The following is a 101,536-nucleotide window of genomic DNA, read 5'->3' as shown; positions in this document are numbered from 1 at the left end:
TATAAGCAACATAGCCTTTGCTTGAGTGGTTTTGTTCTTTCCTCTCCAAATGTCAAAGCCTGTTCCCATTGAACTCAATAGCAAAACTCCTTTTGATGTCAATGGAGACAGGATTTGACCCCAAGAGATCAGACAATGTGATTTTGATCAGTTGCTTATCTGTCTAGAGACAGTTCTCATGCATGTTCTGCCAGGCTGATTTTGATTGCCCCTCCTGTATGTCATGCTGAGGAAAATAATAAAATCATTTGGGCTGTAGTTCTATCAAGATGTACATGGCACACACAGTTTGATGCCTCTTTTCCATCAAACCCAGATGGCACAGCATCTTGTCTTTCCTAGTGCCTGGCAGAGAGCAATACTTAGATAAAGGCAAGCTGCAGAAGCTTAGTTTGGACATAAGGGAGGCACTGATAGTGTGTTACGGGAAATGGGGTGATTGTTCTTCCTATCCTTCTTTCATTTAAGAAGTTTTCAATTTGGGGTGCTGCTGGATCCTCAGTGATACCTAGAAGTACAGTTGGCACCAGGGGCCCAAAGCATTATTTTTACAATTGCATCTGTTCAACAGATGCAGTTGTAAAATTTGAGACAGGTAAGGGGGGTGTTGGAGGGGATGGGGAGAACATGGAGGCCCCAGGCTGGGGAGGAGTCACATGGGTAGGTCACGTGCCCTCCCTTGTGTCCCTCCTATGAGTGCAGTACTGGTAAGAAATTATTTCTACTTGCACCATTGTTTTCAGGTCATTAGAGTGTTCCTGATGGAGCCATATTGGCCTCTTCCTATCTTTCCTTTGCATCAGGATAGTTTGCAATTGTGCATTTATTGAATTCAGTGGGTTTCTGCATGGATACGGGACACCACCCTCATGTAGTTCCCCTCTCATTATTGAACTTTCTTCCCACTTTATCAGTCACAGGGACCTTTAAATATTTGGTCAAACAACGTTCCTCTTTCTAGAACAATTCTGATTGGAAGATATTGTGCTCAAGTGAGTTTAATCCTCTCAGAATCTTTCCATCTCCCAGAACTGGGGAGTTGTCCAATTTTCAAACAGGGTATTTAAATAGAAATCGAACATTTTGTTTGCAAATACAGTGAAAAGGCCACTATACAACCATGTTACGTAGACTCTCCCTGCTTCTTATGCTAGTCCTGAAGGGACCGTCTGCAGATGAAGGTAAGTGCTAGTTAGAGATTATTCTTTACTTTTATTTCCCCACTCCCCATTATCTGATCATTTTATTGAGAAGGATTCCTATTAGCAGGCCAAGTCCACCACTGCCAAAATCAGCTACAGAACCAGCGTGTTGACCCACTTACATTAGCCGTGATTCTGCCACTGAGCACTCTTACATGCCAACTGTTTTCTCCGTTGATCGTTGACAGATTTGATCGTAATCCTACAAGATACTATTAGTTTCCAAATGCAGACAATGGGACACACCCTCCAGGGACGCCATTTAGGGGGGCCGGAGGGGCTTTAGCCCTCCCCCCCGCCCAAGTTTCTTACCTGAGGTCTGCTCACAGTGCACCTCCAGCCCCAGACAGAGCTCTTATCTGCAACACAACTTGAGTGTGCTATGTGATGAGTTCTGTGCTGCTCCCAGCTTCTGCCTTTGGGGCAGGCAGTTTGTTTATAAACAGAGGAAAAGTGATTAAGATAACAAAAAGCTTGCCATTAAATTAAATTAAGGATTATTAAATGATCCTGAAAGCATTGCCAGGCACTCCAGTTAAAAGATAGGAAACAAAGGGTAGGAATAAATGGTGAGAATGGAGAGAAGTACATAGTGGTGTCCCTCAGGGGTCTTTATTGGGACCAGAGCTGTTCAACATATTCATAAATGAGCTGGAGAAAGGGGTAAACAGTGAGGTGGCAAAATTTGCAGATGATACAAAATTACTCAAAACAGTTAAATCCAAAGCTGACTGCAAAGAGTTACAAAGGGATCTCACAAAACTGGGTCACTGGGCAGCAGAGTGGCAGATGAAATTCAATGTTGATAAATGCAAAGTAATGCACATGGCAAAATATAGTCCCAACTATACATACAAAACGATGGGGGTCTAAATTAGCTTTTACCACTCACGAAAGAGATCTTGGAGTCATTGTGGATAGTTCTCTGAAAGCATCTGCTCAATGTGCAGCAGCAATCAATAAAGCTAACAGAATATTGGGAATCATTAGGAAAGGGATAGCTAATAAGACAGAAAATATCATATTGCCTCTATATAAATCCATGCTATGCTCACATATTGAATATTGCTGCAGATTTGGTCACCCCATCTCAAAAAAAGATATATTGGATTTGGAAAAGGTACAGAGAAGGGCAACAGAAATGACTGAGGTATGGAACAGCTTCCATATGAAGAGAGATTAATAAAACTGGGACTTTTCATGTTGGAAAAGAGATGATTAAGGGGGGGATATGATAGAGATCTATAAAATCACAAATGGTGTAGAAAAATTTAATAAGGAAGTGTTATTTACTCCTTCACATAACACAAGAACTAGGGGTCACCCAATTAAATGAATAGGCAGCAGATTTAAAACAAACATAAGAAAGTATTTCTTCACAGTCAACCTGTGGAATTCTGTGCCAGAGGATGTTGTGAAGGCCAAGACTATAACCGGGTTCCAGTAAGACCTAGATAAGTTCATGGAGGACAGGTCCATCAATGGCTATTAGCCAGGGTGGGCAGAGATCCAACATCATGTTCTGTGTGTTCCAAGCCTCTCTTTGCCAGAAGCTGGGAGTGGGCAATGGAATGAATCATATGATGATTGCCCTGTTCTGTTCATTCCCTCTGAAGCACCTGGTATCGGCCACTGTGGGAAGACAGGATACTGGGCTAGATGGACTATTGGTCTTATCCAGTATGGCCATTTTAATCTTCGTATATGGAACCCAGATGTATCTGCTCCCTGCTGTAGACCCCACTCCCCTCCCAGAGCTGAGATAGAACCCAAGAGTCCTGATGGTGTTTCTCTGTAGAGTTAGTAACAAAGTAAGAATATACATTAAAATTTTAAACCTAACCGGAATCCCTTAAGTGACTTGCCACAAGATGTCAAAACATGTTAGTATTAGAGTTGAATGGGTCTAATATTTATTTAATTTTCTTTCTTTTATATGGGAATTAGATACAGTAGTCCTGTCAGCTAATTGCTAAGTTATCTGCCTAAAAAACAGAGTTTTCAAATGCCTAAGTAGCCCCTGGAACCAAGGTTAAAGTTGCCCCCACAAACACACACCAAAATCTGAAATAGTGCCGCTGGCACCCTCCCCTACCAGCAAGACCTTCTCCTATCTAAAATTTATCTGGGAAAATGCTCCCAGAAGAAACCCTTCCCAGGTCCTCTCTGCCAGTGCAAATGGGGTTTATCATTTGAAAGTTTAAGTTCGCCTGCAGTAAAACAGGGTATTCCTGATTATTTCCTGCAGTTTCTAATGTGGCACTTGAAGGTGTAGCATCCCAGTCCAGCACCTTTAACGAATATGGAAACCCTGGCAATGCCATTGATGGGTCTCCATCCAGTGATTACCTGAGTGGAAAATGCCCCAGTGGAATGCACTGGCTTGTGTTCAGATACATGGCTGCCTTTTGCTGGAGAGACTCAGATCTACATGGATGTGTGTATACGCACCACTGCTTTCTGATCTGTAGAATAAGACATACGCAAGTGTGTGATGTATTGGATACACACCAGCAATGTTAAATGTATGTCACTGAAGAGAAGAGACTTCTGGGGAAAAGCCTTATCTGCTGCAAAGAGAGTTTTTGGGAGTGAAGTCTCCAATCTGACTGTGCCCGCCGAGATGGTAAACAAAGCTTGTGAGATGCCTGGAACTGTATAAATAACTGGTATGAATATTGTCCTACATTTTTAAAGAACAGTTTGTCTCTCTTTTTTTCTCTGTTTCCTTCCATATTTTTCCTTGCCTTTCTTTCTTTTTTGTGCCTTACTCTTGGTTTCTAGTTTTGGTTTCTACTTTGGGAGATTTTTGTTTGTTTGTTTAATTTTCGTATACCCCTCTGCCCTCTCTACATCCCCTAAAAGGGACAGTCAATTTGATTTTTGTTAACGTACTCCTTTTCAGTACTCCAGTTTCTGAGACAACCCTTTCTGACTTGATTTTTTTCTGCTTCCCTATTGATGTTTACAGATGTTTGTAGATGTTTTTTCCAGCAAGGGAGAAACGGACTAACTGAATCTATAAAGGAGCACTGAAACTAACTGTACACAAAATGTTGTCAAATGTACAAGGGACCTGTGCTTACTCTATTTAAGTCTCATTTAAGGCAAAACTCTCCTTGACTTCAATGGTGAAGGACTAAGCCCAGTGTAAATAAACTGCAGGTAGGAGAGGATAATATTAGGTGTAGGAGTAGAGCATTGCCTCGGTGGAATGCACTGGCTTGTGTTCAGAGACATGGCTGCCGTTTGCTGGAAAGAATCAGATCTACATAGGTATATGTACATGCACCACTGCTTTCTGATCGTTGGAATTAGATATAGTCAAGCGTGTGGTGTATTGGACACACACCAGCAATGTTCAATTTATGTCACTCAAAAGAGAAGGGACTTCTGGGGGAAAGCCTTTTCTGCTGCAAAGAGAGTTTTTGGGAGTGAAGTCTCCAATTTGACTGTGACCACTGAGGTGGTAAACAAAGTTTGTGAGACGCCTGGAACTGTGTAAACAACTGGTATGAATGTTTTCTTACATTTTTAAAGAATAGTTTGTCTCTTTTTCTTTCTCTGTTTCCTTCCAACTTTTTCCTTGCCTTTTTTTGTTTTTTTTTGTGCCTTATTCTTGGGTTATAGTTTTGGTTTCTGCTTTGGGGGATTTTTGTTTGTTTAATATTCTTTCACCCCCTCTCTACATCCCCTAAAAGGGACAGTCGACTTGATCTTTTGTTAACATACTCCTTTTAAAATACAGTACTCCAGTTTCTGAAAGACAACCCTTTATTACTTGATATTTTTTTTCTGCTTTTCTGTTGATGTTTACAGATGTTTTAGATGTTTTTCCAGAAAGGCAGAAACTGACTAACTGAATCTATAAAGGAACACTGAAACTAACTATACACAAAATGCTGTCAAATGTAGAAGGGGCCTGTGCTTACTCTCACTGAAGTCAGGGACAAAACTCTCCTTGACTTAAATAGTGCTAGACCAAGCCCAGTGTAAACAAACGGGGAAAAGGGGATAATTTTAGGTGTTTCTTGTTACTAAAGTAACAAACACAATTTCAGACAAATATGTAAATTTTCAAATTGACTACATCCATTTAACAAACAAACTAAACTTGTGGCCTACAGTTTTTCCATCATAAAAACATAGGGTTGCCAACTTTCTAAATGCTGACAGCTGGTCCCCCTCTGCCCCAACCCCTGCCCTGCCTCTTCCCCCTGAAACCCTACCCCTGCTCCACCTCTTCCCTTGAGGCTCCACCATTGCCCTGCCCCTTTCCCCAAGGCCCTGCCCTCTGCTCTGCCTCTTCCCTCAAGGTCCTGCCCCCCACTTGCTCCTCTCTCCCTCGCCCCTACCAACCTCCTTCCCTTGCTGACATTAGGAAAAGAAATTCATTATGGAGTCAGGTATTTCCTTGAAGCAATCCTTTTATTCACAAGCAATGTGCACAAAGTCCTGTTTCCCAGAACACAGTAGGAATTAAGAAGTAGGAGGCAGTTTCCTTGCTCTCAGTTCCAAACCTCTTTCCAGTCAGCACTTCTGCCCAAAAAGTTCTCCCTATAGGCTTTCTCTCAGGGCCTTGTTAACTGTGTTCCACTTGTTGTCTCTTTGGCTTTCTGCTTCTGCTGCCTTCTCTGCCTTCTTCTGCTTCTGGCTGCTTCTGCCCACAGACAAGCACGCTTCCACCAAACAGCAGCCAGCCAGCTGCATTGGCATTCAGTCACCAGTGAAACCCCTCCAACCACATAGCTCAACATCTAATGAGCCTTGCATGTGTTCTGTGGTTTGGTCAGTGGTCCCTCTTGTTTCAGTTATCTTACTCCAAAAAGTAGCTTAACTGCTAACATTATCCCAGATGAAAGGCAGCTATCAGACCCACCAGTGTTAGACAGGTTCCACCCATCCTCTAGCCTAATAATATACAAAGTGTGTCAAATGCACAAAATACAGAAAGGGAAGTATAGAAAACAAAGAATATTCTTTCCTGTAGTCTTTTGCAGTGCAAGAAACCTGAAGTGTTAATAGTTAAACAATTTTCACAGAAAAATGTGATTTTGGGGGGGCTTATATGAAAAAATTTGGTTGTTTCAATCCATTTTTAAGGAACAAATTTCCTCATCCAAAAGGCCACCAACACTGATTCATATTACTGTAGTGCCTAAAAGGCCCACCATGGACTAGTGTCCCATTGTGCTGGACGCTGTACAAACACAGAACAAAAAGATGCTCTCTGCCTCAAGGAGTTTACAATCTCAGTACAAAACAAGAGAGAGCCTCTGGACTCTCTCGTTCTTCTCCCTAAGATACTTGTGTGTACCTTTTTGAATGGGTGATCTCATCAAAGTCAAGCCACCACAGAACACGTCAAGTTTCGCCCATCACTTATTACGACTGAGCATGCTCACACAACCCTCCCCGGTATGACTCACCATTTGGCAATAATTATCCAAACCACTCTAACGTTCAGAACAAATACTGTGAAGGCAAGTGAATGAAATCTCACACTGAAGAATGAATTTCATTCTCTTCAACTGTTATCACACACTTGGTTTGAAAGATGGACACATTTGTGGAGGGTTCTTTATTACTTTTGCCTAAGTCACATCCTGTCTTCTTTCCTGATCTTATTCTGACTCAAACCCATTCATTCCTCACAGAGAGTCAAGTGATGAGAGAATTACAGTTGCTCTAGGATGGGTGTGATTATAACTAGCTATGATTTCTGTCCTAGGTCTCCTTGAAAAAGCCTTTATTTTCCCAGAGGAAACAGAGACTAGCTATGTTGTCCTGTCCCCAGATCTGCCCTTTAGTCTTGGAGCATTTACACTTTATATGAAGGTGGCCTCAGAGTTACCAGCCAAATGGGAAACCATTCTTTTCACCTACCGCACCAAGGACTATGATGAACTTAACGTGTGGCAAGAGTTTAATGGCACTTTCAGCTTGTACCTGAGTGGTCCTTGGGTGCACTTTACTCTCCCAACACTCAACACCTTTGGGAACCATATCTGTGTGTGACCTGGGACTTCAAATCCGGTCTCACAGCCCTTTGAGTAAAAGGTAAAGGAGCCAAAGAAAAGTGTTGAGACCAGGGCATAGGATCCAACCACAGGGCATTGTCATGTTGGGGCAAGATCCAGACACTTTATTGGGCAGCTTTGACAAGGCCCAAAGCTTTGTGGGAGAAATAAGCGACCTTTATATGTGGGACCATGTCTTATCACCTTCCATTATCCATTATAGGCATGGATTATCCATTATCCATTATTCCATTATCCATTATAGGCAGACTAGTCCCATGCTCACACATGCTAATGCCACACTTGTATCTAATGTATTATCTCAAGACACCTTGAGACCAAAGACGCTATGCAGAGTTGTGGTGCAAAGTGTCTAACTTGGAGGAAAACCCCGGGAAAGTCAGGTGATGTCAGTATGTATATTTTTACCTCATGAATTTGAACTAAAACTTTGCCTAAGTGCCAAGAATATGATCCATAACTAGTTCTTGTAGCTGTAGTTTGCAGCCAACCTCAGGAGACCCTAGGCCAAACTCAGCATTTAACTTCAATGGAGTTAACCCAGGACTGAATTTGGTCACCTCTCTAAAGCCAGGGGGAAAGTTGTATCCCAGAGGTGGGTCATGTAGTTCCCTGGGGATTGGCACATATCACACACGTCTTCAGCACTCCTTTCCAACATATTCATTACAAAGCACTATTGACAGCAACCTTAAACTGTATTTCTACTCTGATGAGTTACTGTGAAACTGTACGGCCTTCCAGGTTTGTTTCTCAGCCAGTTCCAGAGCAAATGTACTCAGTTAACAAGGAAAAGCAGTAACCCCTCTCCCACTACAAATTTCCAAACCTTCAAATTTAACCTGGAATCTGAGAATCAAGCTGGAATCTGAGAATCAAGCTGGGCTCTTCTTGCCCATCGACACCAGTGATAAAGGATCAGCCAGAAAATTAGTCCATTTATAAAAATGTTACAACACCGTAGCGATGCCTCAGTGACAACCTGGGAGACTCCATTGAGATCAACGGAACTTGGCAGTTAAGGAATAGAAGTCTGCAAAATAAACCTGGTTTTAGTCATTAAAGTAACAACTCGCTTCCTAAAGGGGGAAATCACCAGAGTAATTGTCATGTTTATACAGTTACTTCAGGCAGAACTGCATTTGAACGCATTTGGCAGGATCCCATGACTCCAACCAAGGGTCAAATGTCACACCGCAATCACCAGTAGTAACTAGACTGGCAGCCATCTTGTGAGAGGAGGAGAGAATTGGCTTGAGACACAATCCTAGACTGCAGAGGTAAAAATGCTATGTATGAAGTTTACTGCAGTCCCAGGGGCTCCTAACTCCAAGTCTGCCACCGCTTCACCTCTATCCTGATCTGAAGCAACCTGTACACAAATGCCAGAATATGAGATCCATCACATAAACTCAGGCAGTCTTTTTGCATTTGTGGGGCAATGCTGGTCATTCTAATTTAAACAACAACAATTTAAAATGTTCCTTTCCCGTAAGTTTTCACATTATTTAGCAGAGCCATCGAGGAACTTCACAGGTGGCGCGGCTGTTAGTTTGCTGCACACACTGACCCTCACCGCAACAGTAAGGATAGAATTCAGATCCTCATGCTCCAAAAGTACAGGACCTTACTACTTGAACTAAAAATGAATCTCCTTCGCTATCAACAATATAGGGCTGGTGGCACACAGCTGAGCAGCTCTGATACCACTCCCTAGGCAGTTAGGGTTGCCAACTTTCTAATTGCACAAAACTGAACACCCTTGCCCCTGCCCCGCCCCTCCTCTGAGGTCCTGCCCCTTCTCTGGGGCCCCGCCCCCACTTACTCCATCCCCTATCCCTCTGTGGCTTGCTCTCCCCCGGCCTCGTTCACTCACTCATTTTCACTGGGCTGGGGCAGGGGGTTGGGATGTAGGAGGGGGTGAGGGCTCTGGCTGGGAGTGCAGGCTCTGGGGTGGGGCCAGAAATGAGGGGTTCAGGTTGCAGGACAGGGCTCAGGGCTGGGGCAGGGGGTTGGGATGCAGGAGGGTGCAGGCTCCAGGAGGGAGTTTGGGTGTGGGAGGGGGGTCCGGGCTGGGGCAGAGGTGTGGGAGGGGGTGCAAGCATCAGGCATGACTTTGGGTGTGGGGGGGGCTCAGGGCTGGGGCAGGGATTAGGGTGCAGAGGGGGGTATAGGGTGAGGGTCCTGGGAAGGAGTTTGGGTGTGGGAGGGGGATCCAGGCTGTAGCAGGGAGTTGGGGTGTGGGAAAGGGTGTGGGCTCTGGGTAGTGCTTACCTTGGTGGGCTCCCAGGAAGCAGCAACATGTCCCTCGACTCCTAGGCATAGGAGTGGTCAGGCAGCTCTGCACTGTGCACGTGCCTCCTCCTGCAGGTGCTGCCTCAGCAGCTCCCATTGGTTGCAGTTCCTGGCCAATGGGAGGTGCAGAGCTGGCACAGAGGGCGGGTGCAGCACTTTTAACAGCCCACTCAGCTGTGCTAACTGGAGCTGCTAGGGTCCCTTTTCAACTGGATATTCTGGTAGAAATCTGACACCTGGCAACCCTATAAGACAGAAGAGGGGCTAGCCATTTCATGACAGTAGTATGTACTGTAGTCTGAATCTTCCTCTGTTTGAATCATATAACCCACTGCCAGAGCCAACCAAAGTAAATGAAAAGATGCTGAATGACTTCATTGGGTTTTGGATGAAGTCCCTAATTAAGTGGTCTGTTTTCCCATGGAGTGCAGCTGTCTCCCAAATAAAGGAACAAACAAATTACATATTCTGAATCTGAAGAGGTAAATCAAGTCCATGTGGTGTAAATTTAACCTTGCCCCACCGCACTAAGTAGCAAGTCTGGGATGTGTGCAGAAAAAAGTTAAACCCCAGACTAGATCCTGTTTCAGGCACAGCTGTTTAATAGCATGTGTTACACAAATAGTGGTGTGATCCAGAGTGTGAAGTCTTTCCTCTTCAATAACTGAGGCCTGGTCTACACTGGCAAGTTTCTGCGCAGTAAAGCAGCTTTCTGTGGTGTAACTCCCGAGGCGTAGACGCTGCCAAGCCACTTAGTGCCCAGAAACTGCACAGTTGCAACGCTGTAAAAACCCACCCCGACGAGAGGTGAACAGCTTTCTGTGCCGGGGCTACAGCACTGCAGTGCCAGTGTAGACACCCTGGCGATTACAGCGCTGCGATTGGCCTCTGGGAGATGTCCCACAATGCCTGTTCTCGCCTCTCTGGGTATCGGTTTGAACTCTACTGCCCTGCCCTCAGGTGACCCACCGGGAGTGCCACCCCTTAAATTCCTTGGGAATTTTGAAAGCCTCCTTCTCCTTTGCTCAGTGATGTGTGCAGTGGTCTCAATGCATCTTTCCAGGTGGCCAGGCCTGCTCCACGCACCAGGCGATTCCCCGCTTGGAGCAATGCCGAGCGGCTGGACTTCATCGGCGTTTGGGGAGAGGAGGCTGCGCAGTCCCAGCTGCGCTCCAGCTGTTAGAATTATGATACCTATGGCAGATTTCACGATGCATGAGAGAAAGGGGCCATGACTGGGACACACTGCAGTGCAGGGTCAAAGTGAAGGAGCTGCGGAGGCATGGGAGTCAAACTGCCGCTCTGGTGCTGCGCCCATGAGCTGCCAGCTGGGCCGTCCTTAGGCATACGCAGAATATGCAGCTGCATAGGGCACCATGAAATTTGGGGCACCAAATTGCCCCAAATTTCATGGCGTCCTACGCAGCTGCATACTTCATATGCTGCAGCGCCAGCGGCCAGCCCCATCCCCCATCTGGCCCTCCAGTGAGTTCCTCGGGGGATGCAGGGCCCGGGACAACTCCCTCCACCTCAGGCCCACCCTGTCCCCATTTTCCACCCCTTCTCCCAAGACCCCTGCCCCAGCGACGGATGCGGCCCGGGTGGCCTGGCGATGGCAGCAGGAATCAGGCCTACCCCTGCACTCACCAGCGGTGGCGGGAAGCTGAGAAACCCAGCCCCAGCCCGCTCCACTCCGCTGGCTCCGTGCTGTGTCACTCTGCTTCCCACCGCCGGTGAGTGCGGGGGTGGGGGGCAGATGCCTTCCCCCAAGCCCCCTCCCCTGAGCGACATGGCTGGGTCCGGGGGAGCGGAGCGGGCTGGGTCCGGGTTGTCCCATTTCCTGCTGCCAGTACCAGACCCCCCGCTAATTCCCCGGGCTGCTCTGGGCCTGTGGGCCCCCCCAAAGCGGCCCTCCACAGCTCCTGCCTCTGTGGCCCCACAGGCCTTGAGCTCAGCCAAGACCCTCCGCACGGGGGGAGCAAGTGCTCGGGCTGTGTAAGGCACCATAATTGGTAGGGATGGCCCTGGCTACCAGTTCTACAAAGAGCTGGACACGATACTCGGTGGCAACCCCACCTCCACTGTGAAGGCCACTGTGGATACTTCGGTGGCTCACATGCCAGTCGAGAGTGGACTGAGCTAGGAGGAGGAAATCTTGGATGAGAATGTGGAGGGGGAAGGGGACCCAGAGGCAGAGGACAACTCAGAGGTTAGAGATGCATGCAGCCAGCAGTTCTTCTCTACCCCGGAGGAATCTAGCCAGTCACAGCAGTCAGATCTTGGGGAAGCGCAAACAGGAGAGGAGGCAACTGGTATGTGGCTTTGATTTTGGGAATCGCTGAAGCAAGTTCTCAGGGGCAGGAGGTTTGCAGAAAGCAGGCTTGTGTCTGTATGATGCATGTACCACCACATGCCTAGTCTGGGCAACGGAACAGGGTGTTGATTGACTCCCTCACTTCACAGGAATCTACCTCAGAGATCTCCACGAAACTCTCATGGACATACTGAGCAAACTGCTGCTGCAGTTTCTTTGGCAGAGCTGCTGCAGTTTCTTGCCCCATTAAGGGTAACTTTCATGCGCCACTGTGCCATCACTGGTGGGGGGATGGGACCATTCCTGCACACAGGCGAGCTGCATAAGGGCCAGGGCGGAAGCCACAGTCTTGGAGAAGACCCTCCCTTGATTCCCTGCTCACCCTCAGCAGCGAGATATCTTCCATAATGAACACAGCCTGTGGAAAATGTGGGGACAGGAATGATTATAAGGCCCCCCCTACAGTGCTGGCTCTCCCCAATAGCCACATACCCAGTGTATAGTACAGTCCTGGAACACTGATTTCCCCTGCCCCTGTGGTTACTCACCATTTTGGGTGTCTTGTGGCTCATGTGTGCTTGCCTGGGGTCAGCCAGTTAGTGACAGGTATGTGCATAGTGGCTGTGTTTTAAATCAGTGGTCTGTGTGTTGCAAACAATACCGCTTCTGTAAAATGTTGCATTTTGGCTTCACAGATATGACCTTGGGAACCCAGCCGCCCTTTTTGTTATCGCCAGGTGAATGGCTGCGCAGAATTAGAAAGCGGCCACGAAGAACTAAAGAGGACTTTCTGCCTGATGTCATGATGCACTCGGCGGCCAGAAAACAAGAATTGAAGGAGTGGCCAGACAGCGAGAAGAGGGGCCGAAAGTAGAACATGGCACACCAGAACAAAGCCACGGAGCGGCTCTTAAATATTATGGAGTGCCAAGCGGACACACTCCAGGCGCTACTAGCATGCCCGCCCTCCCCTGCAGCCGCTATTGCAAAACTCTTTCCCATGGACCCCCCAGACCCCACCAACACACTCTTATCAACCTCCTGGCTCCAGTCTGTACCCACGGCATTCCACTCCTGCCCGGTCACAGTCCAGCCCTGCGGAATCCCAGTGCCCCACTGCATCAACACCCGTCCCTCTACAGTTTAGCCCTGCTGAAGTACAGTACCTGCTGCACTGTACTCCAGTGAAGAAGGCTGGATATGATACGTGGACATACACAAACCTTTAACCGTCCCGGGACCCCTCCTCCTCCTGGGACCCTCCCTTCCCCCATCCCCCTCAGTGCCGATGTGTTTTTTTGTTTGGCTCTCTCCTCCAGTTATTGTTTTTTAATAAAATAATTGTGTTGGTTGGAAAGCAATCTTTATTCCGTTAATTGAAAGCAAACAGAGCCCTGCAAAGCAACAGGCAATTTCCTTAAACCTTCACAGTGCATCGTCTGCACCAATCACAGTCACCTCCTAGCATTACAAGCATTGCACTCCCGAGCACAGCAACAAATATTAGTGGCTTTCAGCTTCAAATTGCTGCCTCAGGGCGTCCCTGATCCTTATGGCCCCATGCTGCGCCCCTCTAATAGCCCTGGTCTCTGACTGTTCAAATTCAGCCTCCAGGTGCTGAGCCTCAGCCATCTAGCCCTGAGTGAAGCTTTCACCCTACCTGTCACAAATATTATGGAGCGTACAGCATGCGGCTATAAGTATAGGAATATTGTCATCGGCCAGGTCCAGCCTACTATATAGGCTGTACCACTGGGCCTTTAAATGTCCAAAAGCACACTCCACAGCCATTCTGCACTTGCTCAGCCTATTGTTGAACCGCTCCTTGCTACTGTCAAAGTGCCCCGTGTATGCTTTCATAAGCTGTGGCATTAAGGGGTAGGCTGCGTCTCCCAGGATCACAATGGGCATTTTGATTTCCCGTACTGTAATCTTCTGGTCCAGTAAGAAATCCCTGCTTGCAGCTTCCTGAACAGGCCGCTATTCCAAAAGATGCATGCATCCATAGGCTCCGACTTCACCTCTACCCAGTGGGTGCTCGACCTCACCCTCACCCCTGACCCCACCCCTGCCCTGCCTCTTCCCGTCCCTGCACCACCATCACCCCACCCCGATTATTGTACTCAGTGGCTAGGTAATCTGGTGCCAGAATTGGAATATGAGTCCCATCTGTCGCCCTCCACAGTCAGGGAGGCCCATTTGTGCAAAGCCATCCACAATGTCACGCACGTTGCCCAGAGTCATGGTCTTTCAGAGCAGCATGCGATTAATGCCCCTGCACACTTCCGTCAACACGAGTCCAGTGGTCGACTTTCCCACTCCAAACTGGTTAGTGACCAATTGGTAGCAGTCTGGAGTAGCCAGCTTCCACAGTGCAATCACCATGTGCTTCTCCAATGACAGGGCAGCTCTCATTCTCGTGTCCTTGCGCTGCTGGGCTGGGGCGAGCTCATCACACAGTCCCATGAATGTGGCTTTCCTCCTCTGAAAGTTCTGCACCCACTGCTCATCATCCCATACATGCATGTCAGTGTGATCCCACCACTCAGTGCTTGTTTCCCAAGCCCAAAAGTGGTGTTCCACTGTGGTCAGCATCTCCGTGAATGCCACAAACAATCTCATGTCGTAGCTACTACGCGTAGCAAGATCAATGTCACGCTCCTCTTGCCTTTGTAGTTTAGGAATAACTCCACTGCCACTCGTGACCTGTTAGTCACAGCGAGCAGCATACTGGTCAACAGTGCGGGATCCATTCTTGCAGACCGAAGAGGCAGGGTGCACAATACACAAACCGTTGACAGATGGCGCCAAATGCGGACAGAAGCACAGGGATTGCTGGGATGAGAAGCAATGCATCACAGAGCACTGGGACAGGACCCAGGATGCCCTGCGACCCCCTCCACCGTCCCACAACTCTTAGTGGCAGAAGAGGAAGAGGTGCTCTGGGGGATAACTGCCCAGAGTGCACCGCTCTGAATAGCTCTGCAAGTGCCGCAAGTGTGAACACGCTATTGCGCAGGCAGCTGTCAGTGTGAACACACAACAGCGGTTTCCCTTCAGCACTCTCTGAGTGGCGCGGTAACTGCCAGTGCTGTAACTCTGCCAGTGTAGACATACCCTGAGCAACAATAGGGAATTGGAGGTTTAGTAATGGCTAACATTCTGTGTAAAGCTGCTCATTTGCTAGTCTGTCCACCCCTAAACTGAGCGTGTGGGGTAGGAATGTACTTTAGCTCAACCTAAAAACAGACCAGCCTTGTATGATGATTGAGTGTGACTGAGTACAGACAGTGTCTAACCCAGTGGAAAATCCCCAAACTCCTTTCCATTTCCAGTCTAATATAGATTTTAGATACTGTAGTTTGAGGTTTCTCCATTTGCAAGGCAACAGAGACCTAATTTTAAACACGCAAGTAATTGTTAGAAATGGTTATTTCTTACTTGAAGTGTCAATTGAGAATGATACTAAAGTGTGGGTATAACTTCAAGCCACGTTGCTGTGGGACTGTTCCCATGTTAAGATTACATACCTGCTTATGTACCTTCCTAGATCTGGGCCTCAGTTTGCTTAATCACCTAGAGCCAAACTGATTCCCCTCTTCACACTAGTCCTCTACTCCGCAAGTAGCCCCAATAACTTCAAGGGAACTATTCATTGTATAAGATTCTATTCAGTGCAAGGGCATCACAGCCTGGCCCTTAACTACATAAATCATGTTTCTATTAGCTGTATTTACACAAAACTGTCTGTGCCAGACATTACTTACCTTTGAACCCGATTGACGTAATATTTATGTGGGTAATGAGAAATGCCATGTCCAGTTGGCTGATTTGCAAAGGCAATGTACTCCCCTGGTTCTGTGCATTGAACTTCTGCTTTTGTTCTTTCCTTTGGTTGTCTTTTAAGTAAAGTCAATAACTGCCACCTAAGGGACTGCTAATGTTCTCATTCAGGGACTGCTGATTCACTCAGCTATGTACTGATACAATAAATGATGCAATTTTAGAGCTAAACTTTGGCTCTAAGGGCCAGTGGTGCACTGGGGGATAGGTAGGTTTACGCATCTGTAGTGCCCAAGTGCTGATAGGGTATTAGGGGACTGATTTTCAGAGATGTTGAGCACCACAGCACCCACTGACTTCAAATAATGTTGAAGGTGGTCAGCGCCTCTGAAAATCAAGCCCTATGGCCATAATGCTTCCAAAAGCACTAAGGCATATTCAATAATTGCACTGAACAGCTTGATACCAAAGTTTACGGATTGTCTTCTGTACCAAACATGGTGTTAATTTTTGCTTATATAAAAGATTCAGAGTACGAAGTTGAATAAAGCAAAACAAAAACAAAGAGCTTTTCACCCGATCCACGTCCCTTTTCCAAAAATACTTGATTTTTCATATATATGGTATCCTGCTGGTGCTAATCCATTTTTGGAGCATCCAAAGATAGACGATTGCTTCTGGGAAGAAAAGTTTCTATCTCTGCCTCAGGTCTGAGAGTGACACAGTGGATCTTATCAGAGTATTTTTTCTAACCCTAATCTTCTATGATTCTGTGTGGGTATGTCTACACTACGAAATTAGGTCAATTTTATAGAAGTCGATTTTTAGAAATCGATTTTATACAGTCGATTGCGTATGTCCACACTAAGCGCATTAATTCGGCGGAGTGCGTCCTCACTACCGTGGCTAGCATCGACTTACAGAGAGGTGCACTGTGGGTAGCTATCCCACAGTTCCTGCAGTCTCCATCTCCATTGGAATTTCTGGGTTAAGCTCCCAATGCCTGATGGGGCAAAACATTGTCGCGGGTGATTTTGGGTAAATGTCATCAGTTGCCCCTCCCTCCGTGAAAGCAATGGCAGACAATCGTTTCGTGCCTTTTTTCCATGCAGACGCCATACCACGGCAAGCATGGAGCCTGCTCAGCTCACCGTCACCGCTGCTATTGTGTCCTGGATGCTGCTGTCAGCAGACGGTACAGTACGACTGCTAACCGTCATCATCCTCCGCTTCTGCTGCAACTTTGCTCTCCTGCTCTTGTAAATGAACTCAGTCTCAATAGCAAATTTCTCCATGTTGTCATCATCCGCCGCTGCAGCTCTGCTCTCCTGCTCTCCTGGTGCCATGAATCCATCTTGCAGGTCCTCTCGTCTTTCTGTATAAATATCTATTCTCGTGGCATCCGTCATCATCCACTGCTTTCGCTGCAACTCTGCTCTCCTGCAGACGCCATATCATGGCACGCATGGAGCCCACTCAGCTCACTGTTGCTGTTGTGAGTATTGTAAACACCTCACGCATTATCCTGGAGTATATGAACCGGGCTAAGAGACGCCAGCACGAAGACGATTTTGATGAGGACATGGACACAGACATTCCTGAAAGCATGTGGCAATTGGAACATCATGGTGGCAGTGGGGCTGGCTGATACAGTGGAACGCCGATTCTGGGCCCGGCAAACAAGCAGAGACTGGTGGGACCACACAGTGTTGCAGGTATGGAATGATTCACAGTGGCTGTGAAACTTTTGCCTATGTAAGGCCACTTTCCTGGAACTCTATAAGTTGCTTTCTCCTGCCCTGAAGTGCAGGAATACCAAGATGGGAGCTGCCCTGACAGTTGAGAAGTGAGTGGCGATAGCCCTGTGGAAAGTTGCTACGCCTGACTGCTATCGGTCAGTCGGGAATCAATTTGGAGTGGGCAAGTCTACTGTGGGGGCTGTTGTGATCCAAATAGCGAATGCAATCATTGACATTCTGTTAGCAAGGGTAGTGACTCTGGGAAATGTGCAGGTCATAGTGGATGGCTTTGCTGCAATGGGTTTTCCTTTAACTGTGGTGGGGCAATAGACGGAATGCATATCCCTATCTTGACACCGGACCACCTTGCCAACCAGTACGTAAACCGCAAGGGGTACTTCTCAATGGTGCTGCAAGCACTGGTGGATCACAAGGGACGTTTCACTGACATCAACATGGGATGGTCGTGAAAGGTGCATGACACTCGCATCTTTAGGAACTCCAGGCTGTTCGAGCAGCTGCAAGAAGGGACTTACTTCCCAGACCAAAAATTACTATTGGGGATGTTGAAATGCCAATAGTTATCCTTGGGGATCCAGCCTACCCCTTGCTCCCATGGCTCATGAAGCCTTACACAGGCAGCCTGGACAGTAGTAAGGAGCAGTTCAACTATAGGCTGAGCAAATGCAGAATGGTGGTAGAATGTGCCTTTGGACGTGTAAAAGCTCACTGGCGCTGTTTGCTGACTAGGTCAGACCTCAGCACAACCAACATTCCCTTTGGTTATTGCTGCTTGCTCTATGCTCCATAATATCTGTGAGAGTAAGGGGGAGATGTTTATGGCAGGATGGGAGGTTGAGAAAAATCGCCTGGCATCTGATTTTGAGCAGCCAGACAGCAAGGTGTGCTGCACATCAGAAAGGCTTTGAAAACCAGTTTCATGACTGGTGAGGCTTCGGTGTGACAGTTGTGTGACAGTTGTGTGTATTTGTCCTTGATGCAAACTCGCCCCCTTTGTTGATTTTAATTCCCTGTAAGCCTCTCCCCTTCGAAATAAAGTAACTATTATTTTGAAACCATGCATTCTTTCTTTATTATTTTTTTTAAAAGGGAGGTAACTGACAAAGTAGCCTGGGTGGAGTGAGGTCAGGGAGGAGGGAAGGACAAGGCCACATTGCTTATTGTAGCCACACTAAAAATCAAACTGTTTGAATGATAGCCTTCTGTTGCTTGGGCCATCCTCTGGAGTGGAGTGGCTGAGTGCCAGGAGCATTCCCCCCCCCCAATGTTCTTGGGCGTCTGGGTGAGGAGGATATGGAACTTGGGGAGGAGGTCAGGCGGTTGTACAATGGATGCAGTGGGGGTTTGTGCTCTTGTTGGCTTTCCTGCAGCTACACCAGATGCTTCATCATGTCCATTTGCTCCTCCATTAGCCTTAGCATCGCCTCCCACTCCACTCTTCGCGCTCCTGCCTCTGCTCTTCGCGCTCACTTAATGCTTTCCTAGCCTATAACACTGAATGCCTCCATGCATTCAGCTGTGCCCTATCAGTGCAGAAGGACTGCATGAGCTCGGAAAACATGTAATCACGAGTGCATTTTTTTCTCCTTCTAATCTGTGATAACCTCAGGGTCGGAGATGATAGGGGGAGCTTAGAAACATTTGCACCTGGGGGGAGATAAAAAGGGAGAGTAAAATTTAAGATAATACATTTCTGAGAACAAAAGGGAGACTCTTGCACAGTGAATCAAGGAATTCACAGGAGACAGCACATGTGCTTCAGGTATAAGGTCGCATTGCGCCTTTTATATTGAGCGCCTGCTGGTATGGTGACACATCACACATGGCGGGGCAACAGAATTCAGTTTCCATGCAGCCATGGTAAGGCAAAGGGTATGCGGGGTTGGCTTCTTACGCATAACTTGTGGGAATGGTTTCAAACTGCAGCGCCATCATTTCCCACAGCAAGCAATGGGTTGGGTTTCACATTTAAAAGGAGGGGCTGCGGTTTTCAGGTGGATGTGCAGCACACACCTCCCCCCACCCCACCACGTGGCTATTCTCTGGGATGATCCCTTTTAGCCAAGTGCAAACAGCCCAGCATGAAAGGAGTCCTTTTACTGTTCCCTTACAAAAATTCCCCTATTTCAACCAGGTGACCATGAATGATATCACTCTCCTGAGGCTAACACAGAAAGATATAGACCAAATGTTGCTTGAATGCGACCAAAACCCAGGACCATTCGCTGCTATGCTTTGTGCTGCAATGATTCCAGAATACTTTCAGAGTACCTCCGGGAGAACTTCATGGAGATGTCCCTGGAGGATTCCTGCTCCATCCCCAGACATGTGAACAGACTTTTCCAGTAGATGGACTGGCTGCGAATGCATCCCAATTCTTCAGGGCAAATCAAACATTAATCACTATTGCTTTTAAACCCTGTACTGTAGTTACAAATGTGCACTCACGAGAGGTGCCTTCTCAAGCTTCAGGGTCGGGGATCCCACATTTGGAGGGTATTGGCTCCAGGGTGATGAAAAGGTCCTGGCTGCCGGGGAGAATGGATTCACAGCTTGCCTGCTGCACATTCTCCTCCTACTCCTCATCCACAAAATCTTCCTCCCTGTTGCGTGAGACTCCCCCCTTGCAGGTGTCCACGGACAGTGGTGGGTTAGTGGTAGGTTCCCCCCCTAGAATGCCATGCAGCTGATCATAGAAGTGGCATGTATGGGGCTCTGACCCAGAGTGACCATTTGCCTCCTTTGTCTTTTGGTAGGCTTGCCTCAGCTCCTTAACTTTCACGCAGCACTGCTGTGTGTCCCTGTTGTAGCCTCTCTCCAACATGCCCTGTGAGATTTTGGCAAATATATTTGCATTTCTTCTTTTTGATCAGAGTTCTGCCTGCACAGATGCTTCTCCCCATACAGCAATCAGATCCAGTGTCTCCCTTTTGGCCCATGCTGGAGCTCGTTTGCAATTCTGGAGGGACGGCATGGACACCTGTGCTGCTGAGTTCACCATGCTGACCAAACAGGAAATGAAATTCAGAAGTTACCGGGGCTTTTCCTGTGTACCTGGCTAGTGCATCAGAGTTCAAAGTGCTGTCCAGAGTGCTCACAATGGAGCACTCTGGGATAGCTCCCGGAGGCCAATACTGTCAATTTGCATCCACACTGCCCCAAATTCGACCCAGCAAGGTCAATTTTAGCACTACTCCCCTCGCTACAGGGGAGTAGTACAGAAGTTGATTTTAAGAGCCCTTTAAGTTGATGGAACGGGGTTGGTTGTGTGGACGCGTTCATTTTAAAATCAACCTAACACGGCTAAATTCGACCTAACCCCATAGTGTAGACCAGGCCTGTGATTCTGCCCTTACAGTAGAGATGGAGGCCTCAATTTTCCTGCAGTAAGTGGTAATTAATGTCCATTTCTCTGTGATTTTTCAACAGTGGAAGAGGAAAACTATGATTCTGTAGGTGGTATAAGGTCTTGAAGGCAATAAGTTATGTTTGTGTATTATACTTGATTATGTCCATATGTTCCCATCCCAAGACAAACAGCACTCCTTTATCCTATTTAATCTGTAACTAATTACTGAGTCTTCTGATGGATATTGACTGGTAATTTATGTAATGTAGTTCTCCTCGAACTCTGTGGAAAACAAATTCAACAGAAACCATACAGACCTGCCAAGTCTCACTCAAGGCTAGATTGTAAATGTGACCTACACTGACATTCAGCAAAGTATGGGGACATAACCCTCCCTGTTTCCACACTCTCGCAACCACAGTCCTCTGTACAACCATGCAGGACCTACCTGAATTCTGAGTCTGGGCTAAGGGGGTGGAGGTGAGGAGAAGCAGGGGCTGTCTGAAACTCTTTTTGAGGGGGCCTTGGAAGAGCCATGACTCCCCCCATCATTCCCAACATGCCCCAGCCAAGAGAACTGGCTGGACAGGAGCTGGCAAATGTGTTGTGTCTCTGGCAATAGCCTGACAACTATACTCCCTATGCCTCTAATTGTGTGTGAAACTGGAGAGCTGGAGGAAATGTGACTCAGGGTGTTGTCTTTGAAGATTAAAACAAAGACTGTGAATGGCTAGCCAACTACAAAAGCAGTTTCTCCTCCCTTGGTGTTCACACCTCAACTGCTAGAAGAGAGCCTCATCCTCCCTGATTGAACTAACCTCGTTATCCCTAGCCTGATTCTTGCTTGCATATTTATACCTGCCTCTGGAAATTTCCACTACATGCATCTGACGAAGTGGGTATTCACCCACAAAAGCTTATGCTCCAATATGTCTGTTAGTCTATAAGGTGCCACAGGACTCTTTGCCGCTTTTTGAGTTACAGTGACTTCCTGGGGTGATGCAGCTCCGTGTTTCCCCTTCCACAGGACTCAGAGTAAACTCACCATCTCGTGCTATCTTAGAGGAGACTCTTTCATTCAGGACTCATTTTAAGACATTTTCATAGTACTGTATCTCCTAATTGTTGTAGGAGCAGCAGTGATCTGTATGCTCTGTATGACTCTGCTCTGTATAACCTGTATGCTCAAAAGGTCTGTTACACTTTCCCACCACTTTTGTCTCCTCTCTGTCTTTGAATATCTGTGAAGTGGCTTTCCCCCTCCCGCTCCCTCCTGGAATGCTTGTGGGATGAATGGGCTGGTTGAACAGCTGGAAGATCAGAAGAGCTCCCAGGTAGACAAGGTGTCTGGAACTCTAATTAGGCAGCACTCACACCCCCAGTGCATGGACACTGCATGGACACTGCCCGAGGTGGAGTGTGACCAACCAGACGTGGCCAAGTCATCTCTAGTCGCAGGCCATGAGGAGCAGGTCCTTAAAAGGGGAAGGGGCCACATGCTCAGGAGTGCACTCACAAGCTTGTACCTCCCATGAAGGCCCTTTGCCCGAACCGCCTGGCCAGTGGTTCACTGCGTTGCATTCCATCGTGCCTCGGGAAGACTTACCTTAATCGCACCATCCATCGCTGTGCTGTGGGACACTTACCTTGAAGGATCCTGACATCTCCAGTGCTGTGCCTGTCCTGGGAGCATGAGTATGAGAGTGTGACACCTTCCCCGCCCCCCCATCTTTTGAGCTTAGCTATCAGAATAATAAACGTGTTGCTTTCTGCCAAACTCTGGTGGGTCATTAGTTCTCCCTAAGCTTACTAGCTGGCCCAATTTCAGGTAACACTAATCATGAAAGATTTGCTGTGTATTTCAGTGGAGCATCTTATTGTTGCACTTCAGCTTTTCCCGGCTGCCAGCATGGCCTCCTGCAGCTGTGGGCAGCCACACATAAATGAGAGCCCCCTTTGGCCTACTATAACTTACATCAGGAGTTGACCTGGCCCCTGGCTGGTTCCAGAATTGGGGAGCCACAAAGGTGGCATACAGCCACCATTACTCCCCCGTACCAAGTCAGCCCCCAGCTCAGAGCAGCCAGACCCAAGAATCAGGGGCTGTATTTACTGGGGGAGGAAGAAGGGCTTAGATAAAATAAAATAAGTATACATAGATTGAGGTGCACTGATAGATCTGTGTGGTGACAAGAGACTGGAATAGAAGGTGTCCTGAAGCTGAGCCTTTAGGAGCATAGATCAAATTGTGTGTGGACAAAGCTGGCATAGTGCATTACTCAAAATGCACTATGTCCGGCTGTTACCAGTCCTCTCACTCCCCCATTTTTAATAAGACCTAGATTTACTTTTTTTTTCCAAAACAAGACATTGCTAAATGTTTAAAACAAATAAGAAAAAAATATCCGAGTGCGTTACCAGCAATGTTTCTGTATTGTTCGCTTTTATGATCATTCACAATTTCAGTTTATAATCATGCAATCATAGAAACTTTGGGCTGGAAGGGAGCTCGAGAAGTCATCAAGTCCAGCCCTCTGCACTGAAGCAGCACCAATTAAACGTAGACCGAGGTGGACAAACTTTTTGGCCCAAGGGACACATCTGGGTATGGCAATGTTATGGCGGGCCATGAATGTTCACAAAATTGGGGTTGGGGTGACGGAGGGGGTGAGGGCTCTGGTGGGGGCACGGACTCTGAGGTGGGGCCAGAAATGAAGAGTTCAGTGTGCAGGAGGGGACTCCGGGCTGGGACAGGGGGTTGGGGCACAGCGGGGAGGGCTCTGGCTGGGAGTGCAAGCTCTGGGGTGGGGCTGGGAATGAGGGATTTGGGATGCAGGAGGGTGCATTGGGCTGGGACTGAGAGGTTCAGAGGGTGGGAGGGGGAGGCTCAGGGTGCAGGCTCTGGGAGACACTTACCTCAAGTTGCCAATGGGAACTGCAGAGGCAGCGCTTGGGGCGGGGGCAGCGTGTGGAGCAGAGCCCCATGGTTGCCCCTATGCATAGGAGCCAGAAGAGGGACATGCCACTGCTTCTGGGAGCCGCACAGAGTTGCCCCCAACCCTGCTCCGCAGCTGGAGCACCGGAGCGGGGCAAGCCTCAGACTCAACTCCCCAGTGGGAGCTTGAGGGCCAAATTAAAATGGCTGGTGGACTGAAAGCAGCTCGCAGGCCATATCTTGCCCACCCCTGACCTAGACACTGAGTCCCCATATTGTAGTTTTGCATTTGATTTTTCCTTCCTAAATATCATATTTTGCACTTGCCTTTATTGAATTCCATCTTGTTGAATTCAGACCTACTCTCCAATTCGCAGAACTCATTTTGAATTCTAATTTTCTCCTCCAGAGGGCTTGCAATCCCTCTCAGCTTGGTCTCTGTGACGGGGTCCCTGTGGTGCAATTTGGAGTGCGGGACTATTGAGCCCTCCAACCCCACCAGCCTGGGCTGCCTCTCACACTGTGATGCTGATGTCAAGCTACAAGCCTCTGACAGGCACTGAACTTATCCTCTAGGGGCTTACAAATTGATTATTTAATAATTTGTTCCAGTATCTTCCCAGGTATCGAAGTTAGGCTGACTGGTCTATAATTCCCTGGGTCCTCTTTGTTCCCCTATTTAAAGAGAGGTACTATACTTGCCCTTCTCCAATCTTCTGGCACCTCACCCATCCTCCATAAGTTCTTGAAGATAACTGCTAACGGTGCTGAGATTGCTTCAGATGAATTTTATCATAGAAGCATAGAATCATAGAATATCAGGGTTGGAAGGGACCCCAGAAGGTCATCTAGTCCAACCCCCTGCTCAAAGCAGGACCAATTCCCAGTTAAATCATCCCAGCCAGGGCTTTGTCAAGCCTGACCTTAAAAACCTCTAAGGAAGGAGATTCTACCACCTCCCTAGGTAACGCATTCCAGTGTTTCACCACCCTCTTAGTGAAAAAGTTTTTCCTAATATCCAATCTAAACCTCCCCCACTGCAACTTGAGACCATTACTCCTCGTTCTGTCATCTGCTACCATTGAGAACAGTCTAGAGCCATCCTCTTTGGAACCCCCTTTCAGGTAGTTGAAAGCAGCTATCAAATCCCCCCTCATTCTTCTCTTCTGCAGGCTAAACAATCCCAGCTCCCTCAGCCTCTCCTCATAACTCATGTGTTCCAGTCCCCTAATCATTTTTGTTGCCCTTCGCTGGACTCTCTCCAATTTATCCACATCCTTCTTGAAGTGTGGGGCCCAAAACTGGACACAGTACTCCAGATGAGGCCTCACCAATGTCGAATAGAGGGGAACGATCACGTCCCTCGATCTGCTCGCTATGCCCCTACTTATACATCCCAAAATGCCATTGGCCTTCTTGGCAACAAGGGCACACTGCTGACTCATATCTAGCTTCTCGTCCACTGTCACCCCTAAGTCCTTTTCCGCAGAACTGCTGCCTAGCCATTCGGTCCCTAGTCTGTAGCTGTGCATTGGGTTCTTCCGTCCTAAGTGCAGGACCCTGCACTTATCCTTATTGAACCTCATCAGATTCCTTTTGGCCCAATCTTCCAATTGGTCTAGGTCCTTCTGTATCCTATCCCTCCCCTCCAGCATATCTACCACTCCTCCCAGTTTAGTATCATCCGCAAATTTGCTGAGAGTGCAATCCACACCATCCTCCAGATCATTTATGAAGATATTGAATAAAACTGGCCCCAGGACCGACCCTTGGGGCACTCCACTTGATACCGGCTGCCAACTAGACATGGAGCCATTGATCACTACCCGTTGAGCCCGACAATTTAGCCAGCTTTCTACCCACCTAATAGTGCATTCATCCAGCCCATACTTCCTTAACTTGCTGACAAGAATACTATGGGAGACCGTGTCAAAAGCTTTGCTAAAGTCAAGAAACAATACATCCACTGCTTTCCCTTCATCCACAGAACCAGTAATCTCATCATAAAAGGCGATTAGATTAGTCAGGCATGACCTTCCCTTGGTGAATCCATGCTGGCTGTTCCTGATCACTTTCCTCTCAGGCCCTGCTGACTTGAAGACATCCAACTTATCTACATATTCTGTAACCTGTTCCTTCCCCCTTGTTTTTAATAGTAATTGGGTTAAGTATCTGTCACCATTAACCTTCTCAGTGAAGACTGAAGCAAAACAGGCATTGAACACCTCAGCCTTCTTGATGTCATCAGTTATTATCTTTTCCCCTGCTAAGTAGAGGACCGACACTTTCCACCATCTTTCCCTTGCTCCTTACGTATTTAAAGAACTTCTTTTTACTACCTTTTACGTCTATTGCTAGGAGTAACTTAATTCATGCTGAGCCTTGCTGATTTTGTCCCTATGTGCACGTGCTAGTCTTTTGTACTTCTCCTTAATAATTCATCCACGTTTCCACTTTCTGTAAGATTCCTTCTTGATTTTCAGGTCATTACAGTGCTCCTTATGGAGCCATATTGGCCTCTTCCTATCTTTCCTTTGCATCAGGGTAGTTTGCAATTGTGCCTTTGATATGCTCTCTTTAAGAGAGCTCTCCTGAACTCCTTTTTCCCTTAGAGCTTTTTCCCATGGGACCTTGCCTACCAGCTCTCTTGAGTTTTTTATAGTCTGTTTTTCTGAAGTCCATTGTTCTTATTCTGCTGCTCTCACTCCTTCCTTTCCTTACAATCATGAAAAGTGTCATTTCATGATCGCTTTCACCCAAATTGCCTTCCACCTTCAGATTTGCTACCAATTCCTCCCTGCTGATTAGAATCACCTCTAAAATGGCAGTCCCCCTGGTTACTTCCTCCACTTTTGGAAGTAAGAAGTTGCCCCCAATACACTCCAAGAATTTATTTATTGGCAGGTCATGAAACAGTGTTGCTCTAAAACTTTACAGACTTGGCCACTGATCCTGCAATGTGTTATGTGTGGGCAGAGCCCTGCAGAAACGTGTTGAATTCAGTGGGACTCTGCATGGACATGGGACTCTACCCTTGTGCAGTTCCCCACTCATTATTGATCTTTCTTCCCACTTGATCAGTCACAGGGACCTTTAATTATTTGTTCTGCCAGATAAGAGCCAATGGTAACAAAATGTTCCTCTTTTTAGAACAATTCTGATTGGAGAATATTGGTGCTCAAATGAGTTTAATAACCCTCAAAATCCTTCCATCTCCCAGAATAGGGGAGCTGTCCATTTTTCAGACACAGAAATTGAATATTTTGTTTGCAAATAGAGTGAAAAGGTCACTATCCAACCATGTTACATACCCTCTCCCTGCTGCTTATCCTAGCCTTGAAGGGACTGTCTACTGATGAAGGTAAATGCTATTTAGAGATTATTCTTTTCTTTTATTTCTCCCCTCCCTGTTATCTAATTATTTTAGTGGGAAGGATTCCTATAAGCAGGCCAAGTCCATCACTGCCAGATGCAGCTACAGAACCAGTGGTGTGGTACCCTCTTACATGCCATCTGTTTTCTCTGTTGACCATTGACAGACTTGATCATGATTCTGAAAGACGCTTTTAGCTCCCAAATGCAGACAATGGAATGCACTCCCCTACCCGAAGACCTTCTAGCTAAAATGTTTCCCTGAAAAGAGTTTTACAATATTGCCAGCTATTCCTTCAGATTGTATCTGGGAAAGCGTTCCCTTAAGAATTTCTCTGCCAGTGCAAACAGGGTTTGTCATTCAAAACTTTAAGCTCACCTGCAGTAAAACAGGGTATTCCTGATTATTTCCTGCAGTTCCTGAAGTGGCACTTGAAGGTGTAGCATCCCAGTCCAGCATCTATGACAAATATGGAAACCCTGGCAATGCCATTGATGGGTCCCCATCCAGTGATTACCTGAGAGGCAAATGTAGTCACACGGATTTAGAAATTAATCCATGGTGGACACTGGATTTGCAAGCAAGGGTTCAAGTGTTCAGAGTAAAGATCACCAATCGAGGAGACTGTTGTGAAGAGCGGATAAATGGGGCTGAAATCCGAATTGGGAGCTCGCCGGAGAGAAGCGGCACAACAAATCCCAGGTAATATGCTCTGATGGTCTGAATGAAAGCGCTTGAGCACACAGAAGGAAATGTAGTGGAAGTGGTTAGAACAGACCTCAAATGGTTTTGTTGCTCATAATGATTTTAATTAAGCTATGCTCAGTTCCCATTGGCCAGCACAACTGCCTCTGTTCATACCACTTGTGTTTGTGCGTGTGTTTGTGTGTGTGCTTTTAACATGCTTTAAAATGGTTTCTATCAAGCATGATGTGTAGTTGGGGTTTTAGAGGCTAAAAGTAATTTCCTCATCTCTCCTGCTAGTAATTGCATGATCAGCTTTTTGCTCTCTTAAGACTCTTGATGCTGCACTGGAAGTGAGAAGCACAAACCCCAGCATTCATGCCGAGTCCCTCATGGTACTATTGTGTGTGAGTGCAGAGGACCAAGCTAGTGGCTCCTGAACCAAGATTGGTCCTTTAATTAGACTTTCACAGTTTCTTTCTCAGAACCGCTTTCCCATGGGACATTGATTTAATGCAGTGTCCTCCAAAGTGCGGTGCGCGCACCCCAGGGGGTGCGCAAGACCATCCCTGGGGGTGTGCAGCGGGAGGAGCGCTGCCGAAGGAGCAGTGCTCCTGGACCTTTGATTCTTCAGCGGCATGCTGGCGGCAGCTCAGCTCTCCCTGCTCCGTCTTCGGCGGCAGCTCTTCTTCTTCTTTGGAGACCACTGATTTAATGAATCTACAGTATCGATTTAAAGAAAGCTGTTGTTTAAAATGATTCAGCATCAGATTCTTCCACTCTTATGAGTATTACCTGGAAACTCCTTGAGGAGTGAGGTACTACACAATGTGAGTAAAGGTGGCAGAATTTGGCCCTAAAGATCCTCATGCCAAACTTGTAGAATCAACCTTATCTATAGCACTGCTATAGATGACACTAGAGTAAATAGTCTGTGTGTGTTGTTCTGCCTTAATAGTGATTCATTGTTTAACAAATAACTGAGGAAAAATAAGATGATGATGACATTTATTTGCTGAATTATGGGGCCACTTTGTATTTTTCATCCTTCCCCCACCTCCTCCCGTGATCTGAGCTATTGTTGTTGTCAAAGTATAATAATAATAATGGCTATTAATATGGTTCAACTCCAGATGTGCCCAGATCGACTCCATGGGCCCTGGGGAAACACGCTCATTTGACTGTGAAGGAATGCAAGGGCAGTATGTGACTGTGACCATCCCAGGCACAGGAAAATACCTCACACTGTGTGAAGTCCAAGTGTTTGGTCTACCAGTAAATTCTTCTGGTAAGTAGAGCATTGCTCCGATGGAATGTATTGGCTTGTGTTCCGATGCATGGCTCCCCTTGGCTGGAGAGAATCAGATCTACATGGATGTGTGTACATGCTTTAAACATACTCAAGTGTGTGGTGTGCTGAAAAGGACACACCAGAAATGTGGGAAAGCCTGTTCTGCTGCAAAGAGAGTTTTGATGAGGTTTGTGACTCAGTGAAGTCTCCAATTTGACGTTGAGCACAGAGATGGTAAACAAAGTGTGAGACGCTTGGAACTGTGTCAAGGATCGGTATGAATGTTGTCCGACATTTTTAAAGAACGGTTTGTGTCTGTCTGTCTTTCTCTGGCTGTGCCTACACGAGCACTTTTGTCAGTAAAACTTATGTCACTCAGGGCTGTGAAAAAAACCACCCCCAGATGGACATATGCTACACCGCCAGAAGCTCTCCCATTGACATAGCTACCGCCGCTCATTGGGGTGGTTTAATTATTGCAATGGGAGAGCTCTCTCCCTCGGCACAGAGCGGCTAAATGGGAGACTTTACAGCGGCACAACTCCATCGTTACAGCTGTGGCGCTGTAAGACCTCTAGTGTAGACATAGCCTCTGTTTCCTTCCATCTTTTTCCTTGGCTTCCCTGGTTTTCTGTGCCTTATGCTTGGGTTCTGGTTTTAGTGTATGCTTCTGGGAATTTTTGTTTGTTTGTTTAATTTTCCTTCTCTGCTCTCATGAACTCATTTTAAAAAACTCCAGTTCCTGAAAGACAGCCATTTATGACTTGATTTTTTTTCCTGCTTCCCAGTTGTTGATGTTTACCGATGTCTATAGATGTGTAACATACAAAGGAACCCTGAAACTGACTATGCACAAAATGCTGTCAAATACACAAAGGGCCTGCACATACTCTCATTGGAGTCAAAACCCTCCTGGACTTAGATAGTGTAAAACTTAGGCCACTGTAAACAAATGGGGGGGGGAGATAATCTCATTAGATGTTACCCATTACCAAAGTAACAAACAAAATTGCAGACAATATGTGATTTTTTTTTCTAGTTGACAATGTCCATTTAACTAAGAAACTAGGCTTGTGGCTTACAATTTTTCCAGCATAAAATACCTGGCAAAATGCTGTTGGGAAACATAAACCCTAAAATGGTGCTAACAATCCTGAAACTGTTTTTGTCTCCTAAGGTATTTTCAGAGGAGTCAGGGGCCCAAATCCTAGTGAATTCTAGTGGGCTTTGGATGACTCACTGCCTTGGGCTTCTTTGAAAATTCCAGACTAAAGAACGTTACTATCATTTTGAATTGCCTGGCATTGTTGCTGAATGAAGATAGTTAGTGGGCCTAAAAAGCTTGCTGGGCTTGCAGGTCCTCTTGTCACCCGTGAGAGTTGTAGACAGTCAATAGGTGGACGCACCATGTGGAGCCAAGCTGGCTCTGAGCTAACCTTGGACTAAGGGTCTGGCTATACTGGAGCCAGAAGGTGTAAATTCCAGCTTGAGGAAACATACCCACACTAGCTCTGATAGAGCAAGTGCACTAAAAATAGGAGTGTAGCCATAGCGGCACAAGCGTGGGAGGGGCTAGCTGCCCCAAGCACGAACCTCTGGTCTTAGATAGAATCAGATAGCTTCTCAGAGCTAGCATGAATATGTCTCGTAAAGCTGGAAATGACACCTTCCAGCCCCAGTGGAGACATACCCTAAATTCCTTCTTTATCACTGCTGCTGCACCAGCCTCCAAGACGAGCTCCTTTTCTCTCTTAGGGACTCTGCTGCTCCATGCCATCAGGTGAGTCCTTTTTATGCTCCTGCTTAAAATCAGGGTGAGCCACAAGACCAGACTGGACGGTGCACAGTCCTTGGCACAAAAGCAGGATGCTGCCACCTAAGGCTGGGTGTAATTGGTCTCTATTCTGGAGCTGGTGCAAGCTCTCTGCTCTCCACAGGCAAGCTGGCTGGCTGACCCTCTTGAGCCAGTCACACATCTGAGAGAAGTGTAAGGTAGAAGTAAAGCAATGGAATGACTGTTTCAGCTCCCTTAATGAATATTCTAAATGTAGGTGTGTATGACAGAGGGCATCCCAGAAGTAGGTGATTCCTTCCCAGACTCACCTTCACTTTATATTAGAGATCCAGAAGAAATGCATATAAGTCTTAGTTTGTTTCATTGGCCATTTTTGTGCACTGCTATCAGGCAGGCAGACTGGGGAGTTAGTTTTAGAGATGGTTGGAACATTTTTGACTACATGACATTTTGTTGAAGTACAGTATGTGATTTTGTCAAAGTCAAAACAGATCGGTTTTGACAAATGTTTCACTGGGAAGGGTATTGAGGTGGGGGCAGTTGTTTTTCGTTTTGGTCCAGGGATCTTTGGTCACTTTTGACCAGAAAGAGACTGACTCAAACTGAAAAAGCGGCAAAGAGTCATGTGGCACCTTATAGACTCACAGATGTACTGGAGCATAAGCTTTCATGGGTGAATACATCCGACAGGACTCTGCCGCTTTTACAGATCCAGACTAACAAGGCTACCCCTGAAATAGAAAAGTTCTGGTTGTCAATCTGAAAATGGATGTCACACAATTCTGTTTAGTGAAAACATTCAAAAGGTTGTGGGTTTGTTTGTTTTTTTTCATTCCAATGTGGAACGAAAACAAATTTAGAAACATCAAAAGTTGTGCAAAATGGAATTGTTGTCCTCTGGACAGCACTAGTTTGTGTCAGGATGGAAACTGAGTATTTTTTGTTTACTTTTGCTTTCATTTTTGTTCTTTTGTAGACCTCATGCTCAATGAAACTCTGGGCCCAAGGATCCCCAATGGAGGTAAGTTAGAATCTTATAAGAAAGATGAAATGAGATGCAACAGGCCTGGTCTACTTTGCTTGCTTCACTTCTATTTCTTAGATGTCTCCAGAACCAGAAGTGATTCTGTTGGGTAAGAGGAGAATCATCAAACCCAACTGTGTCTTCTCCCTTTGTCCTGATTTTTCTTTCTCCTTTTCTCAAATCTTCCTTGTCTGTAAATCAGCCTCTTATCACCTTCAGAACTTTGCCCATGTATGCCACTGGCTTGATTTCACTTTTGATACAAACTTCATCCAACTTTACCTTCATTTCTTCACACTCTTTAAGTTTTGCAACTCCTTTTGGATCTTAGCAGTTACAGAAGGAAAAGATCTGTTAGATGATAGCCTATCTTCCTGCCAAAACATAATATAATCATTAGCATTCATCTAGTGTCTTACATCTTCAAAGTTCTGCATGTAGATTAATTATATGTGTATTAATTATTATTAATAAACATAGCCACACATTATAGAACTTATTAGATATTAAAGGGATGCCAACTTGAGAGCCAGTCAATTTCAAAACATGTGTTAAAAGTAAATAGATTTTTACTATCTAATTTTCTTGTTTTTAAAATGTTTTTCTCTTCCTTGTTGCTGTGTGAACAATGCATCCAAACAGAGAATATAGACTAATTGTATGAGGGAGACCATGAAATTCATGGTATTGTTACCCCTTTTACCTGAACGTGTTAGCCAGTATTTGGAGTCTTGTGTGTTGTTGACATTAGGAGAAGAAACTGATTATGGAGTCAGGTATTTCTTTGGAGCAATCCTGGTTATTTACGAGGCATGTGCACAGAGTCCTGTTTCCCAGAACACAAGAGGAATTAAACAGCAGAAGGCAGTTTCCTTGCTCACAGTTCCAAACCACTGTCCAGCCAGCACTGTGCCCCAAAAGCTCTCCCTCTTGGCTTTGTCTTGTTGAAAGAGCTCCTTTTGCTGTCTCCTTGGCTTTCCTGCTGCCTTATCTGCCTCCTTCTGCTTCTGCTCACAGATGCACACACCTCCACCAAACAATATCCAGCCAACTGTATTGGTATTCAGTTGCCAGTGAAACCCCTCCAATCACATAGCTTAGCTTCTGACCAGCCTTGCGTATGGTCTGTGTTTTGTTTGTGGTCCTTCTTGTTTCAGTTACCTTACTCCAAAAAGGAGCTTAACTGCTTACCTTTGTCCTAAACGAAGGGCAGCTATCATAGCCACCAGCTTCAGCCAGGTTCCACCCAACCTCCATTATAACAATATACAAAGTGTGTAAAATGCACAAATTAAAGAGAAAAATAGAGAACAGAGAAGAATATTTTTCCTGTAGTCTCTTTCAGTTCAAGTAAACATAAGTGTTAGTAGCGAAACAATTTTAACAGAAAAATTTGATTTTTTATAAAGCTGACATACCTGTGAGCAGATCCTAGAATAGATCTGAGCCAAATGGTGAAGAGGTGGTCTCCGCAGATTTCCAGATCCTGGAATATGCAGATTGTTGCTGCCCATTTTCTCCCATGTGCACTGAAACATTGACCTTGCCTGGGTAAACTACCAGGAAGTGAGGTTTCTCTGTTATGCCTGCTGGGGGAAAGCAGCAGAGAGAAGACATGGGCTGTGCTCTAGTACTGGGAACAAGGAACATGCAATAGGATAAATGATCCTTGTCCTCAAAGGCATCTTGTGACTCCTGCTCTGCTTAATTTTTCAGATCATTTTGAAACTGACATATGGATCACTCTGAATAACTCTAGAGCAGGTAAATATTGGAGGGTTTTTTTAAACATGATACTGGGTTCCTGAGCAAATCATCATTGTGGTGTCAGGTACATCCCCTGCTACAGCCTTACTGGGAAAGTAAAAATTTCTCTTTGTGGGAAAAATCATACGTCCCCACTGGAATAGTTCACTTTCCATTTGCACAGTTTTGATCAGGGCTGTCTGCCCGTCAGGTAATTTTGAGCCCTATAGAAGAATCCTTAGATTGGAGGAATTGGGCAACAGGAGCTACAGAAATGCACTCTATATCTGAACCATAAAGGTGATATTTGTAATGTAAAATCCAATTCAAAATCAATGTTGACCTTTGAGTGCTGCATTTGCAGCCCCCAAAGATGGAAGTACTCTTGATCCCTGAGCAGAGAGCAGTCCGAGTTTCCCTCAGGTAGTTCCTCACTCTCTCTCCAAGGCATTTTAACCTGATGGGTTGGGAGGGGCAGGCTTCATAGGGGTGATAGGAAAGTTCAGTTTCCAGGCCCATTCAGTCCTTGGCTTCTCTCTGCTGAAACTGCAAATGGTGACCAGAGCTGAGAATTGAACTCCTGTCCTTGAGGAAATGGACTGGAACTCTGGCTCATTAACTCAGTGCATCTTATAAACTGCCACATTTTCTTTCTGTGATAATCAAGCTGTTCTTACTCTAGCACTTCTCTCCAAAGCAGGTGATGCATAAGAACTGTGTTTGTTGTTTTACAGCTCCTAATGTAGCCCTGGGGAAAACAGCCTTCCAGTCTAGCACCAGAGAGATTGAGGACAATCCTATGAGGGCCACTGATGGATCTTTATTGAACCATTTCCCGAGCCAACAGTGCTCACAAACACGCAGAGAGTTCCAGCCATGGTGGACAGTGGATTTGAGCAAAACATTTATTGTGTCCTCAGTGGTGATCACAAATCAAGGTGACTGTTACAAAGAGAGGATCAATGGTGCAGAGATTCGGATTGGGAACTCATCAGAGCTTGGTGGGACACTGAATCCCAGGTACTGGTCTGTTGTAGTTTGCGGAAGTATTTGAGCATGTAGAAGAAAACTGAATGAAAGTGACTGGGTACCTTTCCTGTACAGGACTTGAGCCCAGGTTTTATGTGCAGTCTTTTCCACGCTCCTGCAGAGTGGTGAAAAGTCAGTCTTCTCAGATGGTCATTTCCCATATGTGAGGATTTGTTAGTCTCTAAGGTGACACAAGGACTCCTTTTCTTTTTGTGAATACAGACTAACACAGCTGCTACTCTGAAACCAATCCAAGTCTTGTGCATCAAACGATGCAAAAACCTTTTAACTGGTTGCTAATCAAAACCCACCAAAGTCAAGAAATATATAAAATTCTCACAGCATTTAGTATTGTACTAATAATGCTGTCACACTTACAAACAAGGGCAGATTTGGTGCCCTTACTCCAGGTGAGCTGCACCTTACACTGGAAAATTATGTTGTGTAAGAACACAGCCCTGAGAAGTCATGGTAAATAATTACATGTTAAGCAAAACTGCACTCACTGGCCACAGGACTGTTGTGTTTAACTTTGTGTCAGTGGGTCATGAATAACCCAGCTGACATGATGATGAGTGTGACAGTCCTTGCATATAGCGAAAGCCTGATTCTTGTCTATACTAAGGCCCCTTTATATTGCTCTGACAGTAATTTACCCTCATTTTAAGGGATTTTACACTGTCAACAGCATAAAGGGGCCTCAGTATAAACGAGAATCAATCCCCATCTTGCTAGTTACCATAACTCCTCAAAGTCATGTTCTGACACAATGTAATTTCTCAGTGTAGACAAGTCCCTAGATGATGCTCCAACCCTTCCTGCCACTGCTTTCTTTTTGATCTCTCAGGTTAGGGGCCACACAGGTTATCAAACAATTTTTTAATAGATAGCTAAGGTACATGTTTTAATAGTGATAGAACAAACTGCCAAGACAAGTGTGGATTCTCCATCTCTTGAGGTCCTCAGATTAGGACTGGCTGCCTTTCTGGACGTTAGCTTTAGCCAAACAAAAATTAGTGGGCTCAATACAGGGGTAACTGGGTGCAATGTAATGGTCTGTGATATACAGGAGTTCAAACTAGATGACCTAATGGTTCCTTCTGGCCTTAAATTCTATGAATAAGAAGAATCGCTGAATAATGCTGCAGAATGCAGTGCAGTTCAGAGAAGGCAGGGCTTCAGCCTCTTCTGCTCCTCATGCCCTTATGTCCCCAGCCAGACTCTCTGTCCTGCAGACCTCCTAAAACAGCAGCTGGACAAGATGAAGAGCTGGAGAATGGCAAGAAAATACAGTAGCTTTTTGTTGTTGTAGTTCCTTTTAAAAAATGATGCAATGCAGAGAATTATGCGGCATTGTGACTGAAAAATCAATTCTTTGGTTTTCTGAGTGGCTACAAAGCACGTGAGGTCCCTGTTTTTGTGGTAACCCTGCTTATCTTGGCTTTGACATTCTTAACCATACTACTGCATGAACGGTGTTCGTGATTCACTGACTTCATTTTAATAGCTACGTCATTTAAGAAAATCATTAATAGAAACACTTTTAAGTGATCAACTGAACCTCATGGCTGAGACATTTGAAAAGGCCTAAGGATATGAGGAACCCAGGTCCCTTAGGCCCTTTTGAAAATCCCGGCCAACATGTGCTTATTTCAGCGCGTGAGCATACAAGAGATGGGAGCTTTCATTCCACAGATACAGACTTCATGGTGCTAGTGCTCTCTCAGATTCACAATGCATAACCGCTCTCTGTGAATAAGATCCTGTTCATTTCCAGATGTGCTACAGTTGAGTCCATGGAGCTTGGGCAAACACTCTCATTCGACTGTCATGGAATGCAAGGGCGTTATGTGACTGTGACCATCCCAAGGCGAGCTGAGTACCTGACTCTGTGTGAAGTGCAGGTGTTTGGTCTGCCATTGATTTTCCCTGGTGAGTACAGTTACTGAATTCACACACAATAGATTTCTGGCTGTGTCTGGGGAAAGTTCCCCCCAAAATTTACTGGAGCCCTGTGCAGAGGGAGTGCAGAATGAGCATAAAACACTATCAATGGGGTAAGTGAGTAAAAAAAATCTGATTTAAGGCTTTTCTATACAGAGAATTCATGCATGGTAAGATGGGGTGTAAATCTACAGCACACTAGCTGTCATGCACTAAAACTTCCATAGTGTACTTTGATCTACTCCCTTTATATGCTCCCTTTGTACAGATATGAATGACTACACAGGCTGCCAGGCAGTGGAGAATCAGGATCATTGTCTTTTCATAGGAAGGTAGGGTCAAGGCCAAAGCACTGAAAGGGGATGTCTAAATCCAAAAGAGGTACATTGGGAGATCTCCTGTGGATACTGGAACTGATTGACCTTAGGGGGTCTGCTCTCCAGCATATCTTTGATATGTTTCATTAGGCCTTTTGGTACTGTTATTGTCCACCTTGGCCTTCAGCCTTCCTGTCCAGCCTATTCATCAAGCATCACTGGCAGCCACTTTAATGCAGTCCTTACACCCAACAGTGCCAGCCAGGGACAAATAATTTCAGCCAGATGGAAAACACCAGACTGAGATGAAGGAGGGGAAGGTAATAGTGGGATGAAATGCAGCGTCAGACTGACCAGACAGAAAAGGCTCTGGATCATTTGACTTTTTCATAAGGGGCTAAATGAGCGATGATATATTGCTTCAGAATAATTTAGTTCTAGGCAAAAGGTAGACAAGCACCATATACTTCAGAGGCAAGGTGTTGGGTGCAGCGTAATGAAAAGTATACCAGCAATGTTAAGGCATGATGTGGCACAACAAAGCCCCGTGCCAAGGGCACAACGTTTAATACCCAATAGGAAACATTTATCCTGGGGTGGGGGGGGATGATCACCCACATAACACTATACATCTTCAAAATGCTTTACAAGCAATGAAGTCTATAGGCAGATCCCCTCAGTTTTGTGTTAGATGTCAATCACGAAATCAGCGTCTGGGTCCAGTGCCCCAGAACCCTCACAGGAGAGACTTGTATGTAATGCAGCGCTGAGCCAAAGGAAAGCTTGGATAAGGGAGTAATTCTGAGAAACCCAACAGTAATTACATGTCCAGGGGCAAAATTTTGGATCTGGCATCTTTTTTCTTTTGAAAAGTGGCCCAGTACATAAGAACAAACACATTCATGCTTCCCTTCTGCTATGTGACCAGCTCTGGTAATGATTTGGTTTTTTTGACTATGTTTCAGGTGAAACACTCCGAGCACCAAAGACAACAACAGGAGGTAAATGCTGCCAATTTGATATGGATGATGGAATACAGTTAGACAGACTGGACTCTATGTTCACTTGGCACAGGCTTGCAGAGCGACTATTCAGCACGTGCTTTATAGAACCTAGAACAGTGGTTTTTAAACCATGGGTCGCGATCCAGTACTGGGTGGCAGAGTGTCAGGCACTGGATCGCAGCAGCTCTGGTCAGCACTGCCAGCCGGGCCGTTAAAAGTCCCGTCGGTGATGCTGCCCGGCTAAGGCAGGCTAGTCCCTACCTGTTATGACACCGCGCTGTGCCCCACAAGTGGCCAGCAGCAGGTTCGGCTCTTAGGCTTGGGGGCCACGGGGCTCCGCATCCTGCCCTGCCCCTAACACCCCAAACCTCTGCCCCAGCCCTTAACCCCTCCCACACCCCAAACCCCTCATCCCCAGCTCCGTTGGGTCATGGGCATCAACAATTTTCTTCCACTGGGTCACCAGAAAAAAAGTTTGAAAACCACTGTCCTAGAACACACACTTTATAGTCCCAAGCTGTAATAGAGAGAGCACAAGTCTATCATTTGTTATTCTACACATATATGGAAAAATGCCTAGCTCGGTGGCCTATAAATAATGCTACTAACCTACAGCAGGTAGCAATAATATTTTGCATTCATACAGTGCATTTCATCCAAGGATTTCAAAGTATTTTGCAGAGGTGGGTGTTATATGTATGGAAAGGAAACCTGAGGATCACAGAAATTAAACAACTTGACCAGGCTATAAGAGCAAGTCCGTGGCAGAGTCTCCAAGTTTCCTGACTCTTAATCACCGTAACCACTAGACAGTTTCTGCCTACTTGTTCAGCTCCTGCCTATATGCAGAGCATGCTGAAACTGCAAATCTCCACTGCATTGCTAATACACACCTATAGTGAGCGCTGATAAATGGTGCCTGTGAAAGCATGCAGAAGCCTTTTGGGAACTGAGCAAATAAATCTTCTCAGAATACACAACAGGAGAAGTCTCATCATCCGTTCACAAGGTGTTGGGGCGTATACAGGCCACCAGGACTGCAGAGGTAGCTATAGGCGGCTACATGGGAGCAGTGCTTCCTCTTCACCCTGGGTGAAATCTCAGCCCTATTGAAGTCAATGTCAAAATTCCCATTCATTGCAATAGGGTCAGAATGTCACCTTGTGTTCCTGGCCAGGCTGAACTGTTTGTTTTCTAGCTTGTATGGCCACAGGGAGACTGCCAAGACTCATTAGTAAGGCTACGTTTTAGTCACAGGTAGTTTTAGTAAAAGTAACCCCCCTCCCACACTGAAATGCCTGCTGCTGCTGGGGAGGGGGGTGGCCCAAGACTGCCCCAGCAATGGTTGGTGTGGCTGGCCCAGGTGGCCCCCGGGGCCAGTCACACTACCCGGCCACTGCAGAAGTCACAAGGTCCCGGAAAGTCACGGAGCCATGACCTCCGTGACAAACTCGCAGTCTTACTCATTAGTAAACCAACCAGGCATGGCAGATAGCCTCGGATTATGCTGCCCAGCCCATCAGAGAGCATTTACATGGTGAGCCTGGCGCGCTGTGGGAGGGAAGCGGGCAGGGTTGGCCACCCCCACCCAGATTTGCTGCTTGGCTTGTACTGAGCATGCTCACACAGACTGAGCATGCTCAGTAATACTGCTGAAGCTGGCTGCCCTCACTCCACCCCCCCGCCCCCCATCGGCAGGCATGGGTCACCTCAAGAGTCTGTGACAGGAGCCAGAATAGTCTGGGACAATTAGCAGTGCTTGATAAGGTTTTCCAGACCTCATTTAAGCTCAGCCATATGAAATACAATATAGCTGGTGCTTGCAGATTGGAATGCAGCACATCTTAGTCTCCAGCTTTCTCTTTACTAACACTTCATAGAGGTTTTGAGTTATCTTTTCATCACTACAAACCTATAGCACGCACAAATAATATCTGTCCACAGTACACCCTAATATCACATGTCACAGGGAGAGTGCACCAGTGTATAGCGCTGCCTACAGCAAGCATGCCAGTAGCATATTGTGACAGGCCCTGATTCAGGAAAGTGCTGAAGCACGTGCTTAAGGCCATCCCTATTCAGGAGAGCACTTAAAGTTAAGTCCTGTCCTGGAAAAGGGATGCTTTCCTGAACTGGAGCCATAGCAAGCAAATCAATATCCCCTATAGTGAGCAACTATAAAGTGAGCTGGGTGCAATCCTGGACCCATTGAAGTCAATGGCAAAACTCCCATTGACTTCAATGTGGCAGGATGTCACTGCTTGAGAAGAGGCGAGGAAAAGAGCTGCCAGTCCTCCACAGTGCTCTGCAGACACCTGATTCTATTAGTAGGGCAGCCAACCAACCAGTTTTCAGTAAAAGATGTGTCTAAATTGAGCGAGATTAACCCACGCAATGTAGAGCGTTGGTGGAGGTATCTGACATCCCAGAGGCCAAGCATGTCCAGTCTGTGCTGAGAAGTGGCTTAGCTTGGCTTGACAGTAACCATGTGGCATGGCATTTGCCAGCTGTCTCTCAATATTAGAGACCGGATAAATAAGGATCAGCAGATAGCTGAAGCAGGCCTCTGCCTTATGATTTTGATAGGCTAGATCTTGACTGATTTATTTAATCTACTTTATTTTGCAGCTGTGGGCATAGGGGTAATTCTTTCAATAAAATGTGTAGATCTTCGGCTGTTTCCTTATTTTGCCATTAAAGAGCTGCATTTTGTATCTCTTGGCACTAACTCTTACACGTTCTTGGGCTGATTACCTTGATGAAGCTACTAGTCTCCCTGGTACTACACCTGTAGTAATTTCACAACCAACTGTCTTTCTTTCCAGTCCCAAATGTAGCACCACATGGTATTGCCTCCCAGTCCAGCAGATATATGTACTCCTATAACGCTCAGAATGCTATCGATGGCTCTTTATCTGCCAACGCTTTGATGGGACAGTGTACCCACACACATAAAGAATGGTCACCCTGGTGGAGGCTGGATTTGAAATCAGAGCATAAAATCTTCTCTGTTGCATTAACAAACAGAGGAGACTGTTGCAAGGATCGGATAAACGGTGCTGAGATCCGGATTGGGAACTCTAATGAACAAGGTGGAATAAAGAATCCCAGGTATCCTTCCTAATCTTGAGCTGTCATTGCAAGAACATACCAAAATCAAACTCACTATGGGCCAAAGAAATATGGAATGAATTAGAAGCTGTTTCTTTTTCCCTTACTAAATACTAGTTATGGCTAGAGTGACAGCTCTGGAGAACGACCTTTTATCCATAGAATGCATGCAGTGGCCGTACGTATGTTACCTATACCATTTGCTACCACCTTAATGTGGAGAGACCATTAAAGAAGTAAGAAGGGGTTTTGGTCTCCATGCCTAGTTCAGTTCTAGGTCTTTTCTAGGACTCTCAACCACTGTACCAATTAGTGCCAGTTGTGGTGGTGGTTTTTCTGATGAGGATACCCATCCACTAGGAACTGGATTGAGCTCACTAACTCATTCTGGACTCATTCACAACTCCAGAGTGAAGGTTGCAAGATGTTCTCCATTCTTTGGCCTGCTTTCCTGCCTACTCTAACTTACAGGAAAAGTGTAGTTTCAGATTGTTTTCTGCTCAGTCCCAGCCCAAAGGAAAAAGTCTGAAGCAAATAGAACTAGCCATTTTTTTTAGTGATGAGAATGACAAAAGGAGCATATGTCTGTGTTTTGTGCAACCCTAACTCAAAATGTAACATCTTTTAAAAATTCAAATTGGTCATGGATTTAATTATCCATGTATAGTGCAACAGCTCATTATCTTTTAATCAGAGTGCTATTCTTTCCAGATGTGGGACAGTTTTCCGCATGGATTATGAGGAAACCCTCTCATTTGACTGTGAAGAAATGCAAGGGCGGTATGTGACAGTGACCATTCCTGGGCGAGCTGAATACCTCAGTCTGTGTGAAGTGCAGGTCTTTGGTCTGCCTGTAAGTCCTTTAAGTGAGTACATTGCTGAAAATCATAATGTCAATGCAAGGATAGAGATGCAAAAAACCATAAGATTTATCAATCAGATGTAAAGTCAATCAGATGTAAAGATTTATCGATCAGATGTAAAGCTTCCCTCAGGCTAATGTCTTCCCTACACCGGAGGTTTGCCTCCATCCCAGCCATCACTAGCCACCAACCAGGTAGCAGTACCAGTGCACACCCCTAGTGTAGCCAAGCTCAACCGCAATTTGCATGAGTGCCATTTATGTCTGCTTGAAAGCAGTTTGCCTTGGCTATATTTGGCATTTGGACAGGTGCAGTTACACTGTTGTCCACCCACCAGTGGCTGGAGTTGAGGAAGATTCTCATTGTTTGTAGGCAAGGCCTGCAGCCAGTGTAATTCTCCCACTGCTGAGAGGTGAACTTCTTGAATGATTAGCCTTATTTTCTACTGTGTAACTTAAATCTTAATGAGGACTCAGTGTTTAATTACCAAAATCCAGTCTTCTGGATTCTTTTCATGTCCATTCCACACACGCTGATGCAATGATTTCTAACAAAGTCCCAAGGATGATTAAACTGAAAAAGTGCAGAATACAGGGATGGAGAAGCAAATAATCAAACCTGTGTTATCCTACTTATTTCTGTGCCAGGAGGAAGGATACAATGCAATTTCCTTTAGAGACAAACTTAGCCTCACGGCACTATCTTAATATAAATAATAATCAATCATCATAATCAGAACTGCTTATTTAACTCTGTTCAGACAGGATTTGTCTCTTTTTAACCCAGTGGTAACTTGAAATTACATTTTTAAGACCGTGCCCTTTTGGTTGATAGCCAACCTTCTGCAGACCTTGTTCCAGCAAAGCACTTTGGCATGTATATAAATTTAAGTACTTGATTACTCCCTATCAAAATTGATAGAACTGCTCACATGCTTGATGTTTTGCATGTGCTTAAATGCTTTGCTGGGTCAGAGCTTTAATTAAAGCCCCTGTGAAAGAATGATTTTGCGAGTGGTGAAGATTATCATTTTTTATGGGATTGAAAACCTGCTTCTGAAGCTAGAGGTTTGAAAAGGTAAACTGTTAGTTGCTTCAAAAATGGACTTTTGCAAGATGGAGACGCTTAACCTGCATTGGGGAGAAATGGTTCTTAGGGTCTGAAATGACTAGAGAGTAATTACATTTGCAGGTTACAAAGGGATGAACACACCTTTTGAACCACAGGAATTACAAAAGAGAAAGTGATGTCTAATCTCAATAGACTGGAGCTGGCCCACATACAAGTAGGAAGGGACCCGCTATGCTAAATAGTTGAAGGTAATTTGTGTACCTCCAAATAATAGAAGGTAATAACAATACTGAACATGTCATATTTCCCAGGCTACCTGAGCATTGACGCTGACTGGCTGATGCCACTTTCCAAAACAAGCCCTGAACGGAATCCAGTAAAACAGAACGGTAAGTCTGGTTAATTCAAACGCACACACTCAAAACTTAGGCTACATGAAGATCAATTCCTCATTTAATGAAGAATATTAGGAGATGCTGCAGTTCTGTATATGTAGGAAAAGGCAAGTAATAGATGTGGATGGTGTTTACTGTTTGCTCAGGATGAGACAAAAAAATTATCTCTAGAAATGCTAGTTAAACACCTCATTGTGCAGAACAAACTGGCAACAATGTGAAATAAATTCCTTTTTTATTACTTGAAATATACTTTGCAAATTTAAGTCTCATTACTTAGCTGGTGGATATTTCCTTAGACTGAAGATGCTCTTCCCAGTTTAATTAATAGCAGTCATCTGAACTGGTTGTACCTGAAAACTGGGACCTTTGAGAGGCTGGTGAGGCCAAAGATTTTAGAATATCTTCCCAGGAAATGGCTTTACACCAGGGGATGATTCCACTGGCTCTTGCCTGGAGTGGAGTATAAAGCAGAATTGTATTCCTGGATAAATGAAAAACATAACCTTAGTGGGTAATTTTCATGTGCTTCTGCTGCCACCAAACCATCTGCATTACTTCATCTGTATTACTACTTGGGGCATAGAATTCTCTCTCCTCAACATTAGTTATAATCCAGTGACAGAAAGTTATCACAGATGGATCACTGTTCTCCACAGTTCTGATTCTTTATAATCTATAAAGTAATTGTTATAAAACTATGGAGATTTAGAGGGTTGTTCTTATTTCTAGTGTTTTAAATTATGCACTAAGGAAAAAATAGCAGATAGATCAAAATCAGGAGTGGAAAATACAGTATGTAAACACTTACTACAGGAGCATATATGTGATATACACACACACTCTCTCCCTCCCTCTGCAGTATAAATAGATTATCAGTCTCCCAGATCACCCAAAGTCCTCTTCGTCCACTGTTTACACAGATGACTGGAGCCACCCTATTGATCACCCTTCCTTTCCCAAGCTTTCTCAGGAAGGAGTTGTGCAGATCTGCATCTCCATTTCCCCTTTCCTACAGGTTTACAAGGGAGGCCAAATTATTTCCCCACATGTGTTCTTCACCCATCCCCAGGGAAACACAGCATCTTCTCTGTCTAATGGGTAATGAACAAGATTCAACTGAAAGTTAGGCAGGATGATTCCGTGATGTCACCCAAGATTCCACACTACAGGGCTAACGTTCCAAATTCTCTGTAGTAATAGCAGATATCTGGGGCCAAATTCTGATTTAGGCACATTTGGCTTCAGGGATTAGGCTGGCTGGCTTCAGGTCACCTTCAGTGAGAACCTCTTGTTCATTATTATCCCCGAGTTCATGTGGCAGACAAGATCACTGCAGATCCCCCAGGTTCGCTTTAATACCATTCCTCCTATAAAGCTTATGCTTATTCCTCACATACACAGTGCTAAAGCACATGGAGAGGGAGCGTTGTTCTACACTCCATGGGATCATGGTTGCTTTTACACAGGAAAGAGAATAATGAGAATGAACACACAGAAAAGAACAATGAAAAATGGTAGAACTCTGGAGAAAAGAGAAAGGAGGGAGAGAAGCAGATAGAGATTTTAAAAGGAGAGAGAAGAAAAACTGGAAGATGGAAAGGAAAAAAGACAACAAAAGACAGAAATCTGTGTTTTTATTAAACAAAGAAGGTGTTTGAAATATTGCTGATGCTTTTTGATTTATGCTGCTTTCAGTAGTGGCCGAAAGTAATGTAAAATCAATGGCTCTGCCCTCCTGGGAATACCTTTAGCACAGGGGCTTCCCTGGATGGTTCTAGCTACTTACCCTTCCCCCAAGCATCCTCCCTATCCCCCACAAGCTCTCTGTGCCACCACCTCTCACAGCCCCCAGTGTAGAAGGCATCCAGTGGGAAGGGGACGTGGCCGAAGCACAGATGCACTGTGGCTAGTCTCAGGTATAGCAGTGGCCCCTAAGGACTGTGGTGGACAGTAACACATAAATTATTAGGGCCTCTCTGAGGCTATTTTAATTTATGCCAGGAGCCAGGTAGACCCCCACAAAAGCACCAGATTGTGGGGAGCCACATACATGGAATAAAGCCACCTTGCTCCTATTCCCACCCCATGCCTGTATGGAGCAGAGCCTCCTTCAAATAGTAAAAACAACGAGGAGTCCTTGTGGCACCTTAGAGACTAACAAATTTATTTGGGCATAAGCTTTCGTGGGCTAGACCCCACTTCATCAGATGCATGGAGTGGAAAATACAGGAGGAGTATAAATACATGAAAACACGGGAGTTACCTTACCAAGTGCGAGGTCAGTCTAACAAGACGATTCAATTAACAGTAGGATACCGAGGGAGGGAAAATAACTTTTGTAGTGGTAATTGAGAGTGGCCTATTTCAAACAGTTGACAAGAAGGTGTGAGTAACAATAGGGAGAAATTAGTATGGGGGAAATTAGGTTTAGGTTTTGTAATGACCCAACCACTCTCAGTCTTTATTCAGGCTTAATGTGATGGTGTCCAGTCTGCAAATTAATTCCAGTTCTACAGTTTCATGTGGGAGTCTGTTTTTGAAGTTTTTTTGTTGAAGAATTGCCACTTTTAGGTCTGTTTTTGAGTAACAATACCCTGTGCTAAAGGTATTCCCAGGAGGGCAGAGCCATTGATTTTACATTACTTTCGGCCACTACTGAAAGCAGCATAAATCAAAAAGCATCAGCAATATTTCAAACAACTTCTTTGTTTAATAAAAACACAGATTTATGTCTTTTGTTGTCTTTTTTCCTTTCCATCTCCCAGGGAAACTGAAGTGCTCTCCTACTGGTTTTTGAATGTTATAATTCCTGATGTCAGATTTGTGTCCATTTATTCTTTTGCGTAGAGACTGTCCAGTTTGGCCAATGTACATGGTAGAGGGGAATTGCTGGCACATGATGGCATATATCACATTGGTAGATGTGCAGGTGAACAAGCCCCGATGGTGTGGCTGATGTGGTTAGGTCCTATGATGGTGTCCCTTGAATAGATATATGGACAGATTTGGCACCGGGGTTTGTTACAGGGTTTGGTTCCTGGGTTGGTGTTTTTGTTGCGTGGTGTGTAGTTGCTGGTGAGTATTTGCTTTAGGTTGTGGGGCTGTCTGTAAGCGAGAACTGGCCTGTCTCCCAAGGTCTGTGAGAGTGAGGGATTGTCCTTCAGGATAGGTTGTAGAGCCTTGATGATGTGCTGGAGAGGTTTCAGTTGGGGGCTGTAGGTGAAACCTTCAAATAGTAATGACATTTCACACTTTATATAGTACTTTTATCTGAGGGTCTCAGAGCAGTTTAAAAGCATTAGGCATTGCTACCTCCCGTGCCCCCTTGAGGTATGCAAGTAGTTTTATCCTCCTTTTACAGGTGGGGGTAAATGAGGTTAAATGAGGAAAAAAGGATAAGTAATGTATCCATGTTCAAAGGGTGAGTCAGTGTAAGATTGAAAATAAAACCTAGGGCTCCTGATCCCAGCCCCTTAACGTACCCACCAACTTTCTCTTCTCGGTCTTAATTACATTGTTTGCAACTGCAGTGATATACTCATATTATTATTTACTTCCTATTGTAACATGCTGCCCCTGGATGGGCGGTCAGCAGCGAACCTAAGACCTCTACACCTAAAAGCATGAGCTTCTACTGACTATCTCCTCAAGAAGTACAGAGAGCTAGAGCCCTGCAAATCACGGATATCTATTTGATATCCGGAGACCATGTTTGCGGATCATGGATCAGATGCGGATGCAAATTTTGTATCTGCGCAGGGCTCTAAGGAGAGCCATGAGAGAGTGTGGGTTACACTATAATAATTTTAAAGGTCTAGTTTTGGGCCCAAACTCTGTGACAGTGTCCCTTTAAATTATGTCATGTTTAAGATATATCAGTGATAATTTGTATCCTGCACTAGCTGAAGCAAAAACCTCAGATTTTCTTCCTCTTTAACAGCTTCTGTTCTTTTTTAAAAGCTTCCATCACAGACTCCCCTTCACCCTCAAAGGGGAGAAAAAGCTCACATAAGTACTGTTATCCTTTCCTCTGTTTCTCAATGGCAGGGGTTATTATTATTATCTTGTACTACCATAGAGTCTTGTAGCTTTAGTGACAGACCAGGACCCCATTGTGCTAGGTGCTGTACAAACATAGAACAAAAAGATGGTCTCTGCCCCCAAAGAGTTTACAATCTAAGTATAAGACAAGAGACAGCCGCTGGACCATCCTTCCCCCTAATATACTTGAGTATATGCCTTTTTGAATGGGTGATCTCATCAAAGCCCAGCCACCTCAGAACATGTCAAGGTTCACCCATCACTTATTACGACTGAGCATGATCACACACGTGACACACCATTTGGCAATACTTATTCAAACCACCCTATCATGCAGCACAAAGGCTGTGAAGGAGAATGAATGAAATCACATATTGAAAAGTAAATCCTTTTCTCTTCAGCTGGTATCACACACTTGGTTTGAAAGGTGGACACGTTTGTGGAAGGTTCTTCATTACTTCTGGACATGTTGCCTTACTCACATTCTGTCTTCTCTCCTGGTCTTATTCTAATCAAACCCATTCATGCCTCAAAGAGGGTCATGATGGAAGAATTGCAGTTGCTGTGGGATAGGTGTGATTATAACTAGCTATGATTTCTGTCCTAGGTCTCCTTGAAAAAGCCTTTATTTTCCCGGAAGAAACAGACAATAGCTATGTTGTTCTGTCTCCAGCACAGCCCTTGAGTCTTGAAGCATTCACACTTTGCATGAAGGCGGCCTCAGAGTTACCGCCCAATCGAGAAATCATTCTTTTCTCCTACCGCACCAAGTACTATGATGAACTCAATGTGTGGCAAGAGTTTAATGGCACTTTTAGTTTGTACCTGAGTGGTCCTGGAGTGCACTTCACCCTCCCCAAACTCAATACCTTTGGGAGTCACATGTGTGTGACCTGGGAATCCAAATCTGGTCTCACAGCCTTTTGGGTAAATGGTAAAAGGAGCCTAAGAAAAGTGCTGAGACCAGGGCATAGGATCCAACCACAGGGCATTGTCATGCTGGGGCAAGATCCAGACACATTTTGGGGCAGCTTTGAGAAGGCCCAAAGCTTTGTGGGAGAAATAAGTGACCTTTATATGTGGGACCATGTCTTATCACCCTCCATTATCCAGAATGTTTACCTGGACCACTCATTTCCCAAGGGAAATATTTTTGATTGGAAATCATTATCATATGAGTGTACGGGAAATGTGATTGTGCCATCCAAACTGTAACTGAGTGTAATGTGAATGAAGGGGCTTCAGACATTCTAATGTTTCATTTCTCCTATGCATGCACAAGAAATAAAACAGAACAAGGAATAGAGTGGAAAACTCTAGAAATTTGTGGGTTTTTTCTTTTTTACAAGATAGAAATTAGAGATAGCAAAGCCCTTATAGACAGCCTAGTCCCATGCCCACACATGTTAATGCCAATCTTGTATCTAAAGTACACTATGCAGATTTGTGGTGCAAAGATCTGCAATGACCTTTATTGGTAACAGTTTAGCTCTAGCCAACTGGATGGATGTGCAAAAGGTCCTGGGGGCGGGAATAGCTGGCCTGTCAATCATATCCCAGTGACCTATCATGTGACCTCCTATTCAGGGCAGCCCATCACTACAGCGAGGCTAACAACCTCATGAATCTATGATCCCTGGCATTGACACACAACCAGGTGATCCAGATGTGGGAAATCCTGCTCAGTGGGGCTCCCTGCACCAGAGGGGTGCTGATTGGTCCCATGTCACTTTCCCGTACATGACCTTCTGCCCCACTGCTTGCTGCAAGAGAAAAATACCAAACAACTAGCCTTCAAGTCGCCAGACCCTAGCTTAACCGAGTGATCTGGAGCTCCTCCAAGGGCTGCTTGACAGAGAATAAAAAGTGTTGGAAAACTCCTGTGAAATCCCTTGAATAACTGAACTGATCAGTCCTCCAAGGAAGGCATAAAACATGCATCCTTGCTGGGGGTGGGGGAGCCCTCCATGCTAGATTAAATTGTGGTGGGGAACACTGTAGCAAAAATATCCTTCCTGGCTCTGGCAAGCAGTCAGTTACTCCTAAGGGTGCTGTGCTTATCTCTGTCAGATTGCTGCCTCTGGTTCCCACCTGGCCACCAAAAGGAGTGAGGGAGAGTGGAAGTGTTACAGTCAGGCTCATGCAAAAGACAATAATCTGTCCTCCTCTCTGTTTTATAGTTGGGGGTGGGAGGTAGCTGGCCATGTAAGGTACTGGCCAATCAACCTCCCCCTGCTACTTGCCCTGTGTTTTACCGCTGGGCCTCTATGGCTTTGTCTACGCTAGGGAAAGAGAGTTTGCTGGGGGGAGGGGGGGTTCAATCCAGTTAGCTCAACTGACAACCCCACTTTGCACCAACATAGACACAGTTAAAACCTGTGACTCAAATGCTTGAAAAAGCACTTTTTTCCTAGACAAAGCCACAAGGAGCTGTGGAAGCAGCCATTATTTCCATGCTCACGGTCCCACGGGGAGGAATGCTGCTGACAAGATCAACCACAAAGCAGCTGAAATTGCTTCACTGTCCATTGGAATGGTGGTGATACTAGAGCTGTAATCATCCTCCATGGTTTACAGAAAACAGTCTCCTCTAGGCTACAAGGCCCTGTCTTCATAGGCAAAGATAATGTGTTGCCAGTCATGCTTGTTCAATCATGTCAGCTCCCCACAACTGAAAACTCTGATAACCCTTATTAAAAGGCAGGTTAACACATCTCAAGCTGTGTTAGCCGGCAGTGTTAACATGTTAAAAACTACAACTTGCCCTGGCTATACACGTAAAACTTTTGCCAGTGTAATAATGCCAGTTAGAGGTGTGGATTTTTATGACATTTATATACCAGCAAAAGCCCTTGCGCAAATGCAGTTATACCTGCAAAAAAGTCCTTTAATCAGCATAGCATATTTTGTTCTACAAACTGGAAAAAGTCATATTGGCAAAAGCCCTCTTTTGCAGGTACAGTATAAACTACACCTATGCTAGGCGGATTATATCTGTATAGTTATACCAGCAAACTTTTGTAGTGTAGACTAGATCTTGGCTTTGAAAAGGTATTAGCTAGCATGTTTTAAACAACTCAACCATTTTCCTAATGTAGCCGTACAAGAATTTTAGAGGGTTTTTAGTTGTGTTACGCTAATTCAATTGAGCAAATACAATTGAAAAACACACCCTTTTGGCCTGTCAAAGCCCCAGAAGCTGGTAACGTATTTGAAGCCCCAATACAACATTCCATTCACAGCTGCATTTGTGCACATTCTCTTCCCCAACAAAATATTTTTGTCACTTAACTGGCATTTTTCATCTTCAAAGCATGGGACAAATACAAATTAATGAATCTTCACATCAGCTGGGTGATGTTGATAAATATTCTTACCATTTTACAGAGGAGGCACATGAGTCCAAGAGGATACTTGACTTGTCCCAGCAACAGAGTCAGAATTAACACTCAGACATTCCTGGTTCCTAGCCCTGTGCTCAGAGCAGTACACCAGTCCTCATCAAGTTTTAGGTTCTGCAAGAGAGGTTGCAAACCAAATGTATAGGGCTGGTCATTTTTTTTTCAGTTTTGAGATTTTTGAAAAGTCAAATTTTTCCATTGGTGGGGGCTGGAATCCAATCAGCTCTACAAATGAAACATGCTGTGGTTCATTTAATCACAGATATCTAGGTCAGTACTTCCAGTATACTTGTCCTTAACAGCACTTTGTTGTATGAATGGTGATAGTCCAGAGGAGACGCGGGGGTGGGGGGGGCAGGTTTGCTGCTTGGCTTGTACTGAGCATGCTCACACGGACTGAGCATGCTCAGTAACACTGCTGAAGCCGCTGCCATCACTCCGCCCCCCCCCACCACCACTATCGGCAGGGGTCACCTGTAGCTGTTCAATGTTTGTTCTGTCTTCTCCACCATCTCCTCAGCCACATCCATCCTCCCATCCTCAGTGCCATGCAAACCTTCACACCAACAAACATATCCTCAGCTCTGATTATTTATAACACTTCTGGTGAGAGACCACCTGCCAACTAACTAAAAGGCCATCCTGTGTGCATAGGTAGATAGCTGGCTACTACAAGAAGATTTTCAGCTTACACTTGGGGTTTGGTCACTGACATGGTCAATAATACAAAGAATGCCACTGAGGCGGCCCTCTCCTGGAATATGCACTTTCCCGGGAAAAATATGGCACACCCAGGACTTTGCCAACGTCGCTTGTCTAAAGGCAGGCCAGAGGGTGTGTTAGAACTAGAGCTGGGTGACTAATTCATTATGACTAATTTATCCAGCAAATGCACCCTTCATTCTGGTCACAAATTATTTGAACGTCCAATACCATGCTAGGCACCTAACAAAAGGAAATATAAATACAGTCCCTACCCTGAGGAATGTACAGCCTCAATTCAATATGACACAACAGGTAAGGACTGTAAACAGAACAAAGTCAGGACAAGGGATAAACCTCTATTAGCTCAGTCACTACAAACCTCTGCATGATCCTGTCTACACTCAAGAGTCAGCACTGGTGCAGCTACACCGATTGCTTGCCACCGATGACAGCTTCCCTGGTGTAGGCCAGTGATTCTATCATGTTGTGTGTGTGCTCCAGCCAGTCAGGAACTAGGATCTCCATCAGAGTTCAGTTTTTAAAAGTACACTAGGCTTAGCGAATAAACTGATTGGTTGAAAGTGTATTTTATTTATTCCTTATTTGTTACAAGCACATGAGGGTTCACTCATCCAGCAAGCTGACTGGCTAGCACTCATCTCATTCGGTGTAGTACTAGATAAAGTCACTAGCTATTTAAAGGGGAGGAAGGGCAGTGATTCCCCTAAGAGGATGACTGCTCTCATTCAGAGCCAGGAATAGTCGGATTTTTTTTTTCTGCACTTCAGGAAAAGCGAACACACAATGTTCATTTGACGGGATCATTTCCTGAACATGATGTGTGCTGCACTGTCTCCAGGTCACTTTCCAGTGTGTCACATCCTTCTGGACGAGGGGGGCAGGAAATGGCAGACTCCCACTATGAGGCAAAGCATTCCCACTGCAGCAATTGGTTCGTGGGAACTATAAATTGGGTTCATCCAGAAACAGCATAAAATTTGTCCTTGGTGAGACTTGCTGGAAACAAAAGGTAAGTTGGAAATATTATTCCTTGGGACCCCTTCAGCACCCTTGATTAGGAAACAGTATTCTGCCCAGAAACGTTTTTGGTCTGTTTCAGACACATCTCTATTATTAATTATATTAATCATTATTATTATTTAAATAATTAATTACATAGGGAACTTTTTTCTGAAAACTGGGGGAGGGAGAGAACGGCTGAAGATTCTGTTCTCCCTGTAAATTGGGAGAGACCCCAGGGAAGCCTGGAATGGAGGGGGCTATATTTAAAATTATTATTTTACTAGTAGTGTCTGTGCAACTGCAGTTTTCTTTTTAGAAAAATGTTCATTTTCTCAGCAAGAAAATCAGTCGCACAAATGATTAAGGGGCTACCAGAATTGATTTCTTATATATTATCATCATATCAGATTATGTTCTGCGCAAACGTTTGGCTCAGTGCTTATCATCTGTACCAGTTTAGGGGACAGGAACGGTGGTTGAGAATAGTGTTAATGCGTTGATTTGGTTACCTGTGTCTTCTAGAGTTGGGGTGGGTTAGGATCCCTGCCACAGAAATCTTTCATCCTCTGGCACTCTAGTGGCTGCCTGTCTTTCCACATGAAATTGTATCAGACAGGAAACAACCTCTAAGGGTCTATCTCCAGTGTTTATCAAATGTGGCCTCCATGTGGCCACCAGGGGCTCTTCTTGTGGCTACAGCCGCCTGGGCAGTGATTGGGGAGGGGGAAACCAGTGCCCCCTCCCCATCCCTGGTGTCCTCAATGGACAGCCTTGGTTGCTGGGGCTTCTAGCAAGAGTTGGGAAGCCGGTGAGTTCCCCACTTTCCCAGGGGTGGTGGGGCTCAGGATTTGGGCTTCAGCCCAGGGGTGGCAGGGAAGGCAGGCTCCTGCCACAAGGCTTTGGGCACCAGCCACGGGATTTTAGGCTCCAGCCCCCCTCCCCCCCGCCTCCTCCCCTGGCCAACACTCCCCCCCGCCATTGCCCCTGGGCCCTGTTGCCTCTCCCGATCCCACATCCAGGGCTTAATTTGTCCCCAGACTTCTTGGGGCTGAGTAAGTCTGCTATGACAAATGATACTTGTATGTTTGTTAATACCACTTTTCACAGCAGACTTGCTAGCTAGCAATAAATAAATTACAATGATTTGGACGTGTATATGTGCATATTTATTTGTTTTTCCTAACGCTAATTAAGTATTTCAGGGGAAAGTGTGAGAGCGGCCACCAGCAAGAGTCGGGGGCCGCACTCTGAGGCCACTAAATAATTTGTCCTGAGAACCTCTTGCACTGTAGATGTGAGATGTGGTTGCAGGTCGTATAGATATACCAGAGCAAGCTTTAATCTAGCTAGTGCAAGTACCAATAGCACTGAAGGCGCGGCAGCATGGATTTCAGCACGGACTAGCTGCCCAAGTAATACCCCAGATCTTGGGCAGATTTGTACAGCTCGTGCTGAAGTACATCCTGCCACAACTTCACCGCTATTGGTACTCACCATTGCTAGATTAAAGCTAGCTCAGGGATAGCTACACATGCTGCAATCACACCGCTGGCTGCAGTGTACACACATTTGTAGCTCCTTTGCAAAGCTGCTTTAGCTAGGGAGGCAGTGTGGCCACTGCATTGGGACTCAGGAGATCTGCTTCTCTTCCCAGCTCTGCTGCTGTGTGACCTTGGGCAAGTCATGTCATTCTGTGCCTCAGTTTACCTATCCGTAAAATGGGGATAACGATACTTTTGAAAGCGATTTGAGAGCAACTATGAAAAGTGCTTTATAAAGAGCTAGGCATTATCATTAGATTGTTGCACTTTTCCCTTAAGCTAAGTACAGGGCACCGGTAGTGAAGTAATGATCACACAAGGCTCACAGCCTGAAAAGAGGTCACCAAGTCCAGCCCCCCCACACTGAGTCAGGACTAAGTAAACCTAGACCATCCCTGAAAGGTATTTGTCCAGCCTGTTCTTAAAAACCTCCAATGATAGGGATTCCACAACCTCCCTTGGAAGCCTGTTACAGGACTTAACTATCCTTATAATTAGAAAGATTTTCCTAATATCTACCCTCAATCACTCTTGCGGCAGAATAAATCCATTAGGTCTTGTCCTACCTCCAGGCGACCTGGAAAATAATCACTTACTATCCTCTTTATTACAGTCCTTAACGTATTTGAAGAATGTCATGTGGGACTGTATCAAAAGCTTTACTAAAATCAAGATATATCCTGTCTACAGCTTCCCCCCATCCACTAGGCCAGTAATCCTGTCAAAGTAGGAAATTAAATTGGTTTTGCCTGATTTGTTCTTGACAAATCCATGTTGGCTATTACTTATCACCTTATTATCCTCTAAGTGCTTACAAATTGATTGTTTAATCATTTATTCTACTATCTTCCCATTCAAATTCACCCTAGAAACCTGGTTCTCAACATTTTCCATACAGTGACAATAGAAAAATGTTTCAGGATCTGACTCCCAACTAACCTTAAAGAAAAAGATGATGGATGCAGGACCCTCCTGAAACATGTTTGCAACTCCCCATGGGGAACCTGACCTCCACTGAGAATCCATGTCCTAGGGATTACCCCTCTAGGCTTCACCTCATCAGTCTCTGTATTTGCCACCTTTAAATAGAAAGGACCCAGGATAAATCCCATAGGATCTCCATCGAGGAAGAAGTGCCTGAGATTCACCTCCCTGGTATCTGCACTACCTTGATATAGCAGACAGGGCCTTGAACCAATCCTCAAACACACACTCCTAAGACTGACCGGCTGAGTAAAGCCCATCTGTTTGTATTTCCTGACAGGGCCATGGAGAGAAGTGCTATAACCTTTCCTACAGCACTGGACCCTACACGCCACTTCCAAATGCTGCTGCTGAATCAGAGAAGCAGACTGCATGGCCAGATCAGGAAGCTTCGCGAGATTGCACGTAACATCAACAAGCTGCGCAGGCGATCCCTGATTGCAAACATCACCGGGAGTTCCCTGAGTGCAGTAGGAGCAATCACAGCCATCGTGGGGCTCTCCTTGAGCCCTGCCACTTTAGGAGCATCTCTCCTGGCTTCTGCTGTGGGGCTGGGCGTAGCCTCTGCCGGTGGGGCTGTCAATGTCACTTCCGATCTCTCCTTAGTACTCTCTAACTCCAGGGAACTGAGAAGGGTGCAGGAGATCGCAGTGAACTGTCAGAACCAGATGAGGGAAATCCTGAGCTGCCTAGAATTCCTCCACCGTGGACAGGGCCCAATGGACCCCCTCTTGCTCCAGTCAGAGAAAAACGCTTCCATCTCGCTGTACAATTCCCTCTGCTTCATGGTATTCTACGGTTCGCGCAACTTTCTTGTGCCAGAGTACACGAGGGAGGTCACAAAGGTGAGCCAAGCTGTGCTAAAGGCAAAAATCCAGAAACTGGCTGAAAACCTTGAGTCCTGCATCAGAGCAATGGACGAAGTTTGTGAACTCTTAGAATCCAGAGTAGAACTTTCCTCCAACACAAGAAATCCCAGCTCAAGTGCCAGGATCACTGTCAAACCTCAGGGAACATCCAGCTGAAACAGCCAAACTAAGAGTGTTATTAGAGATGCTGCATTATTCACTATTTTTATTACTGTTGTTATTTTTACAAGCATTTGTGGCACCCATCCCCACAGCTGGGAACAAGTTACAAGGTTCTGATTTAAATATGACAGCAAGCATGTCCCTAAAAGGGAGTTTATGCTTTTACCTCCCTGCAGCACTGAACTAAAATCTGAGGTCATGATGGAGATCTAGCCTGTAGGATAAATGACAGGAACGACTCCAGAGCCTACATTTAGTGGAAGACCAGCTGGGTAAATGCTGGATTAAAGGTTAATCTGCCCAAATTTCCTTGGCTCCTATCTGGTGCCGCTCCCTGATGTCAGAGAGGAATGGGTCTGGAGTTAGATCCAAAGACTCCTTGCCTGGTCTTGCTCCCTGGTTGTAAATAACCTGTGAATTCTTCTTCTCATAGAGGTAAAGGGAGTGAGATCTATTCTAATATCTAGCACCCACAAATTTCCTACTTAAGTGGCCAGAGATGTGACAAACTATATCCACTAGATGGCGGTACAGCACACACAATATCTCAGTAGGAGCTATGCACCAAAAAGTATTCTATCCCGTGTAGAGAAATATTTTCCTTGCCATGTGCTGTGGGACAAAGTGGAAATTGTGATACATTTTTTCCTATTTATTTGTATAGAGTTATTTTAAGCTTTTAGAATTGTATTTAAAAAAAGAAAAAATGTTTAAGAAGATGTTAAAAATAATGGCTTCCAACCCAGAGGGAAGCATTCCACAGGGCAAAGCAAGTCAGTGCTAGAGTCTGATGGAAAGTCTCCTATTCACTCACCAGCCAGTGCAACACCCTATCAAAAAGGGAGATAATTGTCTGAATTCAAATAGGTACAAAACATGTAGATTGCAGGAAACCAAGTACAGCTCTCGGAATGGGAGGGGGAAAAAGTGGAGGGGGGGGGCAAATTCCCTAAGAGGAGGACTCGCCTCTTGAAATATGTAGAGGACAGTGACAGTTCCTCAGGCAAAAAGGAGGTTCCAGTTGTGAGATGTGGAACAGGATTTGATAGGTAGAGATGTAAATAGTTAGGCGTCTTGGGATATCAGTGTGAAGGTGGCAGGTCTCATGAGACAGCAATACACTGTTAGCGAGTGCTGTGGAGGAGTCTGCGGTTGGGATGTATATCGGTATTCATGACAGAGAGTGATGTAGAAGAGATGGGTGGTCCAGGGATTAGGGCACTAGCCTAGCACTTAGAAGAGACCCTGCTCTGCCCCAGAGTTCTTGTGTGACTCTGGGCAAGTCACTTGGCCCCTCTGTGCCTCCATTCCCCATCTGTAAAATGGGAATAATAGCACTTCCTTACCACCACGACCCCCTCCCCCGGGGTATGGTGCACTCAATACTTTACATATTGTGAACTGCTTACACATTGAGGTGGTGGGGGCCATATAAGTACCTAAGATAGGTGTAGGAGAGAGGACTTGGAAGCTAGCTTTAGATTAGTAGGAAAAAGGCTTAGGTCTAGGTACATTTTCAGTCCCACATGCAGAACTAGCTAAACAGAAGCAACTTCAGAATCATAGTGCAGGGATGAAAAAATGACCTAAAGAGGAGGATTTAAATGTATGAAGCACTGAGGAAACTCTTGGGGGGGGGAGAGAGAGAGACAAGCCAGAGTAGCAAAGTTTGAATTTTTGTCCTTGTTTTCTGCCCCTCCCACGTTCTTGGAACATGTGATTTTATGTACTTTAAGAAAACAAAAGCAGCAGTCACTGAGAGCATCTCACATCCGAGAATGATCACCACACACGAGTAATGACTCCGATGCGACGCTGATTCAATGAAATGAATATGAAGCTATTTTGTGTCAGTGTATATGTATTTCTGTATGTGTGTGATCTCTGATATTCTACCACATCCATACCCCAGTGTTGGGTGCCTGCTGCCTTTCTGGCTACCAGACATTAAATAAAGACCCAGTACTAGAAGTGTTGTGTATATTTGGGGTGGGAGGTGTGAAGGGTGGGTGTATTGTGTGTGTATGTGATCTCAACCATCAGTCCAGCATATCCATACCATGTAAGTAATGGGTGTACAAGTGTGTGCACACCTCCACTTGTGTGAGTACCCATCTACCTACGTGAGTGCTGTTTGCGCATGTCTCTGACCACATGAAAATGGCCCTGTGGATTGCATGTGAGCGAAAGTGTTTTATCTCGGTGTGAGTGCAGATGTATTGTGTGATCTCTAACATTGCTCAAGCAAAGCAATACCCCACAACTAACTCCTGGCCAGCTAAGGCCAGCCCTAGACACACAGCAACCTACAATTCAGACCAGAGAGCACAGGAAGATCAGCTAGAAGAGACCAGCCAGACTGGTCACAGCTTCTCCCTTTCTTTTCAATATTCATCATGAGCAAGGCTGCAAGTTTGTCACAGAGGTCGTGGAAGTCATGGATTCCGTGACTTTCCATGACCTCCATGACTTCTGCAGCGGCCAGTGTGCTGGCTCCAGGGCTGCCCAAGCAGCTCAGGCAACCCCTGGACCAGTCACACCTGCCACTGCCGGGGCAGTCTTAGGCCACCGTCCCCCGCCACCCAAACAGCAAAAGGAGGAGTTTGGGTATGGGAGAGGGTTCAGGGCTGTGAGTTGGGGCGCGGGAAGAGGTGAAGGCTCTGGACGGCGCTTACCTTGTCCACATGTTCCTCCCTCAGCTCCTAGCTCCAAGCGCTGCCTCCTCCCGCAGGCACCACCCCCACAGCTCCCATTGGTTCCCAGCCAATGGGAACTGCGGAGCTGGCAGCGCACGGAGCTACGAGCTTAGGGAGGGACATGTGGGTAGGGAGCCTGCCAGCCCTGCCAACTCCTCCCCCACCCCAACACCCATGATGACCCCCAGACCACTCCCCCAGCACTTGCTGAGCCCCCCGGACTGCCCCCCCAACACCTGCAGGGCCCCCAGTCACCCACAGCACCCCTGGTTCGCTCCCCCCAAGCACCCACACACCCACACGAGCACCCTCGGCACTCCCAAGATTTAGTCGGGGTATATAGTACAAGTCATGGACAGGTCACGGCCGTGAATTTTTGTTTACTGCCCATGACCTGTCCATGACTTTTCCTAAAAATACCCATGACTAAAACATACCCTTAATCATGGCTGGTGTTTGTTTCATGGTAAATAAATCATTGAAAGGCTGACTCTGTTTTCCAACTCATTTCATTATTTGGGTGGCAATAATAATACAGATAAATTGCTTTTTTTCCTGCCCTCCCCTCCCCTTTCCCAATTTCCCAGGAACATAGTTTCAATCAGCTGCCTAGAAGCTGAGATCCAGTCAAAGGGTTCACTTCCATGTTCAGCCAGGCAGGCAGAAACTTCTGTCTTAATTCAATCTTTACTCAGGCAAAATGTCCATTGACTTTTGGATTTGGTTTCTTCCAGTCACGGTGTGCACATTCAGACTCATAGGACTGTGGTCTCCTCAGAAGGTCTCAAACTCATACCCAATATCTAATACTAAATACTAATATTTTTACATTTAGTTTAACCCCTTTCACCCTCAGTAATCACAAAGTGCTTTACAAAAAGTTTTACTTACAGTACCCATAAACATGGAAAGTTGCACATGTTTAACTACACATCAACTCTATCCAACATGTTAGGACAGGAAGTAAGACTTTTATCAAAAGAAATCTTAGAGTGTAAGAATAGCCATACTGGGTCAGATCAAAGGTCCATCTAGCCCAGTATCTTGTCTTCCGACAGTGGCCAATGCCAGGTGCCCCAGAGGGAATGAACAAAACAGGTAATCATCAAGTGATCTGTCCCCTCATTTTCAGGCAAACTAGAATTACACAACCTGGACTTTGGCCAAGACACCAGACCTAACATTCCTACTCCAGGGACACCCTTAATAGTCACTAGTGATCAGGTCCTTGGTTTCACATCTCTTCCAAAAGATAACACCTGCAGCAGCAGAAGGCCCCATAAGGGCAGTGAGTTCACTCAATCAGAGGGAAGAGTGACTTCCTATTATATCACCAACTCCGTTTCCTGCACCACCGTAGCTTTTCCTTCGAGGTCATCCCATCTAAGTACTGACAGGCCTAACATGACTTAGTTCTAACATATGATAAGATCACAACCTAAGGTGATGTGGCTGCTGGCCAACTTTTGAAGAGTCTAGTCTAGAGCCCCCTCCAGTATTTTTTGCCCCTGAACACTGTAGGAAGTGGTAGTTCCATTCTCGATGGTGTCCTGGATATTGTTTCAGGCTTCCTCTCCTTTCCCTGTCACACAAAGTTTATTTGGATTTCCCCTCACTTTCCTCATTGTTCTAGGAGTACAGGAAACAGCACATTTGGAATCCATTGACAGATGTTCAGTTATGTCACCATTTCCTCTGTGCCACCCACCCAGGTTTTCCAAACAGATTGAGAGAATGCTCATCAGAAATACACTCACGAGTCCCACTGAAATCAGAATCACTGTACTACTCTAACACAAATTCTGTGATAGTTTAGCATCCTTTCTTCTAAGTCAGGTGAATGATATTCAGCACGCCTAAGTTGGCTGTGCACTTTTGCATGTGTGCATGTGCATTACACACATGGGGCTGTGGAAGTAGACACAACTGATATCTGTCCAGGCTCCTGCTACCACAAATCCATCTCCTCTTCCACTACCCCTATGTGACCTCACATAACCAGAGGTCATATGGCTGAACCTTTAAAAATAATTTCAATCTAACAGACAGCCGCATTAGCTTCAATCCTTCTTATGTCACCAGGAGGTGTTTATAAGAACACTGCAGACTGAAATCGATAGTAAAAATCAGTGGATTCTCAATCTTTTGCATAGTATGGAGCACAACTTAATAGAAAGGTTGTTGTATTGAGCAGCTCCCTTCTCATTCATAATTGCATGGACCCATCTCCCAGCTGTTATCATCTCTTTGGCACATCAAAAATGGTTTATTTTGAAAAACAATATTGGACAGACTATAAGGTAATCTTAGCAGGGTTGGCTGAAAACAATCATCTGTTTTTTGACAGAAAAATGAGAGTCTGATTAAACAAAAATTATTTCAAAAAGTGTCCATTTTCTGCTGAAAAAAGTTGATTTTTCATTGAAAAATTCAACACTCCAAAAGAAAAATATTTCACCCCAAACCTGAAATATTTTGATTGAGAAATGCTGCCATGGTGCTTTATGGCAGTTGTAGTTCAGTTCCTTCATATACCCATTCTCCTCTGAGGCGGGCTCTCCAGCTGGAACATGTCTCATCATGGATCACGGCCAGGGATTCCCATGGAAACCCACCACACCTCTCAGAGAGTGGAGACCAGGGTGCATCATGGGAGATGTCATCTGATCAGGAAGTCCAGCCAACAGAAGAGAATGGGAGCTTGAGACACCTGAACTACATCTCCCATGAGGCAGCAAGATTTCCAACTTGAATATTTTGGTTTTCAAATTTCTGGGGGGAAAAATTTCTGGGAATGGAAAATTTGGGGGTTTTTTTAATTTATTTTTAAAATTTTCCACAGAAACAAAAGATTTCAACCAGCTCTAAAGTTTAGCTCTCTTTGTGTGATTTAACACATGGAAACAAGGAAAAGAGGTATCTCCACAAAGGCAGCCAGTTTTCTGCAGACCACGAGATACCACTCAGCTGAACATCAGTGCTCCACAGCCTGGCCTGGGAGATCTGCTGTTATAGACATTTTTGTTCTCTTTGAGAAATTTGAATTTTTTTATGCAATCTTGACCCAAGAAACTCTTAATGCTAATTGGCAAGGAGGTTTACTGGACTGTCCTGATTATGGTATTTATATTCTGGTTCACCAAAGAATGTCATGGGAGGTCTTAAATGAAAGCTGGAGCCACATCAGTTATTAACAGCATTGTGAAATGTATGTACATACACTGTATAAGGAGTTATGTTTATATGATGAAAACATGTTTTAAAGTCTGTATTAAGGCAGACTTGACAAACAGGTTTTTTGTCAAACAAATGATGTTTATTCACCTGTGTTTGTTGAGGTGTAAATTAAGCTTTGTAAGGTAAAACAGTGGGCATCATTTACATACAAAGTCAACAGAGAGATATGAAATCAACAGGGCAGCAACACACAGGAAAAACAAACCCCAGGGAGTTATACTGTCTCTGAGTACAGACAATGACTTTTGGAGATAGAAGTAGAAGGCAAAGAAGACGTCATCTTATCCTGCACTTAGGAAATAAATGGGCATGGTGCAAACTCAACCGGCCTGAGTTAGAAATGCTGTAGAAAGACTTTGGGAGAGAAAAGAGGTCTTTAGCTAGAAGGTTAGCCTGTTAAGTTTAGTATCAAAAAGCATGTTATGGTTTTATGTGTAGCCTTTTGTTTCCATGATCCTTATTCATTATCTCTTGAATCTTTGATAATCAACTTATTATTGTTTTCATTATAACTCAGAAAGGAATAATCAATTGCACAAATACAAAATGGGAAATGACTGCCTAGGAAGGAGTACTTCAGAAAAGGATCTGAGGGTTTTAGTGGATCACAAAATAAATGAGTCAACAGTGTAACACTGTTGCAAAGGAATCAAACATTCTGGGATGTACTAGCAGGAGTGTTGTAAGCAAGACAGGAGAAGTAATTCTCCCACTCCACTCAATGCTAATAAGGCCTCAACAGTATTGTGTCCAGTTCTGGGCATAATACTTTGGGAAAGATGTGGACAAATTGGAGAAAGTCCAGAGGAGGGTAACTAAAATAATTAAAAGTCTAGAAAACATGACCTAGAAGAAAAGATTGAAAAAACTGGGTTTGTTTAGTTTGGAGAAGAGAAGATTGAGGGGAGACATAACAATAGTCTTCAGGTACATAAAACATTGTTATAAGAGGAGTGGACAAATTGTTCTCCTTAACCACTGAGGGCAGGACAAGAAGTAATGGGCTTACATTGCAAAAGGGAGATTTAGGTTAGACGTTAGGAAAAACTTCCTGTCAGGGTAGTTAAGCCCTGGAACCAATTATCTAGGAAGGTTGTAGAATCTACATCATTGGAGGTTTTTAAGAACAGGTTAAACTTACAGTTATCAGGGATGATCTAGATAATACTTAGTCCTGCCTCAGTGTAGGGGACTGGAATAGATGACCTATCAAGGTCCCTTCCAGTTATGATTCTATAAATATATCTTAGTGCTGTGATATTAAGCAAGGAGCTGACCCTGAGTTGAAACATACAAGCTGGTGTGTGCATGGTCCCCTTTGGGGGGCAGAAGACATGGTATTTGTGTGTGTGATCAGTGGATAAGGGGCTGGATACAACAGGGGAAAGGCTTCAAAGGGGCTCAGGACTGGGGGCATCTCTTGTTAAATTGCAAGGTAAAATAAGGGGTTTGGGTTGCTAACAGGCTGGTGGTGTCAGGAAGCAGCTGACACCTAGTTAAGCACCAGCACTTCTCCTACTTGCTGGAGGCAGGAGGGTAACAAGGTGACTCACAGTCCTGGGTATCCTGAGAACCATCATAGTAATTAAATAATGTAGTTTGCTATGAATGCAGCCTCTTCATTCCCACATATAGAGATCAAGCTTCCAAAGCATTAGCTTTTGGGGAAAAGTTTTTCTCTTTTGTGATTATTTCATTATTTATAGAGCTATAAATAGATAGTGACTGTCTTATCTGATTTTCTTTTTCAGGTTCTTTTGCTTCTTTTCACATTACAGGTCCAAAAATCACAAGTCAACCAAGAAGCTAAGGCAACAGAATTCTAAACCTGAATAATGTATTACAGTGCTATGTCACAGCCACACCATACTTAATGTTGAGTAACAGTTTCTATGAAAACCCAATTCAAAGGGCTCAAAATGCACATGCAAATACTGTAAGGCCCCATCCTGTCCAGCCTTTCTGTAGATTTGGGTTCCACTACATCTGGAAAGGAAAAAATACTCCTCACCAATTCATTAAAAATTAGACCATACTTCATAAGATTCAAAACTTTGAAAATACAGAAAATATGCAATCTGATATTGTTAAATAAAGTTCTAATTAAATTTGACAGTAAGAGCTCAAGGTTTTATCGGGTACTCTGATTTAGAAACTTGGTTTTACATCACAAGCTTGACATCCTAGAAAATTGATCCCAGGCCTCCAACCTGCATGTCTTGGATCTTTAAGCCCTGGTCTACACTAGGACTTTAGGTCAAATTTAGCAGCGTTAAATGGATGTAAACCTGCACCCGTCCACATGATGAAGCCCTTTATTTCGACTTAAAGGGCGCTTAAAATCGATTACCTTACTCCACCCCTGACTAGTGGATTAGCGCTGAAATTGGCCTTGCCAGGTCGAATTTGGGGTACTGTGGACAAAATTCGACGGTATTGGCCTCCGGGAGCTATCCCAGAGTGCTCCATTGTGACCACTCTGGACAGCACTCTCAACTCAGATGCACTGGCCAGGTAGACAGGAAAAAAAACGCAAACTTTTGCATCTCATTTCCTGTTTGGCCAGCGTGGCAAGCTGCAGGTGACCATGCAGAGTTCATCAGCAGAGGTGACCATGATGGAGTCCCAGAATCGCAAAAGAGCTCCAGCCTGGACTGAACGGGAGGTATGGGATCTGATCGCTGAATGGGGAGAGGAATCCGTGCTATTAGAACTCCGTTCCTGTTTTCGAATTGCCAAAACCTTTGTCAAAATCTCCCAGGGCATAAAGGACAGAGGCCATAACAGGGACCCAAAGCAGTGCTGCGTGAAACTTAAGGAGCTGAGGCAAGCTTACCAGAAAACCAGAGAGGCAAATGGCCGCTCTGGGTCAGAGCCCCAAACATGCCGCTACTATGATGAGCTGCATGCCACTTTAGGGGGTTCAGCCACCATTACCCCAGCCGTGTTGTTTGACTCCTTCAATGGAGATGGAGACAACACGGAAGCAGGGTTTAGGGACGAAGAAGATGATGATGAGGAGGAGGTTGTAGATAGCTCACAGCAAGCAAACGGAGAAACCAGTTTTTCCGACAGCCAGGAACTGTTTCTCACCCTGAGCCTGGAGCCAGTACCCCCCGAACCCACCCAAGGCTGCCTCCTGGACCCGGCAGGCGGAAAAGGGACCACCGGTGAGTGTACCTTTTAAAATACTTTACATGGTTTAGAAGCAAGCATGTGAAAGGATTTATTTGCTCTAGCATTCGCAGCTCTCCTGGATGTACTCCCAAAGCCTTTGCAAAAGGTTTCTGAGGAGGGCAGCATTATTGCGTCCTCCATGGTAGGACACTTTACCACTCCAGGCCAGTAGCACGTACTCCGGAATCATTGTACAACAAAGCATTGCAGTGTATGTTTGCTGGAGTTCAAACAACATCCATTCTTTAACTCTCTGTGTTATCCTTAGGAGAGTGAGATATCGGACATGGTCACCTGGTTGAAATAGGCTGCTTTTCTTCAGGGACACTCAGAGGTGCCCGTTCCTGCTGGGCTGTTTGCCTGTGGCTGAACAGAAATGTTCCCTGCTCTTAGTCACGGGGAGGGGGGAGGGTTGAGGGGGTAGCCACGCGGTGGGGGGAGGCAAAATGCGACCTTGTAACGAAAGCACATGTGCTATGTATGTAATGTTAACAGCAAGGTTTACCCGGAAAGAGTGTAACCATTGTATTATAAAATGTGTCTTTTTAAATACCGCTGTCCCTTTTTTTTTTCTCCACCAGCTGCATGTGTTTCAATGATCACAGGATCTTCTCCTTCCCAGAGGCTAGTGAAGATTAGAAAGAAAAAAAACTGCACTCGTGATGAAATGTTCTCTGAACTCATGCTGTCCTCCCACACTGACAGAGCACAGACGAATGTGTGGGGGCAAATAATGTCAGAGTGCAGGAAAGCACAAAATGACCGGGAGGAGAGGTGGCGGGCTGAAGAGAGTAAGTGGCAGGCTGAAGACAGGGCTGAAGCTCAAATGTGGTGGCAGCGTGATGAGAAGAGGCAGGATTCAATGCTGAGGCTGCTGGAGGATCAAACCAATATGCTCCAGTGTATGGTTGAGCTGCAGCAAAGGCAGCTGGAGCACAGACTGCCACTGCAGCCCCTCTGTAACCAACCGCCCTCCTCCCCAAGTTCCATAGCCTCCACACCCAGACGCCCAAGAACGCGGTGGGGGAGCCTCCGGCCAACCAGCCACTCCACCACAGAGGATTGCCCAAAAACCAGAAGGCTGGCATTCAATAAATTTTCAAGTTGTAAACTTTTAAAGTGCTGTGTGGCATTTTCCTTCCCTCCTCCACCACCCCTCCTGGGCTACCTTGGTAGTCATCCCCCTATTTGTGTGATGAATGAATAAAGAATGCATGAATGTGAAGCAACAATGACTTTATTGCCTCTGCAAGCGGTGATCGAAGGGAGGAGGGGAGGGTGATTAGCTTACAGGGAAGCAGAGTGAACCAAGGGGCGGCGGGGTTTCATCAAGGAGAAACAAAGAACTTTCACACCGTAGCCTGGCCAGTCATGAAACTGGTTTTCAAAGCTTCTCTGATGCGCACCACGCCCTCCGGTGCTCTTCTAACCGCCCTGGTGTCTGGCTGCGCGTAACCAGCAGCCAGGAGATTTGCCTCAACCTCCCACCCCGCCATAAACGTCTCCCCCTTACTCTCACAGATATTGTGAAGCACACAGCAAGCAGTAATAACAGCGGGAATATTGGTTTCGCTGAGGTCTAAGCGAATCCGTAAACTGAGCCAGCGCGCCTTTAAACGTCCAAATGCACATTCTACCACCATTCTGCACTTGCTCAGCCTGTAGTTGATCAGCTCCTGACTATTGTCCAGGCTGCCTGTGTACGGCTTCATGAGCCAGGGCACTAAGGGGTAGGCTGGGTCCCCAAGGATAACTATAGGCATTTCAACATCCCCAACAGTTATTTTCTGGTCTGAGAATAAAGACCCTTCCTGCAGCTTTTGAAACAGACCAGAGTTCCTGAAGATGCGAGCATCATGTATCTTTCCTGGCCATCCCACTTTGATGTTGGTGAAACATCCCTTGTGATCCACCAGAGCTTGCAGCACTACTGAAAAGTACCCCTTGCGGTTTATGTACTCGCTGCCTTGGTGCTCTGCTGCCAAGATAGGGATATGGGTTCCGTCTATGGCCCCACCACAGTTAGGGAATCCCATTGCAGCAAAGCCATCCACTATGACCTGCACATTTCCCAGGGTCACTACCCTTGATATCAGCAGATCTTTGATTGCGTGGGCTACTTGCATCACAGGAGCCCCCACAGTAGATTTGCCCACTCCAAATTGATTCCCAATTGACCGGTAGCTGTCTGGCGTTGCAAGCTTCCACAGGGCTATTGCCACTCACTTCTCAACTGTGAGGGCTGCTCTCATCTTGGTATTCATGCGCTTCAGGGCAGGAGAAAGCAAGTCACAAAGTTCCATGAAAGTGCCCTTACGCATGCGAAAGTTTCGCAGCCACTGGGAATCGTCCCAGACACTATGCGGTCCCAGCAGTCTGTGCTTGTTTCCCGAGCCCAGAATCGGCGTTCCACAGCATGAACCTGACCCATTAGCACCATGATGCATGCATTGACAGGGCCCATGCTTTCAGAGAAATCTGTGTCCATGTCCTGATCACTCACGTGACCGCGCTGACTTCGCCTCCTCGCCCGGTATCGCTTTGCCAGGTTCTGGTGCTGCATATACTGCTGGATAATGCGTGTGGTGTTTAATGTGCTCCTAATTGCCAAAGTGAGCTGAGCAGCCTCCATGCTTGCCTTGGTATGGCGTCCGCACAGAAAAAAGGCGCGGAACGATTGTCTGCTGTTGCTCTGACGGAGGGAGGGGCGACTGACGACATGGTTTACGGAGTTGGCTTACAGGGAATTAAAATCAACAAAGGGGGTGGCTTTACATCAAGGAGTATTTCAGGCAGGACTTCACGGAGGGTTCCAATAAGAAATGGTGCACCTAAGTAATTGTTCTTACTGGAACAAGCAGGTTGGTCTGGCCTCTGATTGATGCATGGCTAGATTTGCCTCGCTGCACCTTCTCTGTGAGTGACTGCAGTGTGACCTAGAGGAATGAGTCCCCTAGACGGGGGGGCTGGGGAGGCAAATGAGTACAAAACAAATCTGGTCTATTTCCTGTTTTGATCCATCCACTCCATCTATCTTTTACATCTTTGGCTGGCAGCAGACAGTACAGAAGGACTGCAAGCCATCCTCATCTCTTGCCTGCCCGGCAGAAGATGGTACAATAGTACTGCTAGCAATCCGTATCGCCTGCCTGCTCACCATAAGATGGTTCAATAGGACTGACTGCAGGACTAAAGAGAATGACCTGGTCAAGTCACTCCAGATTTAGTCCCTGCACCCATGTCTGCCCAGGCGCTCCTGGCCAACGTGGCCAGGAGCACCTCGGACATGACGATGACGGCTACCAGTCCTATTGCACCGTCTACTGCCACAAGGCAAGGGGTTGCTGCTGCTGTGTAGCAATGCAGTTCCACATCTGCCAGCACCCAGGAGACATACGGTGACGGTTCCCTGAGCGGGCTCCATGCTTGCTGCGGTATGGCGTCTGCACAGGTAACTCAAGAAAAAAGGCGCAAAACGATTGTCTGCTGCTGCTTTCACAGAGGGAGGGAGGGAACGGGGGCCTGACGATATGTACCCAGAACCACCCGTGACAATGTTTTAGCCCCATCAGGCATTGGGATCTCAACCCAGAATTCCAATGGGCAGCGGAGACTGCGGGGACGGTAGGATAGCTACCCACAGTGCAACACTCCGGAAGTCGACGCTTGCCTCGGTACTGTGGAAGCACTCCGCCAAGTTAATGCACTTAGATCATTTTCTGTGGGGGGACACACACTTGAATATATAAAAACGATTTCTAAAAAACCGACTTCTATAAATTCGACCTAATTTCGTAGTGTAGACATACCCTAAGAGGGGACAGAGAGAATCTCTAGCAGTTTTACCAATGTTATTTGAAGAACTAACTGGAGAAAGCATTGAGCCTGCATTAACTAGACAAAAGCCATTTTGCTTATCTCCCTCTTGCATTATCATATGACATGAAGCTACTGCAAAGGAAATAATATGTAAAATGATATTGTTTTCTATTCTTCTCCGGGAAAGAAAACTGTTTATCAAGGTCGTAGACTTTTTATTTCCCTGATGTTTCCATTGAAACAAGTGAGAAGCATGAGGTTTCAATCTCTGAAAGAAGACTTAAGTACATTTACACTAGAGATACCATAGCTATATTTTACCCTGCTAAACTCCATGTAATTTACAACTACAAGAAGTAGATCTTTCTGGACTATGATGAGCCTCTGCGGGTTGTTTTGTTATTATGATTATCTTACTTTATCTTCAATGATCAGGCAGTGGTAGCTACTGAAGAATATGATCTCACTAAACATAATTTTCATTAATATAAACCCTAAACATTAATTGGGGGCTTTTTTCCCCACCTATATTTGTATGGAATATTGTCATGGATTTTAATATATTCAATAGAGATGCCATGAACAAAGATTTTATTTTTCCCTTCATGCCAATAAATGAGTTATGAATGTTTTATTTTCCTTTGGCACCTTAAAGACTAACAGATTTATTTGAGCATAAACTTTCATGGGTAAAAACCCTACTTCTTCAGATGCATGGAGTGAAAATTACAGATGCAGACATAAATATACTGGCACATGAAGAGAAGGGAGTTACCTCACAAGTGGAGAACCAGTGCTGACAGGGCCAATTCGATCGGGGTGGATGTAGTCCACTCTCAATAATAGATGAGGTGTTAATTCCAGGAGAGGCAAAGCTGCTTTTGTAATAAGCCAGCCACTCCCAGTCCCTATTCAAGCCCAAATTAATGGTGTTAAATTTGCAAATGAATTTTATTTTTACTGTTTCTCTTTGAAGTCTGTTTCTGACGTATTTTTGTTCAAGTTTCAGAGTAACAGCCGTGTTAGTCTGTATTCGCAAAAAGAAAAGGAGTACTTGTGGCACCTTAGAGACTAACCAATTTATTTGAGCATGAGCTTTCGTGAGCTACAGCTCACTTCCACAGTATGCATCCGATGAAGTGAGCTGTAACTCACGAAAGCTCATGCTCAAATAAATTGGTTAGTCTCTAAGGTGCCACAAGTACTCCTTTTCTTTTTGTTCAAGTATAGCTACTTTCAAATCTGTTATAGAATTCTATAACATATTTATTTTCCTTTGTTGCTTATAGTCTATTTCATTTGAGAATAATTATTTTAAACTGATTTTTGGCAGGCTTCCTGTTTCTGCTGTACTTACAAAAATGCTGCTCTTAGTTTGTGTGTCCTGAGATAGCTGCTCTTCACATTCTGAATTGGCCTGCCTTACACTTTGATACTTAATGTACCCAATTTTATGCTCCTAAAGATTTGACTTCCCATTATTAAAGGATGCCTTTTTGCAACAAACTGCCTCTATTACTCTGTTGTTCAGCCATCCTGGCACTTTTTGGTCCTTTTTTTTTTTTTTTTTTTAATTATTTGGGATATACATGTAATTCGAGCCTCTATTAAGAGTCTTCCTCAGCACCTCCCTGGTATTTCTGTCTTCTCCCTGTTCTCTCTCCTCCTTTCACCCCAACCCACCACCAGAGCACAGCAAGCTCCGGCTGCTCTGGAGGGAAGGGGGAGGAGTCCTGATTTGCTCTTCCCCTCTGGCCTTCTGACAACACCACGGATCGGTGGGGACGGTGGAATCTGCCAAGCACAATTCACCGATAGCACCAAAATGAGACGCCGCTGAGCTCTCCGCTTCCTTTCTCGCCTACTTTATGGGCAACTTGATAGAGATGCTCGGGCGACCCTCGCGCTCGCACCCTGTTGCCCCGCCCGGGCAGTCACACCCTCCCCGGAGCCCCTGCCCCCGGCTGGGCCACAAAGCCCCCAGCAGGAGCGAGCGCGGCGGGAGCAGAGCGGACCAGGCCGGCGAGGTCACACCCCGAGGCAGACGCCGGAGGTCAGCTCCGCCTGGGGGGACAGAGTTGCCCCTCGCAAAACCAGCGCCCGCCCCAGCGGCGCTTGACCCTCGGCGGGAGCCCCATGTAACCCCCGCCCCCGCGACTGCGCCCTCCCCCCCGCGCACGCGCACACGGTCACACCCGGCACACGCGCAGGGCGCCGCGGCCACACTGGCTCCCAGAGCGCCGCGCCCCGCCCCCCCCCGCCGTCATATTATCATCACACGCACCGCTCGAGAGCCAGGCGGGAACGCGGCTCACGTGCTCCGTCCGCAGCGCGCCCCACCCCATTGCGCTCTCTGATTGGCTGGAGGCCCACTGCGTGGGGACAACTTGCCGCACAATGCTCCGCGTCCGAGTGGCCGTGCCTCGAGACGGATTTTTCCTCCACCGCCCAGGAGACCGTATGTGACGTCATTGGGAAGTGCCGCCTCTCGGGAAGCCGCATGTCCCGGCGCTCCCCGCGGTGGGGGGGGGGTCAAAGGTGAAGCCCAAGATGGCGGCGGATGCGGCGCACGGGGCGCCGGAGGAGGCGGTGGAAGAGCTGCGGAGCTTCAAGGACCTGGTGAGAGAAACAGAGACCGAGCTCCCCGCACCCTTCTCCCCTGGGCTCGGCGTCTCCTGCCCGGGTCCGCCCTGCTCTGGACCCCGGGACTTGGGACCCGGGTTCAGTTCCCTGCTCTGCTCCCGGCTCCCTGGGGCGCGTCCCTCTGTCTCCCTTCCCCATCTGTGGGGCGGGAAGGACCGCGCAGCCCGGCCCCGGCTCGCCGCGCGCGGGGAGGAGACGCACGCTGCAGACTCTGCGGTGCTCAGGTGGGAGGGCGGCCTCGGGCCCAAGCACCAAAGCGAGCCCTCCTGTTCTGCCTGCCTGGTGCCACCCTGTGCCCTTCCCCGCCTGCTGAGTCTTGCTGCTTACTGCTTAATCTTGGGGCGTTTAAAGGAGACCTGGTGCCAGCACTTGCTGTGGGACCTGAACACAATGGCCTCCTGTTGTGCTGGCACTGTTTGCCTCTCTGTGTCAGGGGTATCTTGGAAGGGAGTGGGGGGTATTAACTGGCAAAGTGTCCAGCTTTCATTTGGGGCTTCAATTACCCTTGATAGGAGAGCTAAAGAGATGCTATTAACATAAAATATGGCTATTAAAGTAGATGAAGATGCTATACCTATCCTAGCCCTCTGCTCCCAGGTAACTTTTCTCTTTTAAACTCAGTTTATTCTGTTCTTAAATGTTTTTCTCTGCCCTGTTTCTACATGAAGGAAAAAAAACAGCCAAGTAACAGGGAAGACATGGGGAAATGCAACTGGTTGTATACAAAGTGCTGTGAAATGCATGAATTGGAAAAAAAATGTGTTTTTTCAGGCAGATTTGTGACTTCTTTTTTTTAAAGTTGAGGGATTTCCTTAAAAGCGATCCCCACAGTTTGTGGCTGCAGCATTGAGTGTCCAGGGGTTGAGTGGGTTGGAGTCTGGCTAGGAGGGACTTAGCTTCATTTGATTGGCTGGCTTGGTGGTAGTTGGCCATTTGTTGATGTTTGTCCCCTTTTTTCTTTCACTCTCAGGGAGTAACAGATGTACTATGTGAAACTTGTGACCAGTTGGGATGGAAGACACCAACTAAAATTCAAGTTGAGGCTATTCCTGTGGCTCTCCAAGGTGAGCAGAGTCTGCTTGTCTGTTTCCACGAACAGGTGTGGAAAGAAGGGTGTAGACTTAATATGGGTGAATCTTGTAGGGTTCTCTAATTCTTGAAATGATTGCAGACAATTCTTCACTCTCCACAGGAGTATGAATGTTTACTCTGTATCCTGTCCAGATTCTAGTTCAGATCTGACAGTCTATCTCCCTAAACTCCCCTGCGATACTAGATGGATACAGTATTCCTCACTCCCTGTATTGCCGTTTACCTTTGAAGTGCACTGTTAAAATATGGCATTGGGTAAACATGCTGTTTAATGGAGCTGGATGAAAAATTCATAGCACATAATTCAGCAAATTTTGTTTTTCCTCTTTGCAAAATATTAGTGCATATCATGATTTTCTCAAAACTGTTTTCCAGTTAATGCCAGTAAATAAATCTTGCTCTGTAGCAACTTCATTAACAGTTTGTAGTGAATATTTGATATTTCAGCTGTTTTGATTAGTCACATAGATGCTAGGGATGTAAATATCATTTAAAAAGTTAACCAGTTAAACGATTAAAATTATATTGTGTAACTGATTAACCAAGGTCCCTCCTGCTGGCCTGGCGCAGGTTAGGGGTTAACGGTTATGGTTGGTTAACCTTTTACATCCCTAATAGATGCATGGTACATTTCTGCTCTCTGCTTAAAAGAAGGTGTATCTTAGAATCAGACTTTCCAGAGTGAATAATTGCTCATTTAAAATGGCTTTCTGTGAACATCCTGTAACTGCTGATTTCAATTATGTTTTTAGCTAACATTCCTGTCACTAAACTCATTCACTAGAATATTCATAAAGTGAATACTATTGGGGATAGGAAGACAATTCAATAACATGTTTTAAAACGTGAGGTTTTTTTTCAGTGTTTGTCTTGTCCTATTACTTACATATTGACAGGGCATTTGAATAAAAGCCACATTTAGGTATTAGTACTCCTAAAATTAGTTACACTTTAGGCACTTTCCTTGTTGAAGGCAAGGATTGTTGTTATTTTAACATGTGGCTCGGAACAGCTGGTATCTTGGCAAAAGCAAGGTTGGTACTGCTACAGCAAGGCTCCCAAGCCATGGAACGTGTCTAAAATTGGACCAGATTTCCTTACCTTTGTCACTTCATGACTGATGAATTTTTTAGACATATTTAAACATATGAGGGGAATGGTGTATAAAATGGCTGGATTTAGTGAAATGTAAAGTGAGGGTTTGCGACCTGACGTTCTAAGACAAGCTATATACTGCTTGGAACCTAGTGGGGAAAATGAAAGGGACTGTGACATTCAAGTTAACAGTTGCATAGAAATAAAACCATGTTTAAACGCTGCAAAGATCTGTGGAGGCTCCCTGTTCGGGTGCTGTGTCCTTGCACCCCTTCTTTTCTCAATCCTGTGAGTACTTGCTGGTACAGGTCTCTCAAATCTCATTATAGGGTTCTCTTTTCTTACGATGCTGGGAGGGCCTCTCTCTCTCTAGGCTCAAGTATCACAGTCTTTTGCCTCCACCTTTCCCCTTGTAGGCCGGGATATCATTGGGCTGGCAGAGACAGGCTCTGGAAAAACAGGGGCCTTTGCTTTGCCCATCCTGCAGACACTGCTGGAAACACCCCAACGCTTCTTTGCTCTTGTCCTCACACCAACCCGAGAGCTCGCCTTCCAGATCTCAGAGCAGTTTGAAGCTCTTGGATCCTCCATTGGTGTCCAGAGTGGTGAGTGGCCTTCTAACGGGCCTCAGAATTGTACAGTATTTGGATGTTACTGTGTGAAAATTTGAGGGAGTAGAAGAAAGCTGTTGAACTGTAAGGAAGGGAGTAGAGAGTATGGAATGAGGGGAGATAGAGGAATAGAGCATGGGAGTGGGTTTGGGAAAGGAACATTGGTGAGGGGGTAGTATTTGTGGTGGTGGTATATCACCTTTCAGTGTGAAAGAGCGTGGAGCAATCTGTCTTCTCTGAACTGGATAGGGGAGTTCACACCCATCAGGCTTTCTTTGCAGACTCCCTGCATCAGTTCCATATTCAAACTGATGTTTTAAGGTTTAGTTTGCGACCATAAGGGCTAGGAACTCTGAATGAGTGCACAGATTTGCAGCTAAACTTAGTAGCACGGGGGGGGATTTTGCAGCTAGCTTTGTGACCGTGGAAAACATCGGTCCATGACAGTAAATGATCTGGGGACTCGAAATCTGGATTAGGATATCTGAGGGAAGACAGTTACTGGTCAGGGATGCCAAAATGAAATTAAAGGGAATTCTTATTAAGATAAGTGGCTTTTAATTCCTATACATAAGTTGTGGGTGGATTTGAGAAGAAACCAGACTAGGTAGATGGTTGGTTATAGTGGTGGCTTGTACTGGTTCTGTTCCAGAGGGACTCACTCTGCCTTTCTTCTTCCCCACAGCAGTTATTGTGGGTGGAATTGACATGATGTCACAGGCTCTGACCTTAGCCAAGAAGCCCCATGTTATAATTGGTAAGAAATCCACATGTAGAGTGATGCTTGTAATAAGATCACAGGCATCCTAAGGAATGCAGAATGGCGGTGTTGGTTGTCAGAAGTGCCTGTATGTGTCTGGAGGGAGCAATGAGTGTAACCTCAGTGTGTTCCTCTTGGCTTCGAAGAAGGAACAGTGGATGCAATGCAAGCTCATCTCAAAATTGTCCAGCCAAGTTGCCTTGCGACTGGTCTCCCATTCTCCCCTAGGAACTCAACCACCATGGTCTAGAGCTCTTCTCAGGATGCCTCTGATCTGGCCCACTTTTTCCCTTGGAAGGCCTGGTCTGGTGGTCCTCATTTTAAGATAGCTCTGGCATACAGGAGCTCTTCCCTCCAGGGAAAATCAGTCTGCTTTGGCTTCTCACCAAGCCACCTTCAGTTCCCAGCACAGCTCCCCATTGCTGTGGCTGCCTTTACAATCTTAAGCAAAAGACGCCAACTCTGTAGCAGAGTCCCGCCCTCCTCACTTGCAGTGGCTCTTCCCTCCTTATGTGGACTGCATTCTGGGGCATTTTTCCCATTGCTGTCACCTTTACCTTTCTTTTTGATTGTCTGTTGATAGCAACACCTGGCCGTCTGATTGACCATCTGGAGAACACAAAAGGTTTCAACTTGCGAGCTCTTAAGTACCTGGTTATGGATGAAGCTGACCGGATCCTCAACATGGATTTTGAGACAGAGGTGAGGACTATGATACCCGCCCTAAAGGAAAAGTCCTGTAGAATTTAACAGATGAAATCAATACAATCTTAAGGAAACTATTCTAAATGTCTATAAGACTCAATAGAACAGCGGTTCTCAAACTGTGGGTCAGGCCCCAAACTGGGTCACCACCCTATTTTAATGGGGTCACCATGGCTGGCATTAGACTTGCTGGGGCCTGGGGTTGAAGCTGGTGCCCAAGCCCCACTATCCGGGGCAGCAGGGCTCAGGTTACAGGTCCCCAACCAGGACTGAAGCCCTTGGGCTTCAGCTTTGCCTTCCCGCCCCCCTGGGGTGGCAGGGCTTGGGCAGGTTCAGGCTTTGGTCCCTCCTCCTGGGGTTGTGTAGTAATTTTTGTTGTCAGAAGGGGGTCGCAGTGCAATGAAGTTTGAGAACCGCTGTAATAGAAAATAAGATCTTGCTGTAGCTTTATTAAACTATCCCACAGAACTTAATAGTAAATAATATTGAACTTTTAACATCCCATAGAATTCGCTCTTAAATTCTACACAATGGTTTAAACACTTTAGAAATGATCTAATCTCTGTTAAATTCTTTTGGATTCTTCTCTAAATGTTTCTCTTGTTGTTCCTTATTAGGTGCACAATGTTGATATATGCACTCCTGCAGATATACTGCCTATTGACTTTTGGAGTCCATGGTGACTGTCTAGGTGTCCCAGCCCACAATGAAGCTTCATTTTATATGGCTCTCCTAAAAGAAGGAAGGGGTTTATTGGGATGGCCACTCCTCCCATATCAGACAGATTAGCATATGGCCCTGTGTTCATATGTTCTCTGCATTCTCTGCTTGGAACACTCACTTGAAGGGGCACATGTCTTGACTTCTGCTGTGCCTCAATAGCAGGTTTTGCCTCCCCTCTTTCTTTTACAGGTGGATAAGATCCTAAAAGTGATTCCCCGAGACAGGAGGACATTCCTCTTTTCTGCCACCATGACCAAGAAGGTGAGGTGCATAACTTTTCTCAGATCAGCCTGTGTGTGCTGAAAGTGGGGGAAGGGGTAGTGGATTATCTGATAGATGTTTCTACTCCCCTTTCCTCCTCCCTAAGGCTACATCTACACTGTGAGTTAGGGATGCGAGTCCCTTGCTCGTGTATGTATGCTCCCTCGTGCTAGCTCTCATTGAGCTAGCACCAATATAAACAGTGGCGTAGCAGTGAAGGAATGGCTTAGCTGTGTCGAGTACAAATCTGCCTGAAACTGGTGGGTACATACTTGGCACGGCCCAGCCGTGCCTCCACTACCGGTGCTACTCTGGCTGCCCTGCCGTTCGTGGTCTCACAGTCTTGAGAGCTAGCACCTGTACACAAGCAGGGGAATCGTGCTCCTAGCTCGTAGTGTAGACCTAGCCGTAGAGCCATGTTGCTGGAGGATTAGCATCTTGCTAATACCGATTTATTTTGATTCTTCATTCAGGTGCAAAAGCTCCAGCGTGCTGCACTGAAGGACCCTGTTAAATGTGCTGTTTCCTCCAAATACCAGACAGTTGAAAAACTGCAACAGCATTATATTTTCATCCCCTCCAAATTCAAGGTAATGCCTCTTCTCTCCCCATCCTCAAAGCCATTCTTGCTCCTCCTTCATAGTTACTCTCCTGCTCTTTCCCACCTTCTCTGGCTTATGATTGAAGTTGCCCTTTGCTCTCATGTCGTCTGTACCACTGCCGTGTTCGTTGATCCTTGCAGGACAGTTACCTGGTTTATATCCTGAATGAACTGGCTGGGAACTCCTTCATGATATTCTGCAGTACCTGCAACAACACTCAAAGGACAGCTCTCCTGCTCCGCAACTTGGGTTTCACTGCCATACCCCTCCATGGACAGATGAGTCAGGTAGCAGCCTATCCCACCCTTGCTGTGTAGGTGTATATGAGATAAGGATGTGTCACAGTGTCGTGACCATCTCCGAGAGGAAAGAGACCATAACATGTGTAGGACTGGCTCCCTAGAGCTTAATTTAACGCTCATGCAGCCACCAAATTCCAGTGTACCAGTATCAGTTGTCCCAGGTGAAAGCTTAATCTCCTAATCTTTCTGTATACAGAAGGATAACAATAGTTTAACAAGAGTAGGTTCAGTCTCTTGCTGTTTGATTCCTTAACTTTCAAGTTATAAACTTGTTTCTTTATTTTTCTTTCTACTACCACAGAATAAGCGACTGGGGTCCCTGAACAAGTTCAAGGCCAAGGCCCGTTCCATTCTGCTGGCTACAGATGTTGCAAGCAGAGGTCTGGACATCCCACATGTGGATGTTGTGATAAACTTTGATATTCCCACACATTCCAAGGTGAGATACTCATCTTGATAACGGAGGGTTCCTATCATCTGAGGCTTAAGATTGATCACCGAAGCTCGCTACAGAAGACTTTCTACTCTGCTGACTGGAGCTCTTAGTTCACTTGTCTAGATGAAGCTGTACCATTTCTTTTCTGTGGTGATGTTTTTACTTGGTGTTGCTTTTTGAGTACATTGGTGTATACTGCAGAGCAGGGGCATGATAAATTGGGATGCTTTCTCTGTGCGTGGGGAGAGGGCCAGGGGGATAAATTCCAGTTTCTGTTGCATCATGCTAAAGGGAAAATATAAACTTTAATCTTGGGAAACGGTCCAATTTAAAATGATTCCAGTTTCTATATGTTGCAATTTTTTTTTTTTGTCAGTTAGTGTTAGGGTTTTTCTCTTCTGTATTCATGATGATTCTCTTTGCAAGGGAGAAACTGACTAGACTAGAGTGCTGTGAAAATGTAGGAATTTATCAAACTGAAACAGACACTTTACTAAACCTGAAGAGTTGTTAAAATCTTAGGATGTCTCTCTCTGGAAGGCATAGCATTGTCAGATGTGACCTTTCAAATTGATGGCATCCCTTGTTAAGACTAACACATAGCTCAAGACTTGCTATTAGGTAAACAATATTCAGTATTCTAGAAATTAAAACTGACTATTGTTTCCTGTAATGATTGTGGTGTACTAGACACTGCAAACAAATAAAATGTACATAGTCCCTGTTCTTGAAGATCTTAAATTATGAAAGGTTTCAGAGTATTATGAAAAGACTACGGGTAGATTAGGGGTAATAGACCTATTAGGTCATCTAGTCCAGGATTTCTCAAAAGTGGCCCATATCTTAATAGTTATGTGTGGACACCTCCCCTTGCAATTCACTGTCTCAGATCTCTTCCCCTCTTATTTCTTGCAATCATGTGACAAGCCAATGGCGCAGGTATAGAAAAGTGGCTGAAGTATCTTTATCTGCCTTACTGCGGTTGAGGAAATGAGTTAGTACCATATAACCAGCAAGTGTTCCTCAGATCAGTTTGGAAACTTCAGATCCAGTTAGTCTTGCCCACTCAAGGCTGTTTCCCACTGTATGTTCTCCAGAGCTTTTGTCTAGTATTAAATTACCTTAGCAATGGAACTTCCACTTCCCGTAGACCATTCCACAATCCAACAGATTGCACCCAAAAATGTCTTGATAGTTCACCTTATTTATATCATGATTTAATTTTGTCCTGCAGATTTGGCAGTGTGGTTGACTGACTGTCAGAAAAAGAAAAAATGAAGAGGGGCACTGTTATAGGCCTATACCATAATTCAGAGATGGGTTAATACCAGAGAACAAACTAGAGAGCTGCTTTCACCGTCCCCCTCAATTTTCAGGGAGCTACACATGCTACTCCTTTGAGCATAAGTTCTGACCATTGTTTCTCCCCTCCCTCATGGCTTCTGTTTTGTCCTAGGGAAATGCATAGTCCTCCCTGCATAGCCATTTACCCTGCTGCTTGTGGGGCTTCAGTATACTTGGGCACAGAGCACGCTTCCAGGGACTGTTTTCAGTTCAGTATTGGGCAGAGCACATCCTGTTGCTGACGGAGATATTTGCTTTCAGGATTACATTCACCGCGTGGGGAGGACAGCTCGAGCTGGGCGGTCTGGCAAATCCATCACCTTTGTCACTCAGTAAGTAACATCAGGGTGTGCTGCCTCTTCCATCCAGACGCACCTGTCGTCCTCCTGCATGAGTAGAAAGCATCTTTTTTTGCCCTGAGGAGCAGACAGGGTTCAGTGTGGTGAGCTTTGATAGGAACCATGTACATCTGGCTGGCTCTGGGTAGAGGCTGTGGCTAAAGGGAACCAAAGTATTCCTGGGAAGACTGATCTGTACGGGCTTTCATTTTACCAGGTACGATGTGGAACTATTCCAGCGCATTGAGCACCTCATTGGCAAGAAGCTACCTGTATTCCCCACACAGGAGGAGGAGGTCATGATGCTAACGGAGCGTGTGGCTGAAGCCCAGAGATTTGCTCGTATGGTATGTTTCACTTTATCCCTTATCTGTCTCCATTGCCCTGAATTTCTCTCTGAATGTGGAGAGTTCGAGCGATTGCTCACCTTGTGGGGTTTTTGTTTTTGTTTTTTCAGGAGTTGCGGGAGCAGGGAGAGAAAAAGAAGCGATCCCGGGATGAGGCCGATGATGATGACACAGAGGGAGCTACAGGTGTCAGGAACAAGGTGGCTGGTGGGAAAATGAAGAAAAGGAAAGCCCGTTAGCCAGATACTTAAACGTCTATGCCCTTTGAGTTTACATGGGCTGGAGCGGTACCTACCACACAGTATTTCCATCAAATCAGAAGCCTCCAGAACTACACTTGTAAACGGCAGGCCAGTTGGAAAGAGATTTTTCCATCATGTTTGAGTCTCCAACACTGTCTTTGGTCATAGACTGAACCTGCACCCTGGTAGTATGCTGGAACCCATCATCCTACTGAGGGTTGGTATCACTTCTAATGCTGGGCTGTAAGAGGGAGTCATCTCCTGCAGCTGGACTGTCCCCTGGACCTGGAAGCAGCAGTCTCCTGGCAAAGCCCATTTTTATAGGGGTTAAATGTGAAATGTTGCCCTATGGACACTTTTTTCCCCCCAATCATGCTGCAGCCTATTATCACTCACCATCCAAACCTCAGCGAGTGCCTCTTTATAAGACAATTGAAAGGAAGAAGAAAACTGAGAAAGCACCCTACATTTTCCAGGGTATGCATATGACGCTCCAGGATGGGGTTCTCGCCTTGAACAGAGACACTCATGCTGGGGCAAAAACTCCAAATATATTTTGCTTAACCACAAATCAGTTTGCTTTTCTGTGTATTATAACTTATTGTGCCACTTCTGCTAACTTTCAAAGTTACCTGTTTTAAGGGGTTTCCAACCCATGTAGGTCAACATCTCCACCCACACCCTTACTGTGAAGTCAACTCAGCATATGCTATCACCATGCTTTCTGTGGCAGCTGTTTGATGTTCCAGACATTGCAGTGACTTCATACAGTCTACTCCCACTGGAGGAGAAATGCCACGAAAATAGAGAGAGGCTGGCAGTGGCTGTGGGCAGAGACTTAGTATATGGCTTTCTGTGCTCCCACTAGTAGCCACTGACTCCTGTAGTACCTGAGAGCCAACGCCAGGGGGCAATGTTACACAGTCAAGCAGTGAAGCCCTTTATGCTGGAGGAATGGCAATGGATCCTTATCAGATGTTCTATTTCTGGCTCTTCCTCTCTGTCCCAATAGTGCTTCTTTTGTGTATTGCTTCTGAGCTTAGTAGACTATAAGAAGCAAGCGAATCTTTTTGTGAAAAGTGGAAGAAAGTTTTCAACTTCCTTTTCAGTACACCAGCAGTCTGGTTCTAATTCCCACGAGTAGTAAACCAATGCTAATATGCCCTGTAAGGGTGCTCTTCAGTTACTTTCTAAAACATGCCACCTCCTCAGGCAACTGAATAATTCTGCTGTCTGGGTGGTTTATAAAGTGTCTGTCCAAGCTGGTCAGAAGCAAGAATTTCCCTTCCCCTAGAAATGCGGATGCTTGGCGGAGGGGGTTCTGAATGGGAAGGAGAAGCCAACATTTTGAAATTTAAAAATTCTGAAAAACTGATTTATTACCAGTTAATGTCAAAACATTAAATATGAAATATAATATATAAAAGCCAGGGCTAGTTAAGGTAAAAGTGTTTATCAAAAGCAAGTGTTCTAACTTTCTTGTGAAAGTTCATCAAGCTCAAACATATTCCTGCAAAATTTCAGTTTACATTAAATAGCATTTTCCAGCAATACTTCTGTCAAATCGTTGACAAGCTCTATTGCCTATAATATAAACATGGGCCTAAGGTGGTGGTCATCTGATGCATAATATTTATCATTAACCTTGATTGCCTTACCAGCTATTTATCCTGGTCAATTACAATAGCAACTTATTCATACCAAACATCCAAGCAGCTTCAAATGGATGTGCACCGCCAAATTCTCGAGTCCTCCCAAAAGAGTAGAATTCTGTCACTTGGTTGAAGCCTGTGTAAGTGTGACAGCTTGTAACTCATCAGGGCTTGACACAAGAGCATTATGTCATTGTAAAGGAGTGTTTCACACTTTCAGTGGGACTTCAAGCATTTGTTGCTGTCTCAGGAACAGCTCAGGATACTGGACTTTAAGTCTGTGATCTTATGTACAAATTTACCTAAAACTATCTTAAGTACTCATTTAAAGACTTTTTGGTGATCAGATTTAATAATTTTATTAAGATGTTAAAATAAAAAGAAAACTGTACAGAGTTTAAGCATAGAAGTTTCTGGTTACCAGGGAATAAGGTACAGATTATCAAGGGGTGCGAAGTTCAGTTTAGGAACAGGTGGCGTAAGGAATACATAATCTGCGATATCCCTGATTGGGGGTAAAAGGTTAACAGGTCAAAGTACAGACATTGAGCTATGGGGGTATGTTCATATAATGGCTATGTTCTACTACAATGATACAGTTAACCTTCACAACACCTCTGTCAGGTAGGGAAGTGCTGTTATCCCCATTATCAAATTGGGGAATTGAAGCACAGACTAAGAGCTTGTTTACAGGAACAAATAGCCCGCAGGAAGCTGGATGTGATTCTACTCCCCATCAGCCTTCTACAGTCCCTTTGTGGGTACTCTGCTGGTATGTAACAGCTCCTTATAGCACTTCGATCTAGTAGTTCTTTTTGAGAAAGCACATTAACAAACATCTGCAAGGTGCAAAAGAACAGTCACCCAGCTTGCTGCTATCCAGTTGTTTGTGGTGACAGACCCTGAGTGGTGATTTGCACCAAGCTTCATAAGAATTGTGGTGGAACAGGGAAAACAACCCATGCTAGTACTCTAACCACTAGGTGCTCCTTCCCTTTTAAAAGCTTTAAATGAGTGGTTCTCAACCCATGGGCCGCATGCAGCCTAGTTAGCACACAACTGTGCACTAAAAAAAAATCGAAATTTCTTCCTCCTGCCTGGCAGGGCAGACAGTGGCAGGCGGCCCTGCTGGAGTGCTTCTGCCAGCAGTGGGTCTGTGAGTGCTGCAGGGTGTGGGAGAGTAGGGCTTTTGGGAGGTCTGTGGGGAGGCTCTGGGTATGAGGGGGTATGGGGTGCTGGTCAGCGTAGGTGGAACTATGGGAGTGGGGGGTGCTGGTGCACCCCCCAGGTTTTACGTGGGGCTCCGCTCCTGGCCCTGCATCAGGGGTCTTTGGTGCCCAATGGGGCTTGGGTCCTGTGCCCAGCGTAACAGGGCTCTGCTCCTGGCCCTGCTCTGAGGGGTCTCTGGGCGAGGGGGCGCTGTGATTCTCAACCTGCGGCCCATATAACACATTGCTACACAATGATAAACTCTTTCTCCGTAAGCCCTACACAGTTGAACTAATGGTAATTAACCCTGGCTTTGCAGATGGAGGAATAGATTTTAAAAAAAAACAAAAAAAACCCCAGCTTTTTAAAAGCTACCCTACACCTGTTGTGTAAATTGTGTTTTTTTTGGGGGGGGGGCTCATTAGTGAGCTGCCAGCCTAGTAGCTTTATCACTTGTGACTTAACAGCCAGCTCTGCCAAACTCGTGCTGATTAGCATGTTTGTTGCATAATCCTCTTATCGTCCGTTCTAAATATTAGTATGGTATGAGAAGGCAATGAGAGTCTTCGTCTCTTCTGGCCATTAACAATAGTACTGCCTCTGCCCTGGCAAAAATGTTTTTATGGTTCTGTATTCCCAGGAGCTGTGAGACATTCCCAGTGCTCCATGCTTCCTGCCACTTTCTTACAGAGACAATGTTTAAAACATGGCTTCCCGATGTTGGAGATTCCAAACTAGTCACAGGGGCTGGGGCAAAAGAAGAGTAGTGGTGATGGGCAAGAGTTGTATGACCCTGAATCCACTGATTTCCCCTACTGAAAATGACCTTAAAATCGACATTCTCTCCCTGCGGCTGCAGTGATCTCTAGCATGACTGCCTGTAGGATCAAATAGCAGCTCACCAGCACAAACGCTGTGAGAGCATCTCAGTCAGCATGGAGCTTTCCAGTGAGTAAAGGGAGTAAACTGAAAATAACCACCCGGAACAAAGAGAAGGGGGGCGGGGAATGAAAAAGGAGAGGAAACCGTAGGAACTTGGCACCTGTGTAGGGTGATGGGTGGGGAGGGAGAGCGTGTTTATCCACCCATGAGTAAGGGAGCTTTTAACAAAAAGACTGGGAATTGCTATCCTAAGGTGTTCCACCCCTATAAGTGTGCGTTCCACCTTGGCTTATGATCTCACAAGCTAAGCAGGGTTGGCCCTGCCAGTCAATATGTGACTGCCAGTATGTCCATACAGCAATTAGACACCCACGCCAGGCACATGTCAGCTGACTCAGGCTCCTAGGAATCGGGCTGCAGGTCTGTAAAATGGCAGTGTAGATGTTGGGGCTAGGGCTGGAGCCCAGGCTATGGGATCCTCTCCCCTTACGGGGTCCCAAAGCCCAGGCTAAAGCCCTAGCCTGAACATCTACACCACAATTTTACAGCCCCAAGAGCCTGATTCCCTGTGAGCCTGAGTCAGCTAACACAGGCCAGCCCTGGGTGTTTAATTGCTGTGTAGATCAGAGGTGCGCAAACTATGGCCCGCGGGACCCTCCTGCCTGGCCCCTGAGTTCCTGGCCCGGGAGGCTAGCCCCCGGCCCCTCCCCTGCTGTTCCCCCTCCCCCGCAGCCTCAGCTCACTGCGCCGCTGGTGCCATGCTCTGGGCGGCAGAGCTGTGGCCAGACCCGGTGCTCTGTGTGGCACGATGGCTGGCTCCAGCCGGGTGGTGCGGCTGCCTGTCCTGGCGCTCTGGGCAGCGCAGCTGCAGAGCTGCCAGCCACCGGTGCTCCAGGCAGTGCGGTAAGGGGGGCAGGGAGGGGGGTGTTGGATAGAGGGCAGGGGAGTTTGGGGTGGTGGTCAGGGGGTGGGGCAGTCAAAGGGTGAGCAATGGGGGTTGATGGGGGAAGGGGTCCTGTGGGGGAAGTCAGGAAGGAGAAGGTGGGTTGGAGGGGGCAGTCAGGGGACAGGGAGTGGGGGGGCATGGATGGGGCAGGAGTCCCGGTGGGGAGGCTGTCAGGGGACAGAGGGTTGGATGGGGCAGGAGTCCCAGGGGGGCCATCAGGGGGCAAGAAGCAGGGGGGTCGGATAGGGGTTGGGGTCTGGGCCACACCACACCACGCCTGGCTGTTGGGGGGAGGCACAGCCTCCCCTAAGCGGCCCTCCATACAATTTCGGAAACCTAATGTGGCCCTGAGGCCAAAAAGTTTGCCCACCCCTGGTGTAGATATACCCTCAAAGGCCTCCAAGGAAAGCCCTTGTATAGCTGAGAGTGGTGTTGGTGACTCAGCGCGTGGCAAGCTTTTGTCTGAGTCAGTACTGAACAAGCGCTGCAGTATGATTTAAGGGGTACTGTGTATGGTGTTGGAGTAGGGGGCTGCCTTTTGATGAAACTTAAACCACAACTCAAGGAGCACAGAGGGGTAAAAGGCGAACCAGAACACAAGCCTCTTCCTTCCAGTGGACATTGGCTCTTGTTCCACAGCAGATTGTGAATTCTGTCCTCAATTCAAGATTCTGTCTTGCTTGTGAACTAAGAATCCAAGATTCTCTGTTTCCTAGAAAATTATAGGGAGAATGTGAGAGAAGGAATGCTCATATTTCAAAGAAAGCGAATCCACTCCTTATGAAGGAATACAGGGCGTTCCTCGTGAAAGAGGAGTGGTCCTGAGAGGAGAGGTATTGACGTTGTCCTCTCCAGGGCTGGAATGACCAAGAGCTATAAAATTCCTAGCACTAGAAAACCAAAGTGCTTTCCCCACCCACATTCCTGTCTGTGCCTCACCTACTCAAGTGATGTGTGTTAATTTCAGCTAAAAATATCACAGCTTGTTTGAATACCAGGAAATAGTTTCTTGGTATGACTGTGCCAAGAGCAGGTGCTTACGTAACCGAAACAAGAGGGAGTGGGGAAGCAGAGGGTCCTAATACTCATTCTGTCCAGGAGGGGAGAGTGCTAATCTCACCCAGGCTATTAGCAACACCTGTATCTGACTTCACAGGATATGAGCAGGACACCTTTCGGGGTGGAAGGTAGCTTATGTCAGCCTAACTATGGAAGTGTCAACAGTGACGCTTAAAATTTCACTGCCACCCGTGGGCGGCGGGTATAATAGGCCAAGGGAGGCTCTGCCTCCTCTGGTGCGGCCACCAAACCCCCAGTTGCAGGGTTTGGTGGCGAAGTTTTTGCTTTTATTATGCCCCATGCAGATTCCAGGATGGCAGAGGAGGCACATGCTGCCTCCGCAGCCACCCCAGAACCTGCATGGGGCACATCAAGTGTGAAGCATGGTGCAGCTTCGGCCAGCCCAGCCAGGGCTCCTCTGCTCGGGGAAGGCTTGGGGGCTCCCCTAGCCCAAGATGCGGGATGCTCCAGGCTGCGTCTGGCCTGGGGCTCCTCCAGGCGAGGGTGGGTTTGTGGCTCTGGCCACGGGGGAGGGAGGGTGCAGGGTGTCTCAGGGCTCCGGTCATGGGGACAGTGTGGGCAGAAGGGGCAGAGCTGGGGCCTAGCTTCCCCAGAGGGGACTCCACCCACTGCCCATGTTCCCACCAATGTCACTGCTGTGCTATGCTGACTTAATAACTCCACTTCCACAAGCGGCGTAGAGTCAAAGTCGATGTCATTAGGTTGACGCAGTGTCAGTGTAGATGGCGTCCCGCTCAACGGAGCCACGGGAACTGAGACAAGCGTTGCAGGAAGTGCGGCTACTCCAACGAGACCCTGTCCCACACCCTGTGCAGCTGCAAGCCCCACTCCAGAGCCTGGCAACTGCGCCACAACGCCATCCAGAGCCGCCTGGTGAAAGCCATCACACCGTGCCTGGGGGAGGTCACAATGAACTGCGCCATCTCCGGTACTGACAGCCTATTGCGACCTGACGTGGTAGTCACCGACGAGGCCCAGAAAAAAGTGGGACCTTCTGGGGGGGTCATCCTCGTCGACATCACAGTCTCCTTTGAGAACAGGACCCCGGCCTTCTGCGAGGCCTGAGCTCGTAAGCTGGAAAATACGCCCCCCTGGCCAACACCCTGAGAGCAAAGGGCTACAAGGTGCAGATGGATGCCCTGATCATCGGAGCCCTGGGCGCTTAGGACCCCTGCAACGAGCGTGTGCTGCGGACCTGTGGGATCGGTCGACACTACGCACGGCTCATGCGGCGCCTCATGGTCGTGGACACCATCCGATGATCCAGGAACATCTACATCAAACACATCACCGGCCACCAACAGTACTAGGAGGTGTGAGCCGGTACAACATCGTGCATCAACTATGGGAAAGGGACTGCGAGACTTTTTCCACTGGACCATATGAACTGTTCCTAAACCGAATTTCGCACCCCTTGATAATCTGTACCTTATTCCCTGATAACCAGAAACTTCTATTCTTAAACTCTGTACCATTTTCTTTTTACTTCAACATCATCTTAATAAAATTATTAAAACTGCATTGCTTATGTCGACTGTTAGCTTTCAGGAGGCTCACACTGACAGTACCATCAATATAAGCGCTTCTGGTGAGGACATGCACCGCCAACACAAGGAGCAAAGTGTACACACACACACAAGCATTGTAATTACTGCGGCAGCTCTATGGTGATGGAAATTAGGTCGACTTAATTTTGTAGTGTAGACGTGGCCTCAGTCCTTGGGCAGAGGTTGCTAATAAGGCAGTCATGAAGTACTAATTTTGAGGCGGCATTAGACTCCAGCAGTTCATTTCAGTTAGGTTGCAAATTGTTCAATGTGACCCTTGACCCTGGATCTGATTCCCTCTCAGCTTGGTCTACATAGCCTGAATTTGGTGGCATTCAGGGTTGAAATTCAGATGAGGAATATGGCCTGAGGCATTGTAGGGCACTGGGATGTATTTGACAATGGGTGTATTCAGTGATGAGCTGCCAAAATCTTAACAACGGGTTCCCTTCTCACCCCATGAGGTGGTCATTGCCCACCCCCGTCCCCCGGGACTCCTGCCCCATCCAACCCCCCTGTATTCCTTGACGCCCTCCCAGGACCCCTGCCCCATCCACCCCCCTCCCCTGTTCCCTGACTGCCCCCAGAACCGGGAAGGAGGGTCTCATGGGCCACTGTAGTGGGTGCCCACCCCACCCCTAAGAGCCAGAGGCACCTGCCAGGGGGCGAGGTAGGGAGTCCCAGCAGTGCTTACCTGGGGCAGCTCCCAGGAAGCATCCAGCAGGTCCCTCTGGCTCCTAGGGTTGGGGGAGCATAGCTGGGGGGGAGCAGGGGGAGCGGCCTCTCCACCCACTGATCACATCAAAAGTGGCTCCTTAGGCGCTGACTCCGTGTGTGATCCGGGGCTGGAGCACCCACGGGGAAAATTTGGTGGGTGCAGAGCACCCACCGGCAGCTCCACACCCTGTGCCCAGCCCAGCTCACCTCCGCTCTGCCTCCTCCCCTGAACGTACCGCCCCGCTCTGCTTCTCCGCCCCCCCCTCCCCACCGCCCGGCTTCCCGCGAATCAGCTGTTCGGCAGGAAGCCGGGGAGGGCAGAGAAGCAGGCGGCGGCTTCACACTGAGGCCAAGGGTGGCGGAGATGAGCTGGGGTGGGGAGCGGTTCCCCTGCGCCCCCACCCCGGGTTACCTGCTGCGGCGTGGGCGGTCCTTCCTCACGCCCCTCCGCCTCAGCTCACCTCCGCCTCCCTGGACCTGAGCGGGAAGCCGCAGCTTGCTTCTCAGCCTGCCCCGGCTTCCTGCGCGAACAGCTGATTCACGGGAAGCTGGGGGGGGGGGGGAGGTGCTGGTGGGTGCTCTGCACCCACCAAATTTTCCCCTTGAGTGCTCCAGGGCTGGAGCACCCATGGAGTCGGCGCCTAAGGCGTCACTTTTGGCCGGTTAAATTTAGAAGCCCTTTTAGAACCGGTTGTCCCCCGTGGAACAACAGGTTCTAAAAGGGCTTCTAAATTTAACAACTGGTTCTAGCAAACCAGTGCGAACCGGCTCCAGCTCACCACTGGGTGTATTGTTGTAAGGGGGTGGGGGCTGAAGATGATCAGGAAATGGATTGTACTGGTTTGTAATTTAAAGTGATGACATGCTGCCCAGAGCCCTTTTTATGCATAATTTGAAATACATTTCCCTTTTGGGGGGGTCTCTATTACCTGTTACTGGATGGGAGTCCTTGTCTTAAAAAGTAAAGGGCGCCTTTCTTTTCAACACCATGCTGTTAATGGAGGGAGGCAACCTAAAAAGATTAGACCAAGGAGTTGAGTTGTCTCCTTTTGCTAGAGTCTAGGATCAACCAGAGGGGTTGGAACTCAAGCTGCCTCAGTCAGATCCCTGGACTACACAGGGTGAACCTGTGACCCATCACAGAAACAGGGTATGTGAAACAGGCACCCCCTTCCTTACCAATGACCTAAATAATTTAGGAGCTAAACCTGGCAATTTTCTACCAGCACCACTAGTGTGTGGTATACAGTGAGCATTTGGAAGAGGCCCAACTCTGGAGGGAGCTCCCAGAATAACAAATGATTTGGAGTCTGGAGGGACTAATTGATGAAGTGAGACTGAAATAACTAAACAGCCATATTTCAGAGTAGCATCCGTGTTAGAATACAGGCGTACTTGTGGCACCTTAGAGACTAACCAATTTATTTCAGCATAAGCTTTCGTGAGCTATAGCCCACTTCATCGGATGCATTGTGCATCCGATGAAGTGGGCTGTAGCTCACGAAAGCTTATGCTGAAATAAATTGGTTAGTCTCTAAGGTGCCACAAGTCCTCCTTTTCTTTAGCCAAATATCTATACCATATTGTAATTGCTTTACAAGTATTTTGAAGGGTGTAAGCACCAAGGAAGGAATGGGTATCGGTCAAGGTTTGAGCTCAGTGACTTGCACAACAGAAACAAGTATGTGCAAACATTTGTTCCAAGAGAATTTTTGTCTTTTCTGTAGCTGTACTTGGACTACTTTCTGCAAACATTTGAGTGAGTGACTAATTCTTGCAAAAATCTCATGCGTGCACACGTAAGCCTGGCACCAAATTCCATACAAAACCAGAAGTGTGTGTTTGGCCATTTTGAAATCAGACTTTCCCTCATGTTGAAAAACTTGTCATCAGCAGAAATTACCACTAGGTGAGTTTAGGTGGCTAGCCACACTCCAAGAGTAGCAAATAATTAAAGACTGATCGTTTGCAGGCAACCCATAGGCTGAATCATGTCCCTAGAATGGATTTGCATGTGCATGGAGTGAGAGGGAAAGGCAATGTATTTCTGAGCTCTCTACATAAAAGTGAAACATAGGGTTTAAATATGTAGTAGAGCAAAGCCTTCTAGAAGTCCTTTTCCAAGCAGACTCCCTCCCTTCCCTCCACCACTTCCCTTCACCTCTTACATTGGACATTGTTTTTGGGGTGCAATCTTCCCATACATCCGCTCCTTTCCTCCCTCTCCCAGTAGGTTTTCTCCCACAACTTCTTTCAGGAAGTGTAAGTAGTGATGGCTGGGTTTACCTTGTTCTTTTGTGGGGTGTGTAGAGGGGTCTCCACTTCAACCTTGTCCCAAAGAACCTAGCGTTCTAGAAAGGCTTTAAATTGGGTAACTGATAAGATTCAGTTAGGAGCTTGGCTCTGAGCAGAGGAAGTGAGCTCCCACACATCAGGTTTTGGCTTTGAGCCTTCCTTCCCTGGGGCAATGGAAGAATAGTGCACAGGAGGAACTTTAAGCCTTTAAGAAAGCAATTGGAGGAGTGTTACGTTACACCAGAGAAGAGTGATCATTGGGGTATCCCAATCAATGGTATAGACAGACATTGCATGAGGATTGTGGATCATAAAGATTTGCTGTTGTTACTGTATATAGTTCAGTTTAACATAAGGAACAATAACCATTTAGTTGCAATAGGTTATTGCTCAGACTCTTTCCTGCATAGGTGTTTTCCTTCTATAATATGTGCACGTAATGTTTACTTCTGTTGTTCATAAATCTTTTTTTTGAGTCTGCAGATTTAAACGTTGGAAATGGTACCAACCCTGTTGTTTACTCTGTAACTTTGTCAAATGAATGACAGGGCGTCAATTACAGCAGGATCTACACTGATCTGCCCTCACTAACACTACTGTATTAATCTAACATAGGAGGAAGCATGTTATTAATCTACCCAAGCAAGAGAATATAAAAGCTGCTGCACTGATTGAGAACAATAGTCCATCGCGCACAGTATTCTGTCTCTGACAATAGCCAGTACCAGAGCTTCAAGGAAAGTGTATAGAACAGGACAGGTTTGAAGTGATCATCCCCTGGCTTCTGGCAGTCAGAGGTTCAGAGTTGTCCTGAGCATGGGGCTGCATCCCTGACCAGCTTGGCTAATTCTCTGTGAACTTATCCAGGTCTTTTTTTAACCCAGTTATACTGCTGGCCATCAAAACATCCCATGGCAGTGAGTCCCACATGTTAACTGTGCACTGTGTGAAAAAGTATTTCCTCTTGTTTGTATTAAACCTAACGTCTGTTCATTTCATTGGGTGACCCCTGGTTTTTGTATTGTGGAAAAGGGCACATACCACTTCTCCGTTCACGCCTGCAGTGGTGGTGTAGCCATGTTGGTCCCAGTATATTAGAAAGACAAGATGAGTGAAGCAATATCTTTTATTGGAGCAACATCTGTTGCTGGGGCCTGGCCTACACTACGCGGTTAGGTCTACGCAAGGCAACTTATGTCGTCACTTTAATTTGAACGTAAGTGCCCCACTACGCTGACTTAATAACACCACCTCCCCAAGCAGCATAGAATCAGGGTCGCTGTAATCAGGTCAATGCAGTTTCAGTGTAGACACTGAGTTACTTGTCTCAACTGTTGTTGGCCTCCAGGAGCTGTCCCGCAATGCCCTACACTGAGCACTGTGGTCACCATTGTGAACCCCGCTGCCCAGGGGCCAGATAAACAGGAGACTGCCGCTGTTCCTTCCCCTTTAATTCCCTATGAATTTTTGAAATTCCTTTTCCTGGTTGCCCCTCTTGGCGAGCACATCTAGCAGCTCTTCATTGTTAAGTGTAACTGCCAGGTCACCATACTGGCTAAACGCTCCAGACATGCTTCTGCGTGGAGCACACAGCAGGTGTTGGATCTCCTGGGCTTGTGGGGAGAAGAGGCTGTGCAGACACAGCTCTGATCCAGCTATAGAAACGCAGACATCTGCAAGCAGGTTTCTCAGGGGATACAGGAGAAGGGCTACAAGAGGAACCAGCAGCAGTGTCGCGTGAAAGCCAATGAGCTGCAGTAAGCATAACAGGCGGCCAGGGAGGCCAACAGTAGATCTGGTGCAGAGCCACAGACCTGCCACTTTTACAAAGAGCTGTGTGCCATCCTCGGTGGAGACCCAACCCTGAAGAACACCGTGGATACTTCCGAGGACCCTGAGTCATAGGCCCCTGCTGTGAATAGCAAGGAGGAGGAGATGCATGAAGAAAAGGAGGAGTCTGGGGGACAGGCAACTGGGAGATCCAGCTGCACAGCGAGCCACGAGCTGTTTATGAGTCCACCGCAGTCCGGCCTGTCCCAGCAGTCGAGCCCAGGCAAGCCTAGTACAGGGGAAGGTATTTCTGGTAAGTGTGCTGTTTACTTTGAAATTACAGGGATGGCCCAGCCAAAGCAGCAGGACACATCTTTCAATTTGCTCATTTTTAATTGTGCTAGAAGAGGTAGTGGTACACCCAAGAGAAGTCGAGTTGCTATCTACTTTTCATTCCCCTCTAGAGTTAGGCAGTGGGGGCCACACCGAACAGTTTGTTTATGAGCACCGGTGTGTCCTGTGAATCCTCTGTAGAGATCCCAATGAAACTTTCATGGAGATACTCTGCTATCCTCTGCTGAAGGTTTCTGGGGAGGGCTGCCTTATTTCTTCCTCCTCGGTAGGAGATTCAGAGACTACTTCAGCAGCCACCATTGCTGTGCACAGGCTAGTAGCATACCTGGGTGGCATCAGGACCCAGTAGCAGCTGTTGCTCTCTCTGCCTCCGTTACCCTCAGGAGTAAAATATCAGCTAAAATCACCACCACCTGTGAAAAATGGTGCCAGCATTCAGGTCCATCAGCCTAGACAACTAGAATCATGCAAGTGAGCACCTATTAGCACCTCACATCCCAAACCCCCGGAAGACCACACTCATCGTGGCTGGAGCTGCGACTGGTTGCCGTGTTCTATCAATCCCAAGCAGAAGTGAGAATGGAGCGCTTACAACTTTTGGGGAGCAAGGGGAGTGAGTTCAGCATCTTAGGTTTCAATTTCCATCATGAATACGCAGACAGTGGTACCTCAGTGTGTTGTATCAGTGCAGCTCTCAGTTTGGTTTCCCGCCGCTAGAGGACCAGGGTGAGCTCAGCACAGAGAGCCAGGAATGTAGCCTTGTGCATCCAAAAATTCTGCAGCCATGACTAGTCATCCCAAACCTGCATGACAGTGAGATCCCACCAGTCAGTGCTTGTTTCCTGGCCCAAACCGGCACACACCATCTCCAGCTGCTCCGTGAAAGCCACCCACTGCCTTGAATTTTTTCTTGGTCCCGCAGCAGCTTCCAAGGAATTGTCAAATTCCCTGTGGTTCTTCTTGTGGTTCTGAAAATACTGCTGGATCAGGCACCCCGTGCTTTCAGTGCTTATGACAATAGCATAGAGCTGTGCAGGCTCCAGGCTTCTGTCAGAGATGGCAAACAGCGAGGAGGGACTTTGGGACTTTGAAAGAAGGCTTGAAATATTATGGCCTGCAGATGAAATTACTGGGTGGAGAACACTGTATTATGAGACGTTGAGATGTTGACCTCATCTCCCAGTCACCCCTGCGCAACTTGTTTCAGCCCTATCAGGCATTGCAAGAACTTCCCAAAAGACCCTGCACTGGAAGGTGGCAAGTTGCACAGTGGGATATCTACCCACAGTGCACTACATTCTGCATTCATATAAGTACTTGTTGTGAGGCCACACGCCATCAACACAAGGAGCCAAGTGCACACACACAAGTGATTTAATAACTGTGGAAGCTGTATGCTGATGTAATTTAGGTCAACATAATTTTGTAGTGTAGACATGGCCTGAGAGAGACAAGCTTTTGAGCTTACACAGAGCTCTTCTTCAGGTCTGAGAAACATACTGATGCCAGGTCTACACTACATACTTACTTCAGTATATCTACATCAGTGGTTCTCAACCAGGGGTACGTGTACCCCTACAAGTACACAGAGGTCTTCCAGAGAATACATCAATTGATCTAGATATTTGTCTAGTTTTACAACAGGCTACACAGAAAGCACGAGCAAAGTCAGTACAAACAAATTTCATACAGACAATGACTTGTTGATACTGCTCTATAGACTATACACTGAAATGTAAGTATAATATTTATATTCCAACTGGTTTATTTAATAATTACATAGTAAGAATGAGAAAATCAGCAATTTGCCAGTAATAGTGTGCTATGACACTTGTATTTTTATCAAAAACAATGAGGAGTCCTTGTAGCACCTTAGAAACTAATACATGTATTTGGGCATAAGCTTTCGTGGGCTAAAACCCACTTCATCAGATGCATGGAGTGAAAAATATAGTAGGCAGTATATATGTTACAGCACATGAAAATATGGGAATTAGTCTCTAAGGTGCCACAAGGACTCCTCATTTTTTGCTGATACAGACTAGCTCAGCTACCACTCTGAAACTTGTATTTTTATGTCTGATTTCGTAAGCAAGTAGTTTTTAAGAGAGGTGAAACTTGGGGGTATGTAAGACAAATCAGACTCCTGAAAGGGGTACAGTAGGTTGACAGCCACTGAACCATGCCACTCAGGGGTGTGAAAAATCTACACCCCTCAGCGACCTAGTTATACTGACCTTAACACCCCACCCCCACGTAAACAGTGCTATGCCTCTTGCAGAGCTGGAGTAACTAAACGGACAGGAAAGCTCTCCCCGTCGGCTTATAGCATCTTCATCGAATTGCTACAGTGGTGCAGCTGCACTGATGCAGCGTTTGTTGTGTAGACCTGCCCTCAGAGTGTCACAGCTAAATACAACATGGAACAGATTGTTTAGCATAAGGGATCATTCAAGGTGAAGTGACCCATTAACACTTCTCCAGTCATAAGGTGGGAAGGGAAGGCTGCAAGTGGAAGTTAAGTGGGTTACAGATTGGTGTAGTGAGATGTAAATCCAGTGTCTCTGTTCAATCCATGTTTTTTAGTATCTAGCAAAATTATTAATTTAAGTTCCCAGGCTTGTCTTTTGAAGGTTTTGTGCAGGTTTCTTTTGAGGATGAGGAATTGTGTGGTCAGATAGAGTGTTCGCATTGTGAAAAGTGTACAGTACATGCACAGGTGATATGGTGTTTTTGTGTTTTATCATTACTACAATCACTATGGTCTTGGATGGACTCACAAGAAAAATGACCATCTGCAAATTTTGCCACTTCACTCTTCACTCCCTTTTCCAGATCATGGATATGTTGAACAGCACAAGTCCCAATACAGATCTGTTCTTTACCTCTCTCCATTTGAAAAACTAACCATTTATTCTTACTCTATTTCCTATCTTTTAACCAGATATTGAACCATGCAAGCACCTTTCCTCTTATTCCGTGACTATTTAGTTTGCTTAAGAACCTTTGGTGAGAAACCTTGTCAAAGGTTTTCTGGCAATCCAGATAATTTACAGTAACTTCGAATGGTTGGATGGTGGTGATGTGAAATAACTTAAATCAATGCCAGTGGACACCATAATCACTTGTTACCAACCCTTGGGTTAGGTCTGCACATGAAAGTTATATCAGCATAGCTATGCTGGCCAGTGATGCGAAAAAAGCCACACCCCTGAGAGACGTATCTATGCCAACATAGCTGCATCTAGACCAGGGGTTATGTTGATGGAAGAATGCTTCGACATAGGCCAGGTCTACACGACAAACGTACATTGGTATAACGGGGAGGGGAGGGTGTGTGAAAAATCCACATCAATGAGCAACATTACTGACCTAACCACGATGTAGACAGCGCTATATTAATGGGAGGGCTTCTCCCATCAACATAGCTACCGCCTCTCACAGAGGTCGATTAACTACGCCATCAGGAGAAGCTCTTCACTAAAGTAGCTACAGCAGTGCAGCTAAAAATAACAAAGGAGCTTACAATTTAAGAGACAAGAAATGGGACAATAGTTCAGGAAAGAGTTTTCAACTACTGACCAGGAGGAAGTCTGGGGATAAATAGCCGTGTCTGTGAAATGGGGTCCTGCCTATCAAACTCAATTATACGCTTCACTGAGTAGTTGTCATCAGGGGTTAAGGAGGACCCTTCCTCTTTAATGACCTGAGGCAAAATTGGAACTGGTAATGTAAAAATGAGAGACTCTAAAGTCTCTCCCATTGTTAGCCCTCCTGTTTTCAGTGTGACAGGCTAGTGACCAACCACCCATGTTTCTTTGCATCCTGGGTTTGATATGTGATGGAAACAAAAGTAATGTTGAGCCTCAAAACAAACACTGCACGAGCCAGAGAACAGTGTGTGAGATTCTGCTCCCTGCCACAATTCAGGCTTGATCCAGCCCCCACTGAACTCAGTGGGAGTCCTTCCATTGACTCCACTGGCTGCATTGGATTGGACATAGTAACAACAGATGCCCTAATGATATTTTCTGCTCCCACATACTGGAGGGTCTCAGGGCCTGTTCAGTGCAGTTCTCCACAACTTTACCTCACCTCAGGGTACCATTCAGTGAGGGGCACCTCCAGGCTCCCCTATGGACTATGCTGCCCAGAATGAAATGACGATGGGGGAGGGGAGGGGAAGAAAGACAACTTCCTATTGCTATCACTTGTGACAAGTGAATTTCTTGGGGAGGGGGTGAATCTCTAATAGGCAGGTGCAGTATCCACCCTTCCCCACACCCCTCCCCTAAGGTCTTCTCAAAGTACTGACTTGTTTTAAAATGTCAAAGGAGCCTTCTCTTACCTGCATGATTACAGTTAGACTAGACCTTCAGAGAGCAACTGAAATCTCATGCACTTGGGGTCTCCTTGGACTGAGGCTGCTTCAAGGTGTCTTGCCCCTCACTCTTGCTCTCAGGAAGCCACAAACCTGTCTGAACTGAAGGCACCAGCTGGCCTGTAAAACTATGGCAGTGGTGGTCAGACCTTGGGAAAATGACCAGGGGCCTGTTGGTGATTAGAAGGGAGGTCTTGAGGCTTTTCAAGAGGCAGGGGGTAGGGGGGAGTGGTGGGATCAATAACTGGAGTTGAATAGATCACATGGTCTGTTCAGCCAGGGAGTGGGAGTTGGGCATTCAGGGGGTATGTTCTGATCAAAGAACTTGGAAGTTGAGGCTTGAATCCAAATTCCTTCCTAGCGTTTGTCATTCACTTGTTACATGACATTTCTAAACCTGTGTGTTTGTACAGAATGCATCACACTGGGGCCCTGATACTGAATGGGGTCTCTGGGTGTTCCTGAAATATAACACCTCCTGAATGACACCTCCTGAATGAGCTGACACCTCCTGAATGAGCCCCATCTTTGCACCCCTCTCTTTAGGCAGTCACTCACATCATTTCTCTGCACTGATAAATCCTCCATTCCCTTCTCTGCTCATGCATCCCTCCCGTTTTTCTATTCCTTCTTCTGTTATCTTTCCATTCCTTCACACATCATAGTCCCACCCCACCCCCTTCCCTGTGTACTGCTCAATAATTGGGTTCCTGTTGCCTTGACAATCAGGCTTATAGCTGTGATGCTGGCAGGCCAGATGCCAGCTCTTGCCCAGGCTGTGAGCATTAACTAAGAATCATAGAATTGTAGGACTGGAAGGGACCTCGAGAGGTCATCTAGTCCAGTCCCCTGCACTCATGGCAGGATGAAATGTTATCTAGACCATTTCTGACAGGTGTTTGTCTAACCTGCTCTTAAAAATCTCCAATGGTGGAGATTCCACAACCTCCCTAGGCAATTTATTCCAGTGCTTAACCACCCAGACAGTTAAGAAGTTTTTCCTAATGTGCAGCCTAAACCTCCCTCGCTGCAGTTTAAGCCCATTGCTTCTTGTCCTCTCCTCAGAGGTTAAGGAGAATAATTTTTCTCCCTCCTCCTTGTAACAACCTTTTATGTACTTGAAAACTGTTATCATGTCCCCCCTCAGTCTTCTCTTCTTCAGACTAAACAAACCTAATTTTTTCAATCTTCCTTCATGGGTCACGTTTTCTACACCTTTAGTCATTTTTATTGCTCTTCTCTAGACTTTCTCCAATTTGTTCACATCTTTCCTGAAATGTGGCACCCAGTAATAATACTCCAGCTAAGCCCGAATAAACATGGAGTAGAGCGGAATAATTACTTCTTGTGTCTTGCTTACAATATTCCTGCTAATACATTCAGAATGATGTTTGCTTTTTTTTGCAACAGTGTTACACTATTGACTCATATTTAGTTAGTGATCCACTATGACCCCCAGTACTGCAGTACTTCTTCCTAGGCAGTCATTTCCCATTTTTTATGTCTGCAATTGATTGTTCCTTCCTAAGTGGAGTACTTTGCATTTATCCTTATTGAATTTCACCCTGTTTTTTCAAACCATTTCTCCAGTTTGTCCAGATCATTTTGAATTTTAATCCTATCCTACAAATTACTTGTAACCCCTTCCAAATTAGTATTGTCCACAAACTTTATAAGTGTACTCTCTATGCCATTATCTAAATCATTGATGAAGATATTGAACAGAACTTATCTCTGCGGGATCCCACTCATTATGCCCTTTGATTGAACCACTGAGAACTGAGAACTAACAATCTCATCACTGGAGACCAGACCAGGTCACCTATATGTTAGTTTTTCTCAAAATAGGTATTAGTCTTATAAGAATGTATTTAGTATTTAGACTCTATGAAATGCTTGTATATTTCTGCATGTATTAATCCCACTTACAATATCTATATCCCAAGTTATAAGGTAATATTTAAGTGGTTGCTCTGTAACTGGAAAAATGTTTGTTCTCTCAGTGTAAACTCCCCCAGTCAGGAGAGAAGCGTTACCAAAACTAGGTTACCAGGAGGTGGTATTTCCTGCCCAACAAAAGAAGGCCCAAAGACACCAGACAAACCATTGTGGAACATCAGAGGACAAAAGACTTTATTGATTGCTCCCCCTGACTCAGGAAGAAGAGAAATGTGTGTGAACTTGTCCCATCATCTTGAACACTGGGGGAAGGGAACAAAAATCCCTGACAAGAAGAAACTGCATCTAATCTGAAGCCAGAAATCCCCAGGGGCTGCCCTCCTGGCCATAGGCACCAACTTTTCCCAGTGCCGATGGGTGCTCACCCCTGGCCCCGCCCCGACTCCGCCCCTGCTCCTCCCACCCCTGCTCCTCCCCATTCCAACCCCTTCCCCAAAGTCCCCGCCCCAACTCCGCCCCCTCCCTGCCCCTAATGGACTCCTTCCCCAAATCCCTGCCGCGGCTCTGCCTCTTCCCCAAGCGCACCGTGTTCTCCCTCCTCCCCCATCCCTCCCAGCGCTTGCTTTAGCCTGTAAATAACTCTCTCAATCCTAGTTAATAAGCCTTTGGATAGTGTATTACAGAATTAGCTCCAGGCATTGTGTTTGGGGTAAGATCTAGAGTGCCAGTTGATCTGGGATAAGTGACTAGTCTTGTGGGATTGGAAGCAACCTGATTTTTGGTGGTAAGTAACCATTTATCACTAAGTTAGTTTGTCTGGGTGGTAAGATAGACTGGAGGATCTAAGGGGACTGTCTATGACTCCATGGTCAGACTGTTACAGTGATCTAGGAGTGCACATTTATCACTGGCTTGGTGAAATCTAATCCTAGAACCCATCCCCCGTTTGGGCTGCCTGCCCTGTTTCTGAGTCTGCCCTGAGGTCGGCACTCACAGTCATGAGCCACCCTCGACAGCCCACCTAGCCTTGCCCCTCTCAGCAGCCTGCCTGGAAACACTGTGCTGTGGCTGGTACTCAGCCCTGGAGATCAGTAATATAAACAGACTGAGTGTGGCTCTTGGCCTTGAGCATCGCTGTTCTCCCTGCCGTCCCAGCTCCGTTCTCTCATACATTCCTCCAGCAAAGGTGCCGCAGACTACCATCAGTTCTTGCACAATGCTGACAGGCTATCACCAAGACCGGTTAATATGTCAACAAGAACAGAAATGCCTCATCACTCAGGGCTAGTCTTCAGAAGAAGACTCCCTGGCAGCTCTTTTCAGCCTCTTGTCAAACTTCTCAGGAGACCCATTATTCCGTCTCCCTTAGGCCCACCCCATTAATTCCAGCTCATGTTGGTTTGCGCTCTGTTACATTCACAGAGGCATTGTTCATTCATATTAGAAATGACTCAGACAATGAGGTTTCTGTCACTTCTCTTGGGAGACTATTCCATTGTTTAATAAAGGTAGGTCTGTGAGTTGTTAGGAAATGGTCATATTCAGAAACCACTTTGCTTAGGTCTACACTTAAAGCACCACTGCATGGGCCCCTCTGTAGTGCTTCAGTGTACACAGGAGGGATTCTCCCATGGGTGTAGGTAATCAGCCTCCCTGAGAGGCAGCAGCTAGGTTGATAGAAAAATTCTTCCAATAACCTAGCACTGTCTACATGTGGACTTAGGTCGGCTTAATTACATTGGTTTCAGAGTAACAGCCGTGTTAGTCTGTATTCGCAAAAAGAAAAGGAGTACTTGTGGCACCTTAGAGACTAACCAATTTATTTGAGCATGAGCTTCCGTGAGCTGTAGCTCATGAAAGCTCATGCTCAAATAAATTGGTTAGTCTCTAAAGTGCCACAAGTACTCCTTTTCTTTTTTTAATTACATTGCTCAGGCGTGTGGATTTTTCATGCCCTGACAAACATAGTTAAACAGTCCTAATTTTCTAGTGCAGACCACGCACTAATTGTATTACTCTTAAATCTATTTGTCCAGCAAAGGCTAGGCTCCTGGGACTTCGGACAGACTGCGCTTTCCTGGATTTTCAGGATGGGTCCTAATTTTTACCATAGCCTCAGCCACTGAACATATAATGGATAATATTATGCATGAGTGGTTATGAAAGGAAGAATCTCATTGGCCAGTGGAGGTTCTGACCATCTGGCTTAACCACGTGAAAGGTGGGGCTCATCAGCCATTCATCACAAGACATTTTAGAATCCCAACAAGACAGCAGAGGAAGTGTGGGCCTAGCAGGTACTGGCACCTCTGAGGAGGC

The 101,536-nt window shown here is 46.0% G+C and overlaps 3 protein-coding genes and 1 long non-coding RNA gene across 5 annotated transcripts; 3 read left to right on the top strand and 1 right to left on the bottom strand.

Moving 5' to 3' along the window:
- Positions 1 to 18,458: 18,458 nt before the first annotated feature.
- LOC140904938 (uncharacterized) lies at positions 18,459 to 71,459 on the bottom strand. Its single transcript, XR_012156683.1, has 3 exons — positions 71,269 to 71,459; positions 33,265 to 33,432; positions 18,459 to 19,042 (listed from the first exon to the last, which is right to left on the bottom strand). It is a non-coding gene; the product is annotated as an uncharacterized lncRNA (long non-coding RNA).
- Positions 27,495 to 48,585, top strand: LOC140904936 (pentraxin fusion protein-like). Its single transcript, XM_073327327.1, has 11 exons — positions 27,495 to 27,754; positions 28,870 to 29,024; positions 31,799 to 31,843; positions 33,563 to 33,610; positions 34,327 to 34,612; positions 36,399 to 36,553; positions 37,848 to 37,883; positions 40,712 to 40,997; positions 41,709 to 41,863; positions 43,243 to 43,320; positions 47,978 to 48,585. Exons 2-11 carry the CDS (start codon positions 28,889 to 28,891, stop codon positions 48,583 to 48,585), a joined length of 1,833 nt encoding a protein of 610 aa, XP_073183428.1. The 5' UTR covers positions 27,495 to 27,754; positions 28,870 to 28,888.
- APOLD1 (apolipoprotein L domain containing 1) lies at positions 52,405 to 58,026 on the top strand. Its single transcript, XM_073327324.1, has 2 exons — positions 52,405 to 52,506; positions 55,305 to 58,026. The coding sequence occupies exon 2, from the start codon at positions 55,309 to 55,311 to the stop codon at positions 56,047 to 56,049; it is 741 nt and encodes a 246-aa protein (XP_073183425.1). The 5' UTR covers positions 52,405 to 52,506; positions 55,305 to 55,308; the 3' UTR covers positions 56,050 to 58,026.
- DDX47 (DEAD-box helicase 47) lies at positions 71,279 to 81,056 on the top strand. 2 transcript variants are annotated; one of them, XM_073327326.1, is made up of 12 exons: positions 71,279 to 71,603; positions 72,598 to 72,691; positions 74,231 to 74,419; positions 75,114 to 75,182; positions 75,769 to 75,887; positions 76,803 to 76,874; positions 77,348 to 77,464; positions 77,617 to 77,763; positions 78,080 to 78,217; positions 79,820 to 79,890; positions 80,114 to 80,243; positions 80,354 to 81,056. In XM_073327326.1, the coding sequence occupies exons 1-12, from the start codon at positions 71,535 to 71,537 to the stop codon at positions 80,480 to 80,482; spliced, it is 1,344 nt and encodes a 447-aa protein (XP_073183427.1). In that variant the 5' UTR covers positions 71,279 to 71,534; the 3' UTR covers positions 80,483 to 81,056. The 2 variants fall into 2 exon arrangements, with proteins under 2 accessions (XP_073183427.1, XP_073183426.1); XM_073327325.1 differs by having other exon boundaries at positions 75,111 to 75,182.
- Positions 81,057 to 101,536: the final 20,480 nt, after the last annotated feature.

Source organism: Lepidochelys kempii, chromosome 1 (genome assembly GCF_965140265.1).
Source record: "Lepidochelys kempii isolate rLepKem1 chromosome 1, rLepKem1.hap2, whole genome shotgun sequence".
Classification (NCBI taxonomy): Eukaryota; Metazoa; Chordata; order Testudines; family Cheloniidae; genus Lepidochelys; species Lepidochelys kempii.
Note: the sequence above shows the minus strand (reverse complement) of the source record. Positions and strands in the feature narration are given on the sequence as shown.

Excerpts from the sequence above, each read along its gene's own strand:
- LOC140904936 (XM_073327327.1), top strand. The coding sequence starts at position 28,889 with ATGGGCCCTGGGGAAACACGCTCATTTGACTGTGAAGGAATGCAAGGG. Across the intron at positions 29,025-31,798 it reads TCTACCAGTAAATTCTTCTG|ACCTCATGCTCAATGAAACT; the intron begins GTAAGTAGAGCA and ends GTTCTTTTGTAG. Across the intron at positions 36,554-37,847 it reads TCTGCCATTGATTTTCCCTG|GTGAAACACTCCGAGCACCA; the intron begins GTGAGTACAGTT and ends ACTATGTTTCAG.
- APOLD1 (XM_073327324.1), top strand. The coding sequence starts at position 55,309 with ATGGAGAGAAGTGCTATAACCTTTCCTACAGCACTGGACCCTACACGC.
- DDX47 (XM_073327325.1), top strand. The coding sequence starts at position 71,535 with ATGGCGGCGGATGCGGCGCACGGGGCGCCGGAGGAGGCGGTGGAAGAG. Across the intron at positions 74,420-75,110 it reads CTCCATTGGTGTCCAGAGTG|CAGTTATTGTGGGTGGAATT; the intron begins GTGAGTGGCCTT and ends TCTTCCCCACAG. Across the intron at positions 78,218-79,819 it reads ATATTCCCACACATTCCAAG|GATTACATTCACCGCGTGGG; the intron begins GTGAGATACTCA and ends ATTTGCTTTCAG.